This window comes from Mustela erminea, chromosome 11 (genome assembly GCF_009829155.1).
Source record: "Mustela erminea isolate mMusErm1 chromosome 11, mMusErm1.Pri, whole genome shotgun sequence".
Classification (NCBI taxonomy): Eukaryota; Metazoa; Chordata; class Mammalia; order Carnivora; family Mustelidae; genus Mustela; species Mustela erminea.
This window is the reverse complement of record NC_045624.1, coordinates 45,754,318-45,898,496: the sequence shown is the minus strand read 5'-3', so window position 1 is coordinate 45,898,496 and position 144,179 is coordinate 45,754,318. Positions and strand designations below refer to the sequence as shown.

Here is a 144,179-nt window from a genome sequence, read left to right as displayed (position 1 = left end):
ATTAGTGTTCCACTGTGGTGTGTTGTCTTTTGCTTGATGGGTGCATGGTAGGAGGCAGTAGAGTTTAAAGGTCAAGAGCACGAGTCTGGGCCCTAGGTCAGGCTGTTGGGCCCAGACTCATTCTCTACCACTTACTTGCTGTGTGACCTTGGGGAACTTGGGCGGTCTCTCTAAGCTTTGTTCCCCTCTTTGAAAGTAGAAATAATAGAACATATCTCATAAACTGTACTTGGAAGGAAACCAAAGATAGGACCTGGCACAAAGCAGACAGGCAGTAAGTGTTGACTATTATTAATTAATTGCACTTTTTTCTCTCTTGGCCCAGAACTAAAACCTATTGAACTGGAAGTGTCAGGGCCTTGTGGTCAAAGCTCTTTCCAACCACGTAGTCTTCAATCCCCTAAAATAAGCCAGAAGGAGCAGCATATCAAGAGTAAGTCGCCGGGGAGCGCCTGGGTGGGTTAAAGTGGTGGGTTAAAGCCTCTGCCTTCCCTCAGGTCATGATCTCCATGTCCTGGGATCGAGCCCTGCATCGGGCTCTCTGCTCCGCAGGGATCCTGCTTCCCCCTCTCTCTCTGCCTGCCTCTCTGCCTACTTGTGATCTCTGTCAAATAAATAAATAAAACCTTCAAAAAAAAAAAAAAAAAAGTAAGGTGTCAGAGTGGGACAGGGTGGTCTGCCCTGGATTCAAGCAATAAGAGGGTACATTGTCTATAGAGAATTTTTTAAAAAATATTTATTTTAAAAAACCCAAGTAAAATAAAAAATTTAATTTCTCTTTATTATCACCAGGGGCCAACATTTCTAGACAATGCCAGTGATCCAGCAGGTTCCCCAGACCCCAACATGTTGCCCAAGTTCTAGAGGACGGCCACAGTTACTGCGGAGTTTTACTATTAGATAGGCAAGTTCCACATGAGTGCGTTTTTATTACTGATCCTTGAATAAATATGGTGTTGCGCTGGTGAATTCCCAGCTCTGACGCCCACCCGCAACTCCGGCCCTAGCTGTTTGGGATCCCGAGAGCCCCCTTCAAATTGTCTGCAAACCACCAGCCCGCCCCCAGTCCTTCCCTGCCTTTCGTGTAAACCATGGGCTGAGTCAACAGTGAGATCTCAGGGCCTCTGGAGACAAAGAAAGGGAGCTGGAGTTACTTCAATTCCGTGCAATTTCTGGGAATTCTATTTGGATTGAAAATTAAAACAGCTAACAGACTGTGAACTGAGAGGTGTGATATTTTTGTTTGGCAGATGCAAATTTTCATTCATACATGATATGTCTCACCACAGCGGAGGGAACTTTTAAAGTCAAATTGTTCTTTTAAATTTGTATTTGTTTTTAAAATTTAAAAGCAAATCAAGGAGAGAGTGCTAATTTCTGATAACTATAGGATTATTGCTAAAAATCATTTTGTTATATAGAGGAGGATATTAAAAATGATTTGCTCTCTCTAGGGGTACCTGGGTGGCTTATGCTTTAAGAGTCTGCCTTTGGCTCAAGTTGTGATCCCAGGATTGAGCCCCACATCGGGCTCCTTGCTCAGCAGGAAGCCTGCTTCTCCCTCTGCCTCTCCTCCTGCTTGTGGTCTCTCTTTCTCTGTGTCAAATAAATAAATAAAATATTTTTTTAAAAAAATGATTTGCTCTCATGGGTGACTGGGTGGCTCAGTTGGTTAAGTGTCAGACTCTTGATTTCAGTTCCAGTCATGATCTCAGGGTCCTGGGATTGAGCCCCATGTCTGACTCTGTGCTGGGCATGGAGGCTGCTTTAGAGTCTCCATCTCCCCACCTCCCTCACAAGAGCTCAGGCACTCTCTCCAAAAAAAAAAAAAAAAAAAAAAAAAAAAATTGCTCTGATTAGATCAGGTTTTGCCGCCCTGGTGCTGCTATCAGCAAAGATGGGAGAAGGCAAAGGAAAGTGAGCAAACTATATTGATACATTTTTATTCATATCTCAATCTAGCTGAAGTCAGATTGTGTGTCCCCGTCGTCACTGGCTGGGTGGTAGTCGTGATGTATTGTCACTGCAGAGCCTGTGCGGCTATACCAGCAGCAGCATGGAAGAAAATCCTGGGTACAACGGTGACACAGTCTTTAAGCCATGCTGCAGAGATGACAGCCTTGACGGAAGGAAGAACAGTAATACCGGGCAGATGGAAGGGATGGATACTGAACTAGGGGTGGCTCAGCATAGGAAATTTTAGAAATACTTGAACCAATTTTTTTTTCTTTCTTCCTTCCTTCCCTTCCTCTCTCTTTCTCTCTTTCTTTCCTTCCTTCTTTCCTTCTTCCTACTTTTGCTGTGTAAATGCCCATGCATAATAGAATATAAATGTAAAAGAATGCTCTCTCAATAAATACAAAATTTTAAAATTCTAAAAAAAAAAAAAAGAAGGATCTGCTCTGGTAGCAAACATGCTTAATAGGACACTGCACAGGAGGGGCCTCCTAGAGGCTCTAACCCAAGCCCCTCACTTCACAGCTGCCCAAGGGGAAGCTGTCCAGGGGTCACCCTGATGATCAGCCAAGAGAACTGGACAGAAGTCTCCTGGCTATTGTCTCACTACTTTCTTTCTCTCCTCCACTCCCAAGCTAACCAAAGTAGCACTACGATGTTGGGGCTTTGCAAACGGTGATAAAGAAGCAACTTTTTAAAAAATTTACAGTCAAATATGAGTAGACAGTTCAGGCCACTTGTGACTCATTGTGGGAGTTCGTATCCAAATGGCCTCACCCTGCTCCGTGAAAGAAGCCTGCTCCGTGAGGCCGGTGAAGATCCCATGGACAAGCAGCCCCGTCAAGCTGCCAAACCCGTCAAGGTTTCAAAGTTTACTCTCCATTCTGCTCTTGACTGTCATAGCTGGCCCTGCTTTTCAGACCAGCCTTGAGGAGCTCTGTACCACCACTGTGCGGAGATGGACGATGGAGAACATCCCTGATACTTCTGTAGGCAAATTTTTAGTCTTGGGGTTGCTTTGTTTTCATTACGTTCTTGAACGTATTCTGTGAGGGCTGGGAGCGCATCACTGAATGAGAGTTACTACTAGCTGTGTGGCCCTGGGCTGGTGTCTCAACCTCTCTGAGCTTGAGTTTTCTCACCCATAGGATGAGAGTACATTAGCACCCAGCTCAAGGTATGTGTGTGCAAATGCCAGGGGGCCTGCGGCACAGCGGGGCCCTCATAAGCACTGGCTGTTATTAGTGTTATTACTCCCTCCCCCACTGATGGGAAATGTCATCACAAAGATATGATTGCCCACCGGCCCCTAAGCCGGACCCAGAGGCTCCTGGCCTCCTCCCCGGTCCTGGGAACACGACTTCCGCTTGCCTTTCCCACTCCCAGAGGCGGCTCCGGGAGCACAGAGACCACGATGTGGTATTGAGAACATCTGCCCGGTCCACGTGACTGCACCTAATTAAAGCTTCCATATAAACTTTCAAGATCTGGCGGGGGAGGTGTGGAGAGTCATTCACCTTGCCGCCACCCATGACAAGCCTCCTATGTGAGTTCCCTTTGCTTGTTAAAACTGCCACCTGCAACCCAGAGTGGCCTGCCTCTTCTTTGATCCCTCTCTGCCCTCCATGTGTGGGGGCCGATTTCAGATTACACGGGGGAGGCTTCTGAGAGAGCTGTGAATGGACACCTACCGTCTGGGCTGGGGAAGAGAGGTTATGTGTCACCGTGTAGCTACCGTTGAAATAGCATAGGGCGAAAAGGGAACCAGGCCACGAGTCAGGGGTGTGGCTCTGGCCTTCTTCTCGGTGGCCTGGGATGAGTCACCGTGTTGATGTGCATTCAGTAAGCTTTAATGGGGCCTTGTCTTTAATGCCAGGCCTTGCACTGGGTGCAGCCCAGAGAAAAGGTCTCTCAGTGGAATCTCTCAGGATATGGAGGAGACAGATACATGGGGAGCACACAGCAAGGGCCATCCCAGAGGTCGCGACCCCATGCAAGGGAGCCACAGCCAGCTCTGCTGGGAGAACAGGAGCCTCTCCACCTTCTGGTTCTGAGTTCAAGCCCACAGAGAGAGCACAAGTTAGATTAAAGTTAAGACAGGGACCCCGTCCCCTTCTCTGCCTCCCTTGAGCAGAGATTTTGCCCTGAGTTATGCTCTTTACCTGCCCTCTCGCTTCCCAATCTGCTCTGGAGTGGTAAATCCGGGAGAGCAACTGGGTGTGGGATCCTCTGCTTAGCTCCTGTTGCCCCTTGAGAGCCCCCCCTTGCAAGAAGCCGAGCTCCAGGGCAGGCTCCTGCCCATCCTGAGGCCCTGGGGGGAGACCCTCCCAGGCCAGCTCTGCAACCAAATCGGTAGAGGGAGAGCCAGCCAGTTTGGAGTTTCAGGTGACGGACCCCCCAAGAGCCCTCCCACGGAGCCACATTCTCCTACTTCATTTTTGTCCGTAAGAAAAGATGATACATGTTGGGCATCATCTGCTGTTACTCTTTGATTTATTTCTCAGGGAGTGTGGAATTTGGCCAGTAGAGGGGGATACTATTTCTCACAGCCCTCAGGGACCCCAGGAGTTAGATATCACATAATTACTAGATGGACTGCAAGCTCCTTGCCACAGGACCCGTAGCTGGGTGGACAGAGCGCATCTCTGCCTGGGACATGCAGGATGGTTGCTCACTGATACTGGTTACATCAATTCGCAGTTTTGGGGGGGTGGGGGCAAGCAGAAGGGAGCAGGAAAAGCTGCAGAGAAGGGGAGATGTTTCATTCAGGCTTCAAGGGATAAGAAGAAATCTGCCTCCAACACAAGGTAGAAATAGGCCCTGGGTGGGGGGGGGGGGGCAGTGCTGGGGGGTTTTGCTGTTCTGTGACCATTTGTGAGTTTCCCTCATTAGGAGACCCAGTTTCCTCCTCCATAGGACGAGGATAAGACACCGGCCCTCACCTCCCTCACAGGGTCCTTGGGAGTGTCCCACCATATACGGGGTAGGGGGAGAAATGTTTGAAAGCTGTGAAATGCTGCACACATCATTGTGTATAATACTCAGCCCCCGGCACAAGCATCAACTGTCAGCAGAGAGGGTTGGAACAAAATTTTTTTCACGTTCATGAATTCTTTTAATCTTTTCTAAACTGAACCCTCCCAGAAGCAGTTTTCCTTAATGTCCGCTGCCCACCACTGAACCAGCAAGCCTCCCGTCTTTTTTTACTGAAACCTGGGTCCCACACAATCTGGCTTGCCTTTATGGATGTGTTAAAAATGATATTTTGGGGGGAGGAAAACAGACAGCGTTGTCAGTTTGACATTCCAGGCTGGGCTATTTCCAGGCTGCTGAGGTCTAGATGCAAACAATACATCGAGAAACCGAACGGGTGCCTTACGAATTTCTTTCTCCCTGCCACCCCCTCCACCCCCCGCCAAGTTTACGTGGAGAGGAGGCCAGTAGAAAATGTAATGGCAATCACATTTCAACGGTAATGAAACAAAGAGACATTTTGGACTGCGGATAGGTATTTAAATAATCATGAAAACAGCAGCTGGCTCCTTTCTCTCTTTTGTCCAATTTGGAGGCGCTTTCTCTGGGAGGAAAACTCTGTGGCAATGTGGTCCGGAGTCTGTCTGAAAGACCGACTTCTCCTCAGACAAAGCCAGTTAGAGAAAGAAACAGCGCCTTTATTTTTCTGTCTCGGTGTGATGCCACCTCAGAGAAAGGTTGCTAGCTCCGAGCAGAAATCGTCTTTTATCCCTGGTGTGTCGGGTGAGGGCTGTTTCTTCTAGGGCTTGGAGAGGACTGTGCCAGGTGAGGTAAGAGCCCAGGAGAGCCAGCGGCTGTCAGCAAACAAAGGGTCTCGGTGGGACAGATGAAAGAAAGTGTGCCACGTATCAGCAGCTCTGGGAAGAGAGAGGCTCTGTAAATAACCGACTTGCAGACAGTTTAATGCTTTGAGAATAGTAACAGCCCAGGGGCAGAAACCACCCAATAGGGCAGACTGCAAATTTCACTCCTTGCAATACAGATGTGCTTTCCCTGCAAGGGAAGGTTCTGGCAGCCTGGGGGAGGAGGAGGGATGGGAAAGAGGAGGGCTTTGAGATACAGTCCTGGGGAATCCTCTGTTCTGTGCTGCCCCAAGGAAGGGGCTCTGCCACAGAAAGGATCCTAGCTACTGACAGGAGCCAGGGTAATTTTTTCCCCAAGACTTAAGACCTTTCTCTAATTGCCGACAAACTTCTGAGAGTTGGTGGCAGTCGCTGACCACTGTTTGCCTATCCAGCTAGGTGCCCATTCTTCTGGGCATCAGAATCCCTAACATCGGCAGACGGGCGTCTGGCTTACGAAGTGTTTTCACCTGAGGAGCTGTATGTTTCTGCTTCCCAGGAATCCGAAGGGACTTGGAAGTTGCAGTCCTGGGGAAGAGGAGTAAAAGAAGACGACTTCGTAATACCGCTGACTCGGGTGTATTGAGCATTGTGGGAATTACACTGTGAATTTTCGCATTTAATTTCCACAAGCACCTCATCAGGGAGGGACTGTTAGCATCTCTAATTTGCAGATGAGAAGTGACTATGCAGGGCCCACTGTGTGTCAAAAATAGCTCTAGAGGCTATTCAGCAGAAATTTCCTGAGTTCCCACTGTGTGCCAGGCCTTTCCTTCTTTGTGCTTCGTGGTGAACAAAGCTGTCTCCCTTCCTGGAGCTTACATCCTCGTGGGGCAGGCAGCCAGTAAACAAGATACGCTTAAGGAGACCATGTGATATATTAAAAGGGATCAGCTCTATGGGAAAAAGAAACTTCAGGGCACAGGCAAGGGGACCAGGAGTGCTGGAGGTGGGTGAAGAAGCGGGATATACTTGTGAATAAGGTGGTGGGGGAGGTGTGCTTGAGAAGGTGACATTAAGTATAAACACGAAAGGGAGAGAAGTAATCGTGCCCTTGCACGGGGAAGAGCAGTTCAGGCAGAGGGAACAGGAAACGTGTGGTGTGTTCAACAAACAGCAAGAAGGCCGTGTGGTCACAGCAGTGAGCACGGTGGAAAGCAAAAGGAGATGTGTCCCAGTATGATGCGGAACCAAGTCATGGTGGGCCTCCTAAGCAATGGTACAGCCTGACTTTCGCTTTGAGTGAGGTGGAAAGCCTGCCAAGCTCTGAGCAGAAGAACAGCCTGTTCCGACTTCTGGACCACCCTGGTTGCTGTTTGAGAATGGATTCTAAGGGGGCAAGGGTGGAGGCAGAGAGACGGGCTGGGAGGCTACTGCAGTGATCAGGTAAGAGGGAGTGTGTGCGAATTCGGCCGGCAGTGGTGAGCAGAGGTCTGATTCTGCACATGCTTTGGACACAGAGCCCCACTGCAGGGCTACCAAGTCGTTAGACCATCTGAAACCTGGTGAAAGAGAGTTGTTTTCATAAAAGAGGACTAGAGCACAGGGATCCTGAGTGGCAACTTAAAAGCACTGAGCCACAGTGCCAGCTAGGAATGAGCTACACTCCTAATGACCCAACAGAAAGTACCAAATGGTAAACCTAGAGAACCTAATAAAGTCTTTGTTTTTGTTCCTTATATCATTGAAGTCAATGTATTCATGCAAATTAGCCAGTCTGGCTGGCAAAGCCACGTCATTTATGACTTTCTCCTCGTGATGGTACCATGAGTGCAGTCCGCAGAGAGAGTGACGCTGTTTTAGGAACCGTTTCTCCTTTGTTTCCCAAGCTGAACTCTTAACTATTTTAATCCACTGGGAAATTCAAATAAAAGGAGAATAGGAAGCAAAAGAATGCACATATTAGTGAACTGTTCCTGATTCCTAGGACTATAACATCTTGTGATTTTGAGAATTCAGAGGAGATTGGGCCTCGCTTTTCTTATAGGTTTCATCTCTAAGATACTAACTTGGAAAACAAAAGTGGCCAGATGTACTGAACATCCCTATCTCAGGAGAGGAAGGTGAGTTGTACATAGTGAGGAAGGCAGTCATCCTCGACTTGGTGTTTTTATCCCCTGGGAATGAGGCAGAGGAAGTGTTCTGCTGTGGGATCATCCCTCCATCTCATGTCACAAGTGAGTGTGGGTAGGGGATGAGCCCCAGCAATATTTCCTGGTTGACCCCTCCATGTCGGCAGGCTGCTGTCTCATTCACCGTTGTGTACCCAGCGATCGGTCTTCTAATTCAGCCTGATGTTGTTCTTTAGTGAGGTCCCTACCATCTTTAATAGTCACAGTTGAATGAAGATCTTGCTTTCTGCTCAATTAAATGCTTTAATGGTCTCCTATTAAGAAAATATTACTCTTAGTAGAGCTCACTCCAGAAAGTGGGTTCTGATGCTGGGTTCAATTCTGAGCATCAGGAACTAGCCTAGAAGATCCATATTCTCCTGCTTTACCGGGGGTGGGGGGAAAACTGTACAGCCAATATCAGACTGTAGGTTAAGAAAGCATGACTCAAGTTTCCCATCAGAAAACTACTATGGATAAATGTCGAAGCATATTCTCTTCCAAATATGTTTAAATATTCAGAGCATTCTTATTAATGAGGACCACTATTTTTGGAAGGTCTAGCCACCAACAGACAAGAAAATGAAGTAAGTAAACAACACGATTATTCTTTGTGAGAATTAATCAGGGAAAAAAAAAAGGGGGCTCAGTAAGGAGGCGCTGCCAGAAATCTGTGAGGGAAAGCTAAGAGCTCACCCCTGGCTGGGCAGAGCCTCAGACATTAGCTTGCTCACTTAAGGCAAACGGACAATTTTTTTCTTATGTTGAATTTTGTTTACACTCAAAGGTGAGATCAGGGTTTGTGAACCCTATGTCCAAGAATAAAAATGGAGGGCTGAAAACTAAGGTTCCCTTACTTTTTAATCATCTTGAAAGGAAGTCAGACATTCTAGACCAAGGACTATGGCTATAAGAACTTTGGATATACAGCCAAATTTCTCACATTTTTAAAAACCCGATGACTGGGGAGCCTGGGTGGTTCAGTTGGTTGAACATCTGCCTTTGGCTCGGGTCATAATCCTGGAGTCCCAGGATTGAGCCTCGAGTAGGGCTCCCTGCTTGGCAGGGAACCTGCTTCTCTCTCTCCCCCTTATCCCACTCATGCTGGCGCTCTCTCTCTCTCTCTTTCTCTCAAATAAATAATCTTAAAAAACAGGAGAGTCAGATTTAAAAAAAAAAAAACCCTCGTAATGATTCTTTGTATCCCTCTCCCTATTACTACACACACACACACAAACAGAGGAATTAGTGACAAACCGTTAATAAGACAGGAACCTGTGAGTTTGCTCTCAGCAACAATGACTATAAGACCTTTGTTCTATTCCACAGCCAGGTTTGAGAACTCAAAAGGGCTACAGTAGATGGTACCATGATGGGTGTTGTAGCTAAGCTGGATTTGGGGAAATGGAGTGCCATGTGTTTAAAAATATATCCCAGATTCTGCTTGGAGGTGGCTGACAGGTCCAGCACATGAGAACGGCTGGGGAGGCAGGGATGCCAGCCTGACCTCCTGGGGGTCATCTCAAAGAATATTAGCATAGTATTTCTTTTGGTTTCAAAATATCTCTTCCACAGCTTTCAGTACGTGGATCTTTCTAAGTGTGTCTGAATCTAAGAAGATTGCTTCATGGCAAGGCATACTTTTTTTCCCCTGTTGCCATGGAAATGGCCCTGTGCTCATGTATTGGCAGCATGCCCACACACACACACAGACACACACACACACACACAAACACACACGCACCCACTGTATATTCATATATTCTCAGGGAAATGCTTTTTATGCCTTCTCCTTCTGGTGTTCTTTAGAATTGTAGAAGACACAGTCAGAGCCAAAAATTTTAATTTTACTAATTCTTGCCATCCTGTTGTTATTGATCATGTCCTTTGTTTTGACATTAAAAAATTCTTTTTTAAAAAGATTTATTTATCTGGGGGGGAGGGGAAGAGGAAGGAAGAGAATCTCAAGGAGACTCCCAGAGCTGGACGCGGGGCTCAATCCCACAATTCTGAGATTATGACCTGAGCCAAAACTGAGAGTTGGACCCTGACATTAAAAAAAATTTTGTTTAAGATTTTATTTATTTATTTATTTGTCAGAGAGAGAGAGAGAGAGAGAGAGCACAAGCAAGGAGAGCAGCAGGCAGAGGAAGAGGGAGAAGCAGCCTCCCTGATGAGCAAGGAGCCTGATGTGGGGCCCAACCCCAGGACCCCAGGATCATGACCTGAGCCAAAGGCAGACACTTAACCAACTGAGCCACCCAGGCTTCCCAATGTTAAAAATTCTAACATTAGGGGAGCCTGGGTGGCTCAGTCAGTTAAAGCCTCTGCCTTCGGCTCAGGTCATGACCCTGGGGTCCTGGAATGGAGCCCCTCATCGGACTCTCTGCTCAGCGGGGAGCTTGATTCCTCCTCTCTCTCTCTCTGCCTGCCTCTCTGCCTACTTGTGATCTCTGTCAAATAAATAAATAAAATCTTTTAAAAATTTTTTTTAATATTGGGTTTTTCTTCAATGTAATGTCAGGAAGTGGAATAATCTATTATTTGCCCCTTTATCTACCTTCGTCTGTTCTTCTACTCCTTAAATGAACATGCTGTAGATCTCAAGGTATTTAATTTATCAATAATAAATTCTATCAATAGAAACCCATTTCAGATCATACTCAGCTTCTCTGATGGGCAAATGATGCATTTTGTGTACTTCATTCTCGTAAATATTCTCTACCCAAAACATTTTTCCCTGGCAAAACAGCAATTCTTCAGAAGACTCTGGATGAGTCGCCAGTTCATGGGAGTGTGGGACTGAAGTTGTCTGCTCTAGTTTTCAATCGATGTCACCTAGAAAAGAAACTACAGGAAGCTCGGATGCACAGAAGTCGTTTATTCCAACAAGTATGACTTGGACCCTTACCCTCGGATTGGGTATGACCCATTTTCACTGAGAGCTGATCCAGACTGTATGGAGAAGCTCAGGAACAAGGCTCAGGCTGGTGGGGCAGCACAGGGTGTGGGACTCGGGAAGCGCCCTCAGATTGCACTCTCCTCTCTGGGCTTTCACTTCAACTGAATTGGGCTGTAGAATTGTAAGCTGTAAAATGAATGACCCGAACCACACAATCACCCTGGTCCTTTTAGCTCCAAGATGCTGTGGCTCTCATTCAACCTCAGAGCCAGACCTGGTGCAGGTGTATGATTGATTAAGCAAGTTTAGCAAGGCCCACAGGCCAGGGAGTGACTCAGGGGTGCCATTGGGTGAGGTCTGACACCCCGTCAGTTTTCCTGCCCCCTGTTGTACCCACCTCTACCCAATGCCTTGACCTACATGGTGGGATGGAGCTCCTTCCTGAGGGTCCCTCCCAGAGCAGACCTTCTCTTGCTCTCATCAGATCTGACTGTCCTTTGTCACTTTCTCACTGAGCTAGCCAACCTGATAACGTTCATTGGTTCCCAACTTATCCAGTGGCTTCTTTTGTGACATGTAAGGCAACAGTCTTTAATTATCAAGATCCCAGACCCAACTATAGTCTCCATTTCAGTTCTACCACTTGGCCTCTCACATGATTTGCTTTAGCCTCAAGGACAATTCCTGGAACTCACTAAGCTCTCAACTGCCCTGGGCGTTGGCCTATGGCCAGTGCTGCTGCCAAGGCCCAGAAGAGTTCCCCCCGCACTCAGCCCTCAGTTAACTCCTTCCCACCCTTCAGGCTCGCTTCAGAGTCCCTCTTCCCAACCGAGGCCTTGCTCTTCTCTTTTCCTTCTTAGATCACCCCCACGGAGGACAACCAGTTTGTAACCCTTCCCTGTCCATCTCTCCCAGTCTATGACGAACTCCATGAGGGCTCTGTACCACCACACATCCCACACAGGGCTTCAGTGCATGGACGAGCAAATGAATGAAAGCTCTGTCTTAACCCAAAGACGAGACAACTGGTGGAAACGTCTGGGCACAGGCTGATGGGGGAGAGACGGTTTTGAACAGCTAAGACCTGCCTCTCACCTCTATCTGCTGTGCTTCCCTGGCTCTTGCTGGAGAGACACCACCAGCAGCAAATATCTACCCTCAAATGTACCAGCTTGGTGGCAACTATTTGTCAACAGGAAGCCTTTGACTCACCGTGAAACTTTGTTTATATAAATCCAAAGCATTTTACTTTTCATTTGGGCAAACAGATTGGTACTCTAGCCCTTAGAGCATGAAGCACGATGGTAGGAACATCAGATTGAGATTTGCTCCTGTCTCTTGGTAAACCCGTTAGCAGACCCCCATCGCCCCCATCCCCCCCACCTCCCATCACTCGGCCTCTTTGACCTTGGTTTTCTTCCTCTATCAACAAATTTCCTCCCCCTGTTCCATATCACTCTTCAATGAACACAGGAACAACTTGATTTAAATGTGTGGAGGCCGAGAAAATTAAGGCCATCCCACCTCAGGTTTAGCTTTAGCGTAAGTACAGCCATCTTAGCTCCGGCAGCCATCTCAGACCCCTGTGCCCAAGGGCTGAACTTCCCTCTACTTTGCTTTAGTAAGCCCCACCCTGCTGTAGTTCAGAGCCCCCCACCCTGCTTTGGTTCCAGGAATCCCCACCCTGCTTTAGTAACAAGAACCCATAAATACCCCTGCCTTAACTAAGCTTGGGGTCCAAGTCCCTACTCCGCTGTGTCAGTTGTACTTGGGCCCAAGCTTAAGCTTGTCAAATAAACCCTCGTGTGATTGCATCAGTGCTTGGCTCCTTGGTGGTCTCTCAGACGTGAAAACTCAAGCACAACAAAACGCAACTCTTCTGACGTCAATATTGCCCAAATCCCTCCCTTGTAAAATAATAATAATAATAAGGGGGGAGTATAGAAGTATGTCAGTATTATATAATACACAAAGAATATTTTTTAAGATTTTGTGATGTTTGTGATTTTGACAGCTCCTAAAATTTTGTTATATTCGCTAAATAAATATTCATGTTCTCTCACATGTTAACTTTTCTTTCAACAATTGGCTTATGGAGTACACTTATTTTGGGGAATACAAAAAGGCATTACTGCCATTTTTGCTGCCCAGATTGATGCTGACAGATTTACAACTGTCCCACTTGTTCCATTTGTCCCGCCTGCAGAGTGCGTAAGACTGAGGGATTGCCCTTGGATCTCTGGACATTTGTTCCAGCTTTAAAATAGGTTTCACGTCCTGTTCTCAGGGCTAAATGTGAATTAGAAAACTCATAAACCCCTTTATGTCTTAACTTTTTCACGTGTGAAATGGAAAAGGTACCTGCCTCTACTTATATCCCAAGGGATTTGGCAAAGGCTGTTGGAAATAGTGACTGTGGTCATGCCGATTCCATGGAGAGGTGTGACCTCAGGGCAGCGCAACAATGCAGTCTTGTCAGGGATTTGTGGCACTTTTGTTACTGGGTGCCACAGAAGATTTCTAGAGTAAGGTGCTAACTCACGGAGTACTGTGTCACGAGAAGACAGATTTGGTGTTACTTCTAGAATGGTGGCTCCCCCAAGAACCAAGTCCCATTGAGTCCGATCTGTAGTCATGAGAGAAATACAGAAGAACATATTGGGTGTCTGTGTGCAAGTGTGAAAGGGCATATTATTGCCAGCTGTTCCTCTGAGGATATTTCCTTCTTATTTTTTGCATTAAATTGGTGTTTTTAATATATCCATAAAATGTACTCATCCATAGATTTAAAGTCTGCTTAGAAAAATGGAGCTGAAAGACAATCCTGTTATTGTTTCTTGGATCTTCTGTGACCCGGTTTTGTCCATCAATGATTAACTTACTTTGGCCAGCAGAGATAATGCTAAGCTTTGGAAATTTACCTAGCTTCTTCAGTGGAAGGGTGGTAACATTCACTGAGTGTAAACTGTGTGTCAGGAACTGCGTATGGTGCTTCCATTTCCATTATTGCATTACATCTTCTTAGTAACTCTATGAGGAGGTATTGTGCCCATTTAAAATAGGTGACATCTGAAGCTCAGAGAAGATGAGTCACTTAATCAGGGTCCCAAGCTGTTAACCAGAAGCATCTGAATTTGAACTTAGTTTGTCTGAGTCCAAAGTCCATTGTCTTTTTACCTCACTAGCCTCATTTCCACAATAAAACCACAAGATACATATATTAATCTAGAATATGCTTGTTCTTAATTGCAGTATAATTAATATACAGTGTTATGTTAGTTTCAGGTATATAATACAGTGATCCAGCAATTCTGTACTCATCAGAGTATAGTGTTCATCAAGATGAGTGCACTCTTGGAGCGCCTGGGTTACTCATTGGTTAAGTGTCTGCCTTTGGCTCAGGTCCTGATCCCAGGGTCCTGGGGTGGGGTCAAGTCCAGCTACTTGCTCAGCAGGGAGTCTCCTTCTCCCTCCTGGTCTGCCCTTCTCCTCTCCCCACACCCACTTGTGCTTACTCTCTCTCAAATAAATAAAATCTTTTAAAAACAACAAAAAAAAAGATAAGTTGTGTTCTTAATCCCCTTACCTATTTCACTTATCTCCCCACCCACCTCCCCAGTGCTCTCAGTTTGTTGTTTATAGTTAAGAGTCTTTTTTGGGTGGATATACTTTAGATATCAATTGAAGACTATTTCTTGTCTGTAGAGTGAGTGACAGAATCTGAAGGTGTCCCAAAGCCAGGCACCAAGTGAGACCAAGTGCCCAAGTCACAGGGTGTCTTTGAGTGTACTCCAGCACTAAGTGGATTCTGGGTTATCTTTTCTTTTGGACCATCTTGATTCTCTCTGATTTAACCATCCTTGATTCCCCCTCTGTCAATAAAAATTACCCATGTTGGTTGGATTTCATGACATTAAAAACAAATGATTCATTTGCCCTCCATGGCAGCAACCAGCAATTGGCTTTGTATTCAGTGACACGCAGGCCAGTGTTGATCTCCATATCTGATTCCTTGTTTTATCCATGGTTAAATTCTACTATGAAGACAACAAAAGAAAATGTTCCAAATTTTATCAACTTCATTGTGAAGATACGGGTTCAAGAAAAAGGCAAGTCTTTGGACCGAGCGACCAAAAATCTCGAAGCCTTGGGTTTGCAGACCTTAGTTAAAAATGTAGAGTCCTGGCCCTCCTGCATGAAGGTTTCTCCTTCAGCTGGTCTGAAGTGGGGTCCTAGAATCAACATTTTAACAAACAAACCAGGGTACTAAGTACAGGCTGAAGAGTCAAGGAGCATACACTGAGAAACATTTCTAAGGTACAGTTCATCCAAGGGGGTTATAATTATTCACTTACTAGATGGAGGTTTTCTTCTTTATTATTTTTCTTCTCAACTGACAGAGATAAAGGACAGCACCTCTTTTTCCTAAATGCTGAGAGGGGACTACAAGAACCTCCACAAAGCACCCAGCATTTTCTGGGCATGTTTCAACATAAAAAATGGGTCAAAGAGCAGACTCCTTGGCTGTGGAGAATTACAGAGGGCTGAGGTGGGGGAGGGGTGATAACCAAGGAATGCTAAAGGTCCAAGAAGAGGACGGCCTCACGCATTCTCGTCCTAAGGACAAGAAATGTGCTGCACCCAATCAACAAGGCCATAAATCTGGACTAAGCAGTCACACTAATTCAGAAGTCCTTTGGAATTTCTAGACAGTTCTGTTTTTATTGAGTACACAAGTCAAGATATCTTTCAAAAGCTGCCTGAAAATGCCAGCGTTCTGGCTGGCTGCCATGCTTCTCCAAGGTGACATGTACCATGTGTAGGGCTAGCCTCATGGTTGTTCATGGGCAGGGGGTCATTTTGGTTGATCAGCACCTGAGCCACACCCGTTGTTAAATATACTAAATGTCTCTGAAACTGTGCTAGGGCCTCTTGGACAAGTTGTGACCATGGAGGGTCACCAAGAGTGAAGGGCATAAAGGGTGCCTTGAAAAAGGAGAGCTAGAACCTGAGGCAAGGTGGCGGGAGGAGGACGAGGAGGAGCAGGGAACACAAAGTAAAAATACTTCGCCCACTGTCCCCAGCTAACTGGGTTGGCACTCTCTTTAGGAGAATTGGGGCTGAAGCAGAGGGAGTGGCTCCTGGAGCCAGAAGCTGAACCTGATTCAGAGATCATGATCTCAGTAGTGATCTTCTCCTGTGACTGATGACTGATGACTGATGTCTGCCAAGGGCTCAAGAAGGGTTGTGTGTGTGTCGCGTGCTCGTTAGCTGGGCTCTAGCTGACAGGCAGCTATGTTTTGAACTCTCCGGCTTTTTGCTGATGTCTCCCTTCAGAAACACGTATGAGATTTTTCTTTGTCCTCATGAATATACATAGCTATCAGCATGCTGCTCGAAGAAGAGATTTATAGTAGTTTCCACAGACTCTCTCAGAGGTATCTGGGCTAATGAGCAGTAAATGCCACTCAGCATATGTCTCTAAAAACTCTGAACAGGGAAATCCCCGTAAGATCGCTTTCCCTGTGTAGTCACTGATGCTGCTTGCCACAGATGTCCAGAGTGCATCAGATTGTCTCGTGCCCTGGAACCAACTGTCCCCCTCAGATCCCCTGGAGTACATCATGACTGTGGCAGGATTTATGACATCTGCCATAGGGCTTTACACTGAAGACATGGTAGATGAATATGAATTATGAATGAATTATGGCCAGGAGTCCACCAGCACCTTCCGCCACAACTGAGCTCTCTGGAAACATCTGCATCCCTTCCTGGTGGTGATGTCCCCAGTTATGTCCAGCTGAATGGAAAGGAAATGATACTGGTAAGGCACTCCTCTCACTTCCTTATCACAGCCCACAGCCTGGCTTTTGGCCTTTTTTTTTTTTAAATAAAAATCAAACATCCTTAAATATTAAATAATCTTGTTACAAGATTTCTAGAAGGTGTGTTTTCATTGGAATACACCAGTCTTTGGTAGTGTAAATAACCAAAGTTTCTTTTTTTTTCTTTTAAGATTTATTTATTTATTTGGGGGAAGAAGGAGGCAGCAGGAGAGGAAGAAAGAACCTCAAGCAGGCTCCCTGCTGAGCACAGAGCCTGACATGAGGCTCTATCTCACCACCATGAGATCATGACCTAAGCCGAAATCAAGAGTTAGACGCTCAACTCACTGCCAATGACCAAAGTTTCTAACACCAAAGGTTTGCCTAACAGTTTGATCTCAAAGTTTTGTGCTTTGGCTTTTTGGGGGTTTTGTTGGTTGGTTGGTTGGTTGGTTGGTTTGGTGTGCTTGTGGTACTGGGGTGGTTGAGTCAGGATTCACCAGAGAAACAGAATCAATAGGATATATATGAGGGAATATTCTAAGAAGTAGAGAATCTGAAGGCTGAGAAGTCCCATAATCTGTGTCTGCAAGCTGGAGAATGAGGAAAGACAGTGGTATAACTCAGTCCAGGTGTGAAAACTGCAGAACCAGGAGCACTATTAGGCTAGGGCAGAGGAAAATGGATTTCCCAGCTCAAGCAGAGATAGCAAATCCTCCCTCCCTCGACTTTTTGTCCATTTCTGTTCCTCAGTGGATAGAAGGATGCCCACTGGCATGGTGAAGGCAATCTTCTTGGTCTACTGATACAAATACTAATCTCTTCCAGAAACACCCTCACAGACACATGGAGAAATAATGTTGTACCAGCTATCTGGGCATCCCTTAATTCAGTCAAGTTGACACGTAAAATTAACCATGATAAGGGTTGAGAGCAAAGATCTTAAAAATCGTTGTGATCTTAAAAATCAGTATTTTGCAGTTTGAAAAAAAAAAAACAGTGAGTGGTTTGACTGCTAATGCTAATCGTAGAAAAATGCCATTGAGGAACTAACTGGGTGCAAAAATACAGGGAGGAAACAGCATTAGGATGGGGGAAGATAGTTGGGGCTGTTTAACCTATGTTCTGTTAAGTGATGTTAAGAGACACTTCTGCTTGTCGAGTTATCAGTGTAACATAGACCTCAAATCCTAACCCATCTGACCCCAAATCCTAACCCACCACATATTGGCAATGTGACCTTGGGCTAGTTTTGGAATCTCTCTAAGCCTGTTTTGTCAGCTGTGAAATGGGGGTAATAATAGTTCGTACTTCATGGCATTCAATGAGAAGAGCCAATGGCAATGTATGCCACGTAACCTAGCACAGTGTCTGGAACATAGTAAGTGTTCATTTAAGTGTTAGCCATTATCAATATCATTTACTATAAGCACTAGAAAGTAGGAGCCCTTTCCTCAATTACTTACTTAAATGAATAATCAATAACAGCAACAATAGTGGCAAACACATATCACAGGCCCCTAACATGCATTCAACTACAATAACTGCCCTATGAGGAAGGTACTAGTGCTATTATCATCCTTAACCTATCACTGAGGAAACTGGGTCACAGAGAGATTAAGTATTTATCCTTTTGTGTCTGGCTTATCTCATTTAGCATATTTCTAGGATTCATCCATGGCCTAGTGTGTATCAGAATCTCATTCCTTTCTAGGACTTTTCAAAAGTTTGTCCATCTCTTGGGGTGCCTAGCTTGCTCAGTCAGTAGAGCATGCAACTCTTTATCTCTGGGTGGTGAGTTCAAGTGCCACGTTGGGTGTAGAGATTACATAAAAAATAAAATAAAATAAAATTCATTCATCTATTGATGGACACTTGGTTTGTTTTCACTTGCTATTGAGGATAGTGCTGCTATAAATGTGGGCACGCAAGTATCTGAGTCCCTGCATTCGATTCTTTTGGGGTATACACCTAGAAGTGGGACTGCTGGATCCTATAGTAATTCTGGGAACTTTTTGAGGAACCACAATACTGTTGAGCCCAAAGCAGCTGCCACTTTGCATTCCAGACCAGGGATAGGCCACAGCTCTAATCTCTTCAAAGACAGATTACTATTTTCTTTCTCCTCCTCCTCCTTTTGCTCCTCCTTCCTTTTTTGATAATAGCTATTTTAATGGGTTTTTTTCTTTACTTTTTCGAAGGCATGATAGCTAACTTTATGTGTAACTTGACTAGGCCTCAGTGTGTGCTCAAGTATTTGGTCAAATGTTACTCTCCACATGCCTTTGAGGTTGTTTCTGGATGCATTAAGGTTTAAATCAGTAGACTGAGTGAAGCAGATGGCCCTCCCTAATGTGGGTGGGCCTCATCCAATCAGTTGAAGGACTGGCTGGAACAAAAAGGCTGATCCTCCCCCAAGGAAGAAGAAATTCCTCTTGCCTAATTGACTTTAAGCTGGGTCATTGGTCTTTTGCTGTCTTTGGATTCAAACGGAAACACTGGCTTTTCCTGCTGGTCAAGCCTACTGGCATTCAGGCTGGAACTACGCCATTAGCTCTTCTGGTTCTCAGGCCTTCAGACTTGGACTAGAACTGCCATCAGCAGCCCCAAGTCTCCAGCTTGCCAAATGGAGATCTTGAGACTTATCAGTTTCCATAATCATGTGAGCCAGTTCCTTACAATAAATCTCTCGGTAGGTAGGTGGGCGGGTAGGTAGATGAGAGAGAGGAGGGAAGGAAAGAAGGAAAGAAAGATAGTTCTTATAGGTTCTGTTTCTGTAGACAACCCTGAATAATAAATAAGGAAAGAAAAAATAATAAAGTAAAATTTTGGATTCTTATGTACATGTAACCTGAAATAATCCAACAGGACACAGTGCTGGATTTGATGATGCAGTCCAAGGGGAGATAGGCACAGCTGAACCCTGAGATTTCACTTCGCGGATGGTTAAAGTTTTAAACTGAGATCTCTAAATTCCAACCGGGTTGAACAAAATGTTTCTTCTTAGAATCCCTAAAGATGGGCTACAGAAAAATTAAAAAACAAGAAAGATCATAGTTTAAAACACCACAATGAAACATTAAGGAAAAGAAGAATGAGGGGCACCATAGAGAGAGGAGAAGAGATAAAATCTTGGGGCAAATATGTTTAAATTATATTAACATTCCTAGGCCCCAGAGAAGGAACCTTCATGTATATATATTGACAACGCACTGAAAAAGAAATTTAAGAGGTACATACACATTTGAAAAAAATGTTCAACTTCATTAATGAAAGAAGTGCAGATCGGAATTAAGACTCAATGCCATTTTCAAACCATTGAAATAATAATTTTTTAAACAATGTTAATTCTCACTGCTGGCCAGGATGTGGTATAGTTTAATTTATACACCATTAGCAGGCAGATAAATGGATTTGAACTTTCTAGACATCATTTGGCAATACATTTTAAGAGGCTTGAAAAACTCATCCTTTTGATGTTACATTTTCATTCATGGAGAAATATTTTTCTTAGGGAGACAAAGCTTTATATGAAAAGATGTTCACTGCATCATTACTTAGAAGAATAAAAGAAAGAAAGAAAGAGAATTGCTAAAAAACAGCTTAAATGTTCACCAAGGTAATGATTCAGTAGATTATAATGTATCAATGAGAAGTAATCTATCATTTTTATAAGCTGTGTTAAGTGTCTGTTAACATTGCAAAGACTTATAAAGTTAAAGGAGAAAAAAAAAGATCAGTATCTAAACATGTATATTAAGTGAGACCTATACTGCCTAGGATAGGCCTTCAAGTGCCAGCCATTCCTATGGTTCTCTTCTATGGGTCTCTTACCCGGTGACCTTTCTGGCTGACTGCAGCTGGGTCAGGGGCAGAGAGCTGCAGAGGGAAAGCCGGTTTATCTACAGAAGGGCCAGCAGGGAAGATAGTGATTAACTGAATCTTGCAGAACTTTCTTGGCAGACCCTAAAGCTGAGCCCAGAGAGAGAAAAGCAGTTGGATGCCAGAGAGAAGTTAAAAAGGCATTGAGTCTCCCTTGTGGTAGTGATGAAGCCATGTATCCGTTATCAATGGCTGTCTAATGCACCACCCCCAAACTTTGTTGTCTTAAAACAACAGTAAAAATTTACCTTGCTCACAAAGCTATAATTTTGTCAGGGCTGAAGGGGGACAATTAGTTTCAGTTTCGTGAGAAGAGTCAGCAAAGGAAGTTCAGCTGGGGCTAGAGGATCCAGTTTCAATATGTCTCACTCCCAGTGGCCACACTTGGGCTGACTACTCGCTGTGAGCGGTGGGCCTCTGTTCTTCTCCATGTGGTCCTCTGCATGGACCTCCAGACAGCATGGTGAGTGGGGTTCAAAAGGATGAGGTTGGAAAGCGTGACTTTCTTTCTTCTTTTTTTTTTAAGCACATGACATTCTTATGACCTGGCCCGAGAAGTCAGAGTATTGGGGATGTCAGGGTGGCTCAGCCGGTTAAGCATCTTCCTTCGGGTCATGATCCCAGGGTCCTGGGATCAAACCCCATATCCGACTCCTCATTCAGTGGAGAGTCTGCTTCTCCCTCTCCCTCTCTCCCTCTCCTCCACTTCTGTACTCTCTCTCAAATAAATAAAATTCTTTTAAAAATCAGGTTTTTCATGGTAGGGAGATTTGTCTTATAAACGGGTCTTCTATCAAGTTATGTCCAATTTTTTAAACCTAGTCCTCATAACGGCCCTAACTGTACCTGGTTCCTTCCTAAACCTCATTTTTAATAATCCCAGCTTAGGGCCCGTTATCTGCCAGAGGAGGTTTTTTAGATATTATCATGTGCAGTAATAAGCCTGAAACTGGGAGTTCAAGGAACTTGTAAGAGGCCTCTCATCCAGTCTGCATCTCTCACTCTTAACCAGCCTTAGGCAAGCAGTCCCTCAGAAAAGGCAGACTATTAAGGCTGCCCGCTAGAGAACCACTGCACCTAGTTGGCCAGTCAGGCCTGCCAGGCTCCCCAGTGCCCTGCTGCTCATCATGGAGAACCATGGCATCGCAGCACAGTAAGATCCTCATAGACTGACGACTCCATTTCAACTCAAATCCATTGGAATGCACCCATTTTGTTATATCTGCTTTCCCATGATGGCCAGCTGGTTCAAAGGTAGTGAGAGGCAAGTTCAGGCCCAACAGTCTCCATTTTAGAGATCCCCTGGGACTGTCTCCACTTACTCACTCCCTTTCACAAGGTCACATACAGGGAGAAGGAGACATAAAGTACTGTTAGCAGCAAGCATGGCCCCTCGACATGGCGGGAAGTCAGCTTGGCTCCCTGAGATGACAGGAGCCTTCTCTCTCATCCCCTATCCTCCTACCCCCACTTCTCTTTTCCCTATCTTGCTCACCCCACTTCACACACTCCTACCCCCTTTCACCCCTTACTTGTGGAAGCACACAGGTGCGCGCGCACACACACACACACACACACACACACAACCTCTCCTGCCATCTCATGCAGATCTGTTCCCCAGGGGATCTTTTACTAGCCTTCCCCAGAGTCTTTGTCGTGTCTTGGTACAATGTGGTTTCCTCTCATTCAAAACCGAAACCTGTTTTATCCTTTATCCCCAGTACCCACCTCCTCTCTCACTGCCTGCAGACAGGCTGTGTTTCCAAGCCTCTGTTAGCTTTGTAAGCTTTGCATTTGCTGAGAAGTCCCAAACATCCAGGTATTTTCATGGTCAAAATGGCTAGGGGGAAAAGGGGCTGAGGGTCAAGCTGACATGGGGGGCGGGGGAGTGTATCTGTGATGTTGCTTATTCCACATGCAACCTTAGGAAGGGTCCGGCTACTTACTAGTGAGCCAGGGCTTTAACATTTGCCCTGTTTTATCCAGGAACAGTGAGGACATCTCAGACAAACAATATTACTATATCTTGGATGCAGCTCAGTGAGCACGCGCTCTTCACTCATTTATTTTGGCAAGAATTCATCTTTGCTGCGACCTATACAAATGGGTCTGAGGGCTGGTGTGGATCAATTTCAGTGTGTTTCTCCCAGGTCAGTTGACAAGAACTGAAATATTAGCAGCAGCTCCATAGAATCATCTAGATCCCACAAGCACAATGTGAAAGCAGAAATTAATTTTTCTTTGGTCGCTGCCTTTATGAAGAAGTTTCACCTGTGAGCCTATGCCTGCTGGCCCAGCATAGAGACAGCCCTTCCAGAAAGAGTCCCTTGGTAAGATGGTGCTTTGCATGCCTGTAATGTTGAGATTCAGTGCTGAGGTTATCTTAGCCCTTTTGAAATCCTTGGGGAAAAATTAGTTGGAATCATTTTGTAGCAATAAATCCAAAGACTGTCTGATGAAGAACCCATCTCTTCCTTGCTTTTTGAAACAAAACAAAAACTGTTACCTATGCCATATTTAGCATGAAATGGAGTTTGGACTTGAACTACAATTCAATAAACCTTTACTTAATTGCAACGATTTGTTCTAGGCTCCTAGAGGAAATGATCTTTAAGATACAATTCCTGCTCTCAAAGAGCTCATTTCCTAAACAAAAATGAGAGCTGTGTGATAAATACTAGAAGAGTGTACGAGGGACAGAGAGGATACAAAGGAAGAAGTAATGAACTCTGGAGGGTTCAGGAAGGCTTTCTGCAGGAAAGCAGTGCCTGTGGTTTTGCAGGATGAATAGGAGTTACTCTAGCAAACAAGGTGGGGAAAAGGACATCAGTCTAGACAGAGGGAATACTAGAGCTAAAGGTAGAGACAACCAATCTGTATGGGGAAGGCAGTAAACTGATAAGATAAATTGGGAGAAAATGGTGAGGTCAAGAGCCTAATGGTATTAATGAAGTCTTTCTTTCTTTTTTTTTTAATTGAGATAATGGGGCACCTGGGTGACTTAGATGGTTAAGCGTCTGCTTTTGGCTCAGGTCATGATTCCAGTGTCCTGTGATGGAGCCCCACACAGGGCTCCTTGCTCAGTGGGGAGCCTGTGTCTCCATCTTCCTGCTGCTCTCTCTGCTTATGCTCACTCTGACAAATAAATAAGTAAAATCTTTAAAAAAGAGAGAGAGAGATACAGTGGACTGAAAGTATGGGGACAGAGAGAGAGAGAGAGAATATTTAATGACTTGGCATTTCCAGGCGAGGTGATATGAGGACTAAGGAAGACAAGAGGAGGAGCAGGTTTGGGGAGACACATTGAGTTGGATATACTTGCTAGGTCTTGCTGTCAATGTCAGTGCCCTGCGAGCAGTTAGGGCTCCAGGTGTGGAGCTCACAGGTGGAGATTATAAGCAGAAATTGGGTTATTATAGAAGAATGATACTAGGAAGAAGTTGCTGAAAATCATCAAGGGAGAGCAGATAGGAAGGGAGAAAATATTAAATATGAAACCTAGGGTACACTTGCAAGGGGCTGGTGGGAGAAGGGAGCCCAGAGAAGTAAGATGGAGTCAGCACAGTTGAAGGAAAACCAGGAGAGAGAGTGCCCCAGGAGCTGAGAGAAGGAGCAGTTTTGGGTAATGAGGACCAGTCCGCGCCCTCAAGACCCTCAAACAGGTAGAGCACAATGAAGACTGACATCATTCTGGACAGGAGAGCATCTGTCATTTTGGAACTTTCTGGAGTGGTGAGGTGGAAGCCGGGCTGCCAGGGTCTGAGTCTCTAGACTGTGCTTTCCCCCCCGGGGCCAACCATGACTGGGAGGAGAAGGGGCTACAGCAGCTCAGTGCGGAGGCAGTCTCCCTGCTTTCACTTTCTTCATGCTGTTTACTTCTAGCCTGGTGTGAACACGTGGTTAGCAAACAAGAGATAAAGAAGCTGAATTTTCCCCAGGTCCCCTGGGTCTCACTTTCACAATCACGGGAGCAGAGCTTGAAGTGCTTTTCCTTGTCCAGAGTGATGGCGGCTTTAAGTGATTGTGCCGAGAGTGTGTTTTCCAGCCCCAAATCTTGATGTCTTGGCTTGTACCTGGATGTAACTTGGTTGTGGCCCGGTTAGGACATCACAATGTCTAATACTTCCGCATATCAGTGTTGTAAGCCTCCACAGCTTAGCTGTTATAAACAGTGAAAAAGTCTATTAAAAGAAGTGTACTTAACGAATATTCATGATCTGTGTATAAGACCAAAGATGAATGAATCTTGGGCCCTGAGGGCAATTGGGTTATTTGCCTTATCATCGAGTTGTAAAAGGATTTTTTGTATCCTGGAGAGCAGGTCTCCCAGGACACAGGATCTCCAAATATTTTCTCCCATTCCATGGTTGTCTTTCCACTGTAATCATCTCCTTTGAAGCACATTTTTAGTTTTGATAAGATCCAATTGATCTATATTGTGGTCTACCATTGTTCATAAGCACTCCCTGTGAGATTGATAGTAATGTCCTGATTTTTGTAAACTTCTTCTTCTTGTCAGTCCAACTAAAGGTTTGTAAATTTTATGATATTTTCAGGGCACCTGGGTGGCTCAGTTGTTAAATGTCTGCTTTCAGCTCAGGTCATGATCCCAGGATCCTGGGATCAAGCCCCACATCGGGTTTCCTGCTCTGTGGGAAAACAGGCTTCCTCCTCTACCACTCCCCCTGCTTGTGTTCCTTCTCTTGCTGTGTCTCTCTCTGTCAAATAAATAAAATCTTTAAAAAAAAAAAATCACCATTGCTAACTGTGGTCAAATCCAATAAACCTGACTTCCATTTTATCTTAACCACCAGACCATTCCTTTTGCAGCTCAGGAGAGCACCCCCTCACCCCTACCTGCTCCAAATATCCTATAATCTTTGTGCTCTTGCTGCTGTTCTACGGGTTTCATATTTTCCTTCCTCCCGTCACATCTAGCTGGATTGCAGAGTTAAGTTCATGATTATGAAATAAGAACTAAACAAACAAAAAAATTAGAGAGTAATTGTGAGACCCAGAAATTCTATTTCTAGATACATACCTAAGAGAATTGAAAACATGTCACACAAAAGGGTGTAGCTCGTAGCCGCATTATTTATAATACCCAAAAGGTGAAAACAACCCAGATGTCATCAACTGATTAACAAAATGTGTTTAATATATATCTGTATCTTGGATCTACATATATATGTAGATATAGATATATATATCCATACAATGGAATCTTATTCAACCATAAAAAGGACTGAAGTGGTATTAAATGCTACAAAATGGATGAAACTTGAAGACATCAAGCTCAGTGAAAGAAGCCAGATTCAAGAAGTCACATATTCTGTGATGCCTGTTTATATAAAAGTGTCCAGAACAGGCAAATCCACAGAGACAGAAAGTGGCTGAGTGTTTTCCAGAAGCAAGCCAGGAGCAGGGAAAAAGGGGGTTTTCTTTTTTTTTTTTTCTTTTTTTAAGTTTTTTTAAATTTCTTTATTTGACAGACAGAGATCACAAGTAGGCAGAGAGTCAGGCAGAGAGAGAGGGGGAAGCAGGCTCCCTGCAGAGCAGAGAGCCCAATGCGGGGCTCCATCCCAGGACCCTGGGATCATGACCTGAACCGAAGGCAGAGTCTTTAACTGACTGAGCCACCCAGGTGCCCCAAAAGACTTTTCTTAATACTTTAAAAGGGCAAATTTTATGGTTGTGAACTGTATCTCAATTTTTAATAAATTTATTTTTTAATATTTTTTTTATTTATTTATTTGACAGAGAGAGCACATGTAGGGGGAGCCATAGAAGGAGAGGGAGAAGCAGACAGCATAGAAGTCGATATAATAAAACCAAACAGACCTGACAGACAGCGAAGGTAGTGGCCAGGCATGCGGTTTCTGGAGCAAATTGTCTGGCACCATTTCTTACCAGCCATGTGACCTTGGGCTATTTGCTTAAAGGTTTTCCCATCTGATAATGGAGTATGTTAACTCAGAAGGCGGTTGTAAGGTCCAAGCAGCATGCTCCATAAAGACCCAGGCACATACATGTGCATTGCTAATATTAAGATTATGTGTACCGGCTTCACTTACTAGCTTTGTGCCCTTGGCAAGTAACTTAACCTCGCTGAGCTTCAGATTCCTCAAATGTAAAATGGGAAATCATAATATCTATCTTATAAGAGAGGCTTTACATAAATAAATGGCATGGAAAATTTGTAGCACAGTAATTGACCTGTGTACATGATCAATAAATGGTTATTCTCCAGATTAGTTTCATTCGAGTCAGGATGAATCATTCTGACCTCCCATAGGCACATTCTCTATTTAGCCATCTGCCAGATCTCAGAATTTTCTCCTGCCCCCACCCTCCACAGGCCCTAGGCTGAGAGCCAGATGAAGGGAGATGGAAGGCTCATCTCCCTCTTTATTTCAACATGTTACACTTCAACAGCAGGACTTGTTTTTATCACCCTACTGGATTCACATGGGTAGGTTTGGGCAGCAGCAATTATTCTCTATATTACTTTATAGATGAAGAAATAGGCTTGGATCTGACATGTTGGATTTTCTCTAGCAAGTCCCCTATGGAGGATAAAAGCTCTTCATTCTAATCAGAGCCAGAGAAAATGCTCCTGGCATCATGCTTCTTTAAATCCTTTCTTTCAGAACACTTGGAAGACCTGCAGTGGGCCAGGTGTTGCACCAAATTCAAAGTAGAACCCATAGTTCATAGTTGGAACAAATCACGGCAGGATTCCAGGCTGGAGTCTGGGGGATGGGGAGAGGCAGGCTCAGACAGGTGGAGCTGAGGGTAACAGCATATGACGTTTCCCGGAAGAGGTGCCATTTTGGCTGGGCAGTGAAGGTTAAGGAGGAGCTGATAAGTGGCAAATGGAAAAGACGTTCAGGAAGGGCGAATAACATGGACAGTGAGGACAAGGTGGGAAACTTGGGACGGTCTGTATGTTTGGGGGATGGCAGGTGCACAGAGTGGAAGAAGACAGGGCTAGAAAGTTAGGAGAAAGAAAGGAAGGAAGTAGAGAGAAAGAGTCTTGATCCCACTCCAGATGGAGGGAATCAGAATCTGCATTGTAATGAGATTCCCCAGGTCCAGTGGGTCTCAGCCTTGCCTGCATGCCGGACTCCCTGGGGAGCTTTGAAGAGCCGGGATGCTCAGGCTCCACTGACAGTGATTCTGTTTAATTGTCTGGGTGTGGTATGAGTACTGGGCTTTTAAAAAGCTTCCCCAGGGATTCTGATGGGATCATGGGTCTGAGAATCACTCTTTGAAGCAAATACAGCTGTGGGTTCCTTCCTTCGCTCATTTCTCTTACGTGCAACAGACCTCACTAAATGCAGGCACAGTTTGCTGGGGAGGTGTGCAAACAGTTACAATAGAATAGAATAAGCATTATGACAATCATTATCCCAGAGCCAGGAGAGACCCAGCGGAGGGCCCAACATCTAAGTCTGCATGAAGGAATCAAGGCAAATTGCTCACAGGACACCACATGCGTCTCCAGGATAAATAGGAACTCTGGGATTTGTTGAGGGGGGTGGAGCTGGTGTGGAGGTGAAGGAAGAATTCAGTGTTCACTATGAAAGTGAGAGTTGATAGAATTTTAAGCTATCATAGATTATAGAGATTATTTAATGAATCCAGCGGTTTTCTAACCTTTTTGACTATGGCTCGATTTAGGAGAAACATTTTATGTCTCAGTCCAGAATATATATATAAATTTTCATGAAATAGTATTTATCTTCACTCTGTGTGATGCACTGTGATATTGTCTAGTCTTTCAATATACTTCTCTTTCATTAGAGAGAGAGAAAAAAATACTGGTCATGCTTAACTGAATTTGTCTCCTGCCCCATTAATGGGTTATAACCTGCAGTTTGAAAGACCTGACTTAATCACTTCAATTTTTCCTTGAGGATACAATGAGCCAGAATATCTAAACAACTTAGCCTGGGAGAGTAAGGAAAAATGTATTCAAATTCATGTGAAGGACTAGTGTTAGAAATAAATAAAGTCTTCTATCTATATATATAGTATTGGTTGGAGATTTCAGAAGGATTTGCCTTCCCTGGAAGTCCTACCCATTTTCTGGGAGGTTAAAGCAGCCCTGTAGAGAAGGCAAATGAAGAGCCCAAGTACTCTCTAGCCCCACTAAATATTCTAGATGTGTGAATATTACTGAGCAAGAATTCTCAGTTTAGCTAGGTTCGGGGAGGAGTCAACGCAACCTAGAAGGGGGAGAGAGCCCTATTAGAACTTCATGGGGCCTTTGCCTAGTATATGTGACTGCCAGCCATTCTGATATGCCTACTGCCCCTTTGGGGCCCAAATTCCCCCAGACAATAAGCCCTATGGAGGCTCTGGTTGATGTAAGTGTATCATCCACACCAGTGCATTGGGGCAGGCAGGAAAAAACAAAGGTAAGAACCATGGATCTCTTGAGCAACGGTTCCCCATCTTTTAGGTTTCACAGGCCAGTAAAAATTCAAACTGAGTTTAGGAATCAACATTTGGATGCAAATGTTTATTGTATCAAGTAAGGAAGTAAACAAAAACAAAACAAAACAAAAAACAAATCCCCCGAACTACTGACATCTACAATCATCATAAGGATAGAAAGGACATAATCTTTAAAGGCAAGTCTTGTAAATTGAATACATTTAGCTCTAAGAGACTTTAAAGAAATCTTTAATTATGGTAAATATACATAACATAGAATGTATTACCTAGCCATTATTTATTTGAGGTAGAGTTCGTAGTGGTAACAGCAGTCAAGCTTTTTATAATCAATCTCCCAAACTCTTCCTCTTACAAAACTGAAATTCTTTATCCATTAGCAACTCACCATCTCCCCTCCTCACAGCCCCATCATTCTATGGTCTGTCTCTATGAATTTGGCTACTACTTTAGTTAACCTTATACAAGTGGAATCATACAGTATTTGTCTATTTGTGACTGGCTTATTTCCCTTCCTATAATATCCTCAAGTTTCATTCCTGTTGTAGCCTGTATCAGAATTTCTTTCCTTTTGAAGTCTGAATAATATTCCAGTGTATGTATATACAATGTTAATATATCATCCAAGGATGGACACAGGTTGCTTCTATCTTTTGACTATTGTGAAAAATGGTGCTATGAACATGGGTATACAGTATCTGTATTTTTTATTCTTTTGGCTATATACCCAGAGGTGGGACTTGGTGGGTCATATAGTAATTGTATGTTCAAATTTTTTAGGGATCACCATACTGTTTGAAGACATTTAGCTTCATATAGATTTTCTTTTAAAACGACTATTGCATTGTCCTAATTTTTCTTGTTTCTTTTTTTTTTTTTTTTAAAGATTTTATTTATTTATTTGACAGAGAGACACAGCGAGAGAGGGTACATAAGCAGGAGGAGTGTGAGAGGGAGAAGCAGGCTCCGGGCCAAGCAGAGAGCCAGATGCAGGGCTTGATTCCAGGACCCTGGGATCATGACCTGAGACGAAGGCAGACGCTTAACGACTGAGCCACCCAGGTGTCCTGTCCTAATTTTTCTTGTTTCTTTTTTTTTTTTTTTAAGATTTTATTTATTTATTTGACAGAGAGACACAGCGAGAGAGGGTACATAAGCAGGAGGAGTGTGAGAGGGAGAAGCAGGCTCTGGGCCAAGCAGAGAGCCAGATGCAGGGCTTGATTCCAGGACCCTGGGATCATGACCTGAGACGAAGGCAGACGCTTAACGACTGAGCCACCCAGGTGTCCTGTCCTAATTTTTCTTATATCTCTATGAATATATCATCACAGACAGGCATTGGTCTGATCAATGCCTAGAATTACAGCTCCAACAGATAGAAACTTCTTCCTGCTCTAACAGATACAAATCATTACAAGAATCCAGAAAATCTGGAATCTTTATATTTTGTCTGACTAGAAAGATAATTATTTTAAATAATAAAGCATCCATTAAGAGGCGCCCTGGGTGGCTCGGTGAGTTGAGTGTCTGACTTTGGCTCAGGTCATGACCTTGGGGTCCTGAGATTGAGCTCTGCTGTGGGCAGGGGAAGTCCACTTGTCCCTCTCCCTCTCCTTCTGCCCTCCCCCACTCATTCTCTCTCTCGTGCTCTCACTCCCTCTCCCTCCCCTCAAATAAATAAATAAAATCTTTTAAAAATATATCCATTAAGTAGTTTGGAAAATTATATAAAAGCCATTAACCTGATTACACTAAATGTGAAAAACAGGACAGTTTCAATTATTCAATTTATCAAGCCATCACCATTTCAAAATTGACTGTAAATCACATTCATTCTAATACTGGTCATTGAAGGTTACTGACACTTGCTCTTCCCCGCCCCGATAATAAGTTAACAAAATCTTAGAGGAAATGGCCTGGCTTTCCAAAACTCTTGTTTCTCTGAAGTCTGTGTGTATCAAACAAAGTAAATTTTCTGTATGGTGGGGCTTTAAGTAAATTTTGGGGGGAGTGGTACATTTTAAATTCTTTGTAAGCTACAGAGTAAATTCTTTTCCTACTGAAACCCATCAGTTATTATCAATTAATTTTAATTTAGTAGAAAAAAACCTACAGTTTTAAAATAAAATCCTAATCATAGCTTTCATTCCCCTCATTAATTACTGGTTTGGGCAGTATTTTTCACTTCTTAACCCACTCATTGGTGGGGAGTAGGGATGAAGAAATAACATCTATTAGTAGTATGCCATCTGTTAAAAAGATGTGCTGGAGAAACCAGATATATGTACATCTGAACATTTAGTTGAAATGTTATGTTTTACTGAAGGAATTAAAGATCTTTTCTAACTCCTCCCTAGAATTTCAGTGAATCACAATTCCAGTATATTGCAAATTCTGAAAAGTAACAAATCATCTTTTCCAAATCTATGAATCTGTTGTTTGCACAAGTCATATGTGAAGTTCCTTCCTGTTTATCTTTTCCTTTTTCCCTCACCTCAAGGAAGCAACTGAATTCTGGTAATGCTTTTACATCTCATCTTTTTGACAGTCAAAACTGAATCAGAAGATACCTCTGTACTTTTCTTCTCTTTTGCCTTTTTCTCGCTAAATCTGTGTGTTTTTAGAGCAGCACGTTTGATTTTCCCATCTGCATGATTTGCTTGAAGCTTGATATTAACATGTCACAAAAGAGAATACTCTACATGCATGAAAAAACACACATCATTGTAAAATCTGATTATTTCATAATGTTCAGGTCTGTTTGTTTCAACGAGAAGGTTTTAACAGTATTTCAGACACTAGTGCGCTAGAAGTTAATATGCATGTTTTGTCCATAAGAATGATATGAAAATGTATCTGCATCTAATCATTTGATTAGACCTGTTGAATCTTCTTCCATTCCCACCGTTACTGATACTGAATCAGTTACTCAATCAACCTCTCATTATTTTTTTTTAATTCTGGTAAAATGTACATAAAATTTATCATTTTGAATATTTTTAACTATAGAGCTCATTAAGTACATTCATATTGTTGGACAACTCGCTCATCATCTTTCACCTGGGTTAGCGCACCAGCCTTCAAAATCCAGCCTTGCTTCTAATTTTGCCCCCATTAAGGAAAGAAATAGAAATCTTATCTGTTGACTTATTTTTACCATGCGCATCAAAGGAAAATGGGAAAATGGAAGAGGCATCCTTTGCCATTTCTTCCATGCTTTTGGCTTTAGAGTTGATAAAAACCGAATGCAGATAAAGTTCTCAGGGCAAAGAAGAGCACCCCTGCTCTTCTTGTTCCATCCCTGAAGCAGGTTATTTCTTGCTCAGGACATCGCTGCCAAAAGAACTGTTCAGTGAACCTAGAAAACTTAAGTGCTCTTAGAAACGCATTTGGGATTCAAGTGTCTAATCACTGGAAGCACAGATAGGCTTTTTGAGGTAAAATCTTTAGCTTTACAATGTATGGAAATAATCATTTCCCAAAAATTAAGAGCTAAAAGTGTCAAGTGGCTAAACTTTGCTCCCCTGCATGGAAGTGTAAAGATGCCTGACCTGCCTTGCCCCCTCCCCTAACCCGGCTTCAGGACGGCTGGAATCCCCTGGTCCGCAATGGGACTTGAAACCTCTGGGGGGTGACACATCTCGGAAATGAGGAGCCCACTGATGGAAACGGCTTCGGGTTTCCAGCCTTTGGCAGTGCAGCTTTGTATCACTAGATGTCAGTGTGGACTTTCCCAGCGGCCACCTTCTCTCCTCTGCGGGAGATGGACCAGACTTCACGCAGGGACCTTCCTTGAGTTCTCCTTGTGTATTTTAAAACACAAAACCCTGAATCCGGGGCTGCTCTTTTTAATACCGTGACCATCTAATCTCAGTGCTTGCATTTAGGTGCGGGTCTGCAAGGCTGTGTTGAGATAGGTAACGGGAAGTTGGGGCTGTGTTCCACGTAGGGTCCTTTAAAAGCAGCATGGGGGGAGCGCCTGGGTGGCTCAGTCAGTTAAGTGGCAGACTCTTGATTTCAACTCAGGTCATGATCTCAGGATCGTGATTTCAGGGTCGGGAGAGCAAGCACCGCATCAGGCTCCCAGTTCAGCCCAGAGTCTGCTTGTCCTTCTCCTTCTGCTCTGGCCCCCGACCTGCGCCCTTCTTAAATAAAAATAAAATCTTAAAAAGACAATAAAATAAGTAGAAGCAGCATGCTGCTACGAGTACCTGTATTGCCCGGCCCCAGGACACAACAGCCTATGCTACCATGGCTAAGAGTGGGCAGGGAGCCAAGAAAAAAATATGTATGATTAGCCACATAAGCATTTAAGGATTTCAGGGTCACGTTTATTCGATTTTTTCCTGGTTTTGAGGCAGCTTGTAGTCAGGGGGCTTCTGGAGTCTAAAAGAACAGCCATTGTATCCCTTTCCTTGTGCTGCTATCACTAGTTACCTCAAGCTTTGTTGCTTAAAACTGCACAAACCTATTATCTTAGAGTTCTAGATAGAGGTTGGAAATCCAAAAATGGGTCTAACTGGGTTTAAATCATTATGTCAGCAGGTCTGTGCCCCGCCTTCAAAGCTCTTGGAGAAGATCCATTTCCTTGCCTTTTCCTGTTTCTAGAAGCCACTCGCATTCCTTGGCTTGCAGCCCCTTTCTGTCTTCAAAGCGAACACTGGCCAGTCAGGTCCTCTTCCTACCACCCTCCACCTTCTCTGCCTCTGCCTCTCCTCCCTCCTCTTTCATTGTATGTAATTACATCAGGCCCACTCAGATAATCCAGGACAATCTCCCTATCTCAAGCTTCTTCATTTTTTTACACCTGCAAAGTCCCTCTTGCCATGTAAGGTAAGGTACTCACCGGCTCCAGGGATGAGGGCATGGACATCTTTAGGAGGGGCATTTTTCTGCCTAACATAGTCATTTTAAAAAGAATATATGATGCAGTGTTTGAGATAACGAAATTTTTAACAGCCTATTTAGTGTAATAGGAAACCACTGTTTGTACCGTAGACTATGTTGGAAAATAACAAGCCCCAAATTTCCTTTGCTCATGGAATGTTAACAGTGTAGAAAAATAAATTTGCCACACCCAGCGTTAATATTTGGTCACCCTCCAATCTGACTGCACAGCCCAAGTTCTTCTGCCCCTTGTGACCCCTCCTTCCCCCTCATTTTCAGGATGTCTCTCCTGGGAATGGCACCCAGTTAGCACAGGGAGAACACACAGAGAGGGCAGGAGACAGGGCTCCAGCACTAACGAGCGTTGTGTAGGATGAAATCCAGGATTCTGAGGAACCTGACTGAAATAACCCATTTATACCCCCATGCACATTCCACATGGGATTGGGCATCTGAAGGCAACAGAGCTGAGCCCCATGCCTTGCCACGACCTCAAGGCTGGTTCGTTCTAACTTGCAAAGCTGACTTGGTCTCCCTCCTTCTCAAACTTGATCTTTCCCCCACATTTCCCACCTAGTGCTAGCAGGAACCAGAAAGCTTCCCTGTCATCCCTGACTGTTCTTTCTCAGTGTTGTACAACCTCCAGTTGGTCTGCATGAGCTGTGGAGGCTCCTCTCTTAATAGCTTTTGAATCTGCCCTACATCAGCAGGCTCATCAGTCTTCTACTGTTCTTTGTTTTCGTCCCTCCTATCAATAAATCCTCCAAAATACTTCCTGAGTTATCTTTCTAAACTGTAAATACAACCATGCTGCTTCCCTGTTTGTGAGGTTCCTTTTGCCTTCTGGAATGATTCCAACCTCTTAGCCCAGCACACCAAGCCTATTAGACTCTGCCTCAACCTACTTTTCTGGGTTATTAGCTCACCTCCCAGCCTCCTACTCTTCATTTCAGCTGGAAGGAACTCCATGCGGTGCTTTTGAAGCTCAAAGCTCTCCCTGGACCCCTCAGCCAGGAACACCTGTGGCTGCGTAAGTCAACTCTCTCTCTCTCTCTCTCAAGACTCCGCTAGGTACCACTTCTGGAAACTCATTCTTGTCCTTCACCCAGCCCCCATCCCTGCACTCCACTCCAGCATGCATTTACCGCACTGTCCTCGAACCGTCTCATCATTTGTATCTGTGTCCCCTGACTATAAGCTGTAAGGTTTCTGGAGGCAGGGACCCTGTTTGGTTGAACTTGGCCTGCCTCATGTTAACCACGAGATCCAGACTGTGACTGATTTCCAGTGACTTTTGGTTTAAGGAATGAAGAGATCTCCAGTATGGGTCCCAAGGTATCTTGATGTCTCCAGGCACCAGGGATGACCCAGTTCTAGGGCTAGGTACTAATACCTGCCCTGTTTAGACCTGTATCCCAGAGAGCCCATCTGGCTTCTGGGAAACGGAGGGTGGGGCAGGCTCAATGGTGGGTCTTGTTGCTCTTGTGTTCCACGTGCAGCCCAGAAAAGTTAGACCTGCAATTATGAGCTTACCCTTTCCAACCTGGCCTACCCTGGGAGCATAGATCAGTTGGTAGCAACTCCAAGGGAAGAGGCCACCTAGGGGATGGACTCCTGTGGCCAAAGCAAATGTGATTCACACATGCTTAACTGTGGCCACGACAGCCTGTTAAGTCAGTAGTAATTCAGAACCTGCCTTATCACTGCTGTCCCTCATGATCCCCAGCAGCTACTGAATGTCTTCAGTGCACAGATTGTCTGGGAGCTCTACAAGCAGCCACTGTAGAGAATTAAAAATAAAATAGAAGCAGAATTTCCACACTCGGGGGCCTTATGCAATTTAGGCCCAAAATAAGGAACTTGCCTTTACTGGGGCTCTTGGCCACCTGTGGTGGGAGGAGGGGGTAAGGGAAGATGTCTTATAAGACTTTTTAATCATTCATGTATAGCCATAGTGATTTAAAGCAGTGGTAGGAAGTAGGGATGAGAGGGCGTATGCATTGGAGGCGGAGTCCCATGCATTATGTAGCAGAGAGCTATTTTTTCTCCAAGCTCTTCTTCACTTCAGTAGGCCAACAAGATTCCCTTGGTGCTGACCCCAGGTCACACCTTTCCGCTCAATGTTTTATATATAGATAGATAGATAGATAGATAGATAGATAGATATCTATATATATATATAGATTTTTTTTTTTTCCAACAGTAAGTCCCTAATAAAGATCAGGGATTCCTTTTTAAACACTATGTGTGGAGCCCAAGCAATTTCTTCATAATGGAGGAAAAGCGGCATGAGTTGTGGTTGTTTTGTATGAAGGGTTTTAAAATAAGGGCATCTAAGGATTTTTAAAAAAATATCATTTGCAAGCCAAAGTGGATGGAGAGTAGAGCATCATATAAATATTTAATCTCTGATTACTACTCTATGCCATTTTGATAAGGAAGAATTAAGTTATTTTTAGATAATAAAAATAGGGGCTGACATTGTGTCTCAAGCTGTATTTAGAGAGGAAAATGATTCAGAATCTATGTTTAACATAGCTTAGGGATCTGGTCACCAACTGATTAACATGAAATGCTTTTATAAGACATTCAGTCCTATTCAGAACCCTGAAGTCTCCTTAGTGAACGTGTAATTTAACTGCCCTCTAGAATCAAAAAATATTAAAAAAAAAAAAAAAGATTTAAATGTTAGAGATTTCAAATAGTTAATCCCTGGTCTCTCAATGATAATTTCTTTTTAAATTTCATAGAGATATATATGCATGTACAACCATTCGTCACATGGTGGAAAGATGTAGGTTTGTTAACATGACAAGTCTTAGTGTCAAGATTAGTCATGTACGTACTTATTAGTAAATTACTACTAAACAGTTATTACCCATAAAGCCTTAAGTGTCAATAATGCATTAAAATTACACAAAGTAAAATAAATTCAGTGAATATTAGTATACTTACAATATCTCAATGTGCTAGAGATTGTATGCAAATTAGTACAACCTGCTAGAGCTAATGACGGTGAGATAAAAATTCACGTATCTATTAACACATTCCAAACATTTTCAAATAGACTCAGTCATCTGAGACTCACAACTCTTCTGCGAGGCTGCTCTTATGATCCTCTGCATTTTACAGAGGAAACAAGTTTAGTCAGGTTAAGCCGTCTGCCCTAAATCCCACAGCCAGTACTAGATAGAGCCAGGGCCTAACCCTGGCTGTAGCTTACCCACTTCATGGTGTGTGTTTATAATCTGGTAGCGGTTGGCTCCATCCTTTGGAAAATAGGCATGATTGATTAAAAGGTCAATGAGAGTAGAGGGAAGAGAGAATTTGGCTTACTCATGATAGAAAAGTAAGAGTGTGTTAAAGGCATTATACAAATTATGGATATTCCCTGAAAAATTACCCAAGAATGTGATCCCTAAATATTTTTCTAAACTAACTTTGGTATTAGAATGTAAGATACAGGGCGCCTGGGTGGCTCAGTGGGTTGGGGCCTCTGCCTTCGGCTCAGGTCAGGTCCTGGGATCGAGCCCCAGGTCAGGCTCTTTGCTCAGCGGGGAGCCTGCTTCCTCCTCTCTCTCTGCCCGCCTCTCTGTCTACCTGTGATCTCTGTCTGCCAAATAAATAAATAAAATCTTAAAAAAAAAAAAAGAATGTAAGATATAAGTTTCTAATCTCCACTAAAATCCTAAACACGGTTTTCTGTAGGATATATTAAGATAAATTTTAGGGTCACCTGAGTGGCTCTGTTTGGTAAGCGTTTGATCTCAGGGTCCTGGGATTGAGCTCTGCCTCGGGCTCCCCATTCAGTGGGGAGTCTGCTTCTTGCTCTCCCTCTGTCCCTTCTGTTTGTCCTTTCTCTCTCAAATAAATAAATAAAATCTTAAAAAAAATTTTTTTTAAAAAGGTAAATTTAAGATGGTCCATTTATTTCTTTAAAGAAAGGAAATATAATAATAGGAAAAAGGCCTATTTAAAAATAGGTAATTATACAAATAGTCCTATAGTTTGGTAAAGAGACTGGGTAATGTATAACTCTCAAAAAGGGGGGGGGGTGTAAAACCATGGTCATCTTTTACATCCTATAATGAGAAGAAACATGGGATGGCAGAGACTTTTGCATAAAGTGTAGGTCTGGTGCCGACCACACTGTGAACCCTATTGGGAGGCTGTGGGGCCTACTGAGAGGACAAATGGGGTGTTAGGTCTTCTTCCCTGCCAGCTTTAAAAGAGTGGGCAAGTCAGGGGCACCTGGCTGGCTCAGTTGGTAGAGCATGTGACTGTAGATTTTGGGGTTGTGAGTTCAAGCCCCATGTCAGGTGTAGAATTTACTTATTAAAAAATTTTGGGGGGGACGCCTGGGTGGCTCAGTTGGTTAAGCAGCTGCCTTCGGCTCAGGTCATGATCCCAGCGTCCTGGGATCGAGTCCCACATTGGGCTCCTTGCTCGGCAGGGAGCCTGCTTCTCCCTCTGCCTCTGCCTGCCATTCTGTCTGCCTGTGCTCGCTCTCTCCCCCTCTCACTCTGCTAGATAAATAAAATCTTTAAAAAAAATTTTTTTTTTTAAATAAGAAGAGCGGGCAAGACATTTGCTGCAACCTGGATGGAGCTAGAGAGTATAACGCTAAATGAAATTAGTCAGTCAGAGAAAGACAAATACCATATTTCACTCATATGTAGGAATTGAAGAAACAAATGAGCAAAGGAAAGAGAGAGACAACCAGATAGAGAGAGAGAGAAAGAGAGAGAAGCCAAGAAACAGACTCTTAACTATAGAGAACAAGCTGATGGTCACCAGAGGAGAGGTGGGTAAGGCATGAGCGAAACAGGTGATGGGGATTAAGGAAGGCACTGGTCCTGATGAGCACTGAGTAATATATGGAATTGTTGAATCACTGTGTTGTACTTGAAACTAATACAACACTGTATGTTAACTGTATGGGAATTAAAATGTTAAGGTTTTACTTAATTAAAATAAAATAAAATAAAAAGAGTAGGGGGCGCATGGGTGGCTCAGTCAGTTAAGCGGCTGCCTTTGGCTCAGGTCATGATCCCAGGATCCTGGGATCGAGTCCCGCATCCGGCTCTCTGCTCAGCGGGGAGCCAGCTTCTCCCTCTCTCTCTGCCTGCCACTCTGCCTACTTGTGCTTACTCTCTGTCAAATAAATAAAATTTTAAAAATAAACAAATAATAAATAAAAGGAACGGGCAAGAGAGGGAAGAGAAGCACGCAAAAGAGTAAGTGCCAAAGGGAAGAGACTCAACTGAAATCCAAACTGGGTAACAGCAAACCCATCAGTCAAATTTTTTTGTTGTTGTTGTTGTTTTTTTTTTTTAAGATTTTTATTTTTCTAAGTAATCTCTATAGCACAGGCTCTACCAGCTAAGCCAGCTAGGTGCCCCATCAGACAGGTATTCTTACTGACAAGCCCACAGCTAACTTACCTGCTCCAGTGTAGGTTTCCAGCTACCCATGTTGTCACTGTGCAGTGCTCTAACAACTCAAACTAACTTCGAACCCCAGAAGTCATGGCTCATACTATCACCACGTAATCATGTGAGGAAGAAGAAAAATAGAGCATCTGAAAAAGCTTCATAGATAGAAATTTTAAAGAGCTGGGGCTCTGTTACTTAAGAGTCACGAGGACATGAAAAAGAACAGTTCTGATTGTGTAGGGGAAAATGTCATTTAGAACAGTGCTTCTCCAAATACCATCTGCGGTCTTGTGGCACCAGGGTCGCTGGGCAGCTTATAATGCAAATTTTCAAGGTCAGATCCTGATCTACGGAGTGAGAATCATGAAGGGTCGGGCCTGGCTGTTTGCTTTAACAAGATCTCCAACAGATCATAAGAGAGTCTTAATCTCGCAAAACTGAGGGTTGCTGGGCGGTGGGAGGGGTAGGGACATGGTGGTTGGGTGATGGACATTGGGGAGAGTATGTGCTATGGTGGGTGCTGTGAAGTATGTAAACCTATGATTCACAGACTTGTACCCCTGGGGCTAATAATACATTATATGTTAATAAAAATAATTAATTAAAAAAACAAGATCTGCAGATGATTCTTTGGTGCACTGAAGCGTCAAAGCACTGATTCAGACCATCGGTAGTCAAACTGCAGATTACAACCCATTAGTTGGTTGTAAAATCAATTCAGTAGGCAGTGACCAGCATTTCACAAAAGTGAAATGGAATACAAGGGGAAGTGGAGTACATCCCATGTTGCATGGGTTATGAGCTCATAAAACTTGTTTCAATGGGCCACCTGGGTGGCTCAGTGGGTTAAGCCGCTGCCTTCAGCTCAGGTCATGATCTCAGGGTCCTGGGATCGAGTCCCGCATCGGGCTCTCTGCTCAGCAGGGAGCCTGCTTCCTCCTCTCTCTCTCTGCCTGCCTCTCTACCTACTTGTAATCTCTCTCTGTCAAATAAATAAATAAAATTAAAAAAAAAACTTGTTTCAGTTCTAGATTTGGATGTACACCCATGTGTACTGATTTAAATGAAACAGCACTTTGAATTTTTGAAGAACTGGTAGGGTATAATAAGAAGAGACAAATTTTATGTGAAGCCAGATCTGTTTGGTTGATGATAAAACACATTGACAGCTTAATGTGGATTCCTGTTTGGAGAGAGTGAGGAGGGAAGGAAGAGGGCCAAGGAAAGAGCATTACAAGCCAAGGTTTTCTAACTCTAGAGTCCTCATGGGGAAAGAATCAAAAAGGCCTACCCAGAGAGAAAAGGGGGAGAGGGCATATGCCACATAGGAGATGTCAAGGAGGGTAAGTATAAGGTCATGTGTGACCTTCAAGAAACAATCATGTAGGAATATTCATTCATTCATTCATTTATTCATTCACAGATCATTTCTTGTCCATCAGAGGTGTCAGGCACTGTGTTAGGCCGGGGTATAGGATGGATGTGAAGCCTCTCTTGGACTGCACTGTTTAGTGACAAACAAGCAAGATCAACAGGATGATCAATGCTGAGAAGGAAGCATTAATATAACACTTAGTGGGAATGCTGAAGTTAGTCTGTGGTGGTGTGATCGGAGTGGGGTCACAGGGGACATCCATATGGAGAGGACATTTAATCGAAAATGATGATCACATCTTAATATGGTATTCTTTTTTTAAACTAACCAGTGATTATCTAGATCAGTGTTTTTCAAACATTAGTGGGCATCAGAACCCTGTAGAGGGCTTATTCAAGCACTTTTTGATTCAGTAGGTCTGGGGTGGGGGTCTGATAATCTTTCTTTCCTTTTTTTTTTTTTTTTAAAGATTTTATTTGACAGAGACAGGGATCACAAGTAGGCAGAGAGGCAGGCAGAGAGAGGGGGGAAGCACGCTCCCTGCTGAGCAGAGAGCCCAGTGCGGGGCTCCATCCCAAGACCCTGAGATCAGGACCCAAGCTAAAGGCAGAGGCTTAACCCACTGGGCCACCCAGGCACCCCATAATCTGTCTTTCTGACAAGATCCCAGGCAATGCAGATACTGTTAATCTGGAGCCTGTTCTTTGAGGATCACTGATCTACATGGCTAAATTAAGAGTTCTGTTAGATGGTATTTCTAGAAACACAATTTAAAGTAGATAGAATTTAGCTGATCTGCATGCACACAAAAAAATTGTTTTTCTTTACCACATTTTGATGGCTTGATAATAGTAACTGTCACTAGAAATTTTTCATCTAACTTAACTTTTATTGTATAGTGTTTCATTAAGATTTAATATCTAGCTTAGATATCTGACAGGCAACTGTTCTTGTGTGTGGCAAAGATATGCTTGCTATGTGCTTGACAAGTATTTCCTTTTTTCCCCCTGGGTACACACATAAGACCACATTTCCTGACCCCTTTCCAGTTGAGTCAGAACATGTGACTGATGTCTGCCAGCATGGATACTGGGGAGAAGGGATGCAAACCTTTCCACATTTGGCTGAAACTTCTCTCAATGTCTGCCCTTTTGCTTTGGCCAGTCAGGTACACTGGATTTAGAGAAGGGCTCTCTGAGCATTCTGGGAGCCTGCTTAGCCACTGCATAAGAGCCTGGGTCCCTGAGCCACCACTTGAAGAGAAACCCAAGATTGCCACCCAGATGGGGAACCGTATGAAGGGAGATGAGAGAGCAGACCAGGTGAGCTCACAAAGGGGTTTCCCAGCATCATGGCCCTCAAGTTTAGCAGTTGGATTCCACTGTGTAGCTTAGCTTGTCTTGACGAATGCTTCGCCTGGCACCAACTAACACAAAACACATATTTTATGAGCTTCATAATCAGCTTCAATTTCTATTCTCCTATGTCCAACATTCAGCCTATAAATGACTTTCTGGCCACTCAAGTATTTGTTATTCAACAAATACTTACCTAGAGGCTACTGTGTGCCAAGCACTGCCAATGGTAAGCAAAAAACAAAAACTAAAACTAAAACTAAAACAAGACATACGCCTTCCATGCTCTCAAGGAATTTAGTCTGGTGAGGAAGGGACATAAATCAAACAATTGTTCAGATGTAAGTAAAATTCCAGCTGTTGTCGATGATGTGAATGTTAGAAGCCTGGTGCTATCAGGGGATTTCTTTTTTCCTAGTTAGGAATAAATGTTGAGTGCTTTAAGGTGTAATTACCATCCGAGTAAAAATGATTTAAAAATAAAACTAAGTTTGGATGTGATGAAGCAAAATGTAATTAAATCTGAAGATGACTAAGAGCCATACAGTTTTTATCATTAATCTTTTCATTTAATAGCTTTAACTACTGAAAGGCATTTGCTCCATATTATAGTAACCTAAACTTTAAAAATTCATATCTAATGAGAAAAAAAAATTCGTATCTAATGAGGACTGTGAAATCCTTTAACTTACCAATTGTTAGCTCCTCAGAGACTTGCAAAAGTCCTTTATTCCTTTTTTAAAAATAAGTGTGTTACTTTTCTATATTCCTGCTGAACCAGAGTTTTACACCGAAGGCCATTCAATAAAAGTTAAATCAGATCAAATCACTAAATACCTTCTTGAATGAGAACTTGTCATTCTGGTTACCACTTCAACCTTTCAAATTTTTCTCTGCTTACCAAGTGACCAATGGTTTCAGTAAGCCCATAAACAGGATGAAAGAATTTTTAGATTTGCATTGAGTAGATTTGTTTTTCCATTTATATATATATATATATATATATGCACACACTAATCCACTGATAAACATATACATACATATACATTCTGAGATGTTTTATATATACACAGAATACATCTATATCTACACATATATTCTTTACTTTTTATTGAAAATTTAATTCTCATACTTGAATGATGAAAATCATTACATAAATGACATTACAAACGTGGAAAAAAGATGGTATTTATTTTTGGAGTTCGTACAAAAATACCAGCTGCTATTATTTTCACATAGTGGACACTTCAGGAACTTTCACAAGAACTTTCACAATGTATATCCAGACCATGCTCTGATACCAAGATACTCTATCACACTTAGAAACGAACCGAGGAGAATTTTGCTACCTTCCACTTTAGAGAAATTACAGGATTTTATTATTATTTTTATTATTTATTTAAGTAATCTCTGCACCCAAAGTGGGGCTTGAACTCACCAACCCAGAGATCGAGTCTCAGGCTCAACTGACTGAGCCAGCCAGGTGCCCCTAGAGAAATTACAGGATTTGAAAGCTGTCGGTGCCCTAGGTCAGGAAACTAAAGTCCAGAAAGGTAAAGTTTGCTCATCGCACCGTAATTTAGTTCTGATCCATCCCAGACCGAGACCCCAGATCTCCTAAATCAGATGCAGATTTCTCTGCCCCCACGCTTTTTGCCCTACAACTGAAGGTCAGGCTGCATTATCTTTAGTTCTTCCAACTTATGGGTAAGTCTAATTAAGATCGAGTTGACTTCTGCCTTCTTTGTTACTTATGTTTCCGCGTTTCTTAACGTCTTTTATCATCAACATTGCTGAGCTTCTGTTTTATTTAAAAAACACACTCCGAGTAACACCAACCAGCAAGTTAACACCCACCCAAACTGGAGGGTCAGGACCCAGGACACAGCCATTCTCAGCCCCAGCTGGGGAAACGAGAAGTTGGGAGACGCGATCTAATCCAGGGTCCCGAGGCCACGTGCGAGAGGAGGGGCCGCCTTTTGGTTGGCGCCCCGAGGGGCTCCGTCCCTCCAATCGGCTTAGGCCCCGCCGTGGAGGAGGGGGCGCGCCCTGGAGGAGGGGGCGGGGCAGAGGACCTGTCCATCACCGGGTCCACGGGTGGCGGCACCTACCACACCGCTGTACCTTGGCGAGGCGGGGCCGGGGCGGGAAGGCCACGGCCGGGAGAGGCGGGGCCCAGCCGGCGGAAGCCAATCCGCGGGGCGGTGCGAGGGGGCGGGGGTGGGGCCACTGCCTGCGACCCAAACACCCGAGTCCGGGTGCACTTTGGAGTCGCGCTGCTCCTCGGCCTTCCGGTGCGAGGGCCGGGGAACCTCCTCCCCCACTGGGCACCCCCACCTTTGTGGCCCAGAACCTCCCCCCTTCCGCCCCTCCTTCGCAGGGGGGAGTGCGGCGACGGTTGCCGGGAAGCGCGCGCCGCCCCTCCCTCTCCTCTTCCATCCTCCCCTCACGCGCCACCCGTTTTTCCTCTTTCTCCGTTAATAACAGCTGGGTGGCTGGGGGAGGAGGGTAGGTGGCCCCGGCGGAGTCTGGGCGGGCGCCTCCCACTCACCCGCGAGCTGCCGTGTGAGCCGGAGGATGGCGGCGGTAGCTGCGGCAGCCCGGGAGGAGGCGGTACCGAGGCCCGGGGCGCAGAGAGCGGCGACGGCAGCAGAGAGCGGCAGCGACCCGTCGCGGCGCACCAGAACCGAAACCAGCGGCAGCCGCACAGCCACCTGAGCCGCCCCTCCTGCCAGAGCTAGCGAGCTGCGTCCGCCGCAGCCCGACCTCCTTCCTCTCCGCCTCTCCTCGTTTCCCGCGACCTCCCGCAGACCGCCGGTCTCGACCGCCGCTCCCGAACACAAGAGCGCCCCGGGCGCCGACCGCCCTTCGGGGCGCGGGGCGGCGGCACTGGACGTACGAGCTTCTCCTTGCGCCGGCCGCGGCGCCTCGGCCCTGCCGGCTCGCTCCTGCGCTCGCTCCCGCCCTCCCGGCATTCGGGGCGCCGCGCGCGGGCCCGGCCCGGGGCAGGGCGGCCATGGGCGCCAAGCAGAGCGGCCCGGCCGCTGCTAACGGCCGCACCCGCGCCTACTCGGGCTCGGATCTACCTTCCAGCAGCAGTGGAGGCACCAATGGGACCGCGGGCGGCGGCGGCGGCGGCGGCAGCAGCGGGGCGCGGGCCGCGGCCGCCGGGAGGTTTCCGGCTCAGGTGCCCGGCGCGCACCAGCCCAGCGGTTCGGGCGGCGCCGCGGCGGCCTCAGCGGCCGCGCGCAGTCGCTCCCTCGGCGGGGCCGTGGGGAGCGTGGCGTCGGCGGCCCGCGCGGCACAGTCCTCCTTCAGCATCCCCAACAGCAGCAGCGGCCCGTACGGCTCGCAGGACTCGGTACACAGCAGCCCCGAGGACGGCGGCGGCGGCGGCGGAGGCAGAGACCGGCCGGCGGGCGGGGGCCCCGGCGGGCCGCGTCTGGTGATCGGCTCCTTACCAGCTCATCTCTCGCCGCACATGTTTGGAGGTACGGCTCCCTCCCCTCCCCGGCTCCCGGGTTCCCTGCCTCTCGCGGGCGGCACGTGGGCCGCGGCCTCGCGGGGGTTTACCGTTCTCCTTTTCTCCTTCAGCCTGAGCGCCGCGGCTTTGCCGCGCGGTGCGTCCGGCTCACCCCTGTGGGAGGAAAATCGCCGCTTGACCCCGGCGGAGCCGCTCCCGCCGCTCCCCGGGCTTTGCTTTCCTTAGACACCGGGTGTAAGCCCCCGCCCCCCCTTCCCCCGCCTCACCGTGGCTGCCCAGTGGAAGAAGCCCTTGCTTTTCTCCTTGGGGTGGACGGAGCAAAGATTGTTTTGAAACAAACCGATGCAACAGTCCTCGTGGTGGTAGCTTTCAGTATCAGGAAGTCAGGAGGAGACTGGTTGCCAAACGTAGTTCTAACTGGGGACCGAAGCGGGCAGCGTTTTTAAAGGCCAGGAGGTCAGAGGGTCTCAAAGAACATAGGAGTTACTTGAAAAAGGAGGGAGTTACCTCGTTTGGACTGTTACAGTAAAGCTCTAATCCTTAAGTCTGTGTACATAGCCCCACCTACTGCGTAGCGTTTAATTGGTTGAATGTGTGATGGAAAATGTATTTTTGACCCCAGTGAACTGCTACTTTAGATAAGGGTTAATATGAGCCCCGCTTAATTTGGACAGGGCATTTTAAAAATTGAAAGCAGTGTTTTAAAGAGACGCTAATTAGGGAAACTGCCAAAAGCATAGGTGCTTTTGGAAAAGCAGTGTTGACTACGAGTTCAGGAAAGGTCACTTGCGATAAATGGAAATTTTTAATAGCAAAATGATGTGCTTTGATGTAGAAACAGGAAGGGTGCACTTGATCTGAGGAAACCGAATTTGGCCTCTTCAGTTATGTCCAGGACTGATTCACTTTACTTCAAACGGCTAATACCCTAAACGAATCAAGACACTCCTCCCTTCCCAGTTCAGAAGAAATTGGAAGTTTTATCTGGTTAGATAGGCTGATTATAGAAGAAAAACATCTCCGTATCATTGCTTTATTGTACTACATAAATTCACAAGTGAGCACAGCTGGAACAGTGAGGAAATGGTTCCCTCCATTTTTGTGGCCCTTTTTTTCATATGTTTATATATGTGAGAAATTGAGTTGGTGAATGGAATGTTCAGTAATGTTAATTATCTGTTCTGATGTTCTCTGTAGTATCAGTATTTATGTTAGCATATTGAAAATGGGAATGTCATTTTTTTCATGTTCTTAATATTGCTTTGCACATTCAGTATAGAACAACTATAAACTACTTTATTCCAATTGTTAAAATTTTGCTGTGTAAAGAAAAATACTGATATTTTCTAAAGTTGGGCCATTAAAAAAAAAAACTTCTATTTTTGAGAAAAGAACTAGTGCTGTCCTTACTGTGATTTAATCATAATTAACATAGTTGAAGATTATTTTGATCTTAACACAGCCGTAGTCACTAAACTGAGGAATAACAAAAGACAGTTTCTTGAGAATGGGAGCTTAGTGCATTTATAAAGGATAAGCTGGTTTTTAAAATATCTTTTAAAGTGAAAATTTGCATTTAGCGGTTATGATCAAAAGATGTTTATAAAAGCTTGCTAAAAGAATGAGAAAAAGTTTGTCAAATTAGTATCTTACTATAATATACTGCTTGCTTAAAGGGCTGATAATTTCCTTTAACAAAGAGTTAGTTTATCTGTACGGGTTTATTTTCTGAAAATAAATACCTTCCATTCAGAGCAGGGGGCAAATATTTGACACTTAGGATTTTAATTCATAGTAAATTAGCAAAGGACAAAGACCTGGTTTGTAAAAGTAGAAGTAGAGCAAATTTATCTTTTTCCTTATTTAAGTTCCTAGTTTTGAGTGCTTAGTTCTTTTTGTACTTTGCAGGGTTAGGATGATTGGGGCCTAATAGCACAGTGATACTGTGGAACTTGTGGCAGCCTTTCTTATTAGCCAGGTCTCTGCAGAGAATAGAGCCCTAATGTCCTAAGTCATCTCTTGTATGGCAGCTAATTAGCTTTTTTCTCCCGTGCTCTTAGAATGATTCTAGTTTTATATCATCTTTCTGAAATATGAGAAAATAGTCAGATAATCTGTGTTTGGTATTTCAGCTGAGGAACTCCAGTTGCGAGAGTGTGGAAGAGGATCAGAGAAATTACTTGTTCCCATTCCATGATAGGAACTCAAATCATACGTCAGTACCTTAAGTCCTAGTTGATACAGGGGTATGGAATACGTTACGTAAAAACACCTTTTTATTGGCATTTGCTTTACTTCTGTTTTTTTACTTCTATTTCAATGGGTAGGTTTATCAGAGAAACTTAAAAGAAGCATATTTTTCCTCATCCTGAGATTTAGGAAGCCAGATGATAGTCTTATTTTATATTTATTTTCAGATAATGAGTCTTATTGTAAAAAATTACACTTTATACTTAACATTGACTTAATTTTAGTATGTCTTATTGTATTAATGTGTTTATTCAGTTATAAATTGTATAAATGTTTGGGCATATGTAAAGTAATTCCCTCTGAAAATTGAGAAAAATTATTTCCAAATTAGTGGGAAGTTTTGCTGTAATTTCTTAAAACTTAATTGGTATTTGTTATTTTGTAATAAGAAAATATGGTACTAATAAGATGCAAAATTGTTTTTCTCTTTTGGGCTGTCGTGTAACTTATAGAAAACCTAAACAGTATACTACTCGTCTTCGTTTTTAAAACAGTAGTCCAGCAAATTGAATTGTTAGTAGTTTCATCATAATGAATGACCAAATTGAGTGAGATTTTCTGTGTCGGTTTTATGTTTTGAGTATGTATTTTAGCTGCATACAATCTTACTCAGTTTTCTCTGATACTTTAGTTTACAGAAATTTTAGTGTACAGAAATTCAGTGTACAGAAATTTCGTAGCATTTCCTAGAACTGAACAGTTTTTCTTATTTTGCTATTTCTTTCGGACTGCTAAGTCTAGAAATACTAAAGTGAACAAAAGCCTTCTCTTGTCTATCACCTTTGTTTTAAAACAGGCCTTTAGTGACATATAGGCTAATATTTAAAAGCCTTGGTGGTATTTTAGGATTTTTTTGGCTTTATTTTAGGTCTACATTTTTTCCACTCTCAAGTTGTTAAATGTTCATAAAATCAGTTGTTATGGGTGGTAGGATAGTCTTTAATGATCCAGCAAGGGTAGGGAAGGTAAATTGGACTATAAAAACATTCAAGTGAATGGAGATTATTTCTAGAGGTAGCAGGTGGGCTTCATAACCATACATGAGTCTAGAAGTGAAAGTGTAAAATGAATTAATCTAGACAGTTAACTGGTGGTAATCAGTTGTTTCTGCCTTCTCCTAATTGGCTTGAGTCTGTTAGGGTCTGTTGTCACCTTGAATGTTTCAGTAGTCTGACTCTAATTCATGCGCCTTCAGTTACTTAGGAAACATCTTCCTTATGTTGAAGGAGTGTGGGTTAGCTCATAAAAAATGGCATATGTTCAATGAAATCTGTATTTCTAGATAGATTTCTCTTAATCTTCCAGAAAGATGCAGGTTTTTAAGGTAGTGAATTATCTCCATTAATTGTTAATGAATCATTCTCCATCATTCACTTCTTATCAGTATCTGATGCCAAAATATTTGAATCCGGGATGCTGTGATTAATCTACTTCCTATTTCTGAATTTTCTTTTATTCATTTGAAAACCTTTATGTAGTGTGGCAGAAGAGAAATACCTCCTTCTTCCTAAGAAAAATTACACTTCTAATTACCAACCTGGTCACTGCCCGAAAGAACAACTCTGGTGGTTCATGTTTCTCAGTTGTAATCCCACATATCTTTAAACACTGTAGGAGATACCTGGTGTTGTATGCTTTGTTATGCTGAAGTGTGGGCTCTGTCCTGGAAGTTTGCTTTGGGACTATTTTGAAAATTCTCTTTTTTTCTGCTTTTTCACCTCCAGCTTTCTTTTATTATTTTTTTCTCCTGAAAGTTCTCTTGTCTGCAGGGTAGAAGGTGGGCTGGAGGGAGGAGTGGTTTGTGTTGTACCGGGCATCATCTGATAGGAAAGGTGACTGACCTGAGTACTTTCGATGCTGTGCTAGTTGCAAAGCCAGTCCTTGTACTACTAAGGATAGTGCCTCCAGCCTGTCCCCAGACCCCTCCAGTTTGATTGCTTTGCCTGGTAACCAGTAACTACTTACTGGTTACTTACTGGTTTGTTCTTGTTTTTTTGGTTACCAATAAAGTTAATTGGGTACAAGCTTTTAAAATACTGATTATTCTGTGTTTATAGGGAGAATTGCCTTAATGTTATACTTAACTACATATACTGGATATGTGCATGATTGAGTATGCTAGCAAATGGGTTTTAAAAAAGTATAGAGACAGTTTTATATAGCAAAGTACTTAAAAATATTTTCATAAGATTTTATTTATTTATTTGACACAGAGAGAGAACACAAGCAGGGGGAATGGGAGAGGGAGAAGCAGGCTTCCCGCTGAGCAGGGAGCCCAGTGAGGGGCTCGATCCTGGGCCCCCGGGGATCTTGACCTGAGCCGAAGCAGATGCTTAACAACTGAGCCACCCACGTGCCCATATGTCTTAATTGTGCATTTACTTGACTGGTATTAACTAATGAATTAGGTTTGTTCTACTCTTGTTTAAGTGTTTAGAAATTGGGGAAAACATGTCTTTTGTATAAACAGCGAAGGGTTCAGAAAACCTTAAGTTTTGATGATAAGTTTTCTATTCTCCTTATTAACAAATTCCTATACATTTTACTGTCCAAAACAACACATACCTATTATCTCAGTTTCTATAAGTGAGACTGGGTTCCGTCTAGCGTGGGTCTGCAAGACTGCAATAAAGGTATGCCAGTACTGGGTTGTTCCTTAGAGAGTCAGCTGGGGAAGGGTCTATTTTGAAGCTGCCTCAAGTTGGCAGAATTTATTTCCTCGTATTTGCTAAGCCCATGACATCTTGCCGCTTCAAAGGCAGCGAAGGAGACAACCCAGCGAGGTAAGCTGGTGCTACGTTCACTCTTACATAGATACGGACATGTGATCACATAAAGACCACTGCTTTGCTGCTTTCCCTGGTTGGAAGCAACTCACAGGTCCTGCTAGACTCAAGAGGAGGGAATGACAGATGTAAATGTCAGAAGGTGGGGATCATGTGTGGCCATCCGAAAGTCCATCCACTGTGTTGATTGTAGACTTATGTTGACGAGTCAAACATAACAACTGTTCTAATTATTTTTAAATTTATTTTTTATTTATTTCAGAAAAGTTGTAATAATGTATGGTAAATGTTGCTTCAGTGAACAGGAATTTATTTTTTTAAGGGGCCGGCATTGTAGTTTTCAGGAGTACTAACAAGGTTTCTCCTGTGCTTGCTCAGATCTCAGTTGAATTTGAGATTATTATACATTGTAACAAGTGCTATAATAGGACTGTTGTTACAAAATGCTTTGTAAGGTATCCTTTTCTTAGGTAAGGAATACTTCACAGAGGCAGGTAACATTTGAACTGTAAGGATTTAGCAGTCATGTGTGTGTTTGGGGTGGGAGGCAGGGAACATTCCAGATGAAGGAAGAAGCCATAGAAGCCTTGGCTTTTGATAGGGCATATTGAAAAGTTAACGGTTCTGGATTATAGGGTGTAAGGAGGAGGATGAGAACGTGAAACTAGAAAAGTCTGTTTGGACCATTTGTTGAAAGATTTTATAGTGCTGTATCTTTGTTTTACTTAACCAGGTTTTAAAGTAGGCACCACTATGGTCATAGTTGATACGGATGGCAGCCTTCCTGAGCAGTGAGTGCATTGCTTGGCCTGGACACTGTTAGTGTACTGCTACTCATGATTAAACTGCTTCTTAGGGGGCGCCTGGGTGGCTCAGTGGGTTAAAGCCTCTGCCTTCAGCTCAGGTCATGATCCCAGGGTCCTGGGGTCGAGCCCCGCATCAGGTTCTCTGCTCCGTGGAGATCCTGCTTCCTCCTCTCTCTCTGCCTGCCTCCTTGCCTACTTGTGATTTCTGTCTGTCAAATAAGTAAAATCTTAACAAACAAACAATCCTGCTTCTTAGGAGGGGAGAGAGAGCAGGAAGATAAGAACTCTCTTAGACTATAATTGGTGGAAGATGCCTAAATTGAAATTAAAGCTTTGGTGGAGGAGAGGAAAAGTTAGATTTCAGTGAGATTTCTTAGGTAAAACTGATGGGATTGAGAACCTGGGTGCATATTGATGTCATTAACCAATCTAAAAAAGAAAGAAAAAAATTTTAGGAAATGAGTTCTTGCAGGCCTCTTAAATTTTGAGTGACTTCAGGGTTTCCATGTAGAAGCATCCTTTAAGCAGTTAGAAATATACATCAGTAATTTAGGGCATTACAAAACTTGAGAAATAGTTAGCAAATTCTAAGTGAAGACAAAAAATGGATAAGATTACTAAGGGATGAATATAAATGGAACTGGGGAACAAGCATGGAATATGGCAAGCAAGAATTTTAAGAGACAAGCAGAGTAGGAGACAGCGATTAGAATCAAACCCAAGGAAAAGAAGTGATGGAAGTGTTTTGTTTTGTTTTTTTGTTTGTTTTTTTAAAAGATTTTATTTATTTATTGGACAGAGAGATCACAAGTAGGCAGAGAGGCAGGCAGAGAGAGAGGAGGAAGCAGGCTCTCCGCTGAGCAGAGAGCCCGATGCGGGGCTCGATCCCAGCACCCTGGGATCATGACCTGAGCCGAAGGCAGAGGCTTTAACCCACTGAGCCACCCAGGTGCCCCGGAAGTGTTTAATTATAAAAATAATACATGTTCATGAGAGAAAATTAAAATGCAGAAAATACTGAAAAACACAAGAAATTGCAAATGACTTGCACTTAACTGCCAGAAATAACCAGAATCAAATGTTGATGTCTACTTTTTCATATATATGTCTTAGATAGAAAATTTGGAACACTTATCCTATGTATCTTCTTTTCATTTTAAACTTTTGTGATTGATGTTCTAATGTAAAATTTTAAAGCTAGAGATTTCCCTCTGAGAACTGCTTTAGCTGAATCCCACAAATTATGAAGTGATTTTGTTAACATGCAGTTAAAAATATTGTCTAAATTCTCTTGAGTTCTTCTTTGATCATTGGTTAGATATTTTTTGCTCTTTTCACTTCGTTAGTTTCTTCTGTGACATTGAATTTTTTATAACATTTTTGATGGCTGCTCAGTGTTCCAAAATTCACTAAATAAATATTTAATGAGGACCCACTTTGCTGTGCACCATCCTAAGGATACAGAAATGAAGAAGTAAAACACCTATCCTTGCTTTCATGGACCTTCTGTTCTACTTGAGGGAGACAGTAAATGAGTAAAAACTGTGTCAAAGGGTGTTGAATGTGATGGGAAAAATGGAGTGGAAAGGTGGGTAGACATCATGGGGTGGAGACTTTGTCCTTCTGTTAGTTTTTCAGAGATAACCTCATTGACAAGGTTGACATTCAAGCAGAAAGAAGCGAACAAGATGTGAGGATCTCTAAAGGAAAAGCATACCCAAGCAGAAGGAACAGTAACTAGAAAGGCCCAGAGGAATGAATGCACCTGCCACATTGGGGTGCGAAGTTGTGAAACCTGAACAGTTGTGATACCAGCGGTGTTAGAGTGCAGAGGGTGGTAGATGAGAGCAGAGAAGAGTGGGATGGGGCAGAATCAGAAAATTCATTGTAACCACTGACTGGTTCTGACTTTTTTTTTTTTTTTTAAAGATTTTATTTATTTATTGGACAGAGAGAGGATCACAAGTAGGCAGAGAGGCAGGGAGAGAGAGGGGAGGGGAAGCAGGCTCCCCGCTGAGCAGAGAGCCTGGTGTGGCTCGATTGAGGACCCTGTAATCATGACCTGAGCCAAAGGCAGAGGATTTAACCTGCTGAGCCACCCAGGCGCCCCTGGTTCTGACTTTTGTTTTAGAGAGAGATGGAGAGGCATTTGAGAGTGTTTGTTTGTTTTTTCCTTAAGATTTTATTTCTTTGGTGTGCCTGGGTGGCTCAGAAGCCTCTACCTTCAGCTCAGGTCATGATCCCAGGATCCTAGCATTGAGCCCTGTATGGGGCTCTCTGCTCAGCAAGAAGCCTGTTTCCTCTCTCTCTGCCTACCTCTCTGCCTACTTGTGAACTCTCTCTGTCAAATAAATAAATAAAAATATTAAAAAAACAAAAAAGATTTTATTTCTTTCTCAGAGTGTGAGTGAGAGCACAAGCGGGAGGAGCCTCAGGCAGAGGCAGAAACAGGCTGGCCGCTGAGCAGGGAGCCAGTGTGGCTCTGGATCCCAGGACACTGGGATCAAGACCTGAGCCGAAGGCAGAGGCTTTACAGACTGAGCCAGCTAGGCATCCCAACGCTTGAGAGCTTTTGAGCAGAAGATGAACATAACTGCACTGGGCTTTTAAAGGATACTCTGGCCACAGTTCAAGAGTGGGCACTAGAGGTCAAGAGCCAAGAAAGGAGTTAAAAATAAGGGCAAAAGGTAACAGTGACTTAGCCAGGGTGGTGGCACTGGAGGTCGTGAGGAGTGGCCAGACTCTGGATGTCCTATTCTTAGAAGATGGAGACGGCTGGATGAGCTGTTGAAGGAGTGAGTGAGAGTGAACGGGGAGGCGGAGTTTACACGGTTTATTTGCAGTTGGGTGCTGTTACAAACTAAGTGTCGTCAAAATCCTGGCATGCATGTGTTTATGTTTCTCCTGTTCTTAAAAATTTATCAGAGGTGTGGGATTGTTAGAACCAAGAGCTGTGATTGTTCAAGACTTTGGATCTCTATTGCTGAATTGCCCTTTGGAAAGGGCAACTTCTAGCAGAGTATAATTTCAGAAGTATCTCATTTTTTTTCTTCTGTGAAAACTCTAGTGAGGTTTTTAATACTTAAAGGGCAGGTTGGTAGATTCATTTTGAGTTACACCCATCAGTCATTATTCTATTCAGTGCTCTCTCTCTCTCTCTCTTTTTTTTTTTTACAGTAAATTTAATGTCTCAAAAAATAAGTATATTCCATCATTTGAATTTAATAAATTCTGGCCATCTGTATGCCTTATTTTTGTTGAAATTGTGATTAGCCTGTGATAATTTATAAATTTCTACTATTTGTATACATATGAGCTGAGAAAAATAGAACAAAGAAATCATATAATATACATGGTGAGTTATTACATGTAATTCAGAGAGCCACCTTTTGGTTTGAATGATAAATTTTACCACTTTTATTACGGATTTTTTTTATTAGTACTGCCCTTACCTCTTTTCTTTCTTTCTCATTTTGTAAAGTTAATTGTGCCCTTCTAGTTTTCTTTTCTTTCTTTCTTTTTTTTAAGTAAGCACTACACCTAATGCGGGCCTTGAACTCACGGCCTTGAAATTGAGTTGCATGCTGTATTGACTGAGCCAGCAAGAGGGGCCTGTTTCTTAGCTTCTTAGTTAATTTTATTTTTCATTTGTTCTTTTTTAATGATAAATGCATTAAGGCGATGATTATTCCTTGGTACATGTAGTCATTTCCCATAGCTTTTGATACTTAGTATTTTCATTACTATTAAGTAAGTGAACTCTCTTGAGGAGTGTTTTTGTTAACTAAACTTAGATTTTTTTCTTCTGTAACCTAGGAGTTACACGAAAGTGGCTTTAACATCTTTGGTAAATTTATTGTTTATTGTTCTTGCTACCCTCTTGTTATTTTTACCATAACCTAGAGGTACTGCATTGTCAAAGAGTCTTAAGATTTTCTTTTCAGTTGCAAATGATAGAAGTACAATGCAGATGGTATTAAGTGGAAGAACAATATTATAGATCTTGGGATGGGTCTGTGTTCATCCAACTCTGCACATCGTATTTGATAGGCCCTTTCTGCTAACTCTTAACCTATCATTTTGGATAGGATTTTTTTGGAATTATTTCTGTGATTATTTCTTCTGCTTTTTTCTTTTCTCTTTATTTCAATGTTGGCTGCTTAGAGTGATCCTTTGCTTTATCTTTTTTTTTTTCTTTTTTATATCTTTGTTTCTTGTTCCTTTTATGGGGGGGTTCCCCCCAACTTTTACCTTCTAACTCTTTACTTGACTTTTGTTTATTTCTGTAATCTTTTTAGTTTCTGAGAGCTTTTTTGTCTGATTTTTTTCATTTGTTCTATATTGAGGGTACAGTATCTTTTTCTAAGAATATTAATGATAACCTGTTGTGTATGCATATGCTTCATTCTTCCTTCCAGTTACTCACTCAGTTCCCTCCCAGTTGCTTTTTCTCTTTGTTTGGCTTCAGTCTTTCATTAGGTTCTCTCTTCAAATGTTGGTGATTGTTGGCTGATCACTCAGCTCATTTTCATTGGAAGCTGTCCGTGTATGCAGTGTTATCTGTCTGGGCCCCTTTTCTTAGGAATTAAGAAATTCCTCGGAATTAAATTGTCTTTTTCTTTGGAATGGTCATATTTTTTAGAGTGGCTTCTCTCTCTCTCTCTCTCTCTCTTTTTTTGCCTGGAGGATGTACCTTTTTTTTTTTTTTTTTTAAAGACTATTTATTTCTTTGACAGAGAAATCACAAATAGGCAGAAGTAGGCAGAGAGAGAAGGAGAAGCAGGCTCCCTGCTGAGCAGAGAACCTAATGTGGGGATCCATCCCAGGACCCTGGGATCATGACCTGAGCCGAAGGTAGAGGCTTAACCCACTGAGCCACCCAGGCGCCCCGAGGATGTACTATTTTATAACTTAGTTGTAGGAGCAGAGTGAGAAGAAAGTCAGGAATGGTAACATTCAGTGCTGTACTTTAATTTCCATATACATTATCAGTAGGTACCTCTGTCTTTATTCCTGTTATCCCCAAGTCCAGACATTTTCTTTCTCCAAATAACAAAACTCCAGTATAATTCCCGCCTGGGAGAGGAACAGCTGCCTAGTTGCTGGAAATCAGGGATGAAAACTGGAAAGAGACTTGCAGTAAATCTTTCTCTTTTACTCTCCTTGTGCCTGCCACTTCTTTTGTCTGTGTAAATGAGCTTGCTTTTCTGCTTTTCTGATTCTGCAGTGAAAGTTCCCACTCATTTTCTTTCCGTAGTCTAAGGAGATCCCTTTTTCCCCCTCTGTCCTTTTAAAGGCTGAATTCCTTTTAAATAAACACATTTTTGACTATTTTAGTAAGATGTTTGAACTGAGGGGAGGCTGATAAATGTATTCAGGCAATTGTCTTCAGCTGGAAGTCCTCTTGTTTTTCCTAATTGCCTAAGAAATACGAATCCATTTCTGTGAAATTTCAACAACTCAGATAAAAAGAAAGTCACTTTCACTCCTTTTCTGGTGATCCCATTCACTCCCAGATGTCACTATTACCATTTTTTTGGTATGTGTACTTCGTAACTTTTTGATAAATTGATTTACATACTTACAGAGAAAAAGTTTCATTTGTATGAGATTTTGTGATAGAGACTTATTGTTGACAAGAACATGGTCCTACTATATTCTTCTAAAACCTGCTTTTTTTTCTTGTTAATGGGTGTAGGAGTTTTTTTTTAATGTGGGAGGACATATAAGTTTAAATCTTCAACTGCTGCATACTTACTATTCCATAATACGCATGTGCTGTAATATATTTAACCATTCTTATGTTGGTAAGCACTTGGGTTGTTTACACTTCTCCAGTATTGTAAAAAACAACTTTATCAATATGTGCATATGTACAGATTGTTCTCAGGGAGGTACTATTATGACACCAAACATCTGGAATTAGTGTCAGACTCCACAAATTTAATGGCAGTGTCCTGAGAAGACTGCCCTCATTTCAGCTTCAGCTACATTTTGGGGTTCCCAGGCCTCTTGTACTAATCAAAGGACTACAAATTTGGAGTAATGGGGGTGGGAGGGGAGGTCCCATGACTTCTCAGGTTTGATAATTCACTAGAATAACTCATAGGACTCAAGATAATGGTATACTTGGGATTATAGTTTTATAATAAAGGATATAAATGAGGATCAGTCAAATGAAGAGACATAGTTTGCAATCTGAGAGGATCCTGAACACTGTGCTTTCCTGCCTTCTCATGGAATCGGGCTGTGTCACCCTCCTGACGCAACAGTGTGTTCACCACGAATTAGAAAGATTCCCAAAGCCTAGGTGTCCAGACTTTTTATTTGGGTTTTATTATGTTGATATGGTTGGTTAAAAACTGGCTATATGGTTGGACTCAGTCATTCACTCCCTCTACTCCCTAGAGGTTGTTGGCCTGGCTCATCACCCTTCAAGCCTTTACTCTGAGGGTTGGTCTTTCTGGTGACTAGCCTCTATTCTGAATTGTCTTAGCAGCATAAAGTCACATGGGATCCCAGGGGGCTCATGAATAGTGAAGACATTCTTATCACTCAGGAAATTCCAGGGTTTTAGAAGCTCTGTGCCAGGAACCCTGGAACAAAGACCAGACAGATTCTTTATTATACAACAGATACCTAGAAGTAGAATTTTCTAGTTGAATGGTATACACACTTTAATTTTTAATGGAAATTGAATAGATGACTGATTTTAATAGATATCCCCCCTCAGAGGCACTACTAATTATTTTGCACCATTATATGACAATACTAAGTTTTCCATGACTTAGCTGCTATTAGATGTTACCTTTTCCTACATTTCACTTGTTGAAAAATTTTGATTTGCAGGGTGTCTGGGTGGCTCAGTTGGTTAAGCAGCTTCCTTCAGCTCAGGTCATGATTGTGGAGTCCTGGGATCAAGCCCTACATTGGGTTTCCAGCTTGGTAGGGAGCCTACTTCTCCCTCCCTCTCTGCCTGCTGTTCTGCTTGCTTGTGCTTCCTCTATTTCTCTCTCTCTGTCAAATAAATAAAAATCTTCAAAAAAAAATTTTATATGCATTTCTTGATTGCTGGTGAAAATAAGCATCTTTTCAGGTGATTATTATTAGCTGTATGTATTTCTTTTTTGAATTGCCTACTCCTTGACTTTGTCCATTTTTTTGGTTATGTTACCTATTTTATATTGATTTGTAGTTCATTATATATTCTGCAGATTAGTCTTTGGTTTATAGGTTTTAAATATTTTCCCCCAGGTTATTGACTTAAAAGATTAAATTTTTATGAATTAGATTTATTGTGTCAGTTCCAATGGTATAGAGTTATGAAGTTAAATTATTAAAATGCTATGTAAAAGTATTTTGTTTCCTATAAATGAAGAAGGGCCTTTGGGGCACCTGGGTAGCTCAGTCAAGTGTCTGCCTATGGCTCACATGATCCCAGGGTTATGGGATCGAGCCCCACATCTGGCTCTCCCTGCTTAGAGGGGAGCCTGTTTCTCCCTCTTCCTCTGCCTGCCACTGCCCTTGCTTGCGGTCTCTCTCTGTCAAATGAATAAGTAAAATCTTAAAAAAAAAAAAAGACCTTTATTAATGGCAAGATTTTTTAAGGTGATTTTTAGCTGTTTCAGATATATTGGATCTAGTTTCAGAGGGATTTAAATTATGTAAGCCCCCATTTGTGTCTGTCCCATTTTGGGGGGAACATTTGAACTCTTTCAGAGTAATGAAGAATCGGAAAAAGAAGAGAGTATTTGTTGTGGAAGTATGGTGTGAGAAGTCCAAAGGTAATAACTAATTTAAAAAAATTCTGTGAATGGTATTTATCCAGATCATTTCTCTTCCGTTTTATTAAAGATGATTTAAAATTGACCATAACTCCCAAGTGACATAATTTTATAAATATTAAATTCTCTGTTATAATGATTTATTATATGTTTAGTAGCTTTATAAATTGCTATATGATGTGTTTTTTTTTTTTTTTAAAGATTTTATTTTTTTGACAGAGATCGCAAGTAGGCAGAGAGGCAGGCAGAGAGAGAGAGAGAGAGAGAGAGGAGGGAAGCAGGCTCCCTGCCTAGCAGAGAGCCAGATGTGGGACTTGATTCCAGGACCCTGAGATCATGACTTGAGCTGAAGGCAGAGGCTTAACCCACTGAGCCACCCAGGAGCCCCTATATGATGTGTTCTTCATGGAATATAGAAGTATGTAATAGAAGATTTAATTCTTACATTTAAAATTTACCACTGAAGGGCCTCCTGGCTGGCTCAGTATGTAGAGTGTGACTCTTTTTTTTTTTAAAGGTTTTTTTTTTTTTTTTTTTAATTTGACAGAGTGTGTGAGTGGAGGGGTGCAGAAGGAGAAGCAGACTCCCCTCGGAGCAGGGAGACCGATGTGGGCCTCTATCCCAGGACCCTGGGATTATGACCTGGGCCGAAAGCAGACGAGTAACCGACTGAGCCACCCAGGCGCCCTAGAGTGTGACTCTTGATCTTAGGGTTGTGAGTTCAGACCCCACATTGGGCATAGGGCTTATTTAAAATTTCTTATTCTTACAGAGCTTATTTAAAATTTAAATAGAGATTATTTAAAATCATTGAAGTGATTTCTTAAAAACTTAGATATTAATTTTTTTGGCCTAAAACTCTAAGAAATACATAGTTTCAGTAAATATCAATGAAGCCTTGTTTATAGAACTCTTAGTTATATACGTATATTTATTTATTCTATCTTAATATCCCAGCATGAATGTTAACTTGTGTGATAATATTACTAGTTCATATCTGTAGATATTTTATAGTTTATAAAAGCATAGTTAGATACTCTGTATTATCAGGTAACACTTTGCAATACACAGAGAACCTAATCTTCATTTTATAAATGAGAAAACTAAGCCTCTGATATGTTAAAGAATTTGGCTTTTAGCTATATAAATCATTATGAATCTGAATCACATCAGTGTCCTCCCCCCTCCCCCCCCGCCCCCATTTCTCCGTGTGTTTTAGTCCTATGGATGTTGTAACAGAGTACAGGGCAAATGTAGTATAGTTAGGAGGTCAGAGGTACAAAGATGGGTCTCAAGGGGCTGATACCAAGGTGTTTAGGCTGCGTCTGGAGGTTCTGAGGGAAAACCCGTTTCCTTGTCTATTTCTAGCATCCAGAGACCAACTGTACCCCTTATCTGTGTTCACAGGGAGGGGCAACATTGGCCCAAGTTTTCTCACACTGACCTCTCTTTGGTTTTAACTTTTCTGCCTCACTTCCACATTTTAAGGACCCTTATGATTGAGTTGGGCCTACTCAGGTAATCTAGGATAATCTCTCTATTTTAAGATCAGTGACTAGCAACCTTAATTCGACTTTGCTATGTAACCTAACGTGCTTCCAGGGGATAGGCTGTAGACATGTTGAGGGCCATTCATTATTCTGCCCACCACACCATGAAAACTCTTCAGTATCCTCATTGTTTAAGGAAAAGGAAGTATTTTTGCTTTCATAATGAGTTATCATTATGAGAGGAAAAAAATGATACGAAACTGGAAAAAAATAGAGGAAATGTTCTGTATTGGCTGTTGTATCTGAAAGAAAGTTAGGAGTTCTTTTTCTGGGGTCTCTGGTTGGCTCAGTCTGTATAGCATGGGACTCTTGATATCAGAGCCATGAGTTCAAGCCCCACATGGGGGGGGGGGTAGAGTTTACTTAAAAAAAAATTCTTTTTTTAAAATACAGTTAAATGAATGCTTCACAAATCTGTGAAACAATATAAATGAATGAACTGGTAGAATTGGAAAAATAAAAGGAAAAAAATGCAGTGATAACATTATATAGTCTCTTAAATTTAATTCAAAGCAGAGTTGTCATTTTTATACATATTAAATATTAAAGTCTAGTTATGGAAGGATGTTCTTTACTTACAGTCTTGGTCATTGAGTTCATAGGATAAACTTCAGGTAGTCTATAAAGCTTTTGAAATGAGATACAAAATTTTGTGGTTAATGTAAAATGTTTTGGAGGAATAATTCATGGTTTTTATCAGATTCTCAAGAATTAAATTAACAACCATTGGTCTACAAATTTTTTTTCATGTCTAGTTAAATTTTTTTTTTTTTTGCTAAAGTTCTTTGATATTTTTGTGTAGTTCTTGTATTTGAGATTTAACTTGTAAAACAAAGTATTAAGCTTCTGCCACATGCTAGGTGCTGTTCAGTAGTGAATGTAACAGACACGGAACCTGTTTTCATCAAGCAGGGTAACCCATCACATTCTTTTCTAATTTTTTTAATTTTAATTTTTTTTCCTGAGCCTTCTCTGATTTTCTTATCATCGAGAACTGACCGCTTTGTGGAAAGGAACTACTTTACTTTATTCCCTTTTTTAAAATTTTAGGATCGGGGCACCTGGGTGGCTCAGTGGGTTAAGCCGCTGCCTTGGGCTCGGGTCATGATCTCCGGGTCCTGGGATCGAGTCCCACATCGGGCTCTCTGCTCAGCAGGGAGCCTGCTTCCCTCTCTCTCTCTCTCTGCCTGCCTCTTCATCTACTTGTGATTTCTCTCTGTCAAATAAATAAATAAAATCTTAAAAAAATAAAAATAAAAATAAAAATTTAGGATTAATTTGCATACATTGGAATGCACAGATCCTAAGTGTACAGTTTAAGGACTTTTGACAATTACATTTGACAATACACTGTGTAATATAACTGTCAAAATAGAGAACATTTTCTTCACCCCAGATGTTCTCTTATGCTCCTTTACAATCATTCCCACCCTACTTCCAAAAGGCTGTTTAGTATTACCTGTTTATATTATCATTAGTTTTGCCCTTTCTTGAACCTCATATAAATGGAGTCCTACAACATGTACCCTTTCATGTTTGGGGTAATTGTAAAGTAAGTTAGAAATGAGAGACACTGGAAGGATTAATGAAATTTTTTCTTGCTGCTCCCATTTCTCTGCTCTGTCCCTTCATGCCACTCTGTCTGGGATTACTGTACAACACTATAATATGCACACTGAAATGAAGATACAGTGTTAATGATAGATACATGGTAGAAGGTGTGATTGTGTGAATATCTTAGATACAAGATAAACTTAATTTAAAAGCTAATGCTAAAAGTTATTCCTACTTTGTCTGTTCTTTAATTTTAAATTATCTAGGAAAGTTTTTAGATGATACTTAATGTTTTAGGTAGTATTCACTATAGCAAAGTGGGATATAGTGGTTGATTTATTTGCAATTTGCCAATTATCAGGAGAAGGACAAAATTTAAAGAACTTTATTTTTAGGATCAATATTTCCAAGTATGAGGGAAATTTTACATGTCCATGGAAGATAGATAAGTGGTTCAACAAAAACTCAAGAGTTGGTACTTCATTATGTTTTTGGTTGAGTCTGAATATTTTTAAAAATTAAGTAGGCAAATGGCCAGTCATAACTTTCTTTTTGCCTGTAACATGTTTTTGTTTTCATGAAAGTCTAAGAAGTAAATGAGTCAGGAATCATACTAAGTTCTGTGTACAATTTACCTGTACTCCAAAATAACAGCTGGGCCTGAAAGAAATTCTAGCCTTTATGCAAGAGGAATTAGAAAAGGAATGGCTCTTATGACAGTGAGACAGTGAGAGATAGTCTTATACCAAGTTTCTGAAACCAAGATTAACCAAAGCTGAGACAGGTGAGGATAAGGGTCTGTTCCTCTGTTCTAGCCCTTTGTATTGAGCTGCATGGATTGAGAAAGGTGACAAGAATGGCAAAACCTCAGCTGGGAGTCCTTTAGTAATTATAAGAAGGAGTATATATATATATATTTTAAAAATACAACATTGTGTAAATTTGATGTGTACAGTGTGATAATTTGATACACATGTATTACAAATTGATTATCAAAATAAAGTTGACATTTTCATCACACACACCTTTTTTTTTTTGGTGGAGAGAACTTTTTTCCCCCACTAAGATTTTGTTTGTTTATTTGACAGAGATCACAAGTAGGCAGAGAGGCAGGCAGAGAGGAGGGGGAAGCAAGACTCCCTGCTGAGCAGGCAGCCTGATGTGGGGCTCAATCCCAAGACGCTGAGATCATGACCTGAGCTGAAAGCAGAGGCTTTAACCCACTGAGCCACCCAGGCACCCCGAGAACTTTTTTTAAAAAGATTTTATTTGTCTCAGAGAGAGAGAGAGGGAGGGAGAGTGAGCACAAGCAGGGGGAGTGACAGGCAGAGGGAGCCCAGTGTGGGACTGGATCCCAGGACCCCGGTATCATGATCTGAGCAGACACTTAAACTCCTGAGCCACCCAGATGTTTCAAGAGAACATTTTGGATGTACTGTCTTCACAAATTTCAAGTCTGTGATACAGGACTATTAACAGTGGCCACCAAGCTGTACATTAAATTCCCTAAAACATACCTTGACTAGCATCTCATTCCTTTACCACACAGTCCTGGGAGTCCTTTCTGTTTCTAGGAGTTTGGCTCATTTATTTATTTAAGTATAATTAACATCCGGTGTTGTATTAGTTTCAGGTGTATCCCATAATGATTCAACAGTTCTGTACATTATTCAGTGCTCACCGTGATGAATATAGTCATCATCTGTTACTCTACAACACCATTACAGTATTGTTGACTATATACCCTGTGTTGTACTTTTCATCCCCATGACTTTATTTTTTATTTTAAAGTAAATTCTGCCCCCTTTGTGGGACTCAAATTTATGACCCTGACATCACGAGTCACACGTTCTCCAGACAGAGCCAACCAGGCGCCTCACCACGACTTTATAACTGGAAGTTGGTACCTTTTAATCCCCTTATCTATTCACCCATCCCCCTATCCACCTTCCCTTTGGCAGCCACCAACTCTCTGCATTTGAAAGTCTGGTTCATTTGTGTTTTTAGATTCCACGTATAAAAGGAACCATATGGTGTTTGCCTTTTCCACCTGACTTAGCATTATACCCAAGTCTGTCCATGTTGCAAATGGCAAACTCTCCTTTTATATGGCTGAGTAATAGTCCGTGTGTGTGTGTGTGTGTGTGTGTGTGTGTACACATATACATATGTATGTGTATGTGCCACCTTGAGGAAGAGTGGTTTTAAAAAGCTAGTAAAAATTGCTAAAAGCAGTCTGGGATACAGCTGCATTTGCTTTTGATACATTAAATATTTTGGAAGACTCATGGGTAGTAGAACAAATTCTACTTAGAAGTGAATAAAAGTAGCTTTATGTTTCATGGACTTCAGTTTCCAAGATAAACTATAGAATAATAAGGATTTTAAATTTAAAAAACATGTCTATGTTTTTGATTTGAATATACTAGGACAGGCAAATTCCATTATTACAGATTCCAAAAAGGTAATTAAAATGACTGTATAAGAACAAATGATTAGGTCAGCTGCCTAGAGAGAGTGTCCTTTTGTAGGATAATCCACTAAAGGGAGTCATAATGGTACTTGCAGAAAGGTGCCTGCTGTTGCTTGTTCAGAGAAGAAAGTCTTTCCACTTTTTTCAGAGGTGGTGGTGAACTTGAGCTCTCAGCATCATTTCCTTGGTGTTCTGAAAGCCATTTTCCTTCGAGAGTCAGGAGCTATAGAGGAATTTGGGAAATTTGACAAACATTCTCCACAAAAAGTTGAGATCTGTTGGGTACCAAATTAACTACCATCCCATCTTGCTTTTGCTTTCTATGCACATACTTAATGTCTTAAAACATTTAAAAAAGTGTTTTATATATATAGCAGGGACTAGAGAAGAATATTTCTTATACTATATATGAAAATGTGATAGTGGACTTTATAAGCAAAGACTGCACAACAAAGCCTAGACATTCTTTTGTGTTTCAACGGACATTAAAATTGAGTTTGGTGGAAACTTGTTTTCTTATCATCATATATAGTCGGATTTTTTTCTTTGTTGTTTTACTTGGTCAGTAAATATTTAATGCCTGTGCAGTGGGCTACGTAGACTTTCTGGTACTGGGAATGCAAAGTTCAAAAACAGTTTTGTCCCAAGAAGCACAGAGTCTAGTGGGAGAGATAGCTTGGAACCAAATGATTATAAAAGTGACAGGGATTAGTTTCAGTGATTTTGTTATCAAATGAGTGTATAAATGTGTAATGAAGAAAAAAGACCAGGAGGTATTCATCCATTTACTAAAAGTTGGCTATCTCTGGCAAATAGGAATACTGCTTTCTGTTTTCTTGTGTATGTACAGTTATAACACGTAATTTCTGTAAACAGAAAGGAACTGGTAGTGATACCATCATCATGGCTACAATTACAATTCCTGTGCTGCCATTACTCATAATTCCAGAGCTCAGATTCACACTCAAGTTCGTCTGACTCTGAGTATATGCCATTAACCCTCTGGCCCCGGGAAGCAAAACCAACTTTGGACATCATGGGCAGTTTAATCCTATTGAACACTGCTCTCCTAAGTTTCTCCTGGAAGGGAGAGTTTGTAGACAGGCAAGTTTGTAACGTATTAAGGTTTTGTAGTAAAGAAATCCAGAGTAACTCATTTTAATTCCTCATTTCCCAAATTAATTTCATATTAACCTCTTCTTTGTTTTGCCCCCCCCCGTAATCCTTTTTTTTTTAAAGATTTTTTTTATTACTTATTGACAGATCACAAGTAGGCAGAGAGAGGCAGGCAGAGGTGTGGGAGGGTGGGGTGGGAAGCAGGCTCCTGCTGAGGTAAAGCCTGATGCCTGGCCCAATCCCAGGACTGTGAGATCCTGACCTGAGCAGAAGGCAGAGGCTTAACACTGAGCCACCCAGGTGCCCCCACCAGTAATCCTTTATTGATGATCTGTGGCTCTTACAATTTAGTAGGCATGAGAATCACTCCCACCCCCAGAGTTTTTGATTCAGGTAAGTTTGGGATGAGGCATGAAAATTGGCACTTTTTTAAACAAGTTTCCAGGTGTTGCTCACGCTCTTGGCCGAGGAACCTACCTTGTGCTCTCTTTTGTTATGGGCTTTGTGATTCCATTTTGCCTTGAGATACAAACTCAGAACTGATTATGATATTGATGTTTTTCTGCTGAAGAAGGTATCTTAAGAGCTGGAAATAATTGTGCTCAGCACAGAAAGAGCCTCCAAGGGTGGGGGAGTTTCATTAATAAAATAACCAAGGGGCATTATTTCCCTCTGTCATTAGTTCTGTGGCCCTGTGAACTTCTGCTTAGTCATCTATAGATGGAGAGGATTTTTTTTTCTTAATAGATGAAGATGATTAAACCTGCTTCAGAAGGTTGTAATAAAGATTAAATGATACAATATTTGCAAAAGTGCCTAATACAGGGCCTAGTGCACTCCAGGTGCTTACCATCTTCCTAATCAAAGTTCAGTTTCTGGACCTATTAAACTTCACTTAGGAGCTTCTTAGAAACGACTTCAGGCCCCACCCCAGATTTATGGAAACAGATTCTGCATTTTAAAAAGTCTGGGTGATTTGTATGAACATTGCTATTAAGAAGCCCCAGTAGTAGCGTATACCTTGGGAAAAGCTTTCCTTGTGTAGTATGTGATTTATTCTCTATTTTGTGAACTGACCAGTCTGAACTTACTAGTCTCTAAGATGTTTGCATGTGTTTTATATACATTTTTCTGTATGTAAAATGTATTCCGTAACAAAAACAATTTTTAAGAATTAACCCTCTGATCCAGCAATCCTCACTTGGTAATTTATCCTAGCTATAATGCTGTCAGTATATAAAGAATAGACAAACGAGGATTTTTACTTTCATTTGTAGTAGCAAGAACTGACCATCAATAAAAATAGCTGAATTTGTCCAATATTCCTACCATGGCCTATCAAACCATTTTTTTTTTTTAACGATTTTATTTATTTATTTGAAAGACAGAAATCACAAGTAGGCAGGGAGGCAGGCAGAGGGAGAGGAGGAAGCAGGATCTCCACGGAGCGGAGAACCTGATGCGGGGCTCCACCCCAGGACCCTGGGATCATGACCTGAGCCGAAGCCAGAGGCTTTAACCCACTGAGCCACCTGGGCACCGGGACAATGAGTATACTCTTAATCCCTTCACCTGTTGTACTCATTCCTGCCATCCCACACCTCCCTCTGGGAACCATCAGTTTGTTGTCTACACTTAACGAGTCTATATTTTTGCTTGTTTGTTTGTTTTTAAGATTTAATCCTTTTGAGAGACAGCAAGCCTGAGCAGGGTGGGGTAGAAGGGAGGGAGGGAGAATCTGAAGCAGACTCTGCACTGAGCAGGAAGCCTGAGGCAGGGCTCCATCCCACCACTGCCCTGAGACCGGGACCTGAGCCAAAAACCAAGCAAGCGTTGGCTGCTTGACTGACTGAACTACCCAGCTGTCTCCCCTTTGTTTCTTAAAATTCCACATATGGGTGAAATCTTGGTATTTGCCTTTCTCTAATTGGTTTATTTCACTTAGCATGATACCCTCTAGATCCATCCATGTTGTTGCAAAGGGCAGGATCTCATCCTTTCAGATGACTAATATTTCATTGTGTATATACATACAATGACTTCTTTATTCATTATCAGTGGATACCTGAGCTGCTTTCATAATTTGACTATTTTAAATAATGCTGCAGTAAACATAGGGGTATAAATACCTTTTCAGATTAGTGTTTTTGTATTCTTTGGGCAAATACCCAGTAGTAGAATTATTGGATCATATGGTAATGTTATTTTTAACTTTTTGAGACGTCTCATACTGTTTTCCACAGTGGCCGCACCAGTTAGCTTTCTCATCAACAGTGCACAAAGTTTCCTTATTCTCCACATCTTTGCCTACACTTACTTGTGTGTTTGATTTTAGCCATTTTGACAGGTGTGAGGTGCTCATTGTAGGTGTTTTTTTAAGTCTTTATTTTAATTCCAGCTTGTTAACACACAGTGTTAATATAGTTTTAGGTGTACAGTATATGAAAGTGTTAAATTACTGTATTATACAACACCCTGTGCTCCTATCACAAGTGCTGTCCTTAATCCCCATCACTTAAAGTCACCCCCACCCTGTAACTGCCAGCTTGTTCTTTATAGTAAAAAAAAACTGTTTCTTGGTTTGCCTCTCCTGTTTTGTTTCTTAAATACCACATGATTGAAATCTTAATGGCACTCTTGACTTTCTCTTACTTATTTTTCTTAGGATAATAACTCTCTAGCTCTATCCATGTCATTGTAAATGGCAAAATTTCTTTTTGGTGGCTGAGTAATATTCCATTTTAGTGTGTGTGTATTACACACACACACACACACACACACACACGTATTACACAGGTATGCCAGACTCTTGGGCTATTTCCGTAGTTTGGCTGTTACAGATAATGCTGCTATAAACATGGGGTATATTGCTCTTTTAAATATATCCAGTAGACTATAAATATAAAATGGTGTTTTGAGATTTGCTAGTATCTTTTTTTTTTTTTTCCTTTTTTAAAGAGAGAGAGAGAGAGCGCGCATGCAACAGTGGGGTGAGAGGTAGAGGGGGAAGCTGAGCAGGGAGCCTGATGCAGGACTTGATCCTAGAACTCTGGGATCGTGACCTGATCCAAAGGCAGACACTTAACTCACTGAGTCACCCAGGTGCCCAGATTTGTTGGTATCTTTTAAAACATCCATGAACAGGCTAGTCTATAAATGTTAGAAATTTTGTATTGTTCTTCTGCATCTTGGAATCCTGTTTCTGTTCAACTTCCCCCATAGAATTTTATCCCAGAGGAGCACACTTTATGTTTACAAGTCTTCCTTGATTACTTTGTCATACTCTTCTTCATGTATGCATGTGTATATATATGTATGTCATGTATTAGGACTTCAATCCTCCAGGAATTGATTTTTGTGTATAAGTTAAAGGAGCCAATTTTTGATTACCCATATGGACACCCATTTGTCCCAGCAGTATGAATCCTGCCTTTTCTGCGTTGCCACCCTTGTCCTAAAATGTTTGCTTTTTTCTGGGAGCTTGATGGCATGAGCATCATTCCACATTGGTTGTCCTGAAGTGTGTTTCCAGGCCAACAGTGTCAGCTTTGGCGCTGGCATCGCCATTGCCTGGGAACTAGTTACACACATTATTGGGCCCACTGACTATGACCTTAGAAGGGGGTGGAGCAGGAGCATTCTATGTTTAAATAGGCCCACTAGGTGATTCTGACACAGGGTGGATGGAGGGTGGGAATGCCAGTTTAAGGGTTTTAGATCATCTTGGAATTACAAATTCAAGACAACACAGCAAGAGCTCTACTTGTGTTTCCAAATTTTCAGTGGTGATTTTTCCACTCCTGCCCCTCCCAAAGTCAGGGTTCAGTGGATTTTCCTTGAAGTTGCCTGAGGGTGGTGGTGAGGAGAGCTGCTTCTAATGGCGAAGCCATAGCCCATTGAGGGCATGCTAGTTCAGGGCAAAAACCTGGTACTGTTGTTCGCTTTACTGTTTTGGGTTTCCCGCAGTCTCTCATTTTCTGGCCTGAGAATTTGTAGCTTTCCTTGCCAGCTCATTAATGTTTTTATGATTTAAAAAAAAAAATGGTAGATTTGGAGTTGTTTCTATTAGGAGGGTTGACCTAAGTACTATTCTACTATATTCCTGGAACAGCATTCTGTATTACTGAATTCAGTAGATTCTGACAGGCTGCTTTCTAGGGAAATGCACACTGAAGTAGTAATACGATAGCACTTTATGCTGGTCAGATTGGCAGAAAGGAAGGTAATAACATACCATTGCAGGTGACGTGGGCTGTAAATGATACTGGTAGAAATGTAAATTGTGCTGATCTTTTAGGAAAGTTAAAAATAGCTTTTTGCCGGCAAAAATTGTCGCATCAAAGGATCAGATTTGGGGAAGTATGTTGGCAGCAAATGCAGGCCATTGCTTTTATTTTTCTGTGGTGAAGACTGGTGAAAAATAGGAATGAATGTTACCAGCCTCTCATGTTTAGGGAAGGGGGGGGCATGCTTAACTGAACCGTAGGAAAAGTGGACTTGGGGGACATTCCCTTAGGCCTGGAAGAAATGATTGAGAGATTGATTAAAATATTACAACATTCTTTCTGGTTAATCCACCAAATAAAAAAGGGTAATAGGAAAATGAGAAATAAAGGACTAGACAGATTAAAAAGGGAACTGTAGGTCAGTGATACGGTGAAACCAGACCCAGGATTTTGGCAACCATTGTTAAATTATATAACTTACAGTTAAACTATATTTAAAATATAATTAGTAAATTCTCAAAACTCAACACTTCACTTTTTTTTTATTACGTTTTACTATTTGTATTCTTGAGGTTATTGACATCTGTTGTATCTGGATGGTGGGAAACAGTACGTAACAGTATGTTGTTACTCTTCCCCATTCTGTGTTCAAGGATGATGCTTTGGAAACTTGAAATCAGTCATAGTTCAATACCTCGGAAATCAGTCAGTACTGCAAGTCAGGATTTTTACTCTTCTGGAGAGCAGTTGTTAAATATCTACCAGAATACCATTGGGTATAAATAACATTTTGCTGTTCGAGATTCTGATTGCCTTTCATCTTTGTACATGTACTTATTTTCTGAAGTTTTGGGCTTGCCATTCTCTTGTATGAAGTGTTAATATGTTCTTAGGGAAGGGGAAACTATTTATACTAGTTCTACTAAAGTGTTCTAAAAAAATCTTAAGCTTAAAGGAAGATACGCCTTTTATTTAGCTTTTACTAAATAATGTAGACTGTATTTATATAAATTTTTCTGAGTTTTAAAAACAATGTTATTTGAAAGTATCCTTGAAAAATCTTTATTTATAACAACCATACAGAATTTACCTGTCTTGAAAGCCATTAGTTTCATTTCTTGAGTTTCTTGTAACAAGAAGGAATATACTTTTTCTGTTCCTTTTAATAACATGGACATGCTTGCATGTGTTGTGTGTGTGTGTGTGAGATTTAATTCTTAGGCAGTGTTATAGATGATCAGTTAACACTAAGAAACATTACTTCTCTAGTATTTCTACTTATGACTGGATTTTGATTTTTTGGGTAAGATTGCAGTGTTGTTTTAATTATTTTCTGCTTGTATATTTGGAGTATTTATGTTCTGGTACTTCATAGAAAATAAGTGAATTGGGAAATTTCCTATGAGACTTGTTACTCATTTTATATTTATCTGTCATGCATATTTTCAGCACTTACAGAAATAACAAAATGAGACTAAAGCATTGTGAATATATTATTCCAAGTTGCCTTTTTATTACCATCTATAAATAGTGGTTTTAAATTCTTGGATCTATATAGTTGGACCTTTGTGACTTTGGCCAAACATTTGAAAGTCTCTAAGCCTCCTCTTCCTCAGTATTAAAGTGGTGATAATAGTGCACCTACCTCATACAGTGATTTTGAAGGTTAGATGAGAGATGTATGTAGCATTTAGCAGATTGATAAATGGTACATTTTCATGGTAAAGTGCTCTGCAAATATGAGCTGACATCTATCAAAATGATAAATTCTATCAACAAGTTGCCCTAAAAGGTGGATATGAAAGCTGGTAATAAGTAAAAGAGTACATGAAATACTTAAAGAAACAAAGTCATGAAGAGTAAAATTCAGTCTTTTATGGCATATTAAATGCATATGAGTAAAGTGATGAAGTCACCTTTCATTTGCTCAGGATAATGGTTTGATAGCCATACCAGCAAATAATAACAGCATGTATTTTGTTCACTGAAATGCTGAATAACTACTTTAGTTCTATAAATACATTTTGGATAAATATAGATGATTTTCCTAAAATACTGGATAGCCCAATTGCTATAGAATAGAATTTAAGTCAGGGTAGGATTTTGGGTTCCTTTAGTAACTTAAGTTGCATATTGACTTGTTGGCCATGATAAAAGTTACAGACTTGACTTTTTATTTGTTTCCCAAGTCTGCTTTTTCAGAATAGCTAGCTGTTAAGTACCCCTGTGTCCAAGTAGTAAGTAAAACAGGAATAATAAGAGGCAGAAGGGGGGCATTGATAACCCACCTCTCAGTACTACTCGAAAGCTGCCTAACCTCCTGTTTTGTATTTATTTGCTATTTTATTCTAGCTACCTAGAGTTGATATTGTGTTGCCACTTTTTATTCTTAGTATTGATTGGGTTTTCCCTCTTTTTTCTACTCTGCTACCTCTATTCCTTCTGGAACCAGTAGTTTAATGGTAAGTATTTAAATAAGATTTACAAAGTTTTTGACCTAGTGAGGAATTTTTTACCCTCACCTGTCTTGGTGAAAACTTTGTAGACTCCAGATGGTCTCTGTGGTTTCCCAGGTTTTCATTGTTGCCTTGTTTGTGTGTAGACTGACAAAACTTTAGTTTTGAGGTACTCCTGTCCTTGCATGCTGTGTCAAATGGCATCTGTTGTTTGTGTGTTTCATAGTGGTGTTTTTCTCGGAGCTTGCATTCTTTTTTCTCTTCTTACTGCTGGGGATCTTTTTGTTGTTGTTGTTTTGTTTTGTTTTGTATTTTGTGGGTGGGTTTGGGGTGAGAAAGAAAAAAATCTTTCTCACATCCGCACTTCTGTTTTTCCTGCAGTATTTGGAATCTTTCCAAATTTTGCCAGTTAGATATATGTAAGATGTCTGTTCTGTATCCATTAAAAGCACAATTACTATTATCTTTGGGTAGAATTATAGATTGAGTCCAAGTCTGTTAAATGATACTGTTGTCATCTATTGACTCTGAACTGCTAAATTTTCTATCAGACTCTTTGGTGCTTTGCTTTACTTCTAGCTTCAAATTTCAAGATGCGAGACTTTCAAGTATTTTAAAAAGGTAGAAATAACGATTTTTAGGATTTATCATAGTAATATCTATTCATCATGCTGTTACCTCAAAACTTTGTATTTTAATTTAATGAAATATGCATTTACCACTAAGCCTAATGTTTAATTTTTTAACTGAGCTTATGAAATATAATTTAATTGATTAAAAGGGTGAGGCTAACTTTAGAGCACTAAGATTCAAATAGTAAACTTAGAAAGTCACTTTCATAACATTCTATCATCAAAGAAGATCTCTTGAAGTTTTTTTCTTTATACATAAAAAAAATGAGTAAAACAGAAGAGTCCAGTTTTACAGTGCAGCTGTCACCTATGCTTACAAGTAGATGAACATTGACAGTATCTCAGAAACCATCCTCTGTGTGTTCCTGATTATAAAACCTCTTTCTTTTAGAATAACCATAATTTTTATAATCCTTTCCTTGCTTTATCATTTATATATGTAATTTATATATGTAATTAAATTCATCACCTTGATATAAGTTGGATCATACTCTTGTTTTGGGTCTCCTTTTCCCACAGTATTGTAAGATTTATTTGTAGTGTGTGTAGGATAGGGGAGGAAAAAGAATTTTCCCTATACCCTTCTGAGTTTTTACCTGAGAGTTCTATAATATAAGATTAATAAGACAGAAACGGGCATGTGAGTGACTCAGTCAGTTGAATATCTGACTCTGGAACTCGCCAGGGTTGTGAGTTTGGACCAGTTTTGGCCTCCAAAACAGGTGGAGTTTACTGGGGGTGGAGTCTGCTTACCAAAACAAAAACCAAACAAGGACAAAGAAGTTTATTAACATGTATGTTTCATTGATCCGGGGGAGATAGCCAGGGCAAAAGGAGTAGCTCTCTTGTGGCTTAGATGACTTCGAATTCAGCCCTAAATATCTTAATAGGGAAATGGGAGAGGAGATGTAGTCCTCCTGGGGGAGAGTACATGATTTTTCAGGAAAGCTGAATGGGCCGTTTGAATAGATGAGAGAGGTATGATCCTATGGGACACAGTTGGTTTGGATGTGGTGGCAACTTGTAAGTCTCCTCTCCCGTGATGAGTCCACTGTCCCTGGTTGATGAAACTCCTAGGGAGGGGATTTATAGCAATGGGAAATAATGTCTTTCTTCAGCTAGGTAAGGGAGTTCCGAATAAGCCTCTCCTTCCTTGTATTTGTTGTTTTTCCAGTGCTTTCTGCTCAAAATAATCAGTATACCAGAGAGGACTCTTGGAGCGGTGCAGTCTGCTGCCATACAGTAGCTGTGGTCTTCCGCATCCGTCAGTCCACTCTGCTAACTCACCGCAGTGTATTTAGCCATTCCATCATTGGGTATTTGTTTCCGTTTTACTCTCATGAACACTGCTGCTGTGAATATTTGTTCAGCACATGTTCTGGTGGACATGTGCACAGATTCTTTCAGACAGTATTAATTCAGTAGTGTGGTCCTCTGACCTGCCGTGCTGGTGTTGCCGACCATTCGTGGGCTCCAGCCTCACGTACTGAAGCACAGTTTCAGGTCTCTGGGAAACAAGCTCTTTGGGTGAATCTTAACGCACCTTAAAGTTTGAGTATCACTGCTCTGGGATAGAGACTTTGACGTGGAATTGTGGAATCATCGGTTATGCATACCTTCATCTTTATTTCAACTGTTTTCCAATATAGTTGTATCAATTTTTACTTAGGCTGATGATGTTTGAGAGTCTATTGTTGCTCTAAATCTTCCGTGACAACTTTGTCCAAGTTTTTTTTTTTTTTTAAGTAGAATTTTAGTGTTTTCTGAGTTACTTTAAACCACAGTTGAATTTGCCTTTTCAGATTTATTGCAGAAATTGACTTCTTAGATTTACAGGAGACTTTAAAAAAAATTAGTGAAGTTTTCAAATATACTGAGCTTAACAGTTAGTACAGTGAACTCATAAACTTCATATAGCCATCATCCACATTTACCAGTAAATTATATTTTGCTATCCATATTTGCTTCATCTATCCCTTTTCTCTGAAATATTTTAAGCCAGATCCCAGGTACCGTATCATTTTGTCTTTTATATTTAGTTGTTAATATTTGAAATATATGCCATTTCTTTACATGATGATAATGTCTTTCTTAATGAGGGCATTTTTTTAAAAAGAGCAACATCCTTAAAAACATGAAAAACTCTGAAATAGTGACAGAGCACAGTTTATCAACTATTATCATTTGGGATATCTTGAGAGATTTTGAATGAACTTACAGTCTGAACCTCAGTCTGTACTCTCCTCTAATGCATTCACTTAAGTAATCATACTGAACGTTTTCTATTTCACGAGCAGAGTCAAAAATTCAGGTTTCTGAAAATGATGGATTATCCCAGCTCTTAGGGATAAGAAAATGTTTTGAGTGCTCAGAAATTTATTACTTCTTTAATAAAATTCAGTATGTGTTATGATATCCATCCTAGTTGATGATTTGAACAGACTGTTAAAAGAGACTTAATTCTGACTCTTTATTCTTAGAAGCAGCGTTCCTAGACATAGTCTTTTACATCTGCCACTGGCTTGCTGTGAGTTGTGCTGAGTATAGTGCCTTGAATCAGCACATCCTAGTCTCAACTTCCAGCAGAATTAAGAATACATTCATGGAGGGGCGCCTGGCTGGCTCTGCTTTTGGCTCAGGTCATGATCCCAGAGTCCTGGGATTGAGCCCCGCATTGAGCTGTCTGCTCAGTGGGGAGCCTGCTCCCCCCCCCCTGCTTACTTGTGATCTCTGTCAAATAAATAAAATCTAAAAAAAAAAAAAAAAAAGAATACGTTCATGGTTTTATAATGAATCAAACAGTAGTTTTTGAGTGGGACCACTATATTGCATTGTTCAATAAAAGTGAAAGTAGACGTGAGGTGACTTTCAGGGTAGTTAGGAAGGCAAAAATTAAATACTATTAACACTGCATATTATTTTGCAACACAAAAGATACACAGTACTCTTTGGTTGATTTTTGCATTTGTGATTCAATTAAATACTAAATCATATTGATGGGAAACTAGAACTACATGGTTTGTAATAGACATCATATTTTTTAAAAGTCAGTGGTCAGAACAGAAGTGAAGTTGGAGCGAAGACATAATGCAAGGCTTTGTATGATGAATAAAAAGGTGTGGGTGTGTTTCTGGGTGTGTGTCTGGGGTGTGTCTGGGGTGTGTTTTAAACAGCAGAGTAACAAGATAAGAATTTGTGTCTTGAAGATGGCCGGTAAAAAAAGGTTGGGGAATGGAAGGGCTAGAGCAGATGTGCATAGAAGTTACCTCAGCAGTCCAAGAAAAAAGAAGTTAGATACAAGATGGTGATGGATGGTGATGGATGAAGAAGTAGGGGGTCTGACAGTGCGTGGGAGGTGAAATCCACCAGGTTGGTGGTGGATTGAGAATAAACAGGTGCTGCAGCTCCAGGGAAGCAGCGATGATACTGGGCTGGAACATTATTGTTCCTCAACTCTTGTAGGTAGAGCTTTTTAATTAAGTTCATTGGCAGCAACAGAGTTTTTACGATGACCAATATTTTCCCAAGGAGTTTTTGTACTTCCCTTTTGAAACAAGTATTTAGACATTTTGAACAATTTTTAGTGACTTCAGAGATAAGCACACTTTCAGTAGAGGGCTAGACAGCAAGTAAGTATTTTAGGCTTTGCAGGCCATTTGATTTCTGTCCCCATTCTTGTAGTGTGAAGCCAGTCATAGAAAATAAATAAAACGTATAAATGCATGCACATAGCTGTGTTTCAATAAAATTTACTGGAAATTCAGTTAGTGGAACTGAAATTTGAATTACATAGAATTTCATGTGTCACGAAGTATTATTTTTCTACTTATTTTTCCCCCAGCCATTTAAAAAAATCATTCTTGACTCAAGGGCTATACAAAAGCAAGTGGTCAAGCTGCATGTAGCCCATGGGCCCAGTAGTTTGCCAGAATTACTCCCAAGTGCAGTTTCTTTGTAAGAAGGAAACTTTTAAAGATAAATAGCCAATAGGCTGTGCTAATGTTAATTCCTTTCATTCATAAGGAGTTACAAAGTCTTAAGTCTGTAATGCTGTCAGTTGATCCTTCCATTTGTGAGTTTGGAGGGCCCCAAGAGACAAGAGAACACATAAAAACAAGGAACTACCAGCAAACTCAGTATAGCTAGGGAAATACTTAATGCAGAGTGAATTCCCTGAAGAACTGTAACTTTAAGAAGGTAATTAACAACGGTAGCAATGAGAAGTAAGTTTCCAGAGGTCAGCTCCTATGGGAAAGAATAAGAAAGTGGAGTTGGGTTATAGTGTAGAGATGATGATGTGTTTTTGGGAGTTGGCATTTCTTTGCTCTTCTTGGAATGTCATATACTAGTGATTTCACATCTGTTAAACCTGAAACCCTTATAGAGCCAGCTCCTTAATTCTAAATAAAATTTGATAGGATAAGTCATAAGGATTAAATTATGTATGTCTGGCATTAAGAGATACTGGCACCATTGAGCCTGCTTATTTAAGTGCAAACAGTGGGCAGAATTTTCTTTATATAAAAGCAATACTGATTACAGTCATGTGCCCAACTGCTTCAGTTAACTTTGATTTTAGTCGTGATACTAAACTGTTAATGGGTGTTTCAACTTCACGATTACCTCCTCATTTGTCATGGTGGCCACAAAAAAATGAGATTATTGACAATAAATATTTTTAGCCAAATACATTTAATATTTTAAAGCTCCAGTTGTCCAAAGAACATTTCTAAAAATCCATAAAAGTTTCGTTAGGTGCATTTCACATTTGACTAAATACCTAAAAATAGTTACTTGGTAAAGAATGTAGTATTTGTGATAAACAGATTTATGTTAAATGTACACACATGAGAATTGCTATATTAACGTTTATTGTTGATAAGGAATCTCTACAACATGAAAAACATTACTTATATTTGAAAACAATAGAATAGTTAATTAAAAAGTTATATTTGGCTGTTTAGTTTTTTTTTGTTTTATTTTTGTCTGATTTCAAATTATACAGTACGTTAGTATGTGGGGAAAGGTAGGCTTACATAAGTGTAAGGTTTACATAAGGATGACATGAATAGGCTATAAACCTGATTCTTTTTTTTTTTTAATATTTTATTTATTTATTTTACAGAGAGAGAGATCACAAGTAGACAGAGAGGCAGGCAGAGAGAGAGGGAAGCAGGCTCCCCGCTGAGCAGAGAGCCCGATGCGGGACTGGATCCCAGGACCCTGAGATCATGACCTGAGCCAAAGGCAGTGGCTTAACCCACTGAACCACCCAGGCACCCTATAAACCTGATTCTTTTTTTTTTTTTTTTTTTAAACAGTGGAAGGGAGTAGTTTTATTTTTATTTAATTTTTTATGTTTTTAAAGATCTTATTTATTTGACAGAGAGAGATCAGAAGTCGGCAGAGCAGCAGGCAGAGAGAGAAGGGGAAGCAGGCTCCCCGCTGAGCAAAGAGCCCCATGTGGGTCTCCATCCCAGGACCCTGAGATCATGTCCTGAGCCTAAGGCAGAGGCTTAACCCACTGAGCCACCTAGGTTCCCCTAGAAACCTGATTCTTAAAACTTAAAAAATATAGATGTTTTGCGTTCTTGCCCTCACGTATTATCTGTGACCCAATGCTTTTTCTTTCAGTATTGCTTTGCATTTCCATTTAAAATATTTTTCTTTTTTGGAGAGCACAGAACACACTAAGCAGGACATTGCAGCTGTAGAAAAGAGGATATAACTTTTTGTTCTTTGCTCTGTCTTCCTGTTTTCCCACCTGTATTATAACAGCTCTGTTTTAGCCAGTACATCAAGGCTCTTGTACTTTCTCTTGCTCTTTAAGCCTTACCAGGTGGGTCTTAACTTTTCTTTTGTTTCTGTGTTCTGAATAGCTATTCTTGGGGAGCCCTTTAAGTCTCTAATTCTATGCAAATGAATGGTATCAGTAAGATTTTAAGATTTAGTTGATCTGGATGAGTGATAAAAGATTGCCTCATTTAGAAACAAAGTACACACGAAAAATTTTGACATTTTTGGGGAGGCTGGGTGGCTCAGAGGGTTAAGCCTCTGCATTCGGCTTCGGTCGTGATCTCAGGGTCCTGGGATCAAGCCCCACATTGGGCTCTCTGCTTGGCAGAGGAACCCCCCCCCACCCCCGCCTGACTGACTGTCAAATAAATAAATCTTTTTAAAAAATTGGATGTTTTTAGAAAAGATTTATTTACATAAGAGAATTGTGCTCATGCAAGTTGGGGGAGGGGCAGAGGGAGATGGAGAGAGAGAATCCTCAAGCAGATTCCCCACTGGGTGTAGAGCTCAGCACTGGGCTCTATCCCAGAACCCATATCATGGCCTGATCTGAAACCAAGAGTCACATGCCCCTATAAAATTTTAACATTTTATTAAAAAGTAAATCCTTTAAGAATATAATGTACATACCATTTTCTGCTCTTTAGAAAATTTTTGTTGTTGTTGTTAATGAGGGAGAATTTATACTGTAATTATTTACCAGGAGAGTATGTGCCTCTCATTACATTGGCTTCTTTCTCATTTTCCTGAGACCATGAGTGAAACATTAAACGATTTAAATATGTTTTACCTGAAATGGCAGCAGAAAGGCACAAGCTATTGTTCACCAAGTAACTAGTCTAGATTTATATTAAAAAATAACAAATCTCGGGCACCTGGGTGGCTCAGTGGGTTAAAGCCTCTGCTTTTGGCTCAGGTCATGATCCCAGGATTCTGGGATCAAGCCCTGCATGGGACTCTGCTCAGTGGGGAGCCTGCTTCCCCCTCTCTCTCTGCCTGCCTCCCCCCCCCTCTCTGCCTGCCTCTGCCTACTTGTGATCTCTGTCAAATAAGTAAATAAAATCTTTAAAAAGAAAAAAAATAACCAATCTTGTGCGGCGGGGGGGTGTTGGTTGAGTGTCTGACTCTCGATTTTAGCTCAGGTTGTGATCTCATGGTCTGGGATTGAGCCACCTGAGGGCTCTGCTCTGTGCTCAGTGGAGAGTCGGCTTGGGATTCTCTTACCTTCTGCCGTGTCCTCCTGCTCTCCCACTCACTCACTCTCTAAAAATAAATAAATCTTTAAAAAATAACAAATCTTGGAATTTGTTTTCTCAGTTTTGTGATCCCCACCCCATTTTCTACTTTTTAGAGAATTAAATTTTATATAATTCGTTGTCTTTAATTCTGATAGCTGACCGCATAAGCCTGGGGGTGGGGTGGGTGGGTGTGTATGCGCGATCGCACCTGCCTGAGTTACAGGTTCGTATTTTGTAGGGGGCGGAGAGGAGGAGAAACATAGTGAGCCTTACTTCAGAAATACCATTAGCTACCTGTTCAGAGCTGCCATTGTTAGTTTGAGCAGTAAGAGAATTGTAGAAAGAGAAAAATCTCTACACGTTATCCCCAAATTTGGGCAAGAGGAAGGGTGTATTAGGAGACGCAGTCAGTAAGTATCAGGTATGTGCTTTACTTTGGCATGATGCTGTGAAGTAAGTGGGTATCTTGATGTGAAACATAAAGATACATTTAATTTTTTTGAAGATCTATTTTAAAATCATTCCCTAGGTTTTTAAGTTTAATGTAGTATTTTGAATATTTCATACTTTTATTTGAAAGTTCTAAAGTCATATGGCATTGGTTTCATTAAGACTAGTTCTTGAACACATTTTAAGCCTAATGAAGTCTGGTTACTGCACAATAAGAGCAATAATTTTTATCGCCCTCGGCCCGCAAGGACGACAAGAACCCCCCAGTTCGGATGCATCTTCTCTCTCTTCTCTCTCCTTATTTCCGCAAGTCTACACACTTATATACGCTTACATGACCAATCAGTGAGCAGGGTACAGGAGGGAGCGAATCAGGCTGTGCACCTAAACGAACAACTTCGCTAGCAACCAATGCTGTTTACTTCCTCTTTGGGCGTTCATGAGGCAATCCTAACCTGGCGCCATCTTTAATGGCAGAGGCTGCCCTGGCCAGGGACCTGCCTCCGACAAATTTTGTTCTCATTTACATTTTAAAGCGACTTAAGAACTTCAGTAAAATTGAGCTGAACCTTAGATAAATAGTTTCTGGAATAGCTAAAACATGGTGACAGCAAGAATAAATATGATAGGAGCAATATGTAGATCTTACAGAACCAGAACCATAAAGGAAGCTGATGATAACAGGTATAAGCCATGTGGGCTGTGTACTCACATTGACACTGTTTCTAGAGCTCATTTTCCAACTTTGGTCATGTTCTGTAAGTCAGGGGACTTGGAAAGGTATATTGAGAAGTCACCTATTTTAGGACATTAAGGTTATTGAGAATTTTAGCTGTGGCATATGTAGATTTATCATAATATTTTGCTCTAAGCCGGCAAGTGTGAGTAGTTACTAACTGTAATGGTTAGAGTTCATTGTAATAATTATTCTGAAATCTGAGTTTACTACGTTTTTTTCTCTTCATTTGACTTACGTGTTTATCTAGGGCTATTGCAAAACGTATATAGTTCTATGTTACATGTGACTGCATAGGCTAGTGGGCGTTATACAGCTGAACTTGTCTTGGATAAAAAGCTGTGGCTTAGGGGGGCCTGGGTGGCTCAGTGGGTTAAAGCCTCTGCCTTCAGCTTAGGTCATGATCCCAGGGTCCTGTGATTGAGCCCCAATCCAGCTCTCTGCTCAGCAGGGAGCCTGCTTCCCCCCCCCCCCCCCCCCCCCCCCCCCCCCCCCCCCCCCCCCCCCCTCCCCCCCCCCCCCCCCCACCCCGTCTGCCTCTCTGCCTACTTGTGATCTCTGCCTGTCAGAAAAATAAATAAATAAATCTTAATTTTCAAAAAAAAAAAAAAAAAAAGGCTGTGGCTCAGGTGCATTTCTCCATCTAGTGTGTGGATTCCTAGAGCAGATACCATTACTCCATCTTCTGCCTCACATTCCCCACTCCAACAGAGAAAATTCCAGAGCAGAGGCTGTTGTCCTATATAAGAGTAAACAAATAGACTCTGACGAACGTTGAAGTTCATGCTCTGTTCCGGAAGTGCTTTACATACTTCGGTGGTCTGACTGTTTGTGTTCCTTCCAAATACCTCTTTTGAAAACCTGATGTCCAAAGCTAATGGTATCAGAAAATGGGCCCTTTGGGAGGCAGGTCATGAGGGGAGGACCCTGAGGAATGGGACTGGTGCCCTTATACAAGAGGCTCTGCAGAGCTCCCCAGCCTTCTTGCCCTGTAAGCTCACAGTGAGAATTCTGTGACGAGGAGGGCCTCACCCAGCGGTTGTGGCACCCTCATCTCCAGAACTGTCAGAAATGGATTTTTCTTGTTTATAAGCTACCTAGTCTCTGGTATTTATTTGGTCATAAAATTGACTGAGACACACATGGAATCAAGTCTCTTAAATTGCCCCCAAGAGTATAGAGATTGAATTACCGTTGGCGCTGCGGCCTCCTCCCCCTTACCTGATAGTGATGAAAAGTGCTTACCTCCCTTGGTCTGTGTTTTGGTCATTCTGTACTCTGCTTCACTACCTTCCAACCCTGTGGGGATGTTTTGCCATTTGAGGTTCATTGATGACAGGAGATACTCAGTATGTTGAATTTTACAAGACTCATTTGTACTAGTTAAATCACTGACCTCTAGGTCCTTACATTATTATTGGCATACTCTCTCATATTATAAATTACAAAGATACCCCATTTATATCACCACATGGGATTTATTTAGTTTTCCTTGGCAGCTGACCTGCCCTGTATGACCATAGTTGAAGTTTACTTGGCCACCATTCTGTTCCCCTTTCCTAGCTGTTGAGAATGAGCAATCACATTATGTCCTGTTTATTAAAGCATTCTTCTGTAAGATGAGTTAACTTCTTAATTCATTGAAACAGATTGAAACAAAGTATTTGTTTTCACAGAGACATACCCATGTTGTTGAACATCTTTATTTTCTCATAAAGCTGATAATTACTGTATCAGAATTATTTTCTGTATATAATACAGGGTTTACACAAATTACAGTGACGGACACTTGTTCTCTGTCAGTTGTGGCCCACCATTAAGAGCTTTCATAGTTATTGATCAGCTATGAGGAATGTATGTGTTTAAAATAATCTTAACAATAAAAAAGCCAAAAATATAGAATGAGAAATAAAGCTAATGGGCTATTTTTGGAAGTGGAGTTGGGGAGACAAAAGATGGAAAGCTGGTTGATAGGCTCTATAAAATAATAAAAAGAAAATGGGAAAGGGTAAAATAATAAGTAGGAAACAAAAGCCAAAAAGTGGGCATCTTTGAAGTGTTTTTTTTTTTTTAAGATTGTGAGTATGTCAAAGACATGAATATTTATGCATAATGTGCTTGTATTTTACGTGGCTGCAAAAATTTTTCCAATTGGGTGGAGGAAAGTTACTGCATCTCCAGTACTTCTCTCTCACAGTTTCTGAATAGTTTCCCAAATATGTGAAATACATTTATTTGTTAAGATATCCAGGATTGGTCCCAGTATGGATTTTGATTTGCTTGTGGTTCCTAGTGTATATTCTTAACCCTAGGCATTTATTTTATAGAATTTTGCCACTGTTCACAAGGAATATCACTGCTCTTTGAAAAAAACAAGGTCAAAATAGATCCCCTGTAATGGTTTTGTGGTTATAACATTTTTACTTACAAGGGATTATAAGTTGTTGGTTTAATCGGTTAGCTTATGAGAGAGGTCTGGTAGATGAGTGGCCTGTAGAGTGTAATGAAGAGAGACCTAGTTCTGGCTGTACTGTTGTTTTGTTCTATGGCGTTTGGCAAACAATTTCACTTCACTGGGTTTCCTTATCTGTAAAAGATGAGAGTAGATGTTTGTTCCCTTAGCGTCCTAAATAGTGTGTGAATAACTCCAGTGAACTTAGAGAGGTAGCTCTTTTTAAATAACGTTGAGGGTGCTGTTCGGTGCACTTACTGTAAAGCATAGATAAACATCCAATTCTGTAAGTATATTATCAAAAGAGGGAAAACAAGTTACACCCTCCTCCCCCGTTTTAAACCACAAAGAGACCTTTAGGGCAATATTTTAAAAACTCTTATAGTACATTTTATGAATCATTTTAGTGTGCTGATATTTAACATAAAAAATTAACACTTCTGGGGACGCCTGTGTGGCTCAGTGGGTTAAGTGTCTGCCTTCAGCTCAGGTCATGATCTCAGGGTCCTGGGATTGAGCCCCACATTGGGCTCCCTGCTCAGCGGGGAGCCTGCTTCCCCCATCTCTCTCTGCCTGCCTCTCTGCCTACTTCTGATCTGTATCTCTCTGTCAAATAAATAAATAAATAAAATCTTTAAAAAAAAAAAATCACACTTCTGGGGCAGCTGGGTGGCTTAGTGGGTTAATGGTCTGCCTTCCTCTCAGTTCTTAATTCCGGGGTCCTGGGAGCAAGCCCTGTGCCTGGCTCCCTGCTCAGTGAGGAGTCTGCTTTTCCCTCTCCCTCTCAATTAAATATGAGAATGAAGTGATAAGAATTGCCACAAATAGGTAATAGTAGAAAATAATGACTTTCCCTAATATAAAGTATGATCTTGATACAAACTGAACTTTTCAGGAATGTTTATTATGCAAGTTGATGTATACTGATGTTTATTTTGTAGGTTCATCAAGGATTGTTTTTGATGACTTATAGAATCCAGTATTTCAATAATTTAATCTGGTAAATGCGCTTGTTGAGCAAGGTTAAAACTTACTCTGTATTGTGTTGTGGGAACATTTCCTATCCTGCTCTTTTTATTTTGTTAGAGATGTTTTTGTCCTTTTTAAGCAGCTGTGATTATTGAACAATGCAGGCTTAATTTAAGTGTTTAGTTTTGGCTTCTTGAGCACCTTTTTTTCATGTAGCGGAAATTTTACTTACTAGACAGACATGATAGTTAGAAAATAGGCAACCTTTAGCTCATCTTGCTGGTGGTTAAGTTACTTGGCTTCCTTTTCTGAGGACATTTTTCCTAACGGATGATCCTATATTTGCCAAACTCTGAGAAGGTCCTGCTGGCAAATATCTTTCAGTTTATACTCCAGACCTTTTGTTGTATGTCATATATTATATATACTATAAAGCTTACAGAAGTTGATTTATTTAACTTTTTATTGGCATGGTTTTACCTGTTTTTATTGGCATGTTGAGAATAATTTTACCTTTAAACTGAATTAAAAAAAAAATTGCTCTTCATTTCCTGTAAGCAATGGTTAGGACTCTCTTAGTTGCAGTTAGCATTCCCTAATCTGCTTTTAATCGCACAACTCTTCCCTCTGTAGAACCGAGACCAAATACACAGTTCATTCATGCATGCATTTAGGTATTGATTGAGTCAGCTGTAGGTCTAGCTGGATGCTCAGGTAGGGTGGTTGAATAGAATACTTAGAAGAATATACAGTTTCTACCCCACAGATGTTAATCCAGTTGGGGAGATAAAATCTACATTGAAGAGTTCTTGTAGATGATATATATCAAATGACTGTTACCAGTAAACAGAATGGAGTAGAACATAGAAGGATGTTTTGTTTTGAGTTCTCTTAAAAGGTTTCATTGAAATGGTGAGACTTGATCTGGGCTTAAACAGGGGCAGGTTGTTAATAAAGTAAGAGAAAAGCAAGGCATATGGGCTTAAAAGCAAGGGCATAAAGGTGTGGGTGGGTATATTTTGTTGGATGAAAGATTACATTGATGATGCCAAATTTGTATTAGGGTAATAGCAATTAGGTGAAAAGGCCAGTGTAGGAACTATGTGTGCCCCCGGTGCCCAGTAATGTAAAGGATGATAAAGAGACAGGAGTCTCTTCAGTAATGTAAAAGATTGTAATGTAATGTAACGTAACATGTAAGAATGTAATGCAAAAGATGATAGAGGTGTCTCTTTGACCACAGTAAAAACCTTGATAGCTTAGGAATTGGAAGAGCAGAGTTACGTTGCTTTTGATTTTTTTGCACTTAGGTTGCTGTTTTCTCTATGTGAGCAGTTTGAACCAAGAGAGTCTGTGGATTCCTTTGCTTTAATATTCTTTAATTCCATTATTGAAGATAAGTAGTGGCAGCCACTGGTTTGTATTACTTGGGGAGTTTGGTGTAGCCGATGGAAAGGACCTGCTGTAAATATCTCCTAAACACATTCCTCCGTTACTGTTTCGTTCCATTGTCCTAATCAGTACATGTACCTAAGTTTTAAGGTCTTGGTCATTTAAATTATCTAATTGAGATATTAGTCAATTAAATTCTATTAGTCAATTAAATTATCTAATTGAGATCAGAAGGAATAGAGCTTTGTTTAAGGAAAAGTGTAGAGGAATAGTTTTAATTTTGGAAAACCTTAGAGTACCAGCTTTGAGTTGAGAGCATTGGTAATCAGTGGGGATGATAGCATCTGGGGGAGGGCTTTAAGTGCCATCCCCGGGGGTCACATAGTTTATATGTGGTAGAACTGGGTTTGCACCCAGGTCTTTTGGACTTCAAAGTCTGTATTTTCACTAGACTATTCAAGCTAATTAGGAAGATAGACACAAATAAGTAATTGAAGTGCCATGTACTACATTGTAGTATTAGAAGTATCATCAAAGCATAGAAGAAATACAGAGGGAGGGAATGATTAAATCAGCTTTGAGATGGAGCATTGAGAGATTCCTGGAGAAGGATGATACCTGAACAGGGCTTTGATAGCAATCTAGGAGCTGTGTAGGGTAAAAGGGAATAATAGCATTTGTGTTTCACTACCTCTGCACTTTGCTTTAAAGGACCAGGGTTATCTGGCTTATTTCTACTGTCTATTCTCTTCCATCAGTCTCCCTTGTCCTTTATTTTTTTTTTTAAGATTTTATTTATTAGAGCACACACACATGTGAACATGACCCTGGGATCATGATCCAAGTCAAAGGCAGGTGCTTGACCAGCTGAGCCACCCAGGTGCCCCTCCCTTGTTCTTCTTATGTACAAACGTGATCATGACATTCTCATCCCAGATGTGGGTGGTAATATCATTTTCACATTGCTGACATTTCTATTAATTATATACCATACCATAGCAATAATTCCTACAGTTTTTCTTCAATTAAATGAAATAATATTTTGTGTAGTGTAGTACTGTGTGTGTGTGTATAAGCATAAAACACCACAGCTTGTCCATTCCTGAATTCTTTATTAATCTCTTGGTTGGGTCTTCAGTCTGAATATTTGAGGATATACATTTGAGTCCCAGTCTTTTTTCCCTTCTAAGTGTTCTGAAGATACCTTACCACCCCCCCCACCCCCCAGCATGGACAGAGATGTATCTAAAGTAATACCTGTGTATTCTGTGGATAATTCTGAGAGATTTCTGCCACCCTTGCCCCCACTCTTTTTTTTTTTTTTCTTTTACTGTCTTTGATAATTTTGATTTGTTGTTTCGATTCTGTTCTCTTGTTTGGGAAAAGCAATAAGCCTTTGTTTTCCGTAATTTATCTTTTTTTCTGATTGCCGCCTTCTCTGTTTTGTTATATAACTCTCTGCTTTCTGTGTCAGTGATGTTGTCACTAGCTATTTCTATTTCTCTCCAGGTCTTCTTTGGTTTTTATTTTTACTTTTTAAATTTTTATTTATTTATTTTTTGTCGGAGAGGGTGAGCACAGGCAGACAGAGTGGCAAGCAGAGGCAGAGGGAGAAGCAGGCTTCTTGCTGAGCACCGAGCCCAGTGTGGGAGTCGATCCCAGGACGTTGGGATCATGACCTGAGTGGAAGGCAGCCGCTTAACCGAGCCACCCAGGCATCCCGTTTTTTAATTTCTTTTACAGGTTTATTGTCATATTTATTTGCTGAACTATTAAGCTGTTTCTGGAGTTCTCTGATTCGTCTCAGTCATCTCCCTTTTAGTGTTTTGTCTGTATGGTGGATTCATACAGTGCATAGGTCCCATACTGAAATCTTTTATTATTATTCATCAAAGAATGGAGTGACTTCTAGTTGAAACTGTTGTCAAGGGAGGAACACTGGGGAAATAGCAGAGAAAGTCATCTAAGGGAGGCAGCAACTTCAGTCAGGATATGTTCTCACAGAATACTTTTTTACTAGGCTGATGTGTCCTGAGCTCTGAAGACATTTCTTCCTTTAAAATAGTTTTTTAATTAAAATTTAAGTAAGTAAAATTTTGGGGCGCCTGGGTGGCTCAGTGGGTTAAAGCCTCTGCCTTAAGCTCAGGTCCCGATCTCAGGGTCCTGGGATCTGAGCTGCACTGCAGGCTCTCTGCCTCTCTGCCTACTTGTGATTGCTCTGTCAAATAAATTAATTAAATCTTCAAAAAAAAGTTTAGTAAAATTTAAATAAATTAAATCAAAGTAATAATATGTATATATTTTGAAAAAAGTACTTCCAGTGTTGTTGTTTTTTTTAAAGGATTTTATTTATTTATTTGACAGAGATCATAAGTAGGCAGAGGGGCAGGCAGAAAGAGGAGGGGAACCAGGCTCCCTGCTGAGCAGAGAGCCCAGTGTGGGGCTCTATCCCAGGACCCTGAGTTGAAGGCAGAGGCTTTAATCCACTGAGCCACCCAGGCACCCCAGTACCTAGAGTTTTATAATAAATATCATTATTCTCTTGCCTCAACTCTCCCCAACTCCTAGTTTTTATTTTCTTGAGACAACTGTTTTCAACACTCGTAGCTGTTGCTTATTACAATTACTTCCATATTTATAAGTAATGTGCTTATATTCTTTTTAATTTTTTAAATGTTAACTATTAACTGTTTATTATGAAAGATGAGGTTTTACATATATCACCTGTCTTCATTTTTATCCTTCTACCTTTTGAACGTCTTTTTTAAATGATGATCTTGATACTCATTGTTTATGACTGTGGATTACATTTTCTGTTGTGTATTTGTCTTGTAGTTTAAAATTGCCTCCATCTGTTCGCTTATTTGATTTTCTAAGTTCCTGTCAGTTCTTCCCAACCTTGAAAAAGAATTATAAAACTGTCTGAACACAACACTGTTTTCCACTGACAACACATCAAGAAACCTTATCTGTTTACTCCCTACCATTTTCTACCCTCTTCCTCTACTCCCCTCTTCCAGTCTGGGCCAGATACCTTCTGGACCTGTCATACATTATCCAAGGATTTTTCTCCACGTCTCTCCTATGAGAGAGCTTATTTCCTTTATTTTGGTGTCTTTCTCTTTGTTTTTTTCTTCTTTTCTTTTTGCTCCTTTGTTTCAGTGGACCTTGTGTTCCAGAAACTTCTGGAGGGTGCAGAGGAAGGAAAGTTTTTGATACTTTGCCTATACTTCGATAAAATGTGTGTGACTGTGTAATAGTTTGGGTATATAGTCTGAGTGAAATAATTTTCAGAATCTTAAAGTTACTGCTTCATTTGTCTCCTTTCAGGTGTTGATATTGAGAAGACTAATGCCGTTCTAATTCTGGAAAGCCGCTAACTAGACTCTGCAAAAATACTAGTATCATGATAGGCAAAAAAAATTAAAAGTCTGGGAAACTGTTCTAGGTACTTTGCATCTTTTTTCTTTCTGGAAGTTTTTAGACTTTATTCTTACTCCTAATGCTCTGTTATGTCACAGTACCATACCTTGGTATGGCTATTTCTTTTCCTTTGTGTATGGGTACATTCTTTCAGTTCACATAGTCATGAATTTCAGTTTGGGAAATTAGGTGTTTGGTAGTTTCTCCCCTCTTTTTTCAAGTTGTTTCTAGTTGGTTGGGTGTTAGACCACCTGGATCGATCTTCTGACTTTATTATTCTCCTGTTTGATTTTTAATTCTACTTTTTGAGAGGTTAAAAAAAGATGTGCAGAGTGATGGTTGAAGACTTAGGCTCTGAAGTCTGAAGCCCAGTTTGATTTCTGGCTTTGCCAGTTTCTAGCTGTGTGAAGTTACTTAATACTCTTTCTGTTTTTCGTGTGTAAATTGGGTTTATATTAGTACCTCACTCAAGGATGTGGGAATAAAGGAGTTCATTCACCCAAAGTGCTTAGAAAATTTCCTGGTAGATACTAAATGTTCATTGTTACTATCATTTGGCATCATTAGTACCTCAAGTTAATATTTCAGCTGTTTGAATTGTTAGTTAAGAGTTCTTAATTTCATTAAAAGTTTGAGGCGCTTTTGTTTGCTGCTCTGTTCTTACAGTCTCTTGTTTTGTGGGTGCAGTTATCATCTTGACTTAGTGGGACAAATGAGGAAATTTGGGAAAAACCTCCCAAGATACAAAATGGACCCCAAAACTAAATACCTGATAAAACACATCAAATGAAATATGCAGAAACAAAAATAAATTGAAATCTTAGAAGATTTTTGGGGTTCAGCAGTGCTAAGGTTTTTTTTGTTTCCTGTGTTGGTAGTTTTATCATATTTACTCTTTTCTGTGAATGTTTTGGTGTATGTCTTGTATGTTAGAGGCTTTTTCTAAATTTCCTCTTAATGAGGTTCTAGTTATATTTGGTGGAAGTATATGTAAGTATTGTGTACTCGGTGAAGCACATCAGGAAGCACAGACGTCTGCTTGTCCTTTTGTCGGTGATACTAAGTTTGAACTTTTTTTTTTTTTTTTAAAGATTTTATTTATTTATTTGGTAGGCAGAGAGGCAGGCAGAGAGAGAGAGGAGGAAGCAGGCTCCCCACTGAGCAGAGAGCCCGGTGCGGGGCTCGATCCCAGGACCCTGAGATCATGACCTGAGCCACCCAGGTGCCCCGTAAGTTTGAACTTTTAAGGTGAGGTCAGATAGTTTCTCCTTTTTAAGAGTACCTTTTTATCGGTGTTAATTAAGTGATCTTGGGTTGATATTTTCAGACTGTAATTATTTATATATACTTTGGCATCCTTTTAAGATGTAAGATACTGTGATCTGTTATGTCATTAACCATTTTGATTCTCAGATCTAAATCTGACCAGGAGAAGCCCTTTCAAGCTGACCTCTTTGCCTTTTTATGTGTTAATATCAGTTTTTGAGCACTTCTTAGTCTGGCATGACAAGATATTTTAGGTTCACCTTGTACTTTCCCTGTCCTAGACCTAGAACTCAGATTTTTCTCCAAGGAGCTCTTGTTTCTCTTCATGGAGGAATGATAGTAAGAAACCCAAAATCTGGGGGTTGAGTCTGCTTTTTGCTATGGAGGTATCATTGCTTCTGGGTCCCTGTGTGTGTGTATACATACATATGTACGCATAGGCATGTGTGTATTTGTATCTGGTATATAGTTACATTCATTTGTGTCCATTTATATTTAATTTTAGTAGGGATTTCCCCCTAATTCTTGTTTTATTTTTGGATATGTATTAAGTAACATTGTGCAAAAGTCAAAAACTATATTAAAAGGTACATTTGAATACCTTTTTCCTATTTTTAACCACGTTTTACCTACCTACAAACAATATGTATATAAACCTTAATTTGAAGTTTATCTTTTCTTGTTTTTCTATTTGTAGATACATACATGCACATGTATTAGTTAACTCTTCTTTGTTGCACAGTAGTTTGCCTAACATTGCATTTTTTTTCACATTGCTTTTTTCACTTAAGCTAGCTTTGATATCTCTCCATCAGTTCATAGAAACCTTCCTCATTTCCTTTTTATAACTGCAGAGTGTTCTGTTGTGCAGATGCCTAATGGTTTCTGCATTATGCATCTTCACTGTGTTTACAGAATTGTGCTATTCCAAAGAGTGCTATAACTTACTGTGTATACATGTGTTTTAATTAAAACATAAATTTATTATTTCTTGAGGTTATATGAGTAGGATTGAATTAGTTGTTGGAGCTCTCTCTTGGCGAGTCTCTCAAGCAGTTGCAGATGAAGTTGGGGCTAGAGTCATCTGAAAGTTGAAAGTAACACAACATCCAAGGTAGCTCCCCCATTATACCTGGCAACTGATGCTGGTTGTCAGCTCAGGGCTCACCTCAGGCTCTAGCTGACATTCCAGCTGAAATGCCTATTTGTGACCTATTTGGCAGGAACTTCCTAGAACATGTCAGTTGGGTTCTGAAAGGGAGTATCCCAAAAGTGAGCATTCCAAAAGGTCAAGTGGGAGCTGCAAAGCTTTTAAGATTTATCTCAGAAATCCCAGAACATTACTTCTGTACTCTTGATCAACCAGAGCATTTATGCTGGCTCAGATATAAGGAGAGAAGAATTAGTCTTCTCTTAATGTGAGAAACAGGGTGCATGAAATTGAAAGCAGCTGTGTTTGGAGATTGTATACGTAGTCTGCCTTCTAGCAATCACAGTTCACATCCCTTCCATATGTGAGATGTATGCACTTCTTTCCAGCACTTAAACAGTCTCATCCCAGTGTGGCATCACATCCAGAATCTTGTTATTGGAGTCAGGACCAGATATGAATAGATAAAGATTCTTGGGGGCAGTTCCTTTAGTACAGTTCCCTGAAAACAGTTGCCCTTGATCTGAAGACCTTTATTGAGATCTTTATTTCTCATTATGGTTTTGAGTTACTATCTGGTGTTTTGGGTCCCCCCCCCCCCCAATTTCCTCTAGGATGGCTCCAGTGATGAACTTCTCAGCTTCTGTTTATCTGGGAATTTTACTGTTTCTCCCTTACCTTTGAAGGAGTTTTGCTGGGTATAGGATTCTTTTTTTTTTAAAGATTTTATTTATTTATTTGACAGAGAGAGAGATCACAAATAGGCAGAGAGACAGACAGAGAGAGAGATGAGGAGAAGCAGGCTCCCTGCTGAGCAGAGAGCCCTATGCGGGACACGATCCCAGGCCCCTGGGATCATGACCCGAGCCGAAGGCAGAGGCTTAACCCACTGAGCCACCCAGGCGCCCCGGGTATAGGATTCTTAATCGACAGGGCTGTTGCTGTTGTTTTTCTTTGAGCCCTTTAAATACATCAGCTCAACTCACTGCCTTCTAGACTCCAAAGTTTCTCTTGAGAAATCTGCTTAAAATGTTAGGATCAAAAAAAAAAAAAAAAAAGTTAGGATCCCTTAATGTGATGATCACCTTTGTTTTGCTGTTTTCAAAATTCCCTCTTTGTTTTTTGGAAGTTTGAATATAATATATCCTGGCATGGGTGCTGTTGAGTTCATCTTACGTCAAGGTTGTTGAGCTTTTTAGATGTTTGTATTCATGTCTTTAATCAAATTTGGCAAGTTTTCAGCCATTATTTCTTCATATATTCTCTCCGCCTTTGTCTCTCTTACTGGGACTCCCACAGTTCATATCTTGCTCTACTTGCCGGTGTCCCATGGGTCCCTTAGGCTCTGGTCACTTTTCTTACATCTTTTTTTCTCTCTGTTCCTCAGACAAGATAATTTCTATTGTCCTATCTTAAAGTACATGGATTATTTCTTCCTGCTCAAATGAGTCTTTGAATTGCTCTAGTGAGTTTTTCATTTCAGTTACTACATTTTTCACGTCCAGAATTTCTTCATGGTTTCTATTTAGGTTTTCTATTTATTGATATTTCCATATATTTTCTTGACCTTCTCTACATCTTCCTTTGTTTTTTGAGCATCTTTAAGCTAGACATTTAAAAATCTTTGGCTAAACATATTAACATCTGCCATCAGAGCTTTTTTACGGACAGTTTTTTATTTCTTTTTTCCTTTGAAGGACATTCTTTTGGGGCATCTGGGTGGCTCAGTCATTAAGCATCTACCTTTGGCTCAGATCATGATCCCAGGGTCCTGGGTTCAAGCCCCACTTTGGGCTCCCTGTTCAGCGGGAAGCCTGTTTCTCCCTCTTCCGTTCCCCCTGCTTGTGTTCCCTCTGTTGCTATGTCTCTGTCAAATAAATAAAATCTTTAAAAAAAAAAAATAAAGCCATACTTTACGGGTTTTTTGTATGGTTAAGGTTTTTGTTTTGTTTTGTTCTTTGCTGAAAACTGGTTATTCTAATCTAATATGTTAATTCTGGAAATCAGATTTTCCCGCTTCCCTGTGTCTTGCTGCTTTTTATTATTGTATTTTGGGAGGTATCATAGGCTGTCTCTGAGGAGGATCATCAGCCTGAGGTTAAAATTTAAGGTCTTCTCCAAGACTTGCCCTGGGCATACACAGTCTTTTTGATTTCCCCTGTATGTGTAGTTGTTTTTTAATCTCCTAGTCTTTAACGCTGGGCTCCCAGAGGGAGGAAAAGTGAGAAATAAAGGGAGGGGAAAGGGCATAGGCCCTTTAAAGCCCCTTGAAGTTTCTTCAGCTTGAGTGGGGGAAGGGCTTATCATGGGGAAGGTCTAACAGCAATGACTACTACCCTTCTCTGCCTTCTCTGTAGTAGTCTGTACCTCTTGGATGGGAAGCAGCGATCAGAGTGCAAGGTCCCAGTATTCGGAGGACAGTCATCTGTGGCCACCCTGGTTCCTGCAAGCTCTGTGTAAGCTGCTCCGAGAACAAGTGCCTTGCCATGTGACTGGGGGTGGGGTGTGGTAGGAAAGGTGTCTGTTAACTTTGCTCAGAGCTGAAATTAACCACAGTTGTACTGTCCTGGTCTTCGTCCTGGAAGTTGCAAGCCTTCAGTAAACTCCAGAGTTCCAGAAGAGTTCCCTGAGACAGACTCCACCAGCACAATTATTCAGGTGGGGAGGCCAGTTCTGCCAGTGCTTCCTGCTCTGCTATCTCCTCAGAATCTTCTGTCTGTGCATGTGTTTTTTGTGTTTTGGGGACATACCTTCAGGGTGAGAAGCTAGAAATGGGATTGCTAGATGAGAAGATAAATACGTATATAATCAAGTTAGATATTGCCAGATTGCCCTCCTTAGAGCTTGTAAAATTTTGCGTTCCTACTGATGAGGGAGCAAGAGGCTGGCTGAGGACAAAGCAAAAGCTGGCACCCTGCACCCCCTCTCTACCCGCTCCCCTCGGTAATGTGTGTGACATTTCTCAGGCACCCCTGACTGCCATAAGTGAGAAATAGTTAGCTTGCAGAAATCACAATCCTACAAGACAGGAGTGAGTTTCCCTTGGTTTACAAATGTCCTAGAGATCTACAAACAAAGAAGTTACCTTATCAATAGCACAATTTCCAGAGTCAAATAACTCAGTTCCTTAAGCCCTAAATAAAGTTAAATTTCTTCTAAACCCAAATCTCACTAACAAAGACGCTTAATAGCAGAAATGTGAATGGCTTGCCAAGCAGCAAGGCCTCCGGTATCCTTGTAGGCCCTCTTAGCATATGACAGCTCCGTTGAAACCTCCCTTCCCCTCACCTTCCCCCAACCTCAAGGTAAGTAACCTGCCATCTCTCACAACCTGGGGCACCCCTCTTCCTGCCCACTGGTCCTGTCCCCGTGCTTTAATAAACCACCATTTTGCACCGAAGATGTCTCAAGAATTCTTTCTTGGTCATTGGCTCCGGACCCCAGCCCACCAAACCTCTCACCTAGGTTCTAGAACTTCATCACTACTAGCAGTGTATGAAAGTACTTGTTTCCTCACAGCTTCACCAACAGTATGTTGTCAAGGTTTTGAGTTTTTGCCAATCTGGGGTAAATAGTGATTTCTTAATGTAGAGATAAAGCCTAAGGAGAGAAAGCAGTAGTACAGTAACTAACCTGGATTTCTAGTTAAACATTGTGAATTAAACACGTGTTTCTCTTCCTAAGACCCACTAAAATGGGAATAAAGAAAAAGAACTTGGGGTGCCTGGGTGACTCAGTGGGTTAAGCCTCTGCCTTCAGCTCAGGTTATGATCTCAGGGCCCTGGGATCCAGCCCTGCCTTGGGCTCTGCTCAGCGGGGAGCCTGCTTTCCCTCCTTTATCTCTGCCTGCCTCTCTGCCTACTTGCCCGTGAGCTCTCACTGTGAAATAAATAAAATCTTAAAAAAAACCAACCAAACAAAAACTTACGAGAAAGGTGCTTCTTCTATTCTGATAACGTGCAGTGTTTGTTTAAAGTTCAGTTGAATATCCTTTTGGTGACATACTGGTTTAGAACTTCTGCCCGTTTTTCTAACTGGTGTTTGATTTTCCACAGTTTTAAAGAATTCTTTGTGTATCAAGGATATTGTCCTTCTGGGATGTTGTAAATATTTTTGTCTTTTTGGATTTGTTTCTGGTGTGTTCTGTTTTAAACATGCAATTTTTTTTCTTCTGTTGCGTTATGTTTATGAGGGAAGCGCTAAAAAGCTGATGGGAAGCTTTATGTTTAAGGCTGGGGCTTATCCACGGACAAGGTTCTTGATATTCTATTCTGTGGGTCATTTTTTATTTAAAAGAAGATTCTACCAATTTCTTGGTAAAGGAATTTGGCAGATGGGCCCTTTTCTGTACATGGATCTTTGATCCCTGTGTTTTCTTCTCTTCCTTCCCTTGCTGTGCCTGGGGTCCTCAAATCTCTATTTTAGGTCTTGTATTGTATAGTTAGCTTTCATTCTACTGCTGTAGTTGGGGAACTGTAGTTTTTTGTAGTTGCTATGTGTCATGCATTGAGAATCCAGGGATTTTTTTTCCCCCCCAGTCCTGGAATCAATCTAGATGTTAACCTCATGCCTCACCATTGTCTTGGGAAGTCATTCAGAGGTGTAGTTTTTTTTTTTTTTTTTTTAAGATTTTATTTATTCATTTGACAGGCAGAGATCACAAGTAGGCAGAGAAGCTGGCAGAGAGAGGAGGAAGCAGGCTCCCTGCTGAGCAGCCCGATGGCGGGGGGCGGTGTCACGATCCCAGGATCCTGGGATCGTGACCGGGGCTGAAGGCAGAGGCCTTACCACTGAGCCACCCAGGCGCCCCAGAGGTGTAGATTTTTGAATCCTTTGAGAATTAGGTAGTGAGATTTGACTGACTTCCACGGGCACTTGGGATGTCTGTTTTCTCAGTCCTCATAGTTTCTCTTTTCTCATCTGTGGTCTCAGGTTCTTTTCTTAATTTCTTTATTCTCATTTCAGTGGATTTTAGATGGGAGAAGAAAGAAACATACTAATTTATTCTACTTAACTAGAAATCCAGGTGGTTGTTTGCCCATAGCATTCTCTCTCCTTTGGCTCTATTTCCTGAGCAGTTGGATCCTCACAGTACTTTACAGTATTGTGCTTTGATAACTTAAGAGTTCATATGCCTATACTCCGATGATTCTGATCAATAGTTAGAAAATTGGTTTCCTCTTTCCCTCTTTGATGTCCTTTTTAACTTAAAGGGAAGATTTTATTTTTTCAGTTGAAAGCAGAAGATTGTTGGTTGGTCTTTGAAATATGAATGCTACTTGAGAGAGTCATTTGACTTAAATTTCCTTATATTGGTATAGTTTGGGGATTATAGCTGTTTTGTAGTTTCATCTTAAATGAATGTCCTTTCCTCTTTCTTCTGTTTATTTTGGTGGTTTTCAAGAAGGGGAAGTAACCATACCTTTATTCTTTATTTTAAAATGCATTTACTACAATGTCAAAAGCAGTGTTCAAATCATACATTTCATTTAGGACTTTGAATTCCTGGATTAAGTACCCATGCCGAGAACTTTTCCTGGTTTGTATAAAAAGTTTTGCATGAAGTGTATGATTCTAGTCTGGCACATTGGGTCACAGTGAGTTTCAAGTCACAGTGAACAGAGGAGAGCGCCTCCAAGAACACACATGTGCTAGAAGTATAGAGCTGTTAGATTCTGCGGCAGTGGCAGGGACTGGTTTCTTTCACTACTCTTCTTACTAGCTCTTGTCTCTCAAGGTACTACTTCTCCTCTCTGCACATCTGCTTCAAGGTCTCCATGCAAGCCAGTAGTTTCAGTTCTCATTTAAGTTACGCTTACATGAGCCGCTGGTCTCTCTCAAACCTACATGTGCTCTTTCTGCCTCAGCTCTTTACAGCTGACAAGTGTTCTCTCTTGCTGTTTCTTGTCATATTTCCCAGAACAAGAGATTGACCCAGACCATCTTTTTGTGTGCCACTTGTGGTTTGTTGTTCTAGCCAAACGATAAATTGGCTATCTTGAATCAGGTGTCCAGCGTTGTTCATCTGCTTTGAGATGTCAGAGAGGGAGCAGTAGGTCAGCAGGGCCGTGGTAAGGAACCAGAGATGGGACGGTTACCCTGGTAGGTGAGGGAGTAGGAAAGACCTGAATACATAGGGTATTCTCTCCTTCAATATCCAGTTTGTTTTTAATAGACTACTTCAGGCAAATACTTAGTGAGGAACAAATGTTGTAAGAAACTAATATTTAAGTGTCAGAGTTGACTGGGAAATCTTTCCTATTTGATCTATTTTCAGTTTGCACTGTGAATGTGGTAGCATAGTGTGAGAAAGGTGACTGTACTAGAAGACAGAAGTCTTGGATTCGAGACCTGTTTTTTGCCAATATTGACTTTCTTCATCAGAATAATTTTTAAAAGGTCAATGGAGTAGAATAGTTTTAAGGTACTGTGTAGATGTAAAAACGTGACTCAGATTGTGCCCTACTAAGCTGGGAAAGGTAATTTTCACAAAATTAAAAGTTCAGGTTAATGTAAAAAATTAGGAACAAGAATGATTGGACCCATATGTTAGGAAAAGATATGGGAGTTTTGTAGTGAGCCTAATTCTTCTCATCTGTACTTGTTTCATTTGAAATGGGATGGTCTTTGTTAATTGATTGAAGTCAGTTGTTAATAGTTACAAACTTTTTCCAACCTAACTTGAAATCAAGTAGTGTATTACTGTAAGTATAATATTGAAATTTGAAATGTTTTTTGCCTTTGATGCTTTTTAAGAAATAGAATTGGATATTTGGAATAATTGAGTTAAATGTGTTTCTTTTACTTTTTAGGATTTAAGTGCCCCGTATGTTCAAAATTTGTACCTTCAGATGAAATGGATTTGCATCTTGTGATGTGTTTAACAAAGCCAAGAATAACCTATAATGGTAAGTCTGGTGCTTTAAAATGCTATTTTAAATTAGAATTACCTTAGATTTTACGAATTTTATGTTTCAGGTAAAATTTAAAAGGCAAGGAACCCTGGAGGTAACTGGTTTTTTAGTTAGGTCTGATGCTTTGGCTTTACCATTCTTTCCCGACCACGATCTCCAGACATTGAAAATCCTAGGCAAGATTTCTCAGTGTAGCCTTGGTACATTTTGAAATAGACTTAAAAAAAAAAAACAAAAAACCACACGGTTCATGCCTGGCTTTTTTCAAAAATTCTTAAATAGACAAATTTCAAAAGCCTACAAGAAATTTCATGGATTTTTCAAATGTAGTATTTGATTTGAAATAGAATGAGTAGGAAGAGCACCAGTAAACAGTGAACCCAATTGAAAGGTTGACTTCTTTCAACAAATGTCTTTTTTTCTTTAAAGATTTTATTTGTTTGTTTGTTTGAGAGTATATGATTTGGGGGAGGGGCAGAGACCCTAGAGAGAGACAGGCAGACAGTCTGCTGAGTGCAAGGTCCACACCAGGAGATAATGACTCCAGCAAAATCAAGAGCTGTCACTTAAACCGCCGAGCCACCCAGGCACCCTTCAGTAAATGTCTTATGAGAACCTGTGGAGTATGAGGTATAGTGTTAGGAGGTTGGGATACAGCAGTGCATAAAACAGATGGATCCTACAGCTGAGCATCAGCCAGAGAAGTTAACCAGTTTAGCCCACTTAAGAATTTGAGATTTAAAAAAAAAAAAAAAAAAAAAATTTGAGATTTCTCCCCAGATTACAAAAATGCTGGGGTGGGAGGTAGACATTAATATTGACATAAACATGTTACCCTGTTTAGCTCTTTTGCAGACTGATTTAGGAATCTCTTTCTAATAGAGCAGTGCTTCAGCCATACCATTATAGTATTGACAATAGAACCCTTTCCCCCCACCCTTTATTTTCCAATGAATAAGTAAAAGAAGATTATAGCAGTTCCTTTGAATACAAAATGCCCCTGTTGATTATATCCAAACCTTCTTTAATTGTGAAATTGAATTGGTTACTTTGCATAATATAATTGAAATTCAGTTACTTAAAAAATAAACATTCTCAGTCAGGCTCAAAATTTGAGATAAAAGTGATGGGGCTTGTTTCTCATTTGTACTCCATTGTCTTATCATTACCCTCCATAATTATGTTTATTGCAAGCGTTTTAAAAATAAAAATCCTTAAATGTTAAGAGTCTAGCGGTGAATTTTGAAAGCACAAATGTTAATTCCTTGAACAATGTTTGCGCATAACCTTAGTATTCTGTACATTTCCTTTTTGTGAAAGATATATATATATATATACACACATATATAAATCATATATATGCTACATATATGTATATGCTACAATCTTTGTGAATGTCGATATTTGGCAGTTTTTAATTTCCTTAAGTGGACTCAAGCCAAGACTTTTTTGTTTGTTTGTTTGTTTGCTTGTTTGTTTTTTAAGATTTTACTTATTCATTTGACAGAGGTCACAAGTAGGCAGAGAGAGAGGGAGAAGCAGGCTCCCTGCAGAGCAGAGAGCTGTATGTGGGGCTCGATCCCAGGACCCTGAGATGATGACCTGAGCCAAAGGCAGAGGCTTTATTTAACCCACCAAGCCACCCAGGCCCCTGAAGTCAGGAGTTTATTTTTTACTAGCTCCTGTATTTGGTGTCTTGAAGATACCTCCAGAATCAGTACGTAACCTTTTGCTTGGGTATAGTGTTGTTGAAAAGGAACCCACAGGCCCAAAATGGTGTCACTTAGGTCAAGGCACCAAGCCAGTAAACCAAGACTTCAATACCTAACCTCACTGCAACCCCCACCCCCCCACCCCGTTGTAGTCTTTAGTCAACATGAGAATTTCCTGGTCAGCACTAAGAAATGTGATGCCTCCAGTTCACCTGAGAAGGGTGACCTTGACTAAAAACAGTGGATATTTTGCAAATAATTTTTCTTTTTTTCCACCTCCTCTCTACCTTTAAAAACCTTTCCTTTCTTGTAGCCCTTTCGAGCTCCCCTCTACGTGCTAGACAGAATGCTGCCCAATTCATGAATTGATTAATAAAGCCAGTTAGATCTTCAAAATTTACTCAGTTGAATTTTTGTTATTGAAAACTGTAAGCCAAGAGTTTAGGTTTTAAATACTTAATAGTCTTCAAATTCAGACATTAGTAAACTTAATGGGAAAAGCAAATAAAGGTGCAGATATTTTTAAGAATGACTACCTACTTTATGGTAGGTAGATCTGAAACTTGTTAATTTGTTAAATATATATTAGCTATCTATAAACGTTTGAAAAAAAGCAGCCAAAAACAGTTTCTTCATAAAAATGGGACAGTGGCCTGCAGTGGTAAAAGAAAAAGTTGTTTGGATTGGCTGTTTGAGGTTCGAGAGTGGTGGCTGATGGGCAGTCTGCCTTCCCATTAAGGTCTGCAGGAATTCTTACACAAGGCTGTTTTGAGGGCAGAACCCTGTAGGGAAGGAGAAAAAAAATGATCCGGTCTACCCTTCTGAGTTCTTGGCAGAAACCTCTAATAAAAGAGATTAATAAGAGAAAAACAAAAGTTTAGCAGTGCTTAAGACTTATATACTTGGGAGATATCCTCGGAGAAGGGAGTAAATCTCTGAGATGATTTGGAATGTGGGTTTAATGCTATCTTATGACAGTTTTACAAATGGAGATTTCCTTTATAAATGCAAATTTCCCTTACAAAAGGATAATGTTTACCCTTTTCAGAGCTTCTCTTCTGTTTTTCAATCTCTTGAAAATAATCCTATACCAAAGAGGTTTATTTTGAGATAGCAGATTCTGTTACCTTTCAGTCTCCCAAATCTCATCTATCACAGGTGATAAAATTGGGCTCTAAACGGGTAAGGTAGTCATCTAGGATCACTACAGAGTTGAGAGTAAGTTGAGTCAGAAAAATCTCGTGTCAGTCACATGGTTTTCTAACTTCCAGTTTGAATTCCTAAAAATTGATTCTAAAGAAAGATGTGATCAGAGAGGTAGGGTGTGTAAATTGTGTTGATACTCAAATGAGAATTTTTTTTCGCATGGTGTTTATTCTACCTTTTACAGCCTTTCCTAAACTAGCTAGAACTGAAATTTTGAAAAGTATTCGTTAAATGTATACTAATTTAACTATAAATATTCAGAGCAAGAAGATTGATTAGTTGAGCTTGTTTTTCAGACTGAATATATTTATAGTCAAACTCTACAATAGCATGAATTTCAGAAATTGAAACGTAAAATTGGTGATTCAGAGTTGCAGATTTATACTCAAGAGACGTTACTTTTTAAGTGTTTGCTCACAATGATTTTGGTTTTTTGTTTGTTTTCTTTAACCTGTAATAATATATACAAGTACTCAAGTCTTGGTAACTGAAGAAGAAAATTGGCTGGGTAGAAGCTCTCAGGGTTAAGGCAGCTGGCTCGACAGAGGTTCAGGTAGGAGGCCCAAGGCAGTCTGGCAGGGAATGATTCAGAATGATGTCAGTGCTTACCTAGTGCAGGTGGTGTTTTTGGCAGAATGGAAAAAATTCAGAGTGCCACAGTGAGTGTTAATCTGTATCGACTGCCCTTAAGTCAGGGACTGCCTGTTGCATGATCACTGAGTATGCTCTGGCAGTTAAGAAAGAACTAGTGAGACTTTTTTACAATGCAACTTGCTTGGTAAGTTTATCTATTGTAGGCAGGAAGAGCTACACTTTGCTGCATGCAGCGGGTGGGTATATGCTTAGTGTTGAAGGCCGGGGGGCGGGGGGGGGGGGACATGAAGGGAATATTAGATCATAAATGTTTTCTTCTAATTTCTACTCGTAAAACTACTTTCACAAGATTTCTCTCGTGCTTATCATTCAGCTTGATATTAACTATGGGTGACATACAGGCAGTCATGAGACCCTGTAAGAATGTAGCAACCAGTCCGTATTTGATCCTTATCGGAACTATGCAGGCTATAGATCCACCTTCTGGGCTAAAGGTGAACATTTTTGTCCTTCTGTGGGTCATCACTGACTATTTCATATACTTTCCCCCTTTTCTGTGTGCTTGATTGTTTAGTTTATGGACCTAATAATTCACTGGTAGTCTGTGAACTTAATATAAATTTTATGGGCATAGAGTCTCTTCATTTCTTTGTTCCTCATTTTCTGGTTTCAGAACCAAAACCAAAAGATGAATATTGTTAGCAAGTTCTTAGTTTTGATTTTATTGGTCTTTAAAGTTCACTAGATCATAGCATGTTTTGTGTCCTATAAAGTTCAGTTTTATTTTAGTTTACAGGAGTGTAAATGAAGGTAGTAAGGTTCGTATTTAAGAAATCTTTGCTTTTGGGGTGCCTGGGTGGCTCAGTTGGTTAGGCGGCTGCCTTTGGCTCGGGTCATGATTCCAGGGTCCTGGGATCGAGCCCCACATCAGGCTCCCTGCTCAGCAGAGAGCCTGCTTCTCTCTCTCCCTCTCTCCCTGCTGCTCTGCTTACTTGTGCTCTCTCTCTAGCTCTCTGTCAAAATAAACAAATAAAATATTAAAAAAAAAAATCTTCGCTTTAGTGGAAATTGGTACTTATGCATGTGCATGTGTACCTGCAGGACATGTAACTGAAGGCTGGCTTTTCTCGAGAGTTTATTACAAACTTATCAGTGAATCAAAGCAGAGCTTTTCACAATCATCAGGAATAAACCTGACTCCCGACAGGGTAAGATGTGACTATTACCGTAAACAAATTTGAAGAAAGATTGAGTCCCTTGGAAGGGAACTCTTTTTGTAATGAAAGTGAGGAAGAAGGTTCCCGCCTTCTGTGCAGTCTGCCAGAGAATGTAAAGCACAGACTCAAGTTTTGAAGATCCTTATGCACCAGGCACACAGACCTGGATTCCAGTGTGGATCAGTAGCCGTCCAGTGGCATTTTAAGTTGTAAACTTGCTCTCTGCCTTATGTACTGCATTTTCTTGGTTTTAAGACCCCCTCCGCATGTTTAATCTTTATGAATTCAGAATATTTCTGAAAATGACATACCTGTTTTATTTGTGGTTAAAAAAAAATTGTCAGCCATAAAGCAGGGTTTTAAGTAAGGGGGTGGTTATCATTGTCTGAGTTTGTATAAACTTTGGCTTTTGTGGAGTTTCGATTATGTGATTTGACATACCTGTTCATATTTTGCATTGATAGTTATTGGGGTTGAGTTTTAACTTAAATGTGGATTCCTAATAGCTTTAAATTACTTTGTAAAGATCACATTATGGGACAACATTGAGGTAAAGTTAATTTTTTTGTCCCATAAATTGTCATGCAATACAGTGAAACTGAAGGCAATAGAAAGTATCAGACCCTTTATACTGGAACATAGAAATTTTAAAATAGATGACATCCTAGAAGAGGTTGACAAAACAAAAGCACAACCGTTCTAAAACCAACATGGGTTTCCTTTAGGAAAATGCAGTCACTGTCTATTAAAGATGAACCTGTATGAAAAATTAAAAATACACAAGGAGTGAGAACAGGTGTGATTATAATTACTACCCCTAAGAACTTTAGATTTATTTTCAAATCATTGTAGTGATAAAAGAATGAATAAGGAATAAGGTTAAAAAAAAAAAGACACATAGTGAAATTAAACCCTTTAGACTTAAGTCATTGAAATTAAATAGCAACAAATAGATTGAACAGCCAGTTAGAGCTCTGAGGAGAATTAGTGAGGTATAAGATGGGTCTGAGAAAATTAAGCAGAGTATAACAGCGGTGGAGAGAGGAGCCTGGGAGGAGAGCATCTACCATATGTAAAATCTCAGAAAAAGAGATGGGGTTGACTTCTGGTTTCTAGCTCCACATGTAAGAAATTTGGAAGTAGCCCTCTGTCCTAAAAACTAAGTAAAAAGCTGGCTCAGACTGAAAAATCAGTAACTTTTCTTGAATTCATAAGAGGAGATTGGAGGACACAGGAAAACTGCCAGCCTCCCTCACTGATTGCAGAAACAAGTCTCGGGTTTAGCAGACGCTCAGGAATGGGAACCACTGCGTGAAACCAGTGCTAGGGTAGGTAAACCTGAACTGTAATTGATGAATTGCTGGGGGCTCAGTGCAGACAAGTCTGAGGGTTTTAAACTCCAGGGAGACCTAGTCACGGTGGGGCTCCAGCAGTTTTGTAAGATTGTCCTCCAGGAGCTTGACCAGGTTCCCATTGTAAATATGGGGGAAGAATCCCCTCCTGTTCTATGGTAAGAGGAAGGAGAAGGGGGTCCATTTTGAATTACACCAGAGGACTCTTCTTAACAGGGCCTGCCTCAGAGAAACTAGTTAACCAGAACCTGACTGACCTCAGAGAAGGGAAAAACTCAACTCCAGCCCACTCTAGCCATCTCGTTCCACCTAGTGAGGGAGGAAAAAAATCCTGAGAAATATTTATGAAGTTTACAGGCCAGATGATAGGCTCACTAAAAGACTGTGGGACAAAAGGCACGACATATGTATGATGGGAGATGGATCTGGCAAGAGACAGTGTTTGAAAGGAAATGGCAGAGAATCTTATAGAATTGCTGAAAGACAAGAGTTTCTCCGATTTTACAGGAGCATTACGATGCTGAGCAGTATAAATAAAAATAAAATCATACCTGGAGACACCATAAACCAAGTACCTAATAAAAAGAACCTGAAAAATACTGCCTTATTCCACTTGTGTTAACATTTCTAAAATGCTTTTTGATATGTGTAGTAATTTAAAATTGAGTGTGTGTTTATAAAAAGGCAATGGATCGGGCATGGTCCTGTGAGAAACTTAAACATTGTTACAGTCTTATCCATTGTATGCCATTAAGAAGTTTCATGCCTATAAGATATTAAATTCAATTTTACTGCCCTATTTTTAATACATAGATGCTCAAAAGCAGTACCAGTTTGCATTAAAAAACATTGTTAAAGAACTACAAAGTACTAACTGACTTGAACAAAGTACTAACTTTGAATTCAGCTTGCTAAGATCAAATCCTTATTTTACCACTTAATAGCTGTGTCATCTTTGTCTTGGTTTTCTCTCCCAGAAACATAGGACTAGAAGGAGTGCCTCTAATAGACTATAAGAATCAAGTGAGAAATCATGCATAGTTCTTTGTAGGTAGCGAGTGCTAAGTAAACAAGACCTGTTCTTACTAAGAGATACTACCTTTGACTTGAAGAGGTAAACCTATAGTAGGTGCCATATTTTTAACATGCTAACAAATCTGCAGTTCCTTTGATATTTTAAATGCCCATAGTTACTTAATTCCAAATTAGATGTTTTACATAGCAGAATTGTGTAAGATATGGAAAAGCGGGGGGGGGGGGGGGGGGGGGGCGGCAGTAGGAGGGTAATCTGATTCTGCTCTCAATTTAAAGCTGCAGTTTGATGGAAAAAAAAATTCCTGCTTTTTATGGGCACCTTGGTGGCCTCCACATCTAAAATCTGAAGTCTGAATTTGACAGGCAGATTGCTTAATCCTGTGGAAGCCTAGATCCTTTTTTTTTGAGCAGAGAGCCCAATGCATGGCTGGGTCCCAGGACCCTGAGATCGGGACCTGAGCTGAAGGCAGAGGCTTAACTCAGTGAGCCACCCAGGTACCCTAAGCCTAGACCCTTTTATCTCCCTATAGAAATTGAAGTACTGTAGAAAGTACAGTGACGACATGTGGATAACTGTTTCACTGGAGATACATTCCTTAGAGCATCCTTTTCAAATGAGATACATAGACTAGAAATTGAACTAAAATACACAGTTCAGTGAGAAGGAAGTTCTGGTAGATTTCTAAAGCATGAGGTAGGTTTTAGATTCCATTTCTAATTTCATCAATAAAATTTCAGGATGAGGACATTTTTTTATTTACCAATTCTTGATTTGTCTCATTTCATAGATCTTTCATAGCATTTGTCAGCTCTGCCTCTTCTGTGTTCTCCTTATCGTTGCTTCACTTTCATAATGTTGATTAAAAAAAAAATTATTCTAACATTCAAGTTGAGCTTTGCTGATTTTAAGAAATCCGAAGAAACACATCAGAGATCCTAAGAAGACCAAATGAAGAAAGGTTTTGTACTGGTTGCTGTTCTTGTTTTGGTTAAGATGTGTGGTATTGACAGTCTTATTTTCAAGGAATTCCAATACAAATATGAATAAAGTGCATTTCCAAAGTTCTCTTATTTTTTTATGTTTTCCCTCTATAAAACCAAGCTAGGGCTCAGCTCATGTCTGTCAACAGTTTCACAAAATATTTTCTCTGTATAGAAAAGTGCATAGTAAAAGATGATCTATTTAAATTATTTTGAACTTGGATCTTTCATATGCAGAAATGTTTATAAAGAAAACAATTTCTCTAAAGACCATTTAGAGAATGGTGTGGCACTTGCTGTGGAAGTGTTAGATGGAGCACAGGGAGGAGAAAGAGAGCCATGTCAGAGACAGTACAGAGATAGGAGGAGTTGGGCTTAGTGAATGCTAGAAAGGGGAGGGAGCAGTGTTGGTTCCAGAGCTCCCCAGAGTTTCCCAGCTGTGTTAGGAAGCTGCTCCACTATGCAGAGGGCAGGAAGAGACCAGGCAGAGGCCAGAGACCAAATAAAGAGATAGACTAGTTCAAATTGGTAGATGACAGTTTTGTTTTTTAAAAATATTTAAGTAATCTCCACCAAAATGGGGTTTGAACTCACAACCCCAAGATTAAGAGTAGCACATGCCTCTGATTGAGCCAGCCAGGCATCCCACTAGGGGACAGTTTTAGTAAGCAGGGGGTTTGTCTTGGGCAGCAGCAGTGCGAGTGGATCTCTGCCTGCCAAATCTTAGAGAGGCCCTAACTAGGATTAGTCGCATATACTGTCCAAACGCTCTCAATACCACATAACTGTCTCAAGGCTGTATCCTTGAGGCAGTTTCTGGGAGTGGGGAAGGGAAGCGGAATGCACATTTTAAGGACAGAGGAGGGGATGAGGAACCTCCAGATTGCCTGGGTCTAGCTAGTGAGACAACTTGCAGTTATGGTAAGGTTCTCCAACAAGGCCTTTCAGGTGTGAGGGTTAGCAGTAGAAGTGCCTCAGTTTGGGGTCAAGAGATAGTTGAGAACCTGTATCTTCTAAACAAAAAGCCAGGGATGTTGAATCTTTGTAGGCTGTGAAAATTACAAAATGTGATCTGCTCCCGCCAGTGTCCCGCCCACCCCCCCCACCCCCCCACAAAGAAGGAGTAAGGATTTTTGCATAGACACTGGATATTTTGTTGAATTCAAGAAGGATTTTGGGGTGGGGGGGTACTGTTAAAGCAATGCTTGTAAATATTTTCTCAGTGACCATTAATTACTTTTTTTTTTTTTAAAGATTTATTTACTTGAGACAGACTGTGAGAGCAGGAACACAAGCAGGGGGAATGGGAGAAGGAGAAGCAGGCTTTCTGCCCAGCAGGGAGCCCGATGTGGGGCTCCATCCCAGGACAGTCGGATCATGACCTGAGCCGAAGGCAGACCCTTAACAGCTGAGCCCCATAACCATTTATTACTTGAATTTTATATATATATATATATATATATATATATATATATATATATATATAATATTAGTGCTTATTCTCCCCCTGTTTAAGCCACAGTAGCCCTGATAATTCAAAATACTGCCCTAGATTTGCCTCAGAGATGGCCTTGAATAGTATCTCCCCAGCCACTGAATGGTTTGGTTTCAGGGAAGGCAGTATTAGCACAGTGGTGCTGTATTTTGGGGAGGATTGTAATTAACTCTTAACATTTTAAGTGAAGTAAGGTAATATAACAGTAAAAGCTGTAAAGAATATATTCTAGATAGCCCTCCTTTGCCATCCAAATAATCATAAGATTTATGATTTGCTTGTTTTCTTCCATTTTCTGCTAGACTGATTTGGGGTCTCCAGGCTTCTTGACCTTTCAGCACCTGCTAGATTACTGTTATTTGGGTGTTCTCTTACCTTAATCTCTTTGAACTCTATTCCTTGGTGTTTACCTCAGTCTTAGGCCTTTCCTTATAATGCTTTTTGGTGCCAGTAAACTTTTTTTTTTTTTTTAAAGATTTTATTTCTTTGACAGCGCAAGTAGGCAGAGAGGCAGGCAGAGGGAGAGGGGGGAAAAGCAGGCTCCCTGCTGAGCAAGGGGCCCCATGCAGGGCTCCATCCCAGGACCCTGCCATCATGACCTGAGCCTAAGGCAGAGACTTAACCCACTGAGCCACCCAGGTACCCCACGAGCAACTTTTTCTATAACTAAAAAATCTTTGACACCCAACACCTAGATCTTGATTTCTAAATATTTAAAAATAAATCTCAAGTAAAAAGAACCAGATTGGCAAAGCGGCTGTTCCTAGGGCTGGAGCAGAGAAAATAAAGAGGAACCTGGAGATTTTTGTGTTGTCTGAAAGCTAGGAAGTGTTTGGAATTCAAAGTAAGGTGGTGTCAGAGGGACATGGAACCAGTCTGAGAGAGCTCCCAATGAACAATTTGAGCAACAAAATTGGTATACTGAGTTAGAACCAAAAGTTTAAGTTAAATATATCTGAGTCCATCAGTCAGTCAGTAAATGAATACAGAATAGGAAAAGTTTAACCTGGAGACTTAATCCTAAGATGCAAACCATACATTTCTTTAGTTTAAAAAAAAATTAAATTTCCACATTCACAAATGTGATATAAAAGAATTTTCTTCCAAAATCCTGTGTGCCATATATGCTCTCTGATTATAAGTACTCCCAGAATACATCTGAACATACTGTATGTGGCACATAACTGTAGTTGGAAGGACATGATCTTTTTTTTTTTTTTTTTAAGATCTTAGTTTATTAGAAACATCGTAGTGTGCATGAGAAGGATTTAGAGGAATGAGTGCTATTATTGTACGCCCAGCAACACAAGACTTTATCATTTTTAGGGGGAAGATGTGAGTTAATCTTTGTATTATTTTGGGTTTTGTATTGTGGAATTCTCAAAGTGAGGGCTTCTATCATGAAGTCTTATTTTCTAACTTAGACATTTTATGGTTATTACATACAGAGTACAGAAAAGTTGAATAGATAGTTTACTCAACTGGACTACCTGTGTTACCCTCTATTAAATTGGTAAGAAAGATGTATGCTGTCTTTTTTCAAATTAAGGTAAACTTGGTACATAACATTATATAAGTTTCAGGTGTACACACTGTCCTTGCTCAGTGCTATTCTAAATTTTCAGTTTACCTGTCAAGGAAACATGGTTTGTCTCTACATTTGTTTTGGTTCATTGAGAACCTATATATTTAGTGTTAACCTATATATTTAGACAAACATGGTTTGTCTCTACATTTGTTTTGGTTCATTGAGAACCTATATATTTAGTGTTAAACTTAAGTTTATATCTAGTATTTTATAGTTTTGTTACTGTTACGAGTAGCATTTGTTTTTACCATTTGAATTTCAAACTGGTTTTGCTGATAAAAAGAGAAGCTGTTGGTTATAGGTGAATCCTTAGATTTTCTAGACCTGTAACTCTCATCTGCCAATGAAGGTGTTTCTAAGTTTTATATACATTTTGTTTTTGTCTTACTGCAGTAGTTTGAAGCTTAAAAATGATGTAGATAATAATGGTGCAGTGGGCAGCCTGTCTTGTTCATTGTCTTTAGTGTTTCACTGCTTAATGGATGCTTGCTTTGAGTTACGGTTAATTATATTTATTGAATACATGTCATTTTTCTTTTTTGCTTTAGGCAAAGAATAGCTTAAATTTTATTAAATGCCCCCCCCAAAGATATTATGTATGTATTTGAGAGAGAGCATGAGAGGGGGTAGGGTCGGAGGGAGAACAGACTCCTTGTTGAGCAGGGAGCTGACCTGGGACTTGATCCTGGCACTCCAGGATCATGACCTGAGCTGAAGGCAGTTGTTTAACCAACTGAGCCACCCAAGCATCCCAACGTTCTTCCCTTTTTTATTTGTTGATAAATTATGTTGATTTTGTAATGTCTTAGTTGAGTTTGCTTGATTTCTAATGTGACTGGATTGAACTCCGTTTGACTGTGTATTACTGCTCTATTAAAACATTGATACCAAACTTAACGTTAGACAAAAATTATGCTGGCAAAAATGAATGGGAATGCTCCTCTCCATCTTTGCTATGGGATAATTTAACCTAGAAAGTACTGTTCTTCTCAGATCAGATAGAGTTCACCTATAAAACCATCTACCTTTTAAAGGTACATCAATAGCAGTCTTTCTGACTTTCGTGATCATTAGTGTGTTCAGATTTTCCTACTCCTGAGTTGGTTTTGAGAATTTGCATTCTGCTAGAAAATAAACCTTATCCTCTAGATTTTGTAATTAATTGTCATAGCATTGCATATAACATTTGCTTACAGTTGTTTTAATCTTTTAATGTCTTTAGCTATACTGCCTTTTTCATTAAGATGTTTCGTTCAAATGTTACACATTTTGTTTTGTACTTTTTTGCCTTACACTAGCTAGCTAAAAGGGGCATATATTTCATTGATATTTTCAAAGAAGCTGTTTCAGAGTTGTAAATAAAGCTACTAACTTATTATTACTAAGTACAATTTAAAGCTCTTTTTTCAGGTTTTTTTTTTTTTTTAAAGATTTATTTTTGTTTATTTGAGAGAGTGAGAGCGCAGAGATGGAGGGCTTGATCCCACCAGGACCCTGAGATCAAAATCTGAGCTGAAGGCAGACTCTCTTTTTTTTTTTTTTAAAGATTTTATTTATTTATTTGGCAGAGAGAGATCACAAGTAGGCAGAGAGGCAGGCAGGGAGAGAGAGGAGGAATCAGGCTCCCTGCTGAGAAGAGAGCCTGACGTGGGACTAGATCCCAGGACCCCGAGATCATGACCCGAGCGAAAGGCAGCGGCTTAATCCACTGAGCCACCCAGGCACCCTGAAGGCAGACTCTTTCTTAACTGAGCCAGCTAGGTGCCCCTTTTTCAGTCTTCCCATTTTAATAGTAAAACTATGTTAGAAATAGAAGTACTTTTCTTGTAAGAGCTTTAGTTACTCTATCTGGGATTTTAATATCAAACGGTCTTGTTATTTACTAGATAACTTTTCAGTTTTTAATCTGTGTGATTCAGGGGTTAGCTAGAAAAAAGGCTTCTGCATTTCAAAGATATATTTTTTTGGGGGGGAGAGATGTGTAATGAAAAGTCATTTCTGATGGTGATACTAGATTTACTTATTTTTTTAAATACATAATCTGTGTATCTATATATATCTAGTAAATTGAGTCTGATTACATTGTTGAAATAGTCTGTATCCTTGCTTATGTCTGGTCTACATAGTCTGACAGATTTAGAAAGGAGTTTTTTACAGTATCCCCTCTATGGCTGTAATTTTATCAATTTTTTCTTTTTAAAGTCTCTTAAATTTGTTTTGGTGATACTTGCCTTGCAGCACATTTTCCCCTGGCTTTATGTATTTCATAGCTATGTTATTTACACAGATATTTATGATTTTTCTTTTGTATTGAATGTTTTTATATTATATGCTTCTCTCTTTTGCTTTACCTAGTAATAGTCTGTTTCATCTAATATTATTTTGACTAATGCTTATTAAAAACTGAAGGGCCTGAGGTTTTAGCCTTCCTGAAACCTGACAAGTTAGCTTGCCAGTTTGATGGATTCTGGAAGAAACCAGAATCAAACAAAGGACTTCTGATGTTACTACTTAATAGCAATAGTCAGACTAATCAGCATTTTCTTGTGCTCCTTCCTCTATCACCTCTACAGGGTGTTGTGAGAAGGACTGGGTGGTATCTGCACACTCAGTAAGTTGTACTGCAGAAGAGGAGACCTGAGCTTAGGTAGGGAACCTGAATCTTTCATCCTGGGAAGTAAGCCGTCTGCCCTTGGCTCCAGAGGACACTGTCTCCATCTTCTGAGGCTGTTTGCTCTACAAAAATCACTGAAAAGAGAGCCTGAGACATGCTGAGACATGAGAGACCCATAGAGAATTGTTTCCCAGTAATTTCTTTTTGTTTGCATTCACCTGCTGACTTTTAGCTCACTTTTTTTGTGTTAACTGTTTTTAATTTTGTGTTTGAATAACATGTTTGCCGTGATCCCAAAGCAAAGAGGCACAAAGAATATCAAGTGAAGGCTCCCTCTCACCTCAGTCCCTCAGTCACCCTTTCCAGGGGTAGCCAGTCCTACCGTTCTTGTTACTGTTCCAGAAATACTTAATGCTTACGTAAATATATATACATAATCTGCCCCCACACTTTTTATATGGTGATACCATGCTTTAGATGGTTCTGAACTTCAAGTTTTTTATTCATAATATGTCCTGGAAATTATTCCAAATGAATTTCATGGTTCTTTACAATTACCTTATATTTTATAGGTGGGTGAGCCACAGTTGATGAACCAGTCCCTTATTGATGGATGTTAAATTGTTCCGGTGTTTTGTATGTGTATGAGTAGGTCTGTGGGATACAGTCCTGGAACCCTTTGGTCCATGATGTATGTGAATTTGTTATTTCTGATAATACTTGGAGTTTTACCTTCAGTGTAGTGCTGGAGTGTATTTTCTAGTATCTCAGTTAGGATTTTTGTAAAACTGAGATTGGACTGGTGTGGGGGTAATCTTTTTTGAGTCTTGGAATCAATGTTATGCTTGCTTCAGAAGAAATCATTTAGATTTCCTTTTTCTATGCTCTGCAGCTGTATAAATAGCATTCAAATCATCTGAACTTCAAAGGTTTGGTATAACTCTCTGTGGAAGTGTCTGGGCCTCATGCTTTTTGAGGATCGCTCTAGGACAGCTGTCTCTGATTTCTATAGAAATTGATCTGTTTGGATTTCTGCCTTCAGTCTGTTTTGCTTCTTTAAAGTAGAAAATTACATATTTCATTGCTGTGTGTTGTTAGCAAATAAGTATCTTAAGGATTTATTTTCTGCCAAAATGTGGTATTTTCCCAATTTTTTCTTAACTTAATGTATCAGTGTTTGCTGTCTTTCACCCTTTTTATTATTGGTCGTAGATACCTTTGGGTCTACCATTTTTTCCTATTCTAAAATTCATTTCTCCGGCTTTTAAAAATACTTACTTTTTCTGATTTCCTTAGATGTGCTTTTCCTTGTCTACTGGGAGGTATTAATTAGTTTTCTTTCGTTCTTCCTTCTTTTTTCCTTTCCTTTCTTCCTTCTTCCCTTTCCTTTTTTTTTTTTTTTTTTTAAAGATTTTATTTATTTATTTGACAGAGAGATCATGAGTAGGCAGAGAGGCAGGCAGTGGGGAGGAAGCAGGCTCCTTGCCAAGCAGAGAGCCTGAGATGGGACTCGATCCCAGGACCCTGAGATCATGACCCGAGCCGAAGGCAGTGGCTTAACCCACTGAGCCACCCAGGCGCCCCTACTAAGTTTTTCTTTGTGGTTTAATATGTGGTCATTTTTGGCGAACATTTTCCATATTCATGTTCAGTTTAAGATCTTCCATATCCATCTTGTTTCTCACTTGATTTGTCATGGACTGAGGTGAATTTACGTTTACTGCTGATGTTTCTGTTTTTATTTGTATTGCCTGTACTTCTTTACTTTATAGAATGTTGCTATGATTTTGTTACTACATAATTACTATAACGTAGGTACAAATTGTATCTTTCAATGTTTAAAGGGTACTGTGTCTCTTGTGTCTCCTTTAATGCTTTTTGCACTATGACCTCATATGATACTGAGTATAATTCTTTTTGTTTGTTTGTATTTGCCTGATTAGTGTTTTCCTTTTATTTTCATCTTTCATCTTTTGTTTCAGATATGGTTCTTGTGTACAATACAGGGTTAATTTTATTTGGGATCCAATCTAATCCTCCTTTTTCTTTTTTTAAGCTGTGTTGGATTAGCCCATTTACATTTAGTAATGAAGCTAGTTTTAATTCTGGCGTTTTGTATTCTGCTTTTTGTTTTTATAGCTTTTTAAAAATATTGACCAAGTAGCCAGTTTTTCTTTGCTCCATATTTCTGCTTTAGTTCGGAAGAACTGTATTTCTTTTTTTAGAGATTAATTTCATAAGTGTAACTATAACTATATAATAACATTGATACTCATATTTTTACACACTATTAATTTGTTTGAGCAATGATGAAATATGAAATGATGAATGAAATGATAAAATCCCCCCCTTTTTAAGATTTTGAGAGAATGAGCGGGGGGGGAGGGGCATAGGGAGAGGGAGAAACAGACTCTTCACTGAGTGGGGAGCCCCATGTCAAGCTGGATCCCAGGACCCTGAAATCATGACCTGAGTCAGAGTCAGACACTTTTTGTTTGTTTGAATTCAACAACTGAGCCACCCAGGCACCCCAATTTCTTTCCTTCTTCTATATCCTGATTTTGGTTATTACATTATCTGTTTACATCTAGTAATATTAAATATATTTATACTTCTGTTACTTGTTTTGTCAGCTTTAAATGATACTTTTTGACACCCAGTTATTAAAGATAATAATTAGCTCTTTGCCTTTATTTAGGTATTCAATTTATATATCATCTAATTGTAATTCTCACATTTATTTTGATTGTACAGTGAAGTGGATTCAGTTCTCACTACGGGTCCTTTTGCCTTGGCATCTCTTGATGAGCTGAAGTTCATTCTCACGTAAATCCTTTAAGAAGGGCTCATGGGAGATAAGTTTTCTAGACTTCTTGTTTAGGTGTGAAATCTTTGGGTTACACTTTCTTTCCTGGAGGGTATTATAAACATTCTTCCAGTCCTGTAGTGTTAAAATGCTACTTTGGAGAAGTCTGAGACCAGTAGGATATTTTTTAAAATAGATTTGGGTTTTCAGGGCTAGTTTCTCTTCTGGGACTCATTATCTGCTTCAAATATGCAGCTCCAGTTCTATTTTCTTTCTTTTCTTTCCTTTTTGTTTTTTAAAGATTTTGAGAAGCAGGCAGAGAGAGAGAGGGAGAGGGAGGAGGAAGCAGGCTCCCCGCCTAGCATAGAGGCCGATGTGGGGCTTGATCTTAGGACCCTGGGATCATGACCTGAGCCGAAGGCAGAGGCTTAACCCACTGAGCTACCCAGGTGCCCCTTTTATTTCATCTTTGGCTGTAATATGCAGTTGGATCTCTTTTGTTTTCAATAGATACCATTTTTTCTCTTTGTTTTTAACACTTTCTTTCTTTGCAATTTATTTTTCTTGTTTCTGACTTCCTTTTACCCCTGTGATTTCAGGAATGTGTGCTCTTTCTTAAGCTTCTAGATAAACACTGCTCCTGCTTTCTGGAATGTTCTTACTCCATTTTGTAAATTGTTTTTTTCCTTTTCTTTTTCATCTTCACTCCCGAGCTGTTACATGTTTGTGTGTGCTCTAGGATAGGTGCTTCCCTGTAAGTTGTTTGTTTGTTTGTTTGTTTGAATTCATGGCAAATAAGTTGATTTGCTGAGACTGAGTAGTAGATCTATGATGATCTGTTACACTATTCAGTATACATATTTTATATTACAGCTGACAAATTTCGTGTTGTTCTGTCACTTATTTTGTAGTTTTTATTTTACTTTGTTCTTTTCCAGCTTCTCTGGATTGATAAGTTGCTTTCTCTTCCCTCTGAATTAATCCACAACTTTTACTATTCATCTTGTTATTCCTGTGTCGAGTACCTTACTTCAGTGTGTATCTTTCAACATATTTTTCTGTCATACTCCACCAAAATTAAGGGTTTTCTTTGTGCTCTTTCTCCCACCTCCTTCCCTTACTATCTGTAACTCTGGGATGTTATGAAACAGTTTATATTCTACATCATTAAGTTTGCATTGATGAAATACTGTTTTCATTTAAAAAACCTATGGTTATGCTTATTTGTGATCTCTCTCAAATAAATAAACTCTTTAAAAAAAGGGGTGGGGGAGGCGCCTTGGTGGCTTAGTGGGTTAAAGCCTCTGCCTTCGGCTTAGATCATGGTCCCAGGGTCCTGGGATCAAGCCTGGCTTCAGGCTCTCTGCATAGCGGGGATCCTGCTTCTCTCTCTCTCTGCCTACGAGATCTCTCTCTGTCAAACAAATGAATAAACTCTAAAAAAACAAAAACAAAATAAAAAACCGGTGGTTATGATAATGATAACCGTTTTAGTCAAAGTATTATTTATTCACGTTTCACTTGCACATGTTTAGTTGCTCACTACGATTTTTTATACTCTTCATTTTTCTGTTTATTGAGATTTTTGTTCTTCTCATTTTCTTTTGTTAGAAGCATTTCCATGAATAATTTCCTTAGACAGCCTTTCATGTATTATATACTTAATGAGCTGTTGCATGCCTGGATGTTTCTGGCTTACCTTTGTATAGAATACAGGATACTGTTACTTCAGGTTTGGGTTTTTTTTTTTTTTTTAAGTCTATAAAATTGTTCTGTTATCTAACTACTAGTATTGTACATGAGAAATCTGGCGAGGTTTCATCATTTTTCATTTTAAGTTGCTTGTTCTTTACATTTTGGAAGCGTACAGGTCGATTTTATGTTTTGAAGGTTGGAATTTTGTTTTTTCCCAGGATATGTCTGTTTTAGTGTTTTTCCACCCTACTCCTATCTCTGATTAATCCTGCTTAAAGCTTCATGAGCCCTTTCAGTTTAAAACTTGAGTCTTCAGTCAGCTCAAGGATTATTTTCTTCTAGTATTTCTTTGATTAGTACTTCTTTTTCTGTGTTTTTCTTGTTCTTTAGTTTCTATAATTTCAGTATTAGAGCTGAATTTGTCCTCTGTGTCTTATGTTTTCATTCATGAATTTTTGGAGTTTTCTTTTGTTTTGTTCTGAGTTACTTAAATGACATTTTTTCTAGATTACTAATTTAGTTTTCTGCAGTGCCCTTTCTTCTTCCCTTTCTCTGGAATACTGAATTTAAAAATTTCGGGTTTTGGTTCTAGGAACTTCTGCTTTATAAAGTTGTCTTGTCCCTCCATGCCTTGTTGGCTTCCTTCCCTTCATTCTTTCTGACACTGCTGTACTTCAGCTTGGTTTACCTTCATTCACACTGCTGTGAATACTTAGATAGCTCATGACCTTTCTCTCTTACATAATGTCAGCAGTTGTAGAATCTGTTGCCACACATGTAGATGATAGTGTTACTTCTTTCTCTGCTAGAAAGAAGAGCCTGGTGATCATTAATTTGGTACACACGAAACCCTGTTTGTTTGAAGGTGTTAGGAAAGAAGTTTCCCTCTTTTTCCCTCTTCTTCTTCCTTCCCTCTTGGGTGCAGAGCGAGTTCTGTCTTTAGCCCAGTTTGGTGGCTTTTTTTGATTTCTCAGTGTCAAAGCAGCCTGGTTCTCTTGACCCCATGAGAGTCATTCAAATACTCCTGATTGATTGCCTGAACACCTTAAGAATTGCTAGACTTTGAGCAGGCCTGTTGAAAAGAAATAAGCCTTACAAATGAGTGTATTTTCCCTGTCCTTAGAAGATTTGTTAAAAAGCCTTTTTATTTTTGCTCTTTCTTTCATTACATGAGGTTCAGATGAATCTAGATTTAGATTGTCCAGGATCAGCAATTAGTCACCATTATTCTAGTAATTTAGTAGTCAGGTGAAAGGGAATCAAGAAAGAAGTCTCTGTTGCCATCGTTTCCTAGCTGTTACTGTCAGAGCTTCTAGACTGGACATTTTCAGTAACTTTCCTGTGCATACATAACTTTCAATACTTTACCTGTACATAGTAATCAACCTATAAGTATTTGTTGGCAAACTCAGTATATGTCCAGTGCTTTCTGGTTGATTGCCTGATAACCTTGTCGGTAAAAAAATCAGTACACATAACAGAAAACAGGTCTGAGCTTATCTGAATAGTCATCAGTCTGCAAAGTGCCCAGGTCACTGAAACAACCACCCCCAGGTTTGGGACATTTTCTCTGTTCGTTGGCTGTTTCTTTGTCACTTGGTGTTTTCTGTGATCTGCTGAAATCTGTTGCTTTATCAGTTGTTCAAAAAGTATTTATCAAGTACTTACAGTGTGTAAAACAGTATGCTACGTGCTAGAGGAAGCAGAGTGCACAGGGTTCCCTCCCCTCCTGAATTTACCGTCTTCATTAGAGGCTGCAGAGTATCCACTGCATCTGACCACATTCTCTTAATTGGCTTACACAGTATCAAAATGGGTTTTTATCAGTCACTGTTTTGCAGAATGAGACATTTCACTTAAAAACCTCAATTTGCAGCTGCTTGAAACACATAACATCTGGCCACACTGGGGCTGTTCTTTTTTTTTTTTTTTTTTTTTTTTTTAAAGATTTTATTTATTTATTTGACAGAGATCACAAGTAGGCAGAGAGAGAGGGAAGAAGCAGGCTCCCTGCTGAGCAGAGAGCCTGATGTGGGGCTCCATCCCAGGATCCTGAGACCATGACCTGAGCCGAAGGCAGAGGCTTTAACCCACTGAGCCACCCAGGCGCCCCAGGGGCCCTTATTCTTATACGGCATTCGGCTAGAGTAGCAAGTGCCCCCGCCCCCCCAACCATGGGACCTCGTGCATCAGTTGGTTGCAATTACCTCTTCATCCTTAATACTGAGACCAGATTCAGTTGGCATTCATCATCACAACTGTGCTCTTCCTTTTTCTTACACAAAGATTAAAAAGTTGAGTTGCTCTTTGATGTTTTCTGGTTATCCTCCCTTTAGGCATTTGAGTTTGTGACCTTTGTATGGTACTTATTAGCCTACTAATTCTCTTTCAGCCTCAGGAGAACTGGCAGGACAAACGTGCTTCAGCTTTAGTCAACATGAGCAGTAGACATACACATTGTAATACTCCTTCTCAGATTCATTCTAACAAAATGGTGGAGCCCTAGTTCCATAAATCTGATAATTCTGACATAATATGTATTTTTCCATGCTATAATACCATTTGAGTTGACATTTTTCAGTTTACTTCAAGAATGCTCTAGTAAAATTTTTATATTGTTAATAGCTCAGACCTTTCAAGTGTTTTAACATTTTTTTTTTTTAGAACATCTTAAATTTTTAATCCTTTCTTTACAGGTTACCTAGACCACTTTTGATTAAGAAAACTGTAGAAAGTTAGTAACTGCCACAAGCAAACGCCAGGCGGCGGCACGTGTCAGTTTTCCACAGAGTCCTGCTTTGCGGGGTGTCTGAATGTGCTGTACAGGGTCTCCGCTCACACTCTCTGGAATCGGTCACGGCAGAGTTTAGTCCACAGGTCGCTTCTCCCTGTATTTCTTTGTAAACTATTCAGCGTTCTTACAGAATTTTTTACGGTCCTTAGAGTATTCTTCAGCTAGGTCAGCCCGAAGTGGGTGCTCGGGCTGGGGGTCCTTCACCAGTGCTATGAGGGACTGGATTACTTGGTCGGTTTTGGTTGCTGGCTTCCAGTTTTCAGCACTAATTACTGGCAGACAGACCTGCCCCTTTTCATCGATGTTTGGGTGATAGATCTTTGTTTTAAATGTGATCTTTGGTGGTTTGAATGGGTACTCTGCTGGAAAGTTGATTTCGATTCTGAAGGCCCCCTTATCATATGGAGGGTTGTCAGGAACAATAAGCCCTTGCCAAGTCAATAAATTAGCTTCATCAACCTGGATGTTACGGAAGTTTTTCATTCCACATTTGCGGATTTCTTCAAGCTCCTTCATCAGCCTCCTGCTGGCCGCCATCTTGGATCTGGTCTAAGTGTTTTAACATTTTTGTTTTCACATTTATTAGCTCTTTTGTTTTTAATTGTCAGTATTAAAGACCATATGAGATAAAGGTATTACGACCTGCAGTTTAGTTGAAGAAAAATGAGGCTTAAAGAGGTTTGCACTTTGTCTGAAGTCCAAGCATGTTATTTTTTCTATGGGACTGTCTTCTCCCATTTGTACTGTCTCATTAGATCTTCCCAACAATCTTAAGAGACAGGTGGAGCGGGTTCCATCATTTCTTCAGATTGGAGAAAACAAACTCAGAGGAAGAATCCTTTTCTTGCTGGTGGTGACATAGCTAATCTTCAGAACTTGCCTGGTGCTTGCCAGCTACAGTGCTAGACATTTCACAGGTCTTACTTAATTCTTACCACTCCCCTATGACAATAGGTATTGTTATTCTCACATTGCTAAGTAAGTCGAAGAGTTGGAATTTGAACCTAGAACTGTGTATAAATAACAGGGTTTTTTTGTTGTTGTTATATCCTATTACCCAGGTTGCTTAACTTTCTCTGTATTGCTATTAATAGCCTACATTATAATTTAACACATTAATCTAATTTTAAATGTACACAATAAGAAATAAAGCTTGAAAATCAGCCTTTTTGTATGTTTAGGACTGGTGTTTTTCTCTCTGCAGTGATTCAAAACAAAGGTGGACCAAATTTAAGTTTAGTTCAAAGTCTGTATTTTCTATTTTTGTATGTGTTCAGCAGTTGCAGAATATTCCTTTACTTTTTAATGTGGATAACTTGTCTGAGAAAATAACTGGTTTAGAGTTTACAAGTCAGTGTGTGTTTGGGAATTTTGGTTTATTGTTCATTTGTGACGGAGGGGGCATAAGAAAGTTACCTTGATTTGAAGATTAGGGAATAATTTGGTAACCTAATAATTTCTTGGGTGACTTGTATGACTTCTGGCAGTTTGTTATATACCTAATTTTATATAATACTCAACCCTAGCTAGCCTTTTTTTTTTTTTTTTAAGATTTTATTTATTTATTTGACAGAGATCACAGTAGACAGAGAGGCAGGCAGAGAGAGAGAGAGAGAGAGAGAGAGAGGGAAGCAGGTTCCCTGCTGAGCAGAGAGCCCAATGTGGGACTCAATCCGAGGAACCTGAGAACATGACCTGAGCGGAAGGCAGAGGCTTAACCCACTGAGCCACCCAGGCGCCCCCTAGCTAGCTTCTTAAAGTAAGTTAAGAACAAAAGGCCTAAGAAAGCTAAATCTATTTATTGAGTCTGTGTTCCTTTTGTATATTTTACCTTTTAAAGTCTTTAGTTTGGGTTCCATTTCATTCCACTTACATTTTTATTTTCTTGGAGAAGGTGCCAAATGTCTGTATTTCCAAAAATATTTCCAGGAATACACATTTTTCCTTAAAAGTCATCAGAAGAGTCACAAGTTCTATCCACTTTTAAAGAAATAGTCTTAATATTAAATTGTTTCTAACAATACAGATGAAAAGTAGCTGTGTGTTTAGTCAGTTTTCAGTTATATTTAAAGACAACATTGATGTAGTAATGATCAGTGGCGTCAAGGCAGAGGAAGCCAGCAATTCCTAGTTGAACTAGAGTGTCTAAAAAGGATAAAAGCAGATGTTGACCATGAACTTTGAGTTTTAGGCGTTTTAATAAAGGTCATTCCCATGTTTTTATTTATGTATTTGTCTTATAGTGAAAATGGCAGTTTCCCACTGTTAAGTATCATTTCTAGTTCCCCTTACGAGATTTAAGTACAGTAGCAGCTCACAGGATCTATAATTTAATGTTAACTTTGTCTTTTAAGTCCATTGGAGATAAATTTATTTCTGAAAGTATTTATTATTAAGCCCTGTGAGCCCCTATTTTTCATTCTTTGAGTAATTGCTTCTTACTAATGTTATGAATTTTTTTAATTCTTGATTTTTCTAGGGATTATTTCACATTTCAGCTGCTTTTGTTTTCTACTGCTATCATTGAGGGTTCAAGAACAAAAAATAAGTCTTCAGGTAACATGCCTGATCATAGTAGTGCTTGGCATTGTATTTGCTGAAAAGATCATATATCTGTTTGGATGCTTGATCTGAAAATAAAATTGTGATGATTATGAAATTTTCGCATGGAGTTTTCTGGGCTGCCTCTAACAAATTTGGTCTTACTTGTTCTCTTTCTTTTCGAAAGGGTTTTTTTTTTTTTTTGGGCTGTCTGCTTTTTTTTCATGTCTTGATCTGCAATAACTATATGGATATGTGCTTGTACTTGCTAAATATTTTAATTTTGCATATTTGGCTGCTTGAATTTTAAGTAATTTTTTGGGCAATGCAAAGTAAGAGCTTGAGACTATAAGTGAAATAGCAATCTACAGAAGTTTTAATTAGTTTATAAATGTATGTTGCTTATCTATCACATTATTTTCAGGTTTTGTATTTTACTAAAATGAAAGAAAGTTTAAAATTCAGTTTTTCAGTTATGCTGACCACATTTCAAGTGCTATTTTCAGGCCATATGTGGCTAGTAGCTTTCAGTTAGGTAGCACAGAAAAAAAGACTATTTCTGTCACCATAGAAAAGTTCATACAAGGAAGTAAGCAGTAAAGTGTAAGCTCATTTCTGATACCAGTTTTGACAGCTTCATCAAGCTCCAGATGATAAAGCATATGATCAGTCTTGAATATACTTCTTCTAAATACGTAGCCATCTCTCTCTTGAGTATTTCATACTTAAGGTAGCCTGAAAAACAGGTCATTTGCTTCACTCTTTATGCTATTTTAAAGTGAAATTGTTTCTTGTAGCAAAATTCATGTAGTAAACGACTTAGCCTAAAATTGAATCCTAATCCTAGAACTTAGGTTAGTAATTTCTGCTAAGTTACTTTACTTCTTCGAGCCTCAGTTTCCTTATCTGTAAAATAGAGGTAACATTAGTTACGTCATAGGATTAATAAATAGAGAACGTTAACTCTGTAACAGAGGGGACATTTATAGTACTTTTAAATATAGAATGAAGCCAGAACATTGAAAAATCGGGCAGTGTTGTTTCATGGACTTTTTCCCACCCTTGAAACTATAATAGGTCTCTAGAAATGGATAGGTCAAGATTATCCTGTAGAAGTTTCTGGTGGCCATGGAATTATTAATGACATCATGTGAAGTTCAAACAACTACAGTACCAGAATGAGGAGAAAAAGATAGAAAAATGACCAGCTTTGTTTTGGGGGAAGTCTGAAAAGTACTTTCTGGAAAAAAAATGGTAATAACAATATTTTGTATAATGTTTCGATAATTTCGATAAAGTTTTCCACATAATTCTTTCTTTCTTTATTATTGAAAAGATTTTATTTATTTGACAGAGATCACAAGTTGGCAAAGAGGCAGGTGGGGGGACGGGGGAAGCAGGCTCCCTGCTGAACAGAGAGCCCGATGCGGGCCTCAATCCCAGGACCCTGGAATTATGACCTGAGCTGAAGGCAGAGGCTTTAACCCACTGAGCCACCCAGATGCCCCTTTCACATAATTCTTTAAAATATCCTCTCTATAATATTTTTAGTACCTTTTTTTATACCAATATTAAAGAAGACTGAAAGAAAACTCAAAAGTTGAGCAACATTTTGGAGGTTACATAGCTAACTGGGAGGATAGAAATTCCTATTTTCAACTTTAAATCTTATGTTCTTTCAACTTTACCATACTGTACAATTGATAGCAGTTGTGTTTCTGAGACAGGTGTAGATTTCAGAATCTCTAGGGATGGGCCCCATGTATGTATAATTTACTTTCTTCTGTATTGAGATAGAATGCCTACCCAAGTGATTCTGGTGCCCACCTCTAGTGAGAAAACATTGCTCTCTTCCTAGTTTAATTCTTCTTATCCCGTATCAGTATATTTAAATTAATGCCCACACCATATGAATAAGACAAAAAAAAAATGAGACTGATAAACAGTACAATGATTTAACTTTTAGTGTTCCAAATGTTTAGGTAGGACAACAGCAACATTTGAAAAAGCAGTAAAAGTGTAGTTTCCTATTAACTATCTTTAGTGCCTCTGGTTTATAAATGCTTGTGGAGAGCTGGAATCCAGATTAGCTAACTATGGAAGTTAAGTCACTTAGTGTTCCTTTCTCTACTTCTCTAATAACAATTTTGACTATTAATAGTCTGCCTTTGATGTATTGCAGTACTGAAATGTTGACTAAATATTGCTTATAGTATTACCTTTGTGAATGACACTGACTAGCTAAAGATTTTTAACATTTTTTTCCCCAGCTGTCTTGAAGATGCTTCAGTGTCCTGGATTTAGTGGTTTTTCCCAACCATATTTAACTCTGAATGTTTCCCATTACCCAGCTCAAAACTCCTTTGAATGGAAGGACACTGTCATAATGGGATGGGAGAGGGGACTATTCTAGCAAACCCCCATGTAGGCAAAAATGAACCATGTTGCATAGTGAATTTTAAATCTGAAAATTACTCATTTGCTATTTGAGACAGCAACGCAGGTTTTGCAGTGAATGAACTGCCTTTGGCTCAGGGTTGCCTATCAAAATGCAGTTTGATTACTGGCTGTCATCTGTTCAGGCCACCTTTTAATTTTCTAAGCAGAGATCGTTTCACTTGAAGCTATTTACAGTGAATATAGGTGGCTTCTGTATTGAAATTTGCTTGGGATGTTGTATGTAGGTAGACCTCTGTTAACACAGAATATGTAGTTTTGATTATTTTTCATTACTAGGGCTTAGGGAGCTTACGATTAAATGGCTGACTTTAATATAGCATTTTAGATTAAACTAAAATGATTCTTTTTAACTTAGTACCTGCAAAGCATAGCAGTATATTCTTAAAATAAATATCATTATTGTTAATTATATGCAGATTATATGTCTTTGTTGTACCAAAAATAAATTTACTTAAAAACAGTATAAAACCAAGACCTTCGAGATACTAAAATTTTCCCAAATCAAAAGATTTTTAAAGACCTATTCTAATAAAGAATTGAGATTTGGTCATAGATCACCATAAACTTTTCTGTGAACAATACATTCAGGAGCTTATACTTAATGATACTCAGTTCTTTTCATTTAGTGCTGACAATCTGTTACATAGTAGCATGTGGCAGAAATATGATAGTGCTTTTTCTTTATTTTTTAAAAGCTGATCTGTCTCCTTTTCTTAAATAAGATAATATAGAGATTATATGGTTCATTTTGATTTAAATCTAGATCCAATAGTAATATATTCCAAAAGATAGAAAATGTGACATCATATTTCACCAGTTCTGAGACAGTCTTCCTTTTTCATACTTGAACAGCTCTGGAAAATGAGATGAATCTTAAAGTTGATTTTTTGGTCATTTTAAATTTTTTTTTTTTTTAAAGACTTGGTAAAAAGTGTCTTCTCTTTTTTTTTTAAAGTTTGTTGTATAACTCACATTCATTGTTAACGATGTGGTGTATCATGGTATATCTTTGCAGTGAAAGAAGTGATGCTCTGAGAATATACTATATTATTTGGAGTTACAGGCCTTTACTAAGATCTTTTAGTGTCTCCTTCACATCCTCTTACTGCTGTCATCCTTAGTGTCATATGGCAAAGCTGAAACAATTAAACAATGGGTTTGATGTATGTTATTCAAGGGAAAATAATCCATATATTGAGGGAGTGCAATGCTTCTCCACTACTTTCGAAGGTATTTTCTCAAGAGTGGCTTTTATGTGTTAGAAGAGGCAGCCAGAAAGGGGGTAGAATGCCTGGAAGGCCCTGTTTTCTAGGGTAACTACAGCTCCTAAAGCCAAGTTGGAGGATTGTGACTGGTGTTAAGTTGCCTTGATAGTGAGGTGTTTTCCGTAAAGGCAGAAAGATTTAGGTTTAGATTTGTGACATGGGTGGAGCCGGTGGAGTGGCCTCCTTTTGTGGGTTCCAGTATACCAATTAACAGCCACTGATTGGGTTTTTTTGTTTTTTTTACATTAAACTTTTTACATAAACATTAATCTCTGGAAAGCGATCCAGAACAATAAAAGAAAATGGAGATCAAGAGAAGGAAGGAAAGACTTGGGGTCAGGGTTTTGGGTGGGTGGAGTAGAGGTAGAGGGTGGGACCTCCATGGTGAAGAAGAGAAAAATGGGGATAAGATACTAGAGGGGGGTGTTAATGAGAGCATTTTCCATTTACCCGGCTTTACTTATCCTGGTCAGGTTTCTGATTGTCATACATAGGCTTATGAACTACCTAGTAGTTGGCTAAAATCATCCCATCCATATTCCCTGGATTCTGAATACAAAAATTTTTCTTGCCAAGGCCTTTTTCTGTAGAGGTTGCCCTATTACCCACTCTAGTCTTACGGGTAAATGATCTGTCTGCTGGTGTAGACCCGATAGAAATAGAGTCTGTGTTTTCCTCCTAATGTGCTCTCAAAATGAATAACTGAAGGACGAACTGCTTCTTAGAGAATGCATTTTCTACAGGGAACAGTTACAGGTATACGTACAATTAAGTTTGTTGGTTTTTATAGGAGGGGTGGGAGAACCACCCAGATAATTTTAGGAACTTAACCTTGCACTTCCAGCATTTAGATAGAGGTTGGTGTAGTCTCTTCTCCAGCCTATTTGATTTTTATTTCTACGGATTAGTTACTTGTGGTATAAATTCATATTGTTTTCCTGCTTTAGTTTTCCCTTCTCTACACTTACTGAGTATACATTCTCATACATTTGGCAGTTTTTCCATACTCTCTAGCAGTGGCATGTTTTAGTTCTTCATCATTTTATCTGGCTAACATACTCTGTTTTTGGCAAGATCCTTTAAAAAATTGAGCTTCAACATTAAAAAAAAATTTAAATTTTCAATATAAAACATCAATTGAACAAATCCCCCCCCCCCTCGCCAAAAGGAGTTTTCACTTTGTAAAGGGTTTTACTGTAGCACTATTTTAAACACTCTGCAGGGCCCTCTGAAAGCCAGTCTAATTGCTCCCTGGCATGGCCAGGCATTGTTCTAGAAAAGGAGTAAGAAGAATTGTTGCATATCTGAAATCCTCAAGTTTCCAAAAGTCCCTTTCAGAGTCTACACAAAAATTTACCTTTTTTTTATTTTCTTGAGTTAAGCAGACCTTTTTAAGAAGTCCATACTCAGGGTGATTTCTTTAGCTTACCAATTTTGTTATTTTAGAATTTTAAAAATTATAATAGTATTTTCATATCTTTTCAGCCACATTATACTCTTGTTTTTTTTTTTTTTAAGCTATCTTGGGCATCAAATTAATATTGATTAGTAAGAGAAGGAAAATGAATTCCAAATTGCAAATAACTGACTTGCTGATGAAGTTTTATAGCAAAGTCCTTTGCAAGTTGGAGGATTCTGTACTGTTCTTGCTTACTGTAATGCCTCAGTGAAATGTAAATGGAAATAAGATTCTGTCTTTAAGTAAAGGTAAGTATTATTCACTGACTTGTGAATAGTATTTCAAATACATGTTTTATGTATTTCTGACAAAATATGCCAAATATGACAAAAAAGGTAAAGAGTCACCACTCTTTACTAAGTGGTGGTCCCATTAATTCATCTTTCAGTTTTATTGTCCTGAATTCACTTTCTCTTTCCTCAGAGGATGTACTGAGTAAAGATGCTGGGGAATGTGCAATATGTCTTGAAGAATTGCAGCAGGGAGATACTATAGCACGACTGCCTTGTCTATGCATATATCATAAAGGGTAAGTTTCCTTTTATGTTTACCAAGTTGATAGTAGAGTAAGAGATGCTTCTCAAAATTTCAGACATTGTTCTTAGGGCTGAAAAGTTTTCTTCTTAATTGAAACACCCTCTTTTCTTAAAAAATAACAGCCCTTTTTACCTGCTAGAACTAAGATTTAAGCCCAGATCTGTTTGTATCCAAAAATCTACCATTTGTTAAACATCTGCTGTTACCCAGGATTGTCCATAACAATCTAGCTAGGTGGGGCACCTGGGTGGCTCAGTGGGTTAAAGCCTCTGCTTTCGGCTCGGGTCGTGATCCCAGGGTCTTGGGATTGAGCCCCACATAGGGCTCTCTGCTCAGCGGGGAGCCTGCTTCCTCCTCTCTCTGTCTGCTTCTCTGCCTACTTGTGATCTCTGTCTGTCCAATGAATAAATAAAATATTAAAAAAAAAAAAAAAAAAAAAAAAAAAATCTAGCTAGGTAATCTCCTGTAAACCTTGTAACAATCCCATTTTATGATTGAGGGAATAAGCCGAGGGACTACAGAAAATCTGTCCAAGGTCACATGGCTAGTAAGTGGAAGCGGTAAGATTTTAGCCACCTCTGTTTGGCTCCAACATCCATCTAGAGTCTCATAAAGTATTCTTGGTTTCAGAGCAATATAGGAAGATTTTTAGATTTAAAAAAAAAAAAATCTTTTAGGGTAAACAGAAAAAAATAGAAAACCATACATTTCAAACCAATAAAAAGAATGAGGTAAAATTTTATTTAAAGGTGTGGTTGGGGAAAAGCATAGAGAACACAATAAATAATACAAAATGAGGCAAAAATAAATCCATTATCAGTAATTTTAATAAATCTAAATAAAACTCATCAGTTGAAAGCAGATTGAAAGATTGGGATATGCCATTGCTGAGTAACACATGTAAACATAAGCATATAGAAAAATGTGAAAGTGAAGGAAGAAATAGAAAATTATGTCTGGGTGAATACGGACTACAAGCAAACTGACAAAGCTAAATTAATATCAGACAAAATAAATCTTAACAAAAATATTACTAGTATGGTATTATAAAGGTATTTAAAGCTCAGTTTTGGGTGAACCGAAGAACATAGGCTCAAGGTAAATATTTACAGAACTGCCAGAAAAAGTGGACAAAAATGTCATGATAATGGGAAATTTCAGCACAGTTCTCATTGGCTCAAGCAGGTAAACACAAAACGAGTCAAGACCTAGAATAATCAAACAGTACCGTTAACAGGTTTGTCTAATGGATGTATGTGTATCTGCACCTAGCATTTAGTACATTTTCTTTTCAAGCACAGGTGAAATATACAGAAATTAATGGTGTACTGGGCCATAAGGAAGTTTTAGCAAACTATAAAAAATCGGTACCATACAGAAAGCTAGCTGTTCTCTGACTAGTTCTATATTGGTAATAAAAGATGAATAATCTTCACACATACTATTAAGTAATTTGTAGATTAAAGAAGAAATACAGTGGAGGGGCGCCTGGGTGACTCAGTTGGCTAAGTGTCTGACTCATGATTTCAGCTCAGGGTCCTGAGATCAAGCCCTCTGTTGGGCCTCGCACTGGGAGTGGAGCTGCCTTAGGATTCTCTCCCCACTCCCATCCACCCCCGAAAAAGAAAAGAAATCATAATGGAGCTTAAAAATACTCAAAACTGAATAAGAATGAAAAACCCTTTTGACATTTTCTAGGGTGATTCTTGGAAGGCTTGTGTTAGAGTAAGAAGAAGGATGAAATCATTAAACAAGTTCTTCCTTAAGAAATTAGAAAAATGAATAAACACAAAATAGAGCAAAATAATAAAGGTGAGAGAAGAAAATAATGAAATAAAAAAATTACACACTAGAGTAGAGACCAACAAAGCCAAAAGTTGGTTCTTTAAAGATGAATAAAATAGGCCTCTGGCAGGTTTGTCGCTAGAAGGAGAAAATGAACAGTATAGGAATGACAGGTAACTTGAGAAACAGTAGAATTGAAAAATAATTGGAAAATTTTGTGGAAAATTTTACAGTCTTTGATTTAAAAATATAAATAGAACAGGCCATTTCCTTAAGAATATTACTATATTTCCAGTTCATTATATTTTATATAATATATACTTATTATATATTATTAATTATATGTTATGATATATAGTAATTACCAAAATGATTCAAAGAGAAATAGAAAATATGAGTTGACTAATAACTATTACAAGACAAACCTTGAGAGGTGCCTGTGTGGCTCAGTTGTTAAGTAGTATCTGCCTTCAGCTCAGGTCATGATCCCCAGGTCCTGGCATCGAGGCCTGCATCAGGATCCTTGCTTGGTGGGAAGCCTGCTTCTCCCTCTCCTACTCCCCTTGCTTGTGTTCCTCTCTCCCTGTGTCTCTCTTTGAAAAATAAATAAATTAAAAAAAAAAATTTTTTTAAAGACAAACCTTGAAAAACAACAAATATTAAAAAATTAAGACAAGACCTAAAAACAGGCCTACAAAGATGGTTTGACAGCAGGTTCTACCAGACATCCAAAGAACACCATGTTAACAATTGTAAACACCTCAAATAGTAGGAAAAGATTGTAGGTTCTCCCACTTATTTTATGAAAATAGTATAAACTTGATACTAAAATCATAAGATGGGACACCTGGGTGGCTTAGTGGGTTAAGCATCTGCCTTTGGCGCAGGTCATGATCCCTGAGTCCTGGCATCGAGTATTGCATCAGGCTCCTTGCTCAACAGCGAGACTGGTTCTCCTCCTGCTTGTGCTCTCTCTCTCTGACAAGTCTTTTTTTTTCTTTTTTTAAGAGAGAAGCTTTTCTTTTTTTCCCTAGATTTTATTTATTTATTTGATAGATCACAAGTAGGCAGAGAAGCAGGCAGAGAGAGAAGGGGAAGCAGGCTCCCCACTGAAGAGAGAGCCAGAAGCGGGGCTCAGTGCCAGGACCCTGAGATCATGACCGAAGCGGAAGGCAGAGGCTCAATCCACTGAGCCACCCAGGTGCCCCATGACAAATAAATCTTTTAAAAATAAGTAAAATCAGACAAGACAAGTATAGGAAAGTAAATTAGAAGGCACTCTTATTTATGAACATAAATGCAAAAAATCCAAAAACATACTAGCAAACCAAATTCATCAATATATATCTAAAGTAATAATGCCTCATGACTAAATTAGATTTATGCTAGGAATGTAAAGACACTGTAAGATTAGAAGATCTAGGGGCACCCGGGTGGCTCAGTCAGTTAAGCCGCTGCCTTCTGCTCAGGTCATGATCCTGGGGTCGTGGGATGGAGTCCTGCATTAGGCTCCTTGCTCAGTGGGGAGCCTGCTTCTCTCTGCCTCTGCCTGCCACTGTGCCTGCTTGTGTGCTCTCTCTCTCTCACTCACTCTCTCTCTGACAAATAAATAAGCTAAATCTTCTTAAAAAGATGAGAAAATTTATATATATAGTATACCACATTAACAAAGGAGAAAGACCATATTTTCTCAACAAATGTGAGAAAACATTCAGAAAAACTCTATACTTAGGAATTAATGATTTCAAAACAAAAGCAAAGAATAGATGTTAGATAAATTATTAAAATTAAAGAATAAATGTTAGATAAATTATTAAAATGAATAAGAGGGGTACCTGGGTGGCTCAGTTGGTTAAGTGTCTGACTTCAGCTAGGTAATGATGATAGGGCCCAATGTTGGGCTCCCTGCTCAGAGGGCTCTCCCTCTGCTACTCCACAGACTCCTGTTCACTTGCTGTTCACTTGCTTGCTCCCTGTTTCTGTCTCAAATAAATAAGATTTAGAAAAAAATTAATGAGAACTGAGGCGCCTGGGTGGCTCAGTCAGTTAAGCATCCAGCTCTCAATTGCAGCTCAGGTCATGATCTCAGGGTCATCAGATCAGGCCTCCCTGAGATGGAGCCTGCGTAAGATTCTCTCTTTCCGTTCCTCACCTTCTGTACACATATGTGTGTGCTCTCTCTTTTGCTCTCTTTCTTTAAAAAAAAAGGGGGGGGGTTAAGAATTTAGCAGGGTTGCTAGATTGGAGCTCAATATGAAAATTGGTTGCAATTATATCCCAGTAAGAAAAAGGAAAATAAAACCTTTCTTTTAATAGAATAACAACATTAACAGCCACAAAACCTACAATAGCTGTAAGCTGTGTTGAGAATATATCCTACAAAAGATACTCAAGATTTTAAAATTTCGCTGAAAGATACACAAGATTTAAAATTTGAGGTATACCATCTTGTGGATAGGAAGATTCCATGTCATAAAGATGTCACTTAACCCCAAATTGTGTAGTTAATATTATCCCATTCAAATCTCAGCTAGAGTTTTCATATAATTGGATAAGTGGATTCCAGAATACACATGAACCAAAGAGTCCATATGGCAAAAACAGTCATAGTCGGGAAGAAGAAAGTGCTGGGGGAACTTGCCCTGTACAGACACATTTTAAGACTATTAGTTAAGACAAGTGTGGAAAGGGCATAGGAATAGAGTCCATAACCATTTGTGTGTATATGAGAGTCACCATAGCACAGGGTTGATAAAAGCATGGATTCTTGGGAGTTAAGCCTTCCTCATTCAGATCCCAGCCTCTCCACTAATTCATGGTGTGATCTTGGTCAACTTGTACTTAGTTTTTCCCTCCCCCAGTCTATAAAATGAGGTGTAGTACCAACTTCATCAGGTTGTTAGGAGGTTTCAAATGAGTTAAATTTTAGAAAGTGCTTGCACATAATAGATACTACGTAAATAAAGTAAATGAATAAAAAATTGATTTGGCAGAGGTGCTACTAATAGCAAGAGAAAGAATGAATTCAGTGAATGGTACTGAGATCAGATGGTTACTGATGTAGAAAAACTGCCAATCCTTATTTTATAGTTGAAATAAGAATCAGTTCCCAACTGACTAAACATGTGCCTATGGAAATAAAAAATCAAAGTGTTAGAAAGAATGTAGAGAAATGTAGACCTCTTGGTGAGAAATAGTTTTGGGGCTAAGATTACCCCCCCCCCATAAAAGCTTGAAAGAAAAGTTCATAAATTTGTATTAAAATTTAATACATTTTTGCATTGTGATACTAGAAAAAAGTAAAAGTAAACTAGACATCAGATTGAGGTTTTTTCCAGTACGTACAGCAATACTTTGTTGGTACGGTATCTGAAACAAGCTTCTCCAACAGCCTTCTGTAATGCAGTTAGCTCGTTGCGGTTGGTGAGGGGGAGGACAGTGACGGTGTAATGATACGATCTTCATACTGGTTCATAAAGAATACTCAGCGCATTAGTGTTTGCTCTGTCAAATAAAACCAGGTGAAGGTCCATATGGAAGCAGGCTGTGGGAGAACACAGTGTTGGTATACCCTGTTTCATTGCACTTCATTTTATTGTGTTTCACAGATACAGAGGGTTTTTTTTTCTTTTTTTAAACAAATTTTAAGGTTTCTCACAACCCTGCCTAGAGCAGGTCTGTTGGCACTATTTACCCAACAGCATTTGCATACTTTCTGTCTTTGTGTCAAATTTTGGTAATTCCCAATGATACTTCAAACTTTTTCAATAGTTGTTACAGTGATCAGTGATCATGGCTCATGAAAAGCTCAGATGGTAGTTAGCCTATTTTAGCAATAAAGTATTTCTAGTTAGATTAATAAAATAAGTTTATTATAAATATAGATTAATTATGAGTATTTTTCTTTTAAATTCAGTTAGCCAGTATAATAGTACATCATTAGTTTCAGATACAGAGTTCAGTAATTCATCAGTTGCGTATAACACCCAGTGCTCATCACATCATGTGCCTTCCTTAATGCCCATCACCCAGTTACCCCATCCCCCTCTTTTCCAGCAACCCTCAGTTTGTTTCCTAGAGTTGAAAGAGTCTCTCATGGTTTGTCTCCCTCTCTGATGACTTTCCATTCAGTTTTCTCTCCCTTCCCCAGTGGTCCGCTATCTTGTCTCTTACATTTAATTTTACACAAACACACATACACGATACGTATATGCACTGGAAAACAAAAAATGATTTGACTCCTTTTATTGTGATATTTACTTTATTGCAGTGTTCTGGAACCCAGCCCCAGGATATGAGGTGTACCTAATACTATAATAGTATCCATCCCCCAAACATTTCTTATACCCAGTTCAGTTAGGCTACGGTCTTCACTTTGGAAGTGCTTGCTTATTACTTAATTCTTAGTTCTCAAATTGTGCATTGGGCCTTTGTCCCCATATTAATACTAATCCTTCCTTAGTCCTCTTTTTTAAGTGATCTCTATACCCAGTGTGGGGCTTGAGCTCTCAGATCCATAGTCCCCTGCTCCACTGACTGATCCAGCCAGGCACCCCCTTCCTTAGTCCTCTTTATGTCAAGCTGACTTCACCCTCGGTTTAAAAAAATCCTATATTTACAGTGGTATTTTATTTATCTGGAACAAACACAGCTTTGTTCTGGTTACAAGGTTGTATTGTTTGAGTGGTCTGTCTTTAACATGGTTTTTCCCGTAATCCCTGTTAGTTTTAGTGTATGATTTTATAGAAAGCAATGCTCATCAGAAATGTGTATACTACATTATAGCTGAAGTATTTGGATAATAACTTCCTATAAACCTAGAAGAAAAAGACAAAACAGAAAATTTGTCAAAAGTTTTTAAGAGTCAATTCAGGGGGAAAAAAAAAAAAAACCCAGATGGCCAGTAAACACACAGATGTAAGTTGGTATACTTGGTGAATAACTCTGTCACAGTTGTGCACTGTATATATTCTACACTCGGTCATTGCACTCCCAAGTGTAAGCCCTGGGGGAATTCTTGATCTTATGCTCTACAATAGTGCTGCTACTAGGTGTGCAGGTCCAGGGTGAAATAAACAGCTCATGGATTAGCACTGTGTGTGTGGGCCACTCTTTGAGTAGCCCAGCTCTAAGAGACATGTGTAAGAATGTTCATAGCATCATTGAAAGTGTCAGGAATGGACACATAAATTGCAATACGGTTGTATTTATGGGAGATTATAATGATAATTTCTCAGTGTGAGTCAGAATTACATGGCTTGTAAAATAAGTACCCATTTTAATCACATAAGTACAGTGAGTTGTTAATATATCTGGAGTATTTTGTTCAGTACTTCTTTTTTGAGTTGGGCGGCAGGGGTAGAGGGAGGGGAGAAAGAGAGAATCCCAAGCAGACTCCAGGCCTAGTGCAGAGATGGACATGGGGCTCAGTCTCACAACCCTGAGATCATGACCTGAGCTGAAATCAAGAGTTGGACGGTCAACCAACTGAGCCACCCAAGCGCCCCTGTTCAGTACTTCATTTAAGGGATGTTTCGGTAGACCAGGGGACCACTAGAGCCAAGTGAGTAGGATAGAATGCAGGCTAAAAAGCCAGCGTAGGCATGGTTATTTAGACAACAAATGTCTAAGTGGCAACAAATTATTTTAGCTATTTGAAAGAATATTGGGTGAATGAGATACTTTACCCGTTTTCCTTTTAATTTCATCCATTATTTTTACCCACCAAACTATCCTATCAGAGTATGAGAATAATACATAATAATTTTGTCTGTAAGCATATTGGCCAAGCCTTCAAGGTTTGTGGCATTTGTAAATTTGACATGTGTCAACTATGAGAATGTTGAGCAGTTTGCATTCTGCTTGGGTAACTTCCTAGTTGTTGGACAAGTTACTTAACCTTATCAAGGCCTTACCATTTATCACAGTGAACTAGAACTTTCTGCAGCGATGAAAATGTTTCGTATCTCTGCTGTCTTGTAGAATAGCCAGTAGCTCTGCATGTGGCTCTTGAGCTCTTGAAATGGGGTAGTGTGACTGAGGAACTGCATTTTTCTTTTATTTAATCATATTTAAATTGTCACATGTGGCTTGTGGCTATTGCATTGAACAGTGCAGATCTACAGTGAGGATAATTATATGCACCCTAATATTTAGCTTCTAATAAGGTCATGAAATACTTTATAAATTGGATGATTGTGTATTTATATGTGTATGTATTGTAGAGTGGGATAGAATTAAATAAAGGGCTATAGGTATATGTGAGTATTGAAATACAGTCTCTTAAAAGATGCAGTACTGTGAAGAATTAGAGTTTATTTATTTACTTATTGAAGATTTTATTTGACAGACAGAGATCACAAGTAGGCAGAGAGGCAGGCAGAGAGAGGAGGAAGCAGGCTCCCCTCTAAGCAGAGAGCTGGGATCATGACCCGAGCCAAAAGCAGAGGCTTTAACCCACTGAGCCACCCAGGCGCCCCAAGAATTAGAATTTAAAAGCTGTTTTTGATTACATTGATAGGTACATGAACAGACTGATATTTACATGAATGAATATTTTGAAGAGAAAAATGTCCAGATTTGTCACTTAATTTTGAATACTGGTAAAGTGGTTAGTTCTTTAGATTTTCTTTTGGTAATGGTTCTATTTAAACTTTAAGTACTTTAATTTTACAAAGATTATTTCCTTAACTGCTCTGAATAATGAAAATGTGGGATGCCTGGCTGGCTCAGTCCGAAGAGGATGCCACTCGATCTTAGGGTCATGAGTTTAAGCCCCAAGTTGGATATAGAGAGTACCCAAAAAAAAAGATCAAAATGTAATAAACAGACCTTATCTTTTACTTACATATGCCAAATATTTAAAATACTGAATTTTTTTTCCTATAAATATATACTAAGGGTCAAGAAAGAGTTTTTATTATGGCTGTTATAGCAATAATTAATAAGTGTTTCAATTTTTCTGGTTTTGTTCTTTTCTAGCTGCATAGATGAATGGTTTGAAGTAAATAGATCTTGCCCTGAGCACCCTTCAGATTAAGCATCAGCTTCCTGTTTTATAGGTAATTTTCCCTTTTTCTGTTTTAATTGTTTTTTAACTTGTTACCTAAGTTCTACATTCTCAGCCACCATTTTTAGTCATTCATTTATTGAAGCATGCGTGCGCGCGCGTGTGTGTGTGTGTGTGTGTGTGTGTGTGTGTGTGAATGTGTGTGAGTGTCCATCCCAGACACTGTTAGGTAACCATGTAAAAAACTCACATGAAAAGATAAATAGGAAGCAACTTTTTGATTCCTGAAGAAAGTCACGTATTGACTAACTTCTCCATTCTTGGTACTTTAAAACACATATAATTTTAGTTTAAAGCTTAAATCCATGAAATATATGGTTGGTATAAACTTCATACATGTACTACACATATGTACATATTAGTACACATTACCCCATTTTTCCACTAAGAAATCTGAGGGCCAAAGTAGTTAATTTCATGACTTCAAGAAGCAGTATGCACAGTAGCCTCGGGCATGCATTTAGGAACAGAATTAAATTCTATATTCTTATTCCAGACTTGAGGGGTATGTTCTTAGGTAATGCAATATAATATTATAATTCTAATCATAATGATTAGTTAACATTCATGTTGTATTATTACATACCAGGCATTGTTCTAATAAGCATTTTACATCTATTAATAACTTAAACTAATTGTTGTAGTAGCCTTTTGAGCTCAAGACTCTTGCTATCCCTTTTCCCATTATACAGATTGAGGAAACAGAGTTAGAGGTTACAAAACTTGTCAAGCTAGTTCTTTGGTAGAATTGGGATTCGAACTCAGGCATATTGGTTGCAAAGATGTGTTCTTAGCTATTTTGCTATAATTAGGTAGGGGCATTTTCTTGGGAGAAGTTTCATCATGTTCTCATTCATTCAGTTTAATCTTGTACCTTACTATCCTCAGCATGTTACATAGTGCCTGTTTATACAGTAGGAGGAAAAAAGAAAAAAAAAAAGAATTTTAAACCAAGTACAGAATTTGTTTTGCTCTGCTGATTTAGCTTACTCATTATCCTGCATTATCTGAAAATGTCCAGTGAATTGAATGATAAACTCCCTTGACAATTGCTCTTTTCCATATTCTGTGGAGTGAGTGAAATGACATCATTTATTTAGCTTTGTGAAAAAAAAAAAAAAACAGTTAATTGATATCTTTGTATATATGAAAAGCTTTTTATGAGAAGACTTGCAGAAATGACATATAGTATTGGGTTTTTACATCCAGGCAGAACATTTTAGCCAATCCTGGAATTGTTTCAGGAGTTGGAGCCTCTGTGTTCAGAGACCTAAGACAGTAACTGCCAACAGTTTTTTCTGAATGGCTAAGACTAAAGACAGGAAACTGGAACAGATCATTGTCCTTAATGAGGATAATTCAGTAGCAGCAGATTAGAGTATTGACAGAGGAGATTTGAGGTCACCTAATAGCCCTTATAGCGACTGAAGTAAGAACTGCAGCAAGAAGGGAGACCTCTGTCACAACTGCGGTAGGGTTCTGCATGGGAAATGGGAAATGGGTGCAAGAAGACTATCAGCTTTGAACCTTTTACCATGAGGTGATTCAGATCAGACCGTGACATGCTGGAAGTATGAATTGGCTTAAGATTTCTGTGTAAAAGAAGAGTGGCCATGGAGTGATATTTTGAGTATATGAGCAGGTATGTTTTTATTTCACTGTGAACAGGTTTTTTGAAGAGGAGGATGCTTGGAATATCTTCAGTGTAACCTTATGTCTGGGCCAATAAACTAAAAGTATGGCTAAAATTATAGAAGGATTTAAAGAGAAGGACTAAAAACCTATGCTAATAACATGAAATTTTTATCTTAATATTTTACATACCAAGGTAATATGTCTCAAGTTTTCCACCTATAGGTAAAATGTGTCTTTTAGAAGCAGTAAACTTTTTTATGTGAGGTGGGATTTTATGGTTATAAAAATGTTTTTATTTCATGATCCAGTCAGCTAAATTTTTCCTTTAGTGTTACAATGAGCTTATGGGCTTTAAGGGACATGTGTCGCATCTCATAGTCTGTGCATGTTGGTTTTAAACAGCATTTCAGTTTCCTTATGCGTCAGTGTTATCTTTTTATTGATTTAAAAAAAAATCTATATATAGATATAGATATAGATATATAGATATATATAGAACCTTAGTTCAGTGGCAGCGGCCCTTACAAATCTACAAGTCAGTGGAATCTCCTGCATCTTAAAGTCCTTTTTACAAATTTACAGATGTAGAATATCTTCACTCAAGTGTTTGCTTCAAGTTCTGACTGCTCTTACTTGTCAGGTGATAAATTCCTCCCATCCCTTTTGCTGTCTCAGATTAAACCTGTGGGTTTGAAGAGGATTTACTGTTGCTGAAACCATGTTTTGGTTTTTTTTTTTCCCCAAAGATAATTACTTTTTTGCCAGGGAGAATGCACAAGCAAATGGAGTGGCAGGCAGAGGGAGAAGCAGGCTCCCTGCTGAGCAAGGACCCTGATGAAGCCAGGACTCAGGGATCATGACCTTAGCCTGAGGCAGACGCTTAACCCACTGAGCCACCCAGGCATCCCTGTTGTTAAAACATTAAAAACAACAACAACAACAACAACAAAACCCATGACATATAGCAGCAGCACATCTAGCATTTGTGATGTTCTTCAGCATAAGAATTTAATGGACAGCCCAAAATAGATACACATAACAATCTAAGGTTTTGATTAGTTAGGAAATTGTTCACTATTTTAAGTGGAAGTTGTTAGTTGGAGAAAGATTAATAGGTGGTGTGTAGGTGTTGCGTGTTGTCTGTTTTCTGTACTCTGGTGTGGTCTTTGTTGTGGAGGGAGAAAACGTGTTATGTGGTGGCTATTTTTTGTAACTGTTCTAAGCTTGAATTGGTCCTTCTCTCCTTTATTTTGCAGAACACTAATTTTAGGAGTTTTTAAGAATAGTTAAGTGTATGATAATGGATAGCAACCAAAGCAGTGTTCTGGGGAAATGGGTGTTGTATTTTGATTGGTGTCAGTACTGTGAACCACTGCTTAAACCTGATGCATCTGCTTCCACACAGGTTTTCTTGTCTTTCCAAGATGCTTGAAAAACTGAGAGGATATGAGGATCTGTCTCTGGAAAAAGAAAAAACTGCAGGCATACTCAGCCAGAAATCTGAGTTCTGTGAGACTTGGTAATGCAGAGATGGACAATCATACAGGGGGATAACCCTGCTAAAGAGAGGACAGTTGCCACAGAACTCAGTGTACCAAACCATGCATATAAAGGACACACAGGGATTTTGAAAATGCTGCACATCCCTTAATAGTCATCTACATAGGTAACACTGATAAACATTTTGTATTCAGACGCCAAAGTTAACTGATTTAGAAGTTGATTTTATTAAGTTCTGTAGAGCTGCACAACTAGTTGTGGTTTGACTTGGTTTTTAGTTGGGGGTCACTTTATTTTTCCCCAACACGATGTTTCTGCATTCATCTATTCTTAAACTGAAGACCGCATAATGTACTTCTTATAAATTAAAGTCTTAAATGTGAAAAACAAGAAATGTAATCAAGCAGTAAAACATTGTCTGAATGTAGACCATGATCTCAAGTTCTTCTGTTTTTTTCCCCCAAGAGTGGAAAATAGACTTCTGCATAGGAGAGCTAAGATATGTTAATATTTGAAATTAAAGGTGTAACAGTACCAGAATGCAGTCCAAAGAGTAAATCAGGTTACATAGTTACATTTTAATGAACTAAATCTAAGATTGTTGATTGAATTGCAATTTGTTAAATCTATTATTTCCTCCTAAGTAAAACCGCTCAATAGTTAATCAGTAATGAATCATCTTGCAGCTATGCAACTTTTTAAAAAAATACAAATTACCAATTTTAAGTGCTGCCAGCTATAATAACTTTGTTTTAACGGGTATTTTTATTTGTTCTCTTCATGTAATTATTTTATTGTGCTTTGCATCTCCAGACAGTTTTCCCACATTTGGGTAGAATGTTTAGCAGGTTGTAAACTTCGTAACTTATGAAAAGGGTAAAATAAAATTTTCTTGAGTGGAACTTGGAATAATTTGAGGGACATTTTATATACTTTTAAAAATCAGAATTTAATCGGGATGCCAGATTTATAGCAATTTGCATCTTTAATTTTCCAGATAATCTGGAGGGTAGTGTTTGATAAATGATTTTTTAAAGCAAATATGAAGATTTTGTTAATTTATAATTTATTAATGTGTTATTACTGTAATTGAAAATGTTATAGAGACTTTTAAATTCAGTCTTGTGTAGAAAGAAATGTATTAAGCAAAATTATGTGAATAAATATTCCCATAAAATACATCTGAATGGTTAAAAAATACTGGAAGAGAGCTATCAGGGCTACAATAGTGAATGTCCTTTTTTTTTTTAATATAAAAAGATACCAATAAGTAGATTTCATATTTTCAATATATAGGGAAAATGTTATCAGTGAACATTTAAGCAGTGCACTTTACTTGGTATAATTGAAAGCTGCACAGTACTGTTTCCTTATTTTAAACTTTTAAGTATTTGCCTTTCTATTCAATGCTGCTATTCTTATTCTCAAATTTTTTCCCTATTTCTGGTTCTGTTTTCATATTTTTTTGAAAGGGCACGTACAGGAGCAAATTGCTGCTACCCAGAAAAATTAGTGTTTTAGAAGCAATTAAAAAAGTTTTTCTTTGCTTTCTGTGTGATTCTAGACCAGATAACATTTTCCCTAAAGTTATGCTGTGAAATGCCTTTTGTTATGCTGCAGTTGACAGAAGCATCCAAAATCTTGGTTGTGACAGTGGACAGCATGGTTTCATAGGTGCTTTTTAAACCAGTTATGGGAAATACTCTTGCCTCAAGGAAAATATTCTTTCCTAGATTTTTTCCTATTATCATGAAATCTTAATACGAATCCATGTTGCTTCACATTTTTAATTTTGTAAGCTTTCACACGTACACACATACCCAGTCACCCCAGGAAAAGCCTCTTAGAATATTCTGTGAATAATTCATTTTTTTCTACTACTGGTATATTGTATGATGGTAAGAATTGTTCTGTTGTCTTCCATTCTTGAAGGCAGAGATTGACTCTGGCTGTGGTAATTACCTATTAATATTCTCTTGGAATTTGATTTTCTGATACAGTTTACTCTTTGGCTTTTTAATTTTATTAAGTTCTAAGTTTACGTCCTTTTCCTTCTTTCTATCCCGTCCTGCACCCTCAGTCTCTTGCTCAGCCTCAGACTGTCCCAGGATTCTGCACCGCGGCTGCTACAGGGCAGGCTCCTGTGTTGTAGAAGAAAGTTAAGTGTTTATTTGTGTTGAGTGCTACTCGATTATTAATACTTGTCTAGGGAAGTTTTTACTTAAGGTCTGTTTATAGCAATCCCTTTTTTGTTAAAATAGACAAAGCTTGGCATTTTTACTTTAAGTTTGGTCTCTTGTCAATGATTCCCTAAAAAGAAGAATTTAGAAGTTGAAAATGTTTTTAATAGCCCAGATACTCTGGTGTTTATTCAAAGTCAAAGTTACTACTCTGGAAAATATTACAATATTCTACATAATGTCACTTATGACATTTGTAAATCTGTATGTGGACACTGAATAGTCTAAGTAGGATATAAAAATCACACCAGATATATTTACGTATGTAGCTTGAAACTACTGACAACTGAATATCATGGAGACAAAATAAAGATCGAAAACCTAGACATAAAGTTGGTGGTAGCTTTCTAGAATCTTTGTAAATATGTGTTTTCCAGTAAGATTGCACTTACATACTTAGAAAGCGGTATGTTCTGAAATTTCACTTTAGTGCCACTCTTCATAATGGGTTTATTGTCAATTTTGACTCATTTGTTCTGGCTTTTTGGGTTTTATTGTTTTTGCCAGAATGTATAAGAGACAGTAAGATTATTCTATCCTACTTTTGACTCTTTGCCAGAGAAATTAGACTAAACTGTATCTTAATCTGTGTTTTTAAGATCTGGTTATAAATCCGATATAGATTGTATTTTAAGAGCAGTGTTTGTGATTGAAATATAAATAATGGTTTCTAGAACTACATTTTTGGGGGGGGGTGATAGCTGAACATTTAAAAGGCCAGGTTGTTAACTGTCGCATGCTATATGAGTTCTGGTTTCTCAGTGCAAGTTTTATATTTATTTTAAATGTTTCACTGTTACTTCAGTTCTCACCCACTAAACACTATTAGAATGTAGCCCAAAATGCCTGAGGGTGTGGCACTGTCAGCATATTTGCAATATGTATTTTGAAAAGATTTCAGGTTAAAAATGTATTTGTGAAAATGGTAGATTTCCTTTTCAAAGCTCATTTTAATTTCTATTTTGGGTATAGTAAAGTTTAAGAGCAGTTGTTTAAATGAACTACTGTATAGAAAGACTAAGAGATACTTCTTTAAATGAAAAAGACAGTAAATTAAATGTAAATATTACCTAATTTTATTTACAAACTTGGAGAGTCGAGGAAGGGAAATTTCTTAACGATAAGCTACTACGTTCGAACAAAGCATGAGACTCTTTCTAAATATTCAAGAATAATTGAATTTCCTATCTAGTTGATATCTATATTATGCATCAATAGTAGTATCCAACCCATCTTATTTTTTCCATAGAGGAAGTTCCCATATACATCAGATTATTGGGAACTTTGTAAAACTGCATAGAGATAAATGTTGCTTATTAATTGTGAGTACAGTTTGTTAGTTGCAGGAAATCTTCTAGTTCATTGGGGCCATTTTCTTGCAGTTGGATCTATCCTGAGGTGAACTCAATACATACAGACAATGTATTAAATGTGAAGTGTTCCTTGTTCTTGTACAGATATTTAAAAAAAAAAAAAAAAATCCAGCATGCCAGTATTTTGTCTTTGGCCTATCACCCCATACCCCTTTTTTTGAAGCGTGTAACTTTGGTTTTTTTCTTTGCTATATTGTGAATAACAATAGTTAAATTATCTGTTTTATTGTCTATTTTTCTTCTCTGTATCTTTTCATTCT

At 39.8% G+C, this 144,179-nt stretch overlaps 2 protein-coding genes across 2 annotated transcripts; one reads left to right on the top strand and one right to left on the bottom strand.

Annotated features, from left to right (window-relative positions):
• The first annotated feature begins 45,058 nt into the window (after positions 1–45,058).
• Positions 45,059–141,493, top strand: ZNRF2 (zinc and ring finger 2). The gene is made up of 5 exons (XM_032305734.1): positions 45,059–45,554; positions 98,865–98,960; positions 128,204–128,309; positions 137,084–137,163; positions 140,212–141,493. The coding sequence occupies exons 1-4, from the start codon at positions 45,080–45,082 to the stop codon at positions 137,139–137,141; spliced, it is 735 nt and encodes a 244-aa protein (XP_032161625.1). The 5' UTR covers positions 45,059–45,079; the 3' UTR covers positions 137,142–137,163; positions 140,212–141,493.
• LOC116569449 (ubiquitin-conjugating enzyme E2 L3-like) lies at positions 119,912–120,599 on the bottom strand. The gene has a single exon (XM_032305736.1). It carries the CDS (start codon positions 120,590–120,592, stop codon positions 120,167–120,169), a length of 426 nt encoding a protein of 141 aa, XP_032161627.1. The 5' UTR covers positions 120,593–120,599; the 3' UTR covers positions 119,912–120,166.
• Positions 141,494–144,179: the final 2,686 nt, after the last annotated feature.

What these genes read in the sequence shown, in the direction of transcription:
- ZNRF2 (XM_032305734.1), top strand. Translation starts at nt 45,080, where the DNA reads ATGGGCGCCAAGCAGAGCGGCCCGGCCGCTGCTAACGGCCGCACCCGC. An exon ending in CTCGCCGCACATGTTTGGAG is followed by an intron (nt 45,555 to 98,864) that starts GTACGGCTCCCT and finishes TTTACTTTTTAG; the next exon opens with GATTTAAGTGCCCCGTATGT. An exon ending in GCCAAGAATAACCTATAATG is followed by an intron (nt 98,961 to 128,203) that starts GTAAGTCTGGTG and finishes CTCTTTCCTCAG; the next exon opens with AGGATGTACTGAGTAAAGAT.
- LOC116569449 (XM_032305736.1), bottom strand. Translation starts at nt 120,592, where the DNA reads ATGGCGGCCAGCAGGAGGCTGATGAAGGAGCTTGAAGAAATCCGCAAA.